General features: G+C 40.4%; 3 protein-coding genes and 1 long non-coding RNA gene across 16 annotated transcripts; 2 read left to right on the forward strand and 2 right to left on the reverse strand.

Moving 5' to 3' along the window:
- Positions 1-4544: 4544 nt before the first annotated feature.
- QTRT1 (queuine tRNA-ribosyltransferase catalytic subunit 1) lies at positions 4545-13015 on the reverse strand. Its single transcript, XM_051971541.1, has 10 exons — positions 12477-13015; positions 11465-11533; positions 10840-10978; positions 9826-9904; positions 6379-6494; positions 6068-6206; positions 5779-5854; positions 5577-5686; positions 5418-5505; positions 4545-4854 (listed from the first exon to the last, which is right to left on the reverse strand). The coding sequence occupies exons 1-10, from the start codon at positions 12771-12773 to the stop codon at positions 4702-4704; spliced, it is 1266 nt and encodes a 421-aa protein (XP_051827501.1). The 5' UTR covers positions 12774-13015; the 3' UTR covers positions 4545-4701.
- A 1495-nt stretch (positions 13016-14510) lies between these two features.
- Positions 14511-90110, forward strand: DNM2 (dynamin 2). 13 transcript variants are annotated; one of them, XR_007949523.1, is made up of 23 exons: positions 14514-14882; positions 39323-39396; positions 52867-53016; positions 53453-53656; positions 54329-54427; positions 55127-55287; positions 56113-56255; positions 58093-58228; positions 58597-58664; positions 59401-59539; positions 61734-61820; positions 62220-62290; positions 63163-63192; positions 64377-64428; positions 65240-65251; positions 70169-70282; positions 75321-75430; positions 84426-84537; positions 84796-84960; positions 85367-85602; positions 86180-86431; positions 87000-87127; positions 89465-90110. XR_007949523.1 is itself a non-coding variant. In XM_051971532.1 (22 exons), the coding sequence occupies exons 1-22, from the start codon at positions 14722-14724 to the stop codon at positions 89502-89504; spliced, it is 2616 nt and encodes an 871-aa protein (XP_051827492.1). In that variant the 5' UTR covers positions 14511-14721; the 3' UTR covers positions 89505-90110. The 13 variants fall into 13 exon arrangements, 12 of the variants coding, with proteins under 12 accessions (XP_051827492.1, XP_051827488.1, XP_051827495.1 ...); XM_051971532.1 differs by lacking the exon at positions 87000-87127 and having other exon boundaries at positions 14511-14882; XM_051971528.1 differs by lacking the exon at positions 89465-90110 and having other exon boundaries at positions 14511-14882; positions 87003-88595.
- TMED1 (transmembrane p24 trafficking protein 1) lies at positions 89791-93716 on the reverse strand. The gene is made up of 4 exons (XM_051971545.1): positions 92785-93716; positions 92257-92354; positions 91841-92030; positions 89791-91308 (listed from the first exon to the last, which is right to left on the reverse strand). The coding sequence occupies exons 1-4, from the start codon at positions 92977-92979 to the stop codon at positions 91090-91092; spliced, it is 702 nt and encodes a 233-aa protein (XP_051827505.1). The 5' UTR covers positions 92980-93716; the 3' UTR covers positions 89791-91089.
- A 4405-nt stretch (positions 93717-98121) lies between these two features.
- Positions 98122-104905, forward strand: LOC127544752 (uncharacterized). Its single transcript, XR_007949525.1, has 3 exons — positions 98122-99345; positions 99839-99876; positions 104889-104905. It is a non-coding gene; the product is annotated as an uncharacterized LOC127544752 (long non-coding RNA).
- Positions 104906-105552: the final 647 nt, after the last annotated feature.

The raw sequence follows: 105552 nt of genomic DNA on the forward strand, positions 1-105552 counted from the left end.
CTAATCCATTCTTCTACCACTTCTAAAGTTATTTCCCTATTTATCATGCCATGCAAAAAAAAAATCAAAGGAATGAAAAGTATAAGGGAAAAAAAAAAAACAGAAAAAATGGTGAAAATACTATGCTTTGATTCACATTGTTTCCATAGTTCTCTGGATGTGGAAGGCTCTTTCTATCACATCCATTGGAATTGCCTAGAATCATCTCGATCTCTTGACAAATCCAATGGCCTTTTTAAGTCTTCGCTTTCTCTATCTGATACTTTTGATACTGCCATCTATCCTTTAGATCTTCTCTATATTCTTACCTGAGTGATTTTAGTTTTCTTTGCTGCATCTTCCTCCAAGTCACAATCTATAACAATGAGTGTCCCCCAAGACTCTTGTCTTCAGAACTCTTTTTCCTCTAAATTATCTTTGGTGATATCAATTTCAATGGGTTCAACTATTACCTATATGCAGTCGATTCTCCTATCAATTTACCCAATCCTACTCTCTCCTGACTTCCAGTCTCAACTCTCCTACTGCCTTTTGTATGTCTTGATCTAGACCAGGGTTTCTTAAGACTTTTCCCACTCATGACCCCTTTTCACCTGAAAAATTTTTACATGACTCCAGGTATATAAACATGTTCTGATAATAAATCATAATTTCATAATCTTTACATTTAAACCAGTTTAATTAACTGTGTTGTTAACAACTCAAAATCAACATGATTGTAATGCTGGAGAAAGTAAGGCAAGATAGAGATTTAGAGTTTTTAATATTTGAAAGGGAGAGATTTCCTGGGACCAAATGGATCCATGGTTTGGTCCCAGGGCTGAAAGAGACTATCATCTCCAAGAATCCAGCAAACAATGAGTTCTCAATGACATATATATATATATATATATATATATATATATATATATATATATATATATATTATATATATATATATATATATATATATATATATTGGCTCAGATACAGGGAATAGACTGAGGCAGGGGCAGAGTCAGAGTACTGAGAGCTGGAAGGGATTATCAATCTGGTTCTGACAGGATGGGGGGAGACATGGAGGACATCTGATAAATTGGGATTACAGAATGGGGAGAGGCACCCAACATTCTGATGATGCCTTAGAAAGGAGGTCTTTCTCCTTATCTGGATCATCATTTTTAGGAGGGAGCGGTGGTGTTGCAGGATTGACCAGAATTAGGAACTGAGGCAGAACAATTCAGGGAAACCAAGGCAGGACAATTTAGGGAAACTGAATCAGGATAATAAAAAAGAACTGTGACAACAATAATAAGGATGAATTTTCTTTTGCTTCCTTCTTCCAAACTTCCCTGTTATTGATGAGTGTATTTCCAAACTCCTATTTACCAAGATTCACAATATCCTCAACTCCACATCTCATTAGGATGTATGAGGTATATAAGTAGAATTACCATCTCTGGTCTAAGTGCATTCCAAGCCCTTTTCAGGGATGCTCATCCTTTACCCAGCTTTCACCTAAAGAAGCTGGAGCGTGAATAATGGCCATCCTCCACTCTAGTACACTGTCTCAGCAAATAAACTATGTTAAGGATAACTGACAGACCTCAGATCTTTTGGTGTCTATCTCAAGCATGTGAAGACTTCCCCTAGGTGGAATGGGCAGATGAGAACAATTTGCTCCTACAGCTATCAAAGTGGCTGAAGCAGGTGCTATGAAGCACTTAAGAGCTTGCTCAGGAATAAGAAAGGGTCATCTACTGCATCCCAGTCTATCACCAACCTTCTCAATTTTTGCCTTACCACTGGACTTTGATGACCCAGGAGGAGAGAGTAAGGCTGACAACTTTGTGCAATTCTGCCTTACTTAAATCCAGTTCATGCACAGTATCACCCATGTCTGTTCAAAAATGAAAGGTGAAATGTAACTAATCTGTGCCAACTTGTTCCAACCTTCCCATCTCTCATGTATACCCCCATTTTTCCATTCATAGTGGCCAACCTGACTGATGCAAGCCCTTATCCCTTCTTGCCTGGACCTGGACCTGGAATTTTTCCAAAGGAGGAAAAATTCCTTTGGACCCCTCTTCTAATTAGTTTGATGTATTACATAAAGCATATATAGGGATATATAGGTTCTCATAGTGGGTCTCCAAACTTTCATATTCATTATTTGTTTGCCACTTGCACAACCACAAGAATACTGACAAAGCTATCTCCATCCTATTTTACTAAAATTCCACATCCAAACCCCGCTTGAATGGGATGCTTTAATGCTTCAGAAAGCCCAATTTTTATACCTCCAGACCTCTCTTGTCCAACATGAGCAAGTGACCATCTTATGACCCCTTAGTGGAGATACCCTTACTTTGCCCAACTGTGATTCCCCTGCTGATATTTTTGGCCGTCAAGAGCAAGCACAAGGAGATTCTGTATTTTACCTTGCCTTTTTCATTATTGGAAACCCTGTGAAAACAAGGTGCTGGCAGAAATCATGAGGAACATCTGAGGTCCACTTCATGAGAGAGGATCATGGACCCTTTAATATCATTGGCTCAGAGTTCTGTCTGTTTCTTATTGTAGGTGGACAATTTTAATCCCCACAATTGCAAAAGCCTACTGGTTGGTCTCCCTTCAAGTCTTTTCCTACTTATCCACTCAGCTGGTAGTGATTTTCCTTAATACCCAAGTTTTGTCATATCATCCCCTTTCTCAATATACTCCAATGGCTAAGTCTTCTAATATTAAATCACTGCTTGGTTTTTAAAGTCCTTCACTTTTCCCCCTCCACTTTTCCAATCTTCTAAATTTTATTCTTCCCTATCCTCATCCCACAAACTCCAATCCAATAACATTTACCTTTTTCTCAAAACAGTCCAGATTGTGAAATTTGCTGTTGTCCAAACTTTTTTTTTACCTCCTGGCTTCCTTTAGGTTCCAGCTAAAAATCTCAACTTGTGAAAAATCCTTTCCCAATCCCCCTTAATGATCATTGTTTGTTGAAGAGAACCATGTTATCATAAAGGCAATGCCATGACTTGCAAGTGAATTGGATTTAAGTAAGAGCCATGTAAAGCAACCAGTCTCACTTCTGGGTCCAGAGGCAAGCTATAGAGCAGGATGACTGGAGATGGCCCTGGATGCAGTGGAAGGCCTTGATCTTTTAAAGTTAAGGTCTTTCCCAGGTCCTATTAATGCTAGGCCTTCCTTCTACGATTATCTCCTTTATTATGTATGCATTTTTACATATTTATGTTATCTACCCCATTACAGCATGGAGTTATTTGGGTTTATTTTTTTAACTTATCTTTGTATCCCAAGTACTCAGCACATTACCAAGCACATAAGTCCTTAATGAAAGCTTATCAATTTGCCTATTTTTTCTAGTATTCTTTATTCCCCTCCATGTATTTTTCAATTCATTAACACCAGTCTTCCTGCTGTTCCTTACATGCTTCTCAATACCATGCCTGTTCACTAGTTCATGCTTAGAATCCTCTCTCTATTCAACTCTGCCTCTGAATTTCCCTTAAGACTTAGCTTAAATCTTTGCTTCTATTATCTCCTCTGTAAAGTTACCTTCCATTTGCAATCACCATGTTGTATGAACGCCCTACGTCACCTCCACACTAGTGCAGATTCTGGAAATTGTGTCTTTGCCTTTCTATGTATCCCAGTGCTTAGCACAATTCCTGGCACTTAACCGATGCTTGCTAAGACTTCTAAAATGTAGCATCTGCCAACAAAGGCAATCTATTTTCAGACACGATGTGACCAGGACAAGACCCCAATGGCAAAATTAGCCCCTCTCTATAAACGTGTACACTATGCCATAAAATACTATAATACATTTGGGTCCCTCACCTCACTATCCTACATAGCACAGTGGAGAGAGCACTAGACATAAAGCCAGGAAGACCTACATTCAAATCCTGCTTCTCGCCCATCTTAGCCGTGAGTCTTCAGGGAAGCCACTCCATCAATTTCCTCAACTTTGAAATGGGGATGATAGCACCTAGCAGCTGCCAGGATGGTCGTGAGGATCAAATGAGTTATTTTGTAAAGCTGAAAATGCCACAAATCATTATTCCTACCCTGGGGATGTGTAGCCCACAATCTATCCACCTCCATCCAATCTCCCGAAGCTGTTTTGTAAACTGCCTGAGCATCTCCCCCTGACTCAGTCCCGTTCCCCGCCACAGCAGGTCCCTGGAACACTGGAGGCAGGGGATGCCAGCAGCCCGCACTAGTCAGCCCCAGACTCCGCTTATTCCCTCAGGGCACAAGGCCTTCTCTTTGTCAAAGCCAATCCTTTATATCAACTCCTCCACTCTCCCTTCTATTTTCTCCCCCTCCTCATTTATTTATTTAGAGCATTTCCCCAATTCCCCTTTGTAAGTTTAAATTCTCTCTCCCTGCCCTTCTCCATCCACCAGAAAGGCAAGCAATATTGTACATGTGAAGTCATGTCAAACTGGGGCTGAGGGCGGGTAGGAGGACTAAAACCAGATCTACCTCCCCTTGGGGAGGAGGGGGAGACAAAGAAACATGCACAAACACAGACATGTTATAAAAAAAGAAAACTCAGTCTTTACTCTGGGGCCTGGGCCAACAAAGCTTTCCATGCATTTAACTGCTGGAGACAATGCTCCTGTCCCTAGAGGTTCCCAACCCCAGGCCCAGATCAGGTGCACAGCTCTGCTTGGGGACTGGGATAGACAGTCAGCTTAAAGGGATGTCCACTGACTGCAGGGCCTCCACGGCCCAGCCTGGGTAGCGCCCCACATCTCCATACATGGTCTTCATGAAGTCCCGAACAAAGTCTGGGAAACGGTGCTCCACGATGCTGGTCCGGATCGCATCCATCAGCCGCAGCTGGTGGGTGAGGATTTGTGGGGGGAGAAGGAGGGGGAGTGTATGTATGTATGTATGTTTATGTATGTGTTGTGAGGGTTTATATGGGTGTATGTGTGTACGTGTGTATGTATGTATGTTTATGTGTATGTTGTGAGGGTTTATATGGGGTGTGTGTGTGTGTGTGTGTGTGTGTGTGTGTGTTGGGGAGGGGGAAACAGAAAACAAGAGACTCAAGTCATGGCCCCCCAAACAACACCTAGAACCTTAACGTTCTACAGAACAGTGAGTTCTAATTCCGTCACTTGGGCTCTTCAGGCTTCAGGGCCCCAAATGTAAAATAAGGCAGTCGGGCCTCCAAGCTCTCTTCCAATTTCAAATCCTCTGACCTTATGGCTGCCCCTTCCTAACCACACTCCCAGAGATTCCTGAGGTGTGTGACTTTGGGTAAATTCTTGTTCCTCTCTGGGCCTGTTTCCCCCACTAGAAAATGAGGGGTTTAGACCAGATGATGCCCGAGATCCCTCCCCCTGTGGAGCTGAAAACCTATGACCTGAGACATCAGCACCCAAGAGGCCCCATACCTGGTAGGCAATGTTGTGCACAGTAACATGATGCAAGGCAGCTGTGTTGTTGCTGTGCAGTAAAACATGGAGGAAGGCCCTCGTGTGCCTGTAGGGCAGAAGGGGGTGTCAGCCCCGGCCCGGAGACGCTCCCCGTCCCCTTCCCTGGGTACAAGATACCTCTGACAGGTGGGGCACATGCACGCCTCATCAATGGGGCGGAAATCCTTTGCAAATTGTTTCTTCTTCAGCTGGAGGTTTCCCGTGGGGACAAGGGCGGACCCAAAGCGCTGGAAGGAGGGAAAAAAGGGAGCTGCTCTTGCCCCTGAACACCCCCACCAAGCCATGTCTGATCCAGCTCGGCTCCCCAACCAGGTCTCACCGCTGTGCGTGTGGGGAAGACACAGTCAAACATGTCACAGCCCAGGGCAACGCAGACCACCAAGTCAGTAGCGTAGCTGTTGGTGGGGAGCAGTAAGAAGACAAGAAGCATCAGACTGAAGCCACCCAGCCCTGGATATGCCCTCACTGCTGCTGTTCCCAGATATCCTGCTCTGGATCTGATCCCACACACACACAAGGGGAGAAGAGACTCCTGCTCCCAATCCTCCCCCAGCTCTGAGAGGGGGGTGGGACCACATCCCTCTGCCAGACAGAGCTTTGGTTCTTACCCAACGCCCATAAGGTAGCGCGGCTTCTCCCGAGGCAGGCGGTCCGTGCTCAGGGTCACCATCTTCCAGAACTGCTCCTTACTCTCGCCCCCACTCAATCCCCCGATGGCAAAGCCTGGCACGTCCCTCTTGGTCATCTCTGAGAAAGGGCCAAGTCACAGAACCACCAGTCCCCTCCAAAAGGCGGCAGGTGGAACCCCTGCATGGTCCCATTCCCCCCAACCATCCTTGGGAAATGTGAGAGCTTTGTGGACTGAGAAAGGAGCTTTCATTTTCCATGCTTTCCCTCCCCTCCCTCCTGGGGCACTCACCTTCAAGGCATTTGCTCCGTAAAACAGGATCCAGGCCACCCTGGATGATGGCAAATAGGTTTTGTTGGTCAGGCCGTCGGTTGGCTGAGATGCACCGGTCTAGCCAGCGGATGGACCTGCAATGGTTACTGATTATAGCCTCCTCAGCCCTTGAGGGGCCCTGGGCAGATGACCAGGGTACAAGTCAAGTTTCTGCTGCTAGTCAATAAATACTCATCAACTATGTGGAATAATTCACAAGCATTTATTAAGTGCAGAGACTACAAAGACAAATGCAAAAATAGTCCCTGTCCTCAAAGAACTTACGTTCTAATAGAGTAGACAGCTGTTGTGGTTGTGGTTCGCCCTACATTCTTGAAGAAGCCCCATGACATCAGGGAGCTGATGCCATAAGATGAAAGTGGATTTGATTTGAGTGAAGAAGGGCTGTGCAGGGTCACCAGCCTCAAACTCCAGAGCTCCTCTGGAGCCAGTAGCAAGATAGAGTTGACTTTAGATGCAATGAGAGACCTTGGCCTTTTTGAGCTAAACTCTTTAAGAAGTTTCAGTTTGATTGAGGCAATGCACAATCGTTGTTCCTCTCTGGGTCTCATTTTTAATAGCAGTAGCAATTGAGGCAAAAAATGGCTTTTACCAGTCAAAAAAAAAAAGTGTATATATATATATATAAAATATATATAAAATCTGGGAAAGGAAAGCCTTCAGGGTTTCTGGCCAAAATAGAAATGCTTGAAAAGAATATGTAAAGAATTAAGTATATCTATGATACATACAAAAAGAATACAAGGTAGCTTTGGAAGGGAAGAAGGACCAGGCAAAAGTTTCATTAAGAAAGATTCACTTGAGATGAGTCTTGAAAGAAACCAACGATTCCAAGGAGAGTGAGAAAGGAAAGAAAGTGTTCCCAAACATGGAACAATCAGAGCAAAAACATCAATTCCAGGAGATGGAGCATCATGTGTGAGCAACAGCAAGGACACCGGTATAATGAGACTATAAAATGTTCACTGAGAAAAAAAGTATAAGAATTCCAGAAAAGGAGGAAGTAGAGGCCAGCTTGTGAAGGCCATCTTTAAATGCCAGAAAAAGATGGTTACAGAGTTGAGAGGAAGAAGGAAAGAGTCAGATCTGCCTCTGGAAAGTCACTTTGGCAAATGAACAGAGGATGGAATTGCCGAAGGGGAAAATCTTAAGGGAAACCAGTTTGGGAGATGCTGCTGATAGGAAAGAGATAACAAAGCCTGAATTAGAGTGACACCTAAGACAAGAAGGGACAATGTGGTGGATGTATTGATTGAAACTGACTGGATGTGTCGGGTAAAGAAGAAATCAAGAAAAACCAAATTTGCAAACTGAAGGAAATGGAAAGAGTAGTGACCTTAGCAGAGATCAGGATGTTCAAAAGAGGGGCAGGTCTGGGAAGAACGGTGATTTCTATTTTGGACATGATGAGGTTGAGATGCTTTCACATCTAAAGAACTAACAGGTGGTTCATGACATGGGGCTATAGCTCAGGGGAGAGACTAGTGCTAGATATGCCAACCTGGAACCTCACAGATAGTTCATGACATGGGACTATAGTTCAGGGGAGAGACCAGTGCTGGATATGTCAACTTAGAACTTAGAAAACAAGCTACATAATAGAGATCTAGTTCTCCTATAATCAATCCCTTTTTTCTTTCCTATTACATCCTGTTATTTGGTGTTAAACTCAGAATAAACATTTAAAGATGAGAGAATTTTAAAGCTTTCCTTAAAGCCAGGCATCCTTTCAAGCTTGTTATCTATATTTCTTATTTTCCATAGTCTAAGTCAGGCAGGCCACAAGATCCATGGTAAAATTGATAAAGCCTTTTCTCCATCCTCATCCTCCTTGATCTTTATGTCTCGCCTTAATTTCTCACTTCTTTCATTCCTCCCTCCTTCCTGAATAATCTCTCTTCTCCATTGGCTTATGGAATCTAGTTACTCCTCCTTCTCAGTATCCTTTGATAGCTAAATATCCTCTACATATAGCTGGCTCCCAAGATTCCATCCTGGACTCTTTTTGTCTCTCTTTTGTTATTCATTCTTAAAGGTTCAATCATCTTTAATCAAGTGAGCCCCAAATCTACATTGTCAATACTCATCCCTATCCCAACTCCAGTCCCATCTAGTCAATTGCCATCTTGATATGTCTTATATGTGCCATCAGCATCTAAAATTCAAAGTCATTTATCTTATTATCTCCCCTACTCTAACAAATTTTCCTGTTTCTGTTAAGATTATCTAAGTTCAAAACTTCAAGGTTATCCTTGGTGCCTCCCTCTTCCTTACTCTTTAATATCCAAGCAATTACCAATTCTTCTCAATACTTATTTCACAACATCTCTCACAGCTTTCCCATTCTATGTATTCACAGATTCTCTAATAATCATACTGGTATCATCTCTTACTCTATAATAACCTCCCAATTGGTCAGCTGATCCCAGGCTCTTCCCTGATTAATCCATTCTCCACATTGGTGCCATAATTATTTTCCTAAAAGTATTCCATGCCATTCCCCTGCTCAAAAAGCTTTAGTGGGGATCCTGGGCTGGACCCGGAGTCAAGAAAGGCCTAACTTCAAATTCAACTTCAAATACTGCTGGATGGTGGAAGGAAGGATGAGAAAGAGGAAGGAAGGTAGGGAGGGAGGGAACAGTGAGGTAGGAAAAAAGAGAGGAAAGGAAAGAGGGAATAAAGAAAGGGAAGAAGTAGTAAAAGAAGAGAGGAGGGGAGGAAGAGAGAAAAGTAGGGAGGCAAGAAAGGAGAGAAGGGAGGAAGGAGAAAAGGGAAGGACGAGGAAGAGAGGGAGGGAGGAGAGAAGTAAGGGAAAGAAGGAAGAAGGAATGAAGGGAGGAGGAAAAGGGAGGGGAAATAGAAAGAAAGGAAGAAAGAAAGAGAAGGAAAGGAAGGAAGGAAGCAAACAAGAAGGAAGGAAGTAATTTTCAGTGAGGTGATTCCCTCTACCAATACAGATCAACCTTTTTTTTTAATTTTCAAAAGTTGCTACTGCATTAGAGAGATGCATGGAAAAAATTCTATGAAAGGACCACAAAGGAAAAGTATCCTCTGAGCTTAGGAATTTTAAAATTCATCAGTCAACAAGCACTTATTTGCCGCATCTAGGCTAGGCCCCAGGGAGGCATGAATAAAAATGAAACAGACCCAGCCCTCAAGAAGCTTACATGTTATTTGGGGGACAACAAAATATACATCTTTAAATATATGCATGAATTATGAAAAATGAATACAAGGCAGTTTTGAGAAGGAAGTCCCCAAGAATTTAGAGTCTTGAGGGATCTAGAGATGATCTAATTCAAGCTGTCATGTTATAGAAGAGGAAAGCAAATTTTAAAGAAGTGAGGGAATTTGCTCATAGTCACACAAGCAGTTGAGTTATCCCCAGGTTGGGCCCCTCCTGACCTGTGCATGGCTTCCTCCACCCGAGAGCCGGTCAGAGTGCTGCTGACCACATCATCCAGCTGCATCATGATGTCTGAGCCTGAAGAGGAAGGAATGTCAGAGAATCTCTACTTGAAAAGACAGTGTCGAGGAGGAAGGGAGTCAGGACAACCCTCTTCTTAGAACCTGGTGAGATCTAGAAATCAGCTTTCCCCACTGAAGCAGAAAGGGGGAAAAACAAATAAGCCTGCTTTCTAATACTTTCTCCAATCCCTGCTCTTCCCACAAAGTGATTTTTATCTTTCTCAAATTTTCCTAGGATACTTTGTCAGTATTTTCCACTCCACTTTGTATCATATGTATCTTTTTTTTTAAACATATATCATCTCCCAGGAAATTCCTGGAGAGCAGATTGTATCCCTTTTATTTTTTTGCCCTTATGTTCCTGGAGTCCCTGTGATTGATTAACAAATTTTTTTAATAGCTTACATATAAATACCTTACATTTACACTGGAGGCAGGGGATGAGGAGGGAAAATAAGCCTTTATAGAGTACCCACTATGTGCCGGGCATATATCATCCCATTTTGTTCCTCACAACAACCCTTCCAGATAGGTGCTATTATTATCCCCATTATACAGTTGAGGCAGCTGAGAAAAACATAGGTGACTTACGTGTCTGAGCTCACATCTGTACTAAGTTCTTGCTGACTCCAGGCCCACTGCTCTATACATTGCCACCTAACTGCCACCTAGTTTGAAAACTTATAAAGTACTTCACTTGAAAGGGCCCGTTAAGTAAATAATAAAGAAGTGTGCTCTCCACTTATCAGCTAACCCGAGAGATGGGCAAATGATTTGAACCCAGTCACATGGCTAGAAAATGTCAAAGCTGAGATCAGACCTGGAGTATTGTATTTTTCCCATTACAAACCACCTCCTCCATCCCACCCCCAAACCCACCCTATCTCAGCTTCCTGAGGAGAAAAGCCAGCAGCCCTAGCCTCTAGCTCCTCTTCACCAGCCAGGGCTCACCCAGAGCATTCTGAATCTCCACAGACTTCTCTGGGCTCAGCAGGATCTCGGCACCATCATATGGGGAATGGAATCGCACTCCTTCCTCTGTCACTTCGGACAGAGCCAGCAGAGACACCATTTGGAAGCCACCACTGTCCTGTGAATGACACTCCCTATTGACCTCAGGTCCTCAATAAGGATCTGCCACTCTCCCATGAGAAGATTAAGTTGACAGATTTAGAGCTGGAAGTAATCTTGGAAATTATCAAAGCCACTCCATTTTACAAGTGGGGAAACTGAGCAACAGAAAGTTGTGATTTGCTGAAGGTTATCTAACCTCCTATCCAGAGCTCTTTCCATCTCACCATGCTCAGTCTCTGGAATAATAGTAATAACAGCAGTTCATATTTCTAGAGTAAAGTTTACAAAAAACTTTCTCCAAGAAAACCCAGGAAGGAAGATAATTCAAAGATAATTTTTCTTGTTTTATATTATAAAGAAAGTGAGTCTTTAAGAGGCTCAAACAAGGAGCTAGGAGCCCAGCCAGGCTTCCTCATCCTTAGTTTGGGACCCTTTCCTTTAATGCATACTGCTTTTCCCACAGTGTCCCACAAATCCCTACCACCAGACATCCCAGACCCACCGTGAGGAGGTTTCGGTTCCAGTTCATAAAGCCATGCAGCCCACCTGCCTTCTGTATGAGCTCAGGACCCTGGAGAAAAAGATTCAGTCACTACACAAGTGAGACCGTGAGGGAGACTATCATAAAGGAGCCTATATTCCTACAGAAAAAGTGCCGACAAAAGCCAGCCAGACTTGAGGGTTGTGCCCCCTCAGCCTACCTCTTACAATATACCCTCCAGGCCATGCCTCCAGAAATGCAGACCAAAACTAGGGAAGCATTCCTTTATAGGATTTAGAGATGAAAGGGGATTTTGAAATAATACATTCCAACTTCCATGTTTTATCATCAGGGAAGCTCAGAATAGAGAATGGTAACAAAGGCTTCAGATTCAAACTCAAGTGTTCTGACATCCCAAACTTCAAGTGTCCAATACTTTGTTGCTAAGTGGTGTCAGACTCTTCCTGACCTCATCTGATGCTTTCTTCTGGAGCGGTTTGCTATTTCTTTCCCCAGTTCATTTCACACAGAGAGGGAAACAGGCAAACAAGGTGAAATGACTTGTGCAAGATCACATAGCCAGTAAGTGTCTGAGGCTCAAGTCTTTCTGAGTCCTGGCCCAACACTATCCACTGGCCCACACTACCTAGAAAACCCCTAAAAGAGGTCAATTAAAATCGGACGAGACGACACCAAGATGACCAACACGCATTACACAATGCCTTAAGATTTGCAAAGCGATTTACAAATATCTGATCCCCCAACAACTCTCGGGAGGTAGATGTTACAACCACTTTTTACCCTTCCGTAAAGAAAACTCTGGCTTTACGTAATTGAAATAACTTTCCCGAGGACATCTGGGCCCGATTTTGGACTCGGTTCTTCTTTCCTCAGGTGCAGCGCTCCCCAAAGCCGCCAGCCACCTCGATACCTCTGGCTGCCATCTTTCCTTGCTTTCTCCTGGAAATCTCAGTTCAGGGGGTCGGGCTCACCTCCCCGCTTCTGAGGGGATCTCCCTTAACGGTGCACTCACCGGCCTCGTGCCCAGGTGATACGTGTTGCCCAGACAGATGCGGCAGCCCAGGCTGTCCAGCTGCGCTGCCGTGACTCCCTTCATGGTTCCTTGAGTCCCCACGGGCATGAATACCGGCGTGGCTACGGTGCCGTGCGGCAGGCGCAGCTCGCACGCCCGCGCCTTGCTGCGGCCGCACTCGGCCACCACCCGCAGGGCCAAGGCTGCCGGGGCCCGAGTCCCGCCGGCTGCAGAAGCAGCTACAGCTGTCATCGGTTCTGGACACCTCGTGGACTGGGGATCCGTAGGTGCCGCCATATTACCATTTGGTCACGTGGCAGCCGAGCCTTAACTGGCGGAAGGCGTCTCAGAACCATGGCAACGGGTTTCCGGGGATTTGCAGGTAGGCCCGCATTTTTATGTTTTTTTTTTTTCTTTTTTTGAAACCCTAGAACTAGAACCGACAAATTACTCATGTAAACTGATTGGAACATCAGTGTATGAATTCTGAAAATTACGTGATCGTAATTTCTTCTCCGACTCCTCCCTTCCTACGAGTCCTATTATGGGTCAAATGGGGAAAGCCGGCTAGCCCGCTAGGACTTGTCCGTTTTACGTAGCTCCGTTGCGTCACCGATATACGTTGTGCTGGGAATTGTAGTTTTTGTTTTTGTTTTTGTTTTTGTTTTTGCCATGACAAGCTATTCCAGGAAGGCCTACTTAAAAAAGGCAGAAGTGTGAAGAATATGATCGTTAGAAGCCAGTCAAAAGGATTCTTGGGTAAAAACGCATTCATAGATGTGTTTCTAGTATGTGACATAGGGCATGCACAAACTGATTACAAATATTTAACTAAAAGCGAACGATGGATTGTCCCTGGAATTGATGTTTCTTTTCACTATTGTTTTTAGCCAAAGACTGGATAGGCAGTCAGTTGATAAACACTTATTAATCGTGTACTATAAGCCAGGCAATGTGCTAATCGCTGGGGATACAAATACGAAAAAAAATTTGTCTTCAAAGAGTTTACAGTCTTTAAGGGGGAAGAGAGAAACAACATACAAAAAAAGGAAAATGATTTTAAAAAGGGGTGGGTTTAAAGTTGTGGAAGGAAAGGTGACCAACACTGGAGGCATGATGAAGTCCAAAGGAAAGCAATTGGGTTGGCAATTATGATTTGAAATCTTGGATATCTTCCTCTATGGAAGTTTTGGGAGGAGCTCTCCACCCCCACCTTCCGTTCAGAGGGATCCCAAAGTGCAGAGGGGCGCGTACGAAAGTAGGAAATCGATCTTGTAGGATTGGGTTGCTGAGGACATGATAACCACTTCTCAAAATGTCAGGGATCCTTGTTCAGGTATGAGTTGAACTATATATAGCTTTATCTTTAGACGTTCTAATTTGAAAATTTTGAGTCTTCACTGCTAATTAAACAGCGTTGGCAGGAAATCTCGATTCCCTCCAGCAGAGGACGCTCATTTTCTCAGGGAGCCCTTCTAAATCATGAAGAGATCGCTGTTTCGAGGAATCTAAGCTTTAACAAATAAGAGCAAAGAGCTAAGTTGATCGACAGATGTATTTCTCAATCACAGACAATATTTAGCCGGGAGACGCCGCCCCATTTCTTACTATAGTTAACTGATAGTGACTTTTTTTGGCCAATAGAATAACTCCTGTGACGTATAAACGTTTATTTGCCAATCACATTTGACTTGGTGGGTGGAGTTCGCTAACTCCACTGGTTTGCTGATCCGATAGGCAGGTAATCGTATCAATGAGAATGCGAAGATGTTTTAAAATAGGCGGAACTAGCATGCGATTTCCCGAAACACCGCCCCCGGCATTGACAACCAGGTTTTTCAACCTATTGGATCTGGGGAATAGTGACAGTTCCTTTATCCAATGAATTCTCGAGAAAGGAAAAGGGGATAGGACATTTTCTCCCTTAACATCATCAGTAAGCCCGTACCTCTACTTCATTGGCTTTTGACCGAGAGTGACAGGGCTAGCGGCCAGTAGACAGAAAGCTGAAGGGTTTAGAGAGAAGCGTCGGCTAGGAGGGCCAGCCCCGGTTGCGTATGGGGCGGGAGGTCGCTTGGGTCGGGTGTCGCCTGAGAACCGGATGAGGCGGCGACTGTGAGACGAAGTTTGGAGTCGGGAGTTGGGCTGAGTCCCGGGGGAGCAACCGCCGGCGCGCGGGGCAGGGTCGTTGGGAAGCTGGGGAGGTCTCGCGGGCCTCGAGGGGAGAGTCGCCGCCGCCGCCACCATGGGGAACCGGGGGATGGAGGAACTGATCCCGCTGGTCAACAAGCTGCAGGACGCGTTCAGCTCCATCGGGCAGAGCTGCCACCTGGACCTGCCGCAGATCGCCGTGGTGGGAGGTCAGAGCGCCGGCAAGAGCTCGGTGCTCGAGAACTTCGTCGGCCGGTGAGTCTTGGGCAGGCTGCGCCGGCGATGGAAGATGGGCGCTCCCCCTCCCCGCGGGCCCTGCTCGCTCCGCCCGGGCGCAAGCGGCTTGAGGAATGGCCCTGGACGCGCTTGGCTGCGCTGCTTGCGTAAGCCTCGGGCAGAGCCGCGGGTGGAAAAGCGCCGCTGGCGGGCGCGCGTGGACGGCGTAAAAGGGACCCGGGGATGGGCCCCGGTCTAGGCCCCTCTAACCCGAGGGGAGGGTCATCCGAGGGTCACTGGGACCCCGCGCGGCCTCCGTCCCGCGAACCGGGGGAGATCCACAACGGCGAGCGTCGCCCTCCCCCTTTGTCCCCCCGGGGGAGGACCCCGTGGCCCCGCCTGGGTGTCGGGCCGGCAGGTGCGGGGCAGACGCCTGACAGCCCGCCCTGCCCTGGGCTGCTTGGTGCCGGTCCGGAGGTGGAGGAGCGGGTCTCCGTAGATGTACAGCTGGAGGGCAGCTAGGTCAGTCACTTTACTGTAGAGGAAACCGAGGCCCAGGACTGTTAAGTGAAGTGTCAAGGTCGTTGTTATCTACCTCGGCCTTATCTGGGGGTGGTTTTGTCGGATGGAGGGGATTATCCAAACCACTGAAGTCCCGGAAAAAACAAAATCCCCACTAGCCTGCTGCTTTTGTTGCCATTGCCCCATTAGATTTGGCCAATTCGCTAGTTGTTTTTGTTTTTTTCCTTCTCTGCGGACAGCCGAGCTTGATTAGTTAGCTGTAGTTCTGATCAACTTGGCTCCTGACCCGTGAGTTTGTCAAGGGAAGGACAGTGCTGAGAGGTTAGGGATGGGGATTTTGAATGAATTGTTGGGTTGTGTCTCTTAAAGCAGATGCTATGTAGATTTGACAACTCCAGGTTCCCGGCCTCAGTTGGTGGATAGCACCGAGTCTCCACCTTCTTTACAGGAATACTTTAGAAGATAAGAGTAGTGGGGTGAGGGGGGCCTAGTTTCCAAGTAGACTTTCAATGTAGTTGAGCACAGCAGAGGTGGTTTCCCCCTCCCCCCATCCTGCCTTTCTCTTGTCAAAGAGAAGTTGGAGCCCATATGTCTTCTTTACTTCAAGAAGGAGTCTTGAGTCATGTTTAACTTCCCCTTTTGGAGAGGGTTGTCAGACTGATGGTGTGTGTATCCTCCTTCTGTACTTAACAGTGCATAGAATCTCAGTGTGGCCAGCATCTTCCTAGAGACCTACTCTGCCTACATGTCTAGTTTTACAGAGAAAGCATTGTCTGTGCCAACAGTCTAGAAACCCAAGTTAGATAATTGATAGTGTACCTTTGGATCTTTGCGGAACACTGTTATACAGTGTCTGCTAAAAGTGTTTACTCAAAGAGTAAGGGTTTTTTGTTTGTTTCTTGGATTTGGATTGTAAACCTTTCCTGATTTACAGTTTGATACTTGGTAAAATCTTGGGAGTCCTTTGTATTAGTAATTATAAGAGCTGCTTTATTTATCATTTCATCTGATCCTCAAAGCAGCCTGTGAGATATATTTTTATCATTTGTCAGGCTTATCCCACACCAATGCTGTCCCTGAAGTTTTGGTTTGCCATTTCCATCTCCAGTGGATTAGTATGATTATCCAGTGGATTAGTATGATCTCCAGTGGATTAATATGATGTCTGCTAATACAGACATCACATTAATTCATTTTAAAGATGAGGAAATAGGCAGAAAAGGTTGTGACTAGACCATTGACTCATAGCTAATAAACAAAGTAGGATTTAAACCCCACTATCTCCAGTCTCAAGTCCAGGGCACTTTTCATTATACTGTACTGTTGCTTGGCCTTTAAAAACACTCATTTAGCTGTGCTACCTTTCTCTCCTGGAAAGCTAACTAATAAAACTGATTCAGGTTTGAAAACCTGAAAGTTTAAAAATCACAATTATCCTACACTGCAGGTAAATAATATTGAGCACACTTTTAAAGAATTAAACAAACCAGTTAGTCTTATAAAAATCTTGTATTGTCTGTCACTTAAATGTCACATTTTGGCCCTGGTTTAAGAGACATCGCCATTTAATAGAGATGTGTAAAGGTGGTGACAGGAGAGTGTCTATGAATGGACTGAGTTGAGTGTTTTTCAAATTCCTTCATTAATTGGGAGAGGCTTTATGTAGTGCTGATAAAAGAGGTTCATTTCCCCTCCCTCCAAACTGAGTCTGTGTTCACTTCCTATCATTCAGTCTCCCCTCTTTTGAGGGCTCTTTGCTGCCTTAGTTGGGGCATATGCATTGATTAAACTATGAATTTCTTTTCATTTCTTCATTATTAAAGCAAAATGATTAAGCTCTCCATTTTGGTCATCTTCATATGCAGTCCTATAAATATGGTCCATTGGTATTAACTGTTTTCTAAAGTCATCACCCAGACACAATCTTTCATTCTGTTGTTCAGTCCTCTTAGTCAGATCTAACTCTTGGTGACCTCATTTGGGCTCTTCTTGGCACAGATACTAGAGTTATCTACCATTTCCTTTTCCAGCTTATTTTAGATGCAGAAAATGAGACAAACTAAGTTAAATGACTTGACCAGGGTCATCCAGCTAGGTAAATAGTTGAGGCCAGATTGAGCCTCAAGATGAAGTCTTCCTGACTTCAGGCCCAGCACTCTTGAATCTACTGCATCACCTAACTACCAGATTTCATTCAATACTGTTCGCCTGCTTCTGACTATAGCCTCCCAATAGGTCTTCACAACCTTCTTTCCCAATCAGTTACATGCTATGTCAAGCTTTTAGGCATACATCGTTACCTCTGCCCCAATAACCTTCACTAATTCCCTGTGGTCCACGGGCAAAGTTCACATTCCTTAGCCAGTCATTCAAGGTTCTCATCTGTGGTTGACCTTTTCAATCGTAGCTCATACCACTTACTCTCCTTGTGATCTAGTACAGAAAATCACCTTGGAGACTATCTAATCCAGCTTCCTTATATAGGTGACAGATTATGGGATTTGAACCCAAGTCCCCCATCTCTAGTGCCATTTCCCCACTACAACCAAACCAGACTCAGTCTGCTTCAATTGCCAACTTCCCGTGCCTTTTCACTGTTAGACCTTCCTGACTTCCCTGCTTTGCCGTTGTCACCATCCAGGTCAGATGTCATTCCAGGAATCTTTTCCTGATGTCCTTCACATCTGTTGAGTCTCACATATTTTCTCTAATGTACTCAGCACATATTATTTTATTTATTCGAAAATGGGGATGAAAGTTCCTCTGTTGAAAGTGCTTGTGTGAATCAGTGAGACATTGTTCTGTAGGGCAGCGCATTGATCTGAGTGTGGAGGCTTAGGTTTCCTCTTAACCCTTCTGCTAATAAGTTAAGTCACTTTAAACAAGTCACTAAGCCTGGGGCTCTTGTGTCCTCACCTGAAAATGAAGGGGTTAGACTAGACAATATCTGAGCTCTCTTATATCTAACACACACATACACACACATACACACACACACACACACACACACACACACGAAGGCCAAGGTGGTATTCAAAATTACTAACTAGCACAATACAGGAATACTGCTTGTTTAACCATTTAAACAATTGAAATTAAATTGATTTTTGAGACATGGACCCTCTCAAGCATAATTGGTTTTATTAAATAATTTTCTTTTAATGAAAAGCATTTACTCGATTAACTGCTTCTGGACTGACCATTCCTCTCACTTCTTTTTATTAATTATTTGCGTATTTGTTGGTTTTGGGGGGGGGGGGGCAGATCCATTAGCAACTGGTCAAGCATTTAGTAAGCACCTACTCTGCTAGGTCCAGAAGATACAAAGAAACAAAATACAGACCTTGTTCCTGTGAAGCATGTTTTCTTTAAGGGAAGACAATATTATGCACATGGACTGATTTGTCACATAATTTAGATCAGAATGTCTTAGGATCAGAAAATTGAAAATTTGAAATTTGGGGGGAATCAGAAAATGTTTTCAACTTTGTGTAGAAATTGGTGTTTAGACTGAATTTCGAAGGAAGAGAGGCATTCAAGGAGGCAGAAATGAGGAAGAACTGAATTATTAAGGAATAAAGTACAAGGAATTATAAGAAGGTCTAATTAAAACCATAGCTTTTCTGAAAGAGAGGAGTGTGTAGTAAAAAGGACAATAGGGCCAAACAAAAGAGTTTCTATTGGATCCAGTTTCATCTCTTTAACACTATGGTTATTATTTTTAAAAATTTAGCTGGAAATGAAGCTGACTTTTTGCTCTTTAATTAAAAATTGAAGTTTATCTTATGTTTCTGACAGGCTGTTATGAGAAAATGTACATAAAGATTTTTTCAGTAATGAAATGTTTTATATATATATATAAAGATTAATTTAGGATCACAGGTTTAGAAATAATTTGAGTTATTCAGTTAATTAATTATTCAGTTAATTAAATGCCTCCACCTTTACTTCGCATACCCTCCCCAACTTTATGAAGATTTTCCTCTTGTTTGAATGTCAGATTTTTCATGCCAAGGTGAAATTTTCAGAATGGTTGGTCAGAAAGGACTTTTTGAGGTGACTTAAAGTCTGTTGGCTATTTTATTACTACTTTATGACCACTAATGTTTGTCACTTCAGGTGAAGGGAGTTATTATGAGGTTCCCAGATTGTTTTGGGGAGCCAGCAGATAAGAATTCCTCCTTCTGATACAGTACTGCTAGCCTTACTAAGGTTAAATCCCTTAGGAGTCTAAAATTAGACTCTACAATAGCTTTAGGCCCACTTTCAAAAATTTATTTGATTGGTGACTGTCAGTATCACTTCTTCGTAAATGTAGATTTGGTTCTCTGACACAAGATGTGGTTCTTTTAGATGAGAGTAGAAAAGCTTCTACATAGCACTATATAGATAGATATTTTTTTAATGGGTTGGGAAGGCAACTTATCAAATAAAATCATACTTTGAATGTGATTTGCATCTGGGCTGCATGTTGAGTTGCCTAGTATTAACACGTTTGAATTCAAGTGATAAAATTATAGGCATTTCAAGTGTTTTAAAAATGGAAACATCTACTAACCCCTTCATTTATAGTGGTTCTGAAAAGCACTACTATAATTAAACCCATTTAATGTGAAAGCTTTAGAAAATGAAACCTTTACTAAGAGATATTTATAGAGTATTGCCCACAATCTTTAGAATTTTTCTATCAAATTTGCACACGAGATTAAAGACTTGACATCTCTGAGCTTCAGTTTCTTCATCTGCAAAAAGGAGATAATTGTACCTTTCCTACCTACTTCCTAGAGATGTAGTATGGTTCACATAAGATCATGTGTGAAGAGTGTTCTGCAAGCCTTAGTGTTCAGTAAACATCAGATGATAATTTTAAAAAGCTATGCTTTTTCCTATAGCATTCTCCTCCTCGGTTTTTGTTTTGTTTTGTTTTGTTTTTTGTTACTGTTGATGAGTCCACTGATACTTATCTGGGGTCAAGATTCCTGCTGGGTATCTCATTCTTGCTAAAACTTGGATTTTAGAACAAAGTGGTAGTTTGCCAGGTACGGTATTTGATGAGTAACTTACCTCCAGCTATGATCTCTTATTTGGCTTGACTTCTTGGTTACAAAAAGCTGCTGCTGTTTGAAAAAAAACCTGTCCTCAAGGCATAATGAATTTTTGTAGGGCTTTTCAAGTTGTTTACTGTGGGCCATTGGGATATGGGACTTAGTGATCTCCTTCTGGCTTGGATAATATACCTTAGGGCTATCAATCTGACCCGGGCAGTAGAGACCCTCAATTCTAAAGGGAGTTAGACTACCGGGACCAGTAACTTTCACTGGTGGTTTTTTGATTTTTTTGTTTGTTTTTGCAATACTATCAAGTTATTTGAGAATGGTTGCTGAGCTTATTGTTTGGTGAGAAATGAGATCTCTGTTTCTCTTCCCAATTGATGCTTGTGCTTGTCATGTACAATACCACTTTGCTGAACATGACTGGGCCTGTGGGCTTTTGCCTTTGATAGAAGTATTGCATGGGACAGTGAAAAGATACCTTGACTAAGGTAAAGGAGGGCCCAGATTCAAGTGCAAATCACTTAATCTTTCTTACCCAAACACTATCTAAATGTCGATATTTCTTTAAAATGAAAAGTGAAGTAAAATATAAGTTCCTCAAAAGCAGTTCACATTGTGTCTTTGTATCCCAGGCATCTAGCACCAAGTTCATTGGATTGGGCCAGTGATCTGCTGGTTTTTTTCTTTTGGCCTCTCATAGTTTCTGGGAGTATCTAAAGCCTATTAGAGTGTAGTCTCTGCCACTCCCCTGTTTACCTAGAAAGATTGGGTGGAAAGGTTAGAAATAGGTGTGGCCAGTATCCCTGCTGGAACCTAGGATTCCTAGGATTTCTTTGCATAGAAAATTCTCCCTCTGCAGACCTCTGCCACTTAACTTCTACTTAAAGACTTAGTATTGAACTGCCTTGAGCACTGAGAGAGCAAAGTGACTTCCCGGGTCACTTAACCAGTCTGTCAGAGGCAGGACTTGAATCCAAGTCTTCTTAGCTTTGAGGCTGACTCTTGTGTGTCTAATGGCTTATAAGCTATAATCAGTCAGTAGACATTCATTAAGCTCCTACTCTGGGCTGAGGAATGGGGATACAACAAAAGGCAAAGGATAGTTCCCATCCTGCAAGAGTTCACTGTTAAAATGAGGGAATCCATATATACACAGACAATTGTGATAGAATAAATTAGATATATTCACCAGAGAGAAGTCCTTGAATCAGGAGAGGCTTCTTGTAGAAGGAGGATTTTTTAGCTGGGACTTAAAGGAAGCAGAGATGAGAACATGGAAAGGCATTCCAGGCATTAGAAATAGTCAGAGATGGAATATTTTTTTCTGAAAAACATCAGGTAGGCCTGCATAGAAGAGTACATCAGCAGGTGTATGGTACAAAAAGATTGAATGGGGATGGGGAGGAACAGGTTATGAAGACATTTGGATGCCAGAGGATTTTTAATTTCATCCAGAAGATTATAGGAATGCACGGGAGTTTACTGAAAAAGGGGGTGACCTAGGCTTTGAAAGTAAGAGGAGGAGAAAGGAGGGTTTGGGGGGGAGAGGAATGAAAATTGGAATGAAAGACACTATAGGATTGAGAGACTAATTTAAATAGGGCTTTTCATCCAAGTGCAGCTATGCTGGCAAGGGTATCTAATACATGCTTTGGCAATCAATAAAAATTAAATTCCACAAACATTTATTAAGCAATAAGTTATACAAGGAAAGGAACTTGGATTCCACTAATGATAAAATAGGACATGACCTGTAAAGAAGACAGGTAAATGTTAATGGAAGAACTTACAAACACTTCCTGTTATAAAGTGAAGCCTTAAATAAGTCCAGGAAGGTAGGTGGGAATATGGTTGGGGAGAATTCTAAATGCCTTGCAGAGGATACTTTTTTTTACCTGAGGATGGTGGTCTAGCTGACATTTATATTCTAGTACCATGTAAGTCTGCCCTTGAGAAATAGGGAAGAAACTTAATTTTACGATGCTGAGCCTTAGGTTAACAAGAAACTAGTGAAAAGCTTTTGGGAAGCAAATGGCAAGCCATAAGGTTTGTTGCCAGATCCCTGGACCAGAGCAGATAAAGAGCGGCATTTTATTCCTTTCTCAGAGGAACATTGCTAAATCTGAGTAATTGAACTGCTGGTTGTGGCTTTCTTAGATTAGGACACAGTAGATATATATGTAGGAATTCCAAAAGATCAAAAGCCTCAGAAATGGATTACTTTTCTGATTTTGTGGGTACAATTAATTACGTGGCAGAATGTATGGGAAAATGACAAGCATCTTGAAGAATCTGGTTATTCCCCCTGATAAAAAGCCACTCTTGAGTTATCACCTTTGGATGTCACCTCCTAAAGGAGCCCTTCATATTCTATAGGAAGGAGAATCCTACTTCTGTGCCCCATCAGGAGATTTGTCCTCTGCTTCAGTAAAATTTTTAAGCACTCAGATCTCAGAATGGGTCCCTGAAACTAGGAAAAAATGGATCAAATTTCACATGGTTAGTAAGTAATTTGAAGTTCTTTTCTTAAGGTAAGAGGAGAAGGGCCCCAAAGATAGAGTAAAATCAAGAGACTGTCATTAAATACAAACTTGAATTTAGTCAGTATCTTAGAGTCTTTGCATGTCTATAAGTTTCAGTTTCACCACTGTTTTTCAGGAATATTTTCAGGAGGAAAAGGGACTAAATGTAGCAATTTAACTTTAAAAAATAAATTTGTTAATAGCTTTTCTTTGTTTACATTATTAATTTTCCCTACTGTATTTTTCCTCCACCCCTTTCAGACAATAATCCATTGTAACAAATTAAAAAAAAAATAATAGTTGTGTTTTTTTTTTTTTTTGTTTTTTTTTTAAAGTCTGAACCCATTTGTGCAAGGGAATTGGGGAGAGAAATCTTCTCATACTTCTTTGGGGCTAAACTTAATGGTTAAAATTCTGCACAGAATTCAGTTTTGATTGTTTTGCTGTAGTCATTGTGGACTTTTCCTTTTTTATCAGTTAATGTAAATAATGTTTCTTTGTATTCATCACTTTCTTTCACTGTTATAATAATATTTCATTACATGTGTGAACCATTTATGTAGGTGTTTCCCAGTTGATGAAGATCTACTATACCCCTAGTTTTTTTGTATTGAAAAAAGTGCATACACAAATATTTTGGTATAATTGAGGCTTTTTTTTTTTTTTTTTTTTAATCATTAACCTCCTTGGGGTAGAAGCTTAGCAGTGAAAGGATTCTCTGTTAAAGTTAAAAGATAAGATTTGAGTACATTTCTTTCTTTACATAATTCTACATTATCTGTATAGTCTAGAGCAGATCTTTGGTGGTTCATCTTTTTAGAGGGATCAGGTACCAAAGTGGTAAGATTTAAAGCTGATTTGGGGTAGCTGCTTAGATAAATAAATAATCTAGGCCCCCAAAAAAATATTCCCACTAAAGATTAAACTTTTTTTTCTTTTGGGGGGGGGGCAATAGTTTTTTTAGCCCAACTATCTTTTATACAATTTTCTGGTGTCTTTGACTTCTTGTTCAGTCATTTCTGTTGTGTCCAACTCCTTGTGAACACATTTGGGATTTTCTTGGATGGATATCGTTAGTGTTTTGCCAGTTCCTTCTCCAGATCATTTTTACAAATGAGGAAACTGAGACAAACAAGGTTAAGGGACTAGTTCAGGTCCACACGACTATTAAGGGTCTTAAGATTTGAACTCAGGAAGAAGTCTTCCTGATTCTTGGCCCTAGCATTCTTTTATTTACTGTGATCCAGGCTGCCCTATAGTCTTTGACTTAGGATCCTAAAAATGTTTGTAGAGAATTATATTTATGCAGGTGATTTACAGATCTATTTATCCAGCCCTAACTTTTCTATTAACCTCCAGTCATATCTCCATTTGTTTTTTGACCACTTATCTCTATCTCATAAATTCACTGTGTCCAAAAATGAATTCGTTATCTTTTCCCCACAAAATCCTCCCCTCTTCTGCACGTTCCTTTTACTGTTGAGGGTACCATCATTCTTCCCAATCATTCAGGCTTCAACTTGAATATTAACTTCAGCTTCTTTTTCAGTTGTATTACCCCTTTAAGCAATCTGTTGCCAATGTTGTTGATTCTGTCTTAGCAGCACCTCTCCTACATGCCTCTTTGTCTCCTAACACTGTCCCTGCTCTGATCTAGGCTCTCATTACTTCATACCCATATTCAAGAAGAATAGACTTCTGCTTGAGCTACCTGCCTCAAGTCTTCCCTCTACTCTCCATTCAGTTATCCAAACTATCTCTCTAAAGCATAAGTCTGACCTCTCCTATTCAATAAAGTCTAGTGGTTCCCCATCTTCTCCTGGATCAGATCCTCTGTTTGGCTTTTAAATTCCTTCACAAACTGGCTCCTTTTGATTTTTCCAGCCTTCTTATACCTTATTTCCTTACAGGTATTCTATGTTCTAATGACTTAGGCTTCCATATTGTTCCTTAAGTAAGATACTCCATATATATTGTGCATTTTCACAATACTGTACTCAAAATTTTCTCTCTTCCCTCCTCTTGACTTCCCTGTCACACTTCAACTGAGCTAATTGTTAAAAGTTCAGAAAGCTAAATGAAGTCTCTGAATCCTTTGCTAGATCTTCATCAGGTTATACCCACTAGCCAAGAATGGTCCCATAGGATTTTGTTCTGGGACCTCTTCTGGTCTCCCTCTATACTATTTCACTTGGTGATCTTATTAGCTCCCTTGGATTTAATTATCATCTTTGCACCCAATATCAAATCTACTTAATTTACAATGCAGTGATATTGGCCTGCCTCCTGGCTGTTTCATGAACAAGATAGTCCATCTTTCAGCTCTAAGCATTTTAGTTATTCATCTCCACCAATCTTGCCTGCTGGCTTCCTTGATTTTTTTTTTAATTTTTAAATAATAGCTCTTTGTTTTCAAAATATATACAAAGATAGTTTCCAACATTCACTCTTGTAAAATCTTGTATTCTACATTTTCCCCTCCCTTCCTTCCACCTCCTCCCTTAGATAGCAAGTAATCCAGTATATATCAAATATATACAATTCTCCTATACATATTTCCACAATTATCTTGCTGCACACGAAAAATCAGATCAAAAAAGGGGGGAAAATGAGAAAGAAAACAAAATGCAAGCAAGCAACCACAAAAAGAGTGAAAATGTTATGTTGTGATCCACACTGTCTTCTCTCTGGATACAGTTGAAAAGAGACACCTTCTTGACTGCTTTTAAGTCCCAACCAAAGCCCTGCCTTCTCTCTTGTTGTTGACCCCATTTTGAGGCTTTCTTGGCAAAGATTTGCAGTGATTTCCATTTTCTTCTTTAGTTCATTTTAACAGGTGAGAAAACTGAGGCAAAAACAGGGTTATTAAATGACTAACCTATGGTCACCCAGCCAGTATAGGCCGGATTTGAACTCACTTGTTCCTGACACCAGGCTCAGCGCTCTATCCATTATGCCATTGAGCTGCCCCAACTCCTCTTAATTCCAGTATCTTTCCTCCTCTTATTTCCTATTTCTTTTATATATAGTCTATTTACTATATTTATCAACTTGTTAAGTCAGAAACTCTTGTTTTGCCTCCTTTTGTGTCCTCAGTGCTTAGCATAGTGCCTGGCACATACTAGGTACTTGGTAAATGTTTGATGACTGATTGTAAAAGATTTGACTGTGGAAGCTGCTGATGAGGACAGAATGAAAACCTGACTGGCTTCGGGTGTGACCTCACTGTATTTACATGCCTTACAAAACGGGGTATCATTAAAATGCCTGCAACAGTGGGTGTGGTATCTTTCAGCTGATGACCTAGGAAAGGTTGGAAGTTCAGGTGGAACCTTTTTTTTCCTACTGTGTCCTTGCTAAAGCAGGTTCCCTAGCAGATTTAGTATCTCCTCTTCAAGAGAAAACAAATTAATTGATGTCTGAAACTCAAATTATAAATCTCACATTGTCAAGGCTTAGGCCTAGTTGCATGTCAGCTTCTTAGAATACCAGTTCTCCTTTTCTGAGCTGACCTGGCATGGTATAGTAGGGAAATCTGGATCTAGCTGGGGTCACAGATCTTAGGTTTGGATCCTGGCCTTTGCGGATCACTGTGTAATCTTGGGCCTTTCTGGACCTTAATTTCCTTACCTCTCAGAGAGGGAGATGAGATTAGATAATCTAGTCCCTTTCAGCCATCAGCTCATCAGCCACAGCTGATCTTGTGATTCTGGTGAGTTTTTCACTGTTTTCTAAACCCTAATCCAAAATACTGACTTTGCCACCTGCACTGGCCTTTGCTGATCACTGTGTAATCTTGGGCCTTTCTGGACTTTAATTTCCTTACCTCTCAGAGAGGGAGATGAGATTAGATAATCTAGTCCCTTTCAGCCATCAGCTTATCAGCCACAGCTGATCTTGTGATTCTGGTGAGTTTTTCACTGTTTTCTAAACCCTAATCCAAAACACTGACTTTGCCACCTGCACCTATTTTTATGCCCTTTCCCCACCTGCCTTTTTGTTTCCTGAATTTAGTAATTGTTCCAGCTGAGCTCTTCACTGCCTCCTTGATGTTGGCATCCATATTGCAGACCCCAGAGGCCGCTAGATGGTACAATCGATAGAGAGCACTGGCCTGGAGTCAGGAGAACCCAAGTTCAAATCAACCTTAGATACTTAACATTTATTAGCCGTATAACCTTAGGCAAATTATTTCATCCCATTTGTCTCACCAAAACAAACAAACATGTTGGCCCTACTTCCATCTTCCTTTTTTACTATTACCTCTCCTCCAGACATTAAGTACACTTTCTAAAGTTGAGTTATAAGGAGGGAAAGGACCTACACATTTAGAAATAATACACTTGAGAGTACTAAATTGTAAGGTTTCTCTCAGACTAAATGTCTTCCTAAGATATATTCTTCTTTCATTTCCCCAAGCCTGACTCTACAAATCATGATTCCAAACTAGAAATAAAGGTGGTTTTGTTTGGTAACTTAAACATGATAAGCACTTAAATGCATCTTGATTTATTACTAGAGAACTCCAATTTTAGAATTCTATTTACCACTTGGAATTAATCCTACTTATTGGTTCTGAAATCCCAACTAATTCTCAAAGTTTCTTGATGAAACAGTGAATTGGATGCTGAACTTTGGAGTTAGGAAGACCTGAGTTCCAATTAGTTTTCAGACACTTACTAGTGCTGTGATCTTGGAAAAGTTATTTAACCTCTTTTTCTTTTTCTCCTTTGAAAAATGGCAGTAACAATTACATCTGCCTTCTTGGGTTGTTTCAAGTATCAGATGAGATGATAATTATAACAAACACAATTTTGTGTTAACATTCTACTTCAGCAAATAGAAAAGTCACTCAATAACTCTTCAATTCCTTCTCTGACCATGTCCCTTGGTGAAATCAAAGGAGGACACTTTAATGGATATCTTAATTACTTCTGAAGAGAAGACCACTGCCTCTCACTAGATCATGGCATTTGGATACAATGAGCTAATATATGTATAGAGCTTTGCAAATAGAAGAATAAAATGTCAAGTCTCCTTAAAAATATGAAGTATTTTCTTTAGCTTTAAATACTTTCTACATTTTTGCCTTTAGGAAAATAATGTATAAGATCAAAAACAAAAACTTGTTCCTAAGGAAAATTTATTAAAAATGTAAAATAAATGTGGACTATGACAAGATAAACCCTTATATAACTTGCATTTCTATATAGCATTAACAAAACACAAGAAGCAATAATAGAAAGGGAAATCCCTTCCTAAGTAACTCTAAAATAATATCTGGGGATGAATCTAATTTGGCTTTTTGAGGTTTTTATTGTTTTTAATTTACTTTAAACTTAAGTAGAAAATAAGAAAAGAAAGAAAAACATTGCCATGTGCACAGCAAAACATGAGGGCATTCAAAAATAAAGCAAATTTCCATTTCAAGACAACCTATATAATAAATACTATACATCATATTCAAAACTATCTTTGCTTCCTTATGGGTTTTCTTTTGTTCTCTGCCCCTTTTTGGCTTATAAAGCTCTCACAAGCTGGCCCTATCTCATCTTCTTACACCTATTCTTCCCTGTACCCTTCATGAATTCTTTGATCCAGTGACTTTGGTATCCTTGCTTCCTCAAATGACCTGACTACATCTCCTGTTTTCACTGACTGCTCCCATACTAGAAATTGTGGCATTTCCTTGATCAAGATTCCTCAGATTGTCTTGGGGTAAAGATATTTTGGGGGTAGGGAGTGAGCGGCATAAAACAATGACATCTCTCTAAGCTATAAGCTTGGATTTAGAATAATATTAAATTAATGAAAATTGTTCCTAGCAGATATATGCCTAAGCCACAAAATACGATATTTATGTTTTTTTTTTCTTCAACAAAATCCTAAATCTTAAAGCACTATATAGATGATAGCTGATGTTGTCATTCTGGCAAGACAGGTTTTGGGTGCCCAGAGGAAATCCCTTTTATATAAGAAACAAACAGGTAAACAGGAATGTTTTATTATAGAAATCTGCACAATTCACAGAGAGGACTCCCTAGAATTAACTGAAGTCTTTCCTCAATTATATTTCATTGATCTTTTTAGAGTATATTTTTTGCATTTTTTCCTGCAAAAAAGGAAATTTATCATAACTGCCATCTATGTAGTACTTTAAAGCTCACTCAGTGCTTGGCATTTATTCTTATGTATTGAAGCCAATCTTAACTATGAGATAAGTCTCCTTTGTGGACATTGGCCCTTTTATAGATGAGTACACTGAAGGATAGGGAAGTTAAAAGACTCATTCACAGTCACACAAATAACAAATGACAATTAATGGGTGAAGAGGAAGAATATTAAATTATGAATTTAACAAACACCAACAAAAACAAATATACAAAAAAAGAATCAAACCTTTAAGTCAGATCCTCACAACTGCTCTGTATGTCCCTTTCTGTTCCTAGAACAGTTCTGCCACCTTTGGGTTCTTGTTTTGACTTTTTTTATGGTATGATAAAATGTCAAGCTCTGTGAACCAAGGATTACTTTAAATGGAAGGCCCAAAGTTCATATAATTTAGGCCTCACAGATCACTAGATTCAGTTGCACCCTACTCCCACTTTACAGATGAGGAAACTGAGGCCCAGAGAAGGAAAGTGACAAGGCTGAAAGCCCCCCCCAAAAGAAAAAAAAGGATAGGGACCAGGAGAGAGGAAAGGCACTTAGTATGTGCCAGAAATTGTGCTGAGCATTTTATAGATATTATCTCATTTGATTCTCACAACAGCTCTGAGAAATGGATATTAATATCTGTGTTATATAGGTGAGGAAACTGGCCCCTGATCACACAACTAGTTCAATGGCTGAGGCCATATTAGAACTCCAGTCTTCCTGACTCTGCCCCTGGCCAGATTAAGGGAGCTGTCTGAGGTGAAATGCTCTGGGTATGGCCCTAGTTCAGCAATAGTCAGTTTTCAAGCCAAATGATTTCACAAGGGACAAGGTTCTAGAAGAAAAGAGATCCCTACATTAGTCACACAAAGGCTTGGGTGTCTAGGAGCAAAGCACCACACAGCTAGCCAGACCACTTTGTGCCATTAGAGGAAGTGGGGAGAGGCTACTCTAGCACCAGGCCAGCTTTCGGAAGCCTTTGGGATAAAAGTCAAGCCTCAGCTGAAACTTGGCTACATTTTGAAGCATTGTGGCCTATTGAAAAATACATTAACTATCGTGGCAGACCACCTGGGTTCAGATATCTATTTGATCTTAGGCACATCACTTAACCTCTCTGGCCTCAGTTTCTTCCTCTGTAAGAATGGGGGGGGGGGGGTAACATTCTAAGGGATTTGGCCTAGATGGCTTCTCGGGCCTCTTCCCATGATCTTATGGGGGAGGAAGCCATCTATCTTTGACGGTAAAAGGTTAGAGATGTTTGGACATTTGTTATTGGTTTAAAATGTCATCATTCAGAATAGTTTGAAAGTGGGGAAATAGATGTCCTGAAATATCTGTTTGGAAGATGATCCTGAGCCATTACTCAGTAGGCGGAAAAGGTGGGGGATGACATCCATTGTCAGCAAACTTAGGCTCCCACTTCCTCCTCTGCACTCACTTCCTCTTCTTACTTGGGCTCTCTTATCTGAATAGTGACTCCATAGATTCAGGAAAGGCTCGTTGGGGTTCTCATTCCTCCTGGGTGTGGTCTGAAGGGCCTGAACATATAAGAGCTTGGCTTCTAACTTAACTGGGCTGTGATCTTGAGATCACAGAATTCAGCAATTGGGACAAACTTCAGCCACCATCTAGCCCAGTCCCAAAACAAAAGGAGTCCTCATTATAACCCACCAATAAATTATCCTGCCTCTTCCTGAAGAGACATCTAAGGAGAAGGAACACATCACCTCTTAAGGCAACTTTCCACTTTGGATCAGCTTTGACTCTTAGGAAGTTTTCATTTAAATTTTTTCTTTGCAACTTCCACCCTTTGTTCTTGATCTTCCCTCTAGGGTCAGAAAGAATAAGTACAATCCTACCTCCATCTGACAGCTCTTCTGTTAGCATAGTTGGAGTCCTCTCTTTTTCCAAGCTAAATAATGCAGATTTCTTTCAACTAGTCTTCATATGACATCACTATTCTGGTTGCCCTCCTATAGGCTGTCTATATCAATGTCTTTTTTTTTTTTTTTAATCTTAATACCTAGAACTGATATAATTTTGAGGAAAGCAGAATAGGGTGAAACTGTAACCTTTTTTTATTTCTGGAAGCTGTACTATCTATGTAGCCCAAGCTCAAATGAGTTCTTTTGACTGCTATATCATGCTATTTATTCATTGAGCTTGCAGTCCACCAAAACCACAGATCTTTTTCAGACAAACTGCTATCTAATCATGGTTTTTCTGCCTCATATATCAACTTCACTTTTTTTTGGGGGGGGGGTATCTAGCTGCAAGTGCTTATCTTTATTCCTAATGAATGTCATCTTAATAGATTTAGCATGGTGCTTGAATCTGTCAGGATCCTTTTAGATTTGGGGGAGGAGAAGGATTCTTGCTGGTCTTCCTCATTTTTCTCAAAGCTCTGCTTCTGATTCTGAAGAAGTATCCTTCTCCCAAATGCCCAAGTAATTGATAAAAATGCCAAATGCAGACTACCTAAAGTACTACATTGGATACTTTCTGCCACCTTGGCATTAAAATATTACCACCTATTTTTTGAGTCTACCTGTTGAACTAGTTTCAGATCCAGTTGCATTATTGTCTAATCATATCTCTCCATCTTCTCCACAGGAATATTTTGAAATCTGTCGCCTAAATCTTAAAGATCACACTATTAAAAATTAAAAGAGAAGCAGATTATATCCTCACAGTTATGGTTAAGAGATGTATTCTTTGTTAAACAAGAGATAAAGACTATTTCAAAAGATAAAAATATAATTGATTATGAAACTTAAAGGTAGAAGCAAAATTAATGCACTCAGCATAAGAAGAGAAATGGTCAAATGGGGGAAAATATTTGTATCAAATTTCTCTGATAAGGGTTTGCTATATAAGATGTAAATAATTTGTGTGTGCACATATATATCTAACATGTGCATGTGTGTATATGTGTGTATATATGTGTGTGTGTGTATGTATGCATATAAACATTCCCCCAATAAGTGGTAAAGGATATGAACAAACAGTTCTCAAATTAATTGCAAACTATTACCTCATGAAAAATTTTCTAACTAATAAGAGAAATGCAAATCAAAACAAACCTGAGATTTCATTTCACACTCTGCAAATTCCCAAAGATAACAAAAGCTAGGAGGAATATTGTAGTATTGTAGAGTTTGTGAGAATATAGGCCCACTAGTGAATTAGTGCAATTATTTTGGAAAGCAGTTTGGATTTATGCAAATAAAATTACTAAAATATCTTTTGACTTAACTTTATTCTCAATTTCATTATTAGAATTTTGCCTTAAAGAGATCAATGATAAGAAGGAAATTCCTATATACAGCAAAATATTTAAAGCAGTACTTTTTGTGATAGAAAAGAATTGGAAACAAACTAGATGCCCATTGATTAGGGAGTGCCTATATTACTATATCTCAACAAATGTTGTATGTGGCAAATACAGAGAAGCGTGGAAAAGATCTCCATGAATTGATGCTGAGTAAGTAAACAGAACCAAGGACAGAATATACCTAGTGATGATAAAATGTAAATAGCCACCACCAAAAAAATCTAAAGTAAATGTTGCAAAAACTTAAAGAACAAGTATAAAATTCGAAAGAAGTGAGTAGTCCATAAGAATCTACATTGTGTGTATCTTCAGAATTTTTCAATGTCTTGGTCTGTTATACTGATTTGTGGGGGTTTTGTCGTTTCTGTTTTGTTTTTTTTTTTCTTTAAAAATTTGTATTTGTTACGGGACTGGCTTTCTGGGAGGGGAAAGGGAAAAGATACTGGAGAAATCTAGTTTTCTAAAAAAAAAAAAAAAAACAAACAAACAAAACTAATTTTTAAAGAAAGAATACTGTGCAATACTTTGTCAAATATTCTTCTAAAATAAGTTATATCTGCAACATCTTCCTTATCTATTTGTTTAGTAGTTCTGTTGGAAAAAAAAAGTCAGTGAGGTTAGTCAGGCATGACCTGTTCTGGTTGAAGCCAGCTGGCTCTTTGTAATGACCTCTTCCCTCTCTAGATATTTGCCAACTAGTTCTTTAATAATCACTTAGAGAGTTTTCACAGAAATTGAAAGCAAGCTTGTACAATTTGGAAAATTTTTCTTTCCTTTTTTTGGGGGAGCAGGGGGTTTGTTTTGAAAACTGGATCTCCTTCCTTACCTTGGATGTCAACTATATAGGATTTTATTCTGTGATTTCCAGTGTAAAGGATACTGTCCTTTAACTGGAAAACAGAAACAAATTAGCATTTAAACTCGTTTCTCTCTGGTCAACTAGCCTCCTTTTTCTCTATATAGCTTTAAAAAACAAAAGCCACATCTTTTTTATTTTTCACAGCTTCCTTCAGCAGTTTCAGTACAGCCTGACCTTTCCTATTAATGGATACCACTTTTACAAGAAAATTCCATAATCATATGGCTGGGGTTCTGAGCTTCTGTGCATCTCTTTTTAATATCTAAGATAATGGTAGTCTTGCCTATTGTAGAGTTGGGAAGGAAGAGGGAGGAGGATAAATGAAAATTTAGAATGTAACCAAAAAAAATTTAATTAAAAAATTTAAAAAATACATAAGTTGGCAGATATATATATATCTACATTGGCCTCTTCAGGCCTGATTTTCTTCTTGATTGGAATTGTTTCATCTCTTTAGGATTTTATTCTTGAATATCCCTCTCATGCTTCCTGGACTGCCTTTGGTTTTACCTGAAGCATTTGATTCCCTTGGTTTCCTCTTACTCTTTCCTCTAAACTAGTGAAGGTTGTTTTCCCAAAGTCTTTGGTTCATGTCAGACTGTGCCCAGTTCTCCTCTTAACAGATTCTAGAATGGATTCATTTGCCTCCCCTTCCCCAGGTTCCCATTATTCCCAACCCAGCACCCAGTTTTTCTCAGTAAGAATTGGATTCAGAATAGAATTTCTCCTGGTAGTTCCTCTCACCTTTGAAAGATGAAATTATAACTTAGACAAGTCAGGAAGTTACTAGTTGTTTAGCTTTTGGCAGAAACAGGTTCAATGGATGTCTGGATCTTGGTAGTACAATGGATAAAGTGCTGGACCAGGAGTTAGGAAAACTCAAGTGCCTGTCTTCCCATCTCTGTAAAATGAAGATAATAATAGCACTTACCTCCCAAGATGGTTGAAGAACAAAGAAAAAAATTCCACACAAATCTTAATTGCTAGTTATTATTATCATTATTTTTATTTTGTTTGAATAATTGAAATTCTATGTCAGTTATATCATGCTTTTGTGACAGGGTTGTGATCTGTTTCTCAAACTTAACCTAATTTTATTTCCTCTTTCTCACTTCTAGTTTGTTCTTCCTTTAACTTTCACCCAAATATTTAATGTCATACTTCTTTCTAGTTGCTGGATTTCCTCACATGATTTTACCTTCATAATGTACAGTGCTTCTCCCTCCCCATATTCCCATTTTACTTGTTTCTTTGAAATAAAGCATATCCATCCAAATTCATGCTTTTAGATCATAAGTTTCATTCCACCAAGCCTCAATGGTTTCCAAGAGTTTACTTTTGCCTCCTTTTTGTTATTTTCTCTTGATATATAAACTTAGGGTTTTCTGTATAATTACATTAGTTTCAATACTAATTTTGGGGGGAAATTTTTTCTCTTCTGAATTTTTGTATGTCTCAGCTGCTGTTTTTTTTTTTTTTTTTTTTTTTTCCTTTGTGGCTTCTGTGTTATCTGACTTGAGATTAGCATATATAGGCATTTTTTTTCTCTCTTCCATCCTTTTTAGCTTAAAGTCTTCTTTATTTGGTTTGTAAGACATTTGGCAAATATGTTTTTGCTAACTTTTGTTAGATGTATTCTATCTCTGATTAGAAAACTGTCATCCTGCTTGCCATCTGGGGGAGGGGGTGGAGGGAGGGAGGGGAAAAATTGGAACAGAAGTGAGTGAGAAGAGAAGGATAATATTGTAAAAAATAACCCTGGCATGGGTTCTGTCAATAAAAAGTTATTTAAAAAAAAAAAAAGAAAGAAAAAGAAAACTGTCATCCTTATATTATAGACTCTAATCCAGAAATTCAAATCCCACTTCCAGTTACCACCATGAGAGCCAGCTGTTAACTTCTCAAATTAGTTTACACAACTAATGCCTCCATGACTTTATTACTGTTGGCAGAACTTTTTCATACTTCTTTCTGGAACTGTCATTGGTACTCATGTCATTATCTCTTTGATAAATCTTGGGAAATTCTCATTGTGTCTTGGATACCCCAGGAATATAATCGATTTCTCTGCTGTTATCAGAAAAAGTACCTCACTGCCCTAAGCAGGGAATCACCAGTTTACTATTCTCTTCTTACCACTCTGATGTTTACTGGATGATCATGACTCTATAACATTTCTTTGAAGGAAAGGTTAACTTCTTCCTCAGAGCGACTTCAAATATGCTTGTTTTTAGCATTTAGAAAAGGTACTTACTGAGATGATTTAGCAATTACAGTAGTTAAAAAAAATTTCCCCTCAACCCAACAGCACATTCTCCCCTTGGGAGACTTGGGAGCTCAAACTTAAAGTACAATGAGGGTGAGGCACATGAATACATGAGTGTAATGGAATATTATTGTTCTATAAGAAGTGATGAGCAGGCTGATTTCAGAAAAGCTTGTAAAGACTTACATGAACTGATGCTGAATGAAGTGAGCAGAACCAGGAGAACAGTTGTACATAGTAATAGCAACATTGTGCAAGCTTATTAAACTGTTTACATTCTTGGGAGAGGGGTAAAAACATGTAGCCCCTCAGAACTCTATTTAGACAGAGAGTTTAGGAGTGATTTTATTGTGTTTTGATCTCAAAGCTTATAGGACACCTGTAGTAAAATGTGAAAAAGACTTTAGGGTTTTAGTGGGCTCATGACAAGTTCCAGTTTATCAGCATGAACACTCTGTCCCAGTTCATCAGTGTGAATAGTTTTTCCACAAAAATCTTTATCCATCTTGTTTTACCTTCAGATTCCCAAAAATAGGTCCATCCAGTAAGCTAGAGGATCTTCCTCTAAATGTCTTGGCATTTTGTGAAACATGAGAGTCTATCCACTTTCACTCTTGCTACATGATTGATCTTTTTTTCTAGTCATCTATCTGTGATGACATATGTTGCCCTGCTTTTCCTGAGCTGTTCAATAGATGTAATATGCAAAAGCCAGCTCTTACCTACCATGTGCCTCTCCATTGCCCTTGGGATGACCATTAACTTTAATTCTTTGAAGATTGGTTTTCTATGCCTAGGAACTACAGCATCACCAGAAAATTTTTAAAATATATGATGTGACACAACCAGCAAAAAAAACTAATGCCATCTAAAGGCTTCATTAATAGTAATATAGTGGTTAGAACTAAGGAAACAGTAGTTCCTAATCTGCTCCATCTTGTACACTGTCCTCATTGGAGTTTTCAGTTCTGGGCAGTACATTTTAGGGAGTACATTTTAGGAAGGACATCAGACAAAAAAATCATTTGATTTCTCCTATGGTTCAATGAGACATTTTGCCCTTTTGAGAATTACAAACCAAACAACTTTATAGTTTGTTAAACTATGGGAAATAAATACATTCCTTGGCAGGACTGCCGCATAAGGATGTAGACTAGGGCTTTGGTCAGCGATGTCAGTTTTTGTTTGTTTTTTTGTTTTTTAATTCTGAACTTAGAGAGCAGAATATTGTAATAAAAATGTGCATTAAATCATGAATATCCATTTTGTAACCCTTTGCAGTTTTAAAAATATATAACAAATTCTCAACATTACTTTCAAAACTGTCCTGTTATTTGTGTTCCATTCTGAACTTTTTTCTCTTCTGTGAATTTTTAAAAATGATAAAGTGGTATGTTTTGTTTTTTTTTACAGTGATATGAGTTCTAATCGAAACATGACCTTTGCCTTGGATGTGGTTGAATTTCTCTGGCTGCTTGGGAATTGACCAGGTTAATTTTTCTGGTCTGCTTATGTGCAAGTATTTGAAACTTCTTGAAAGTGTACATAGTTATGGAAGGTATCAATTCTACTAGGTTACTTACTACCCTTAGGTTCTTATTATCCTGACTGTACTCCAGGAATTTGTTCAGAATAAATGAGGCACATATATTTAGATATAGTTCTGTTGACATTTCTTTTCAAGCTTTTAAATGTGGTTTTGTATAATCCTAGATACCATACATTTCCCTTCTTCCTCCCCTCTACCCTATTTTTTTAAGGGAATAAATCATATATTTAAAGGAATATCCTAATACATAATAGTTTTCCCAACCAAAGTACTTTAATGACTTTCTTGGCTTTTCCTGTTTCATAAGAAATATATAAGTCCAACTCCTTTACCAAGTGTACTGATTTTTAAGGCATTTTATTTTTAGTTTGCTTTGTACTTTCTGATTTTGACATTTGGCAAAAATAAATAATCCCATACAGTGCTTTCATACCTATAGTTACAGTTGATTCCTTTCAACAAGCCTATGAAGTAAGTAGAAGGAGTTTTATCCCTGTTTTATAGACCAGAATAAAGGATTGTCCCCTGCTCCTTGTGCTCGATTAGCACAAATGTGCTAATCAACCCTGTCCAGAACTGGTATGGCCTTAGCCATTCTTAAGGAAAATGGATGCACCAGTGCATATGCACTGTCAAGTGAGGTTGCTTTTTTGTGTTTTGTTTAACTTGTTTTTTGTTTTAAGGAAGTATTTGAATGGATTGTAACATCAAAAAGATGAGAGTTGGGAAGTGGATATGTTTAATGTGACGTGGCCAGACCTTGACCCCGATGTTTGATCAAATAGAATGCTGTTGGAACACAATACACAAGGGACTGTTTTTTTGAAGCTCCTGTCTATTCCTGTGTTTAAATTCCCGTTGCAGAATTGCTTTGAATATAGGTGGGGATGCTTTTGTTGTTGTTTTTAGCAAATTTTTCTTGGAATCTGAGGGATTGTTTTGATGCACAGTGTACTTGTCTAAATAGATCAGAGAAAATGCTCCTTTTTTTAAATAAACATCTAAAATGATTTCCTTCCCTTTCTGGAAGACCCACAAGGATTACCTTTTTATTAGAGTTTGCATCACTAATAAACTGCTAATGGGGTGCAGTGCAGACCCTTGTCCGCCTTGTTGAGCCACTCTACTTTTGAGATTTCTCATGAATGCTTGGCGGTAGCATGCCAATCAGGAACTGTCCAGTAGTCTGCCTTGGTGTTGTTCTGTTTATCTGTAGTGATGGTTTAATTTTTAAATAGTGCTTAGCTGATTACCCCTTTGCTCTCCAGTGCTGAATTAAATATCTGAACTGGTTTCCAGCCTGCACTGGGTGTTGGCTCAGAAGTTAGCTAACTGAAAAGGACATCAGCATCGTCATTGTCATTATCACCAAAGAGAGGCACAGGAACCTCTTCTGGTCTCAGTGGTCATTATTGAACATTATATTCCTCATCTACAGGAGTACCTGTGGTGCTCCCCATATATCTGTTAACCAGATGGACTCAATTGAAAAGCAAGGCTGAAACCCTAAATGAGGGAAACACTTCTGGAGATACAGCTATGGGAGGAGGTACAGGTGGTACAATGGCTATTGAGCCTGAAGAAAGAATTGAGAACAAGAAGAATATCCTCTCCTGTTGCTTAATTACCTTGCCTTTTTTGTTAAGAAAAAGAAGTCACTAGCTGTTCAGTGGAACTGGCGTACAGACAGCCTTATTCTTTAAGCTGAGAAGGGCACATCTCACCTCCTTTGGTATGGTTGACCTCGGCTTGCTCAGCTTGGTGAAGCTCTTTTTGTGGGTTATCTCCTCATGCTTTGGTTGGTGGAGCTGCCCATGTTCTCATGCTGCTTGGTTAGATAAGGGCCTCTCTAGTGTTCTGTGAGAGACAGTGCAGAGTGACTGGGGCTTGTTTCTGCTGTAACCGAGTTGTATACTAGTCCTGAATTCTCTTAGGAATTATCTTCCTGGGTTAATTCTGCCAACCAAAAAGGAATTCATCTTTTATTTGATGTCAGGGGCCAAGTCTGCTTGACTTAGCTTCAGCGGTATAGGGCTCTTCTAAGGCCAAAGTCTTCACTGGCTTTTTTCACCAGAATTTAATCCTTCCCCAGCCAGGTTTGCCAGGCTTGCTGAAATCTCTTAAGTTTCAGAGATTGCCTGCATAACCCAGCATCAAACAGCCTTCAGCAGGAACCGGATGTATGAGTAATTCTGTTCGTTTCAACTTTTACAGGGATTTCCTTCCTCGTGGATCAGGAATCGTCACCAGACGTCCCCTCATTCTTCAGCTCATCTTCTCAAAAACAGGTATGTTATATTTAACATGTATCGGTTAACCTGCCATTGGGGGCAGGGGGGCGGGGAGGAGGGGGGGATTGGAACAAAAGGTTTGGCAATTGTCAATGCTATAAAATTACCCATGCATATAACTTCTAAATAAAAAGCTATAATAAAAAAAAAATTAAAAACAGGTATGTTAGAAGTGCCAAAAGAACAGTTAAGAGTAGACAAAAGGAGGAAGGCCAAATGCTTGCAAAAACAGCATTGAAAGGTTCAGTTTAAATATTGAATTCTGAATTATATATATATATATATATTTTTTTTATTCTTTGTCTACATAGTTCTCATTTCTACTTTTCAAATGAAATTTTGGCTTACATTCTCTTCTTCTGAATTTCCCTATTTCTGTTGAGACCTCCATCCTTCAAATCACTTTCTTGTGACTCCTCATTTTCAATCATCCCACATACAAAGTTGCTAGATCTTGTTTCTCCCTCCACAACACATTTTTCCTCTGACCGCCTCTCTCTACCCATATGTCTAATCACCTTCAGTGAGGCCCTGACCAGCTTTTGCTTGAACTCTTATATTGAATCTGGATTTCCCAACCTCAAAGCTCCCTCAACTCCAATGCATCCTCCACCTAGCTGACAAAAGGCTTTTTCCTGAAGCATAGATCTGATCACATCACTTTTGTTCGTAATCTATGCCTCTAATATCAAATAAAACTTTTTAAGCCCTTCAAAACCTGACCTCAGACAATCTTTCCAAAGTTACTTTATATTCATTCCCTTCATGCGTTCTGCAGTCTGGCCAAACTGGCCTTTTTACTAAATTCCTTTTATCTGACATGTTATCTCTTTTCTTGATACCTTTGTACTGGCTTTCATAACGAGAATACCATATTTCCCCACTTTTCACTTAGAATCCTTTTTCCTTCAAAACTCTGCTACAGAGCCATCTTTTCCATGAAGTCTTTCTGTATCCCTCCTAACCTCAAGGGCCTTTCTCTTCTTTTTCCTCCTCCTCCTTCAAAATTATCTGGTTTGTATGTGTGCCTTTATACTTATCACCTGGCACAGAGTAGGTGTTTGGTAAATATTCATTGATTGTCCTGTTTTATGGCAGGGCTGTCAGGGGAACCATATTTTCACAGAAGCACAGAATGTTGTCACAGAGAGGTCTTAGTAATTATCTCTGCCACCCCTTTTCATTTTACAAACTAGGAAATAGGGTCAAAGAGAGGAATTCTATTGACCAAAGTTACACACTTAAGTTGCAGAGCCAGAAGTTGGACCCATAACTTCTAGCTCTAAGCCCATTTTTCTTTTTTTCTTTTTTCTTTTTTTTAAGTGATAGCTTTTAATTTTTTATTTTTAAAATTCATGCAAAGATAGCCTTCAACATTCATCCTTGGGGGGAAAAAAAAACATGTTCCAAATTTAATTCCCTCCCCTAGATAGCAAGCAATCCAATAGAGGTTAAACATGTGCAATTCCTGTAAACATTTTCCCACATCCATCATGTTCAAGCCCGTTTTTCTGTCTGTCTATCAAACCATGCTTCCTTCCATTGACTGATGTTTATACAATTTTGGATATATGCTTACAACCATCATATAAGTTGGGACAATAAGAGATACAGGATCCATTTGCATTTGGTAAAAGGCCAGTCTGTTCTCCGTTCTCTGATAGAGCAAGTTGTATACTGATTGTTGCATCTTGCTATTCCTGTGTCAAGAGGCAAACAACTTTTGCATGTGGTTCTAGGGAAAAGTGCATCTGAACCATGTGTCAGATCTACTCCCTAATTTTTTTAATTTTGAGACAGTAGAATTAAATTGAATGAATTCCCACATACAATATCATAGTACATTTTAAAGTCATGAAAACCTGTGACATTGTCCAACTGACCATGCATTTATAATATGCCTAGCGAATCCAACTGCTCCATATAAATGCTGTTTTGCCTAAATCTATTGAAATCTACTAAAATTGAAATGATGGGGCCTCCTGAAATAGGATTTCCAAGATGTTGTAATACCCAGTGGAAAGTAGCCTTTCCATAATTTGGAAAAGTGTCTCCCTCTCCCCTCCCCCCAAAGTGTGTCCATATTGTTCATATCCTTTGAACTGGCTATACCACTACTAGGCCTGTATTCACTCCAAAGATATCAAGAAAGAGAAAGTACTTACTTGTACCAAAAATATTTGTAGCAACTCTTTTGGTAGTAATCAAAAACTGGAAATGGACAAACAGATTAGGCACATAAATGTAATAGAATATTAATGACTTATAAAAAATGAACCATTTCAGAGAAAAGTAAAAAGACTTATTGAAAATGATGGAGAATAAAATGGGTAAAAATTAGAAGAACATTTATTCAATGACAGCAACATTATGGAGAAAAATAGGTTTGAAAGATTTGAGAACTCATACTAATACAGTGGTAGATTAATTCTGAACCCAGAAGACTGGAGATAAAATACAATACCCTGCCAGAAATAGATTTTAAATTAGTTTAAGACATACATTTTTTGGACATAACCAGTGAGGAAATTTGTTTTGCTTGATCATGCAGATTTGTTACAAGGGTTTAATTTTTTAAGTTTAGTTTTTTGTTGTTGTTCATTGGAGCAGAGAGAGGACAGAATGGGAAGACAGTGCTTTTTTTTTTTTTTTTTTTTTTTTTTTTTTTTTTTTTTAAGCTTTTTATTTACAAAGCTTATGCATGGGTAATTTTTCCAACATTGACCCTTGCATAATCTTTTGATAGTGCTTTTTCAAAAAGTGGCCTTGCCTAATTGTTTTAATTTGATACCTCTCCTTCTTCTATTTTTGTTTTTATTGTTTTTAAATATTTCTATTTAAAGTTTCAAATTCCAAATTCTATTTCTTTTTCCCTTCTCCTCTCCCTAAGACAGTAAGCAATCAAATATAATTTACACATGTATAACATTTTCTTTAGTCACTTTATACAAGAAGATTCAAATAAAAGAAAGAAAGTATGCTTCAGTAATCAAAAAATGCCAATTCTTTCCCTGGAGGCAAATAGTATAGAATTGTCTTGGATCATTGTATTGCTGATAATATCTGAGTCCTGCACAGTATTCCTTTTACAGAATACAATATTCTTGTGGTTTTGTTTACTTCACTAACATCAGTTCATATAAGTCTTTATAGGTTTTTCAAAAATCATCCTACTTGTCATTTCTTATAGCACAATAATATTCCGTTACAATTATATACCATATTTTGTTTGATATATAATGATGATGATAATTGATAATAATGATGATGATAAAAATAATGAACATCCCTTTGATTTCTAATTCTTAGCCACCACAAAAAGAGATGGTATAAATACTTTTGTACAGATAGGTCCTCTTCCCTATTTTTTGATGTCATTGAGAAATAGACTTAGCAGTGTATTGCTGCATAAAAGAATATGCACAGTTTTATAGCCCTTTGGGAATAGTTTCAAATTGCTCTCCAGAATGGTTAGATCATTTTACAACTCCATCAATAGTACATTAATGTCCCTAGTTTTCCTATATCCTCTTCAACATCCAAAATCTTCTCTTTTTGCAATATTAGCCAATCTGATAGGTGTAAGGTGGTACCTCAGAGTTGTTTTCATTTGCAGTTCTCTGACCAATTGTATTTTAGCATTTTCGGTATTACAGTTACTTGATTTCTTTCTCTGAAAACTGCCTATTCTTTTGACCATTAATTGGGGAATGACATTATTTTTATAAATTTGACTCACTTCATATATTTGAAAAATAAGGAAGGTCTTTATTGTTGGAAAAAATTGCTTTGTGTTTTGCTTTTCTTAATAATTTTGGTTGCATTGGTTTTGTTTTTGTGCAAAAACTTTCTAATTTTATGTAATCAAAATCATCTGTTTTATATTTTGTAATGCGCTCTATATCCTCTTTGGTCCTGAATTCCTCCCTTATCCATATCTGACAAATAAAAGTATTCTGTGCTCTTTTAATTGGCTTATCACCCTTTAGGTGAAAATCATATATACCCATTTTGACCTTATCTTGGCATATGGTAAGAGATGTTGATCTATATCTATTTTCTGGCCATACTGTTTTCCAGTTTTCCCAGCAGTTTTTATTACTAATGAGTTTTTGTTCCAAATATTTGACTCTGGATTTATCTTACTAGATTACTATGGTAATTTATTATAATGTTATTTGTACCTAATCCAATCCACTGATTCTATTTTTTAGTCAGTACCAGATTATTTTTACAATTATCACTTTATAATTCAGTTTGAGATCTGATACAGCTAGATCCCCTTTCCATTTTTTTCAATTGTTTAGATCTGGAATTATTTGTGTAAAAAGTGTTTTAGAGTTGTGTTCATATAGTTCCCGAGTTTGTCTTAACAGGTAGACTCCCAGGTATATTATATTGTATACAGTTATTTTAAATGGAATTTCTCCTTCCATTTCTTGTTGCTAGACTTTGTTGGCAATCCTCTCCTTAAAAAGTAGACTAAAAAAATCTGTGTTGGGTTTTGTTTTGTTTTTTTTTTTTTTTTTTGGGGGGGGGGTTGCATATTTATCTGTAAACAAATTATATTCCACAGTCTTAATATAAGATTTTTTTTTTTTGTCTTTTTATCCCTAGCAGCTAGGACAGTTTTTGGCACAGAGTGGGCACTTAATAAATATTTGATTACATCTAGTAAGCAGTGGCTTAGCTCATAATATTTGGTTTTTTGAAAAAAGAATTCAGACATCTAAATATGTTTGTAAACTTGAGTTGGGAGGACTTAATGCCTAAGATTGTTTTGTCTTCTAGCTCCCTAAGAATTCTGACTGTCAGATGAAATACAATCTCGTCACAGTGGTTAAAGCTACTTCCTGTAAATTTTAAGATGGGAATTTTAGTGTGTGATACTTCTGAGAATGGTGCTGGATTTGATGAATCACCAAATCTGTTTTCTGAATATATGTTCATTTGGGATGTCTTCCAAATGTTGGTTGAGTTTTGTTTCTTTAGATAATATCATCTTGTTATTCAAACCAACCCTGATACTTATGAATTTTAGCTATCTTTATTTTAAAATTATCCAAAGTCCTTACCAAGAAGAAAATCAGGTAGCCTTGCTGAAATTTCTTCATCTTAAGGATTGGAATGTTTGCAGTTAAAGCTCTGAATCCTGTGAACTAAATTGGTAAGGAAGGTTATAGATAGCAAATGGATTGAAAAAAAAGCAATTGCAGTCCATTCAAGAAACATTTATTTCCTCTATTTTAGACTGCAAATAATATCTTAGCATTTTGGAAGGCTCACCTGAAGCCTCTCAAGATCTAAGAACTATATATTGCTGCCTTCTGATTCTCTAGTGGAAAATAGGAAATCAGTATGGGTCTTTATTGGTCTGAAAAGCATGGAAGAAGAGATGTTTTATTTTTAATTTTAATTATTTTTATATCGATCACTTCACAGTGAATACCATTTTCTTCCTCTCCCACCCAACCATCCCTTATGACAAAAACAGTTAATTAAAACTAAATGCTATAGTGACTATGTGACAACTGTGCAAAATGCCTTACCCATAGTCTTTAACAAGAAAAGGGAAGGAAGTTTCTTCATAGGTTCCTTGGAAACCAAATTGGTCATTGCATTAAATCTGATTTCTAATATATTTTAGTATTTTTATTTAAATTAATTGTTAATATTATATATATTATTCTGTTTTTCTTTATTTGCTGTGCATCAGTTTATACAAGTCTTCATCACTTTGAGTGAGTCATCAAGTAGTTAGTAAATGCCTGTTAATGTGCCAGGCCTTGTGCTAAGTGCTAGAGATAGAAAAAAAAAAACAGCAAAAACAACCCTTGCCCTTGAGGAAGTTGACAGTGTCATAGAGGAAATAGCAAGCAAACAGCTATGGACAACCAAGTTTGTAGAGAGGATAAATTCCCTCAGCAGAGCAAAGGCACTAGCATCACAAGGAAGTTAAGATTTTAGCCATATTTGAAGAAAGCTAGGGAGGGGAGGAAGTAGAGATGAGGAGAAAGAGAATTTTAGGCATGTGGAGCAGCCAGTGAAAATAGCAATGGAGTGTCTTACTCAAGGAACAGCAAGGATGCCATTGTCACTGAACTATATTAATATTTAGACGGGGAAGAAGTGGAGTATAAGAAAACTGAAAAGATAGGACTCTGTTATGCCAGATAGGATTGTATATGTAATACTAGAGGTAATAGGGAGCCACATTGAATGACTGTCTTATTTAGCTATTCCCCTAATCAATGAGAAATCACTTTCATTCCGATTTTTTCTATTACAAAAGTGCTATTATGAAAATTTTCATATATTCCTTATATCTTTGATCTCTTTGGGGTTATCTCAGGAGAAGTATACCAAATCAGAAGGTATGAATTAATAAATTTCTCCTTAATTCCAAATTCTTTCCCAGAGCAATTCTCAACTCCAACCAATATTCCTGTCTTCCCATTGCTCCTTCAATACTGACTTTTTCTTTCCTTTATCATTACTGCCAATTTAATGGCTATAAGGTAAATCAGAAATAGCCTCGGAAAGAAGTTTTAGTAGGGATATGATAGCTGTGTAAGAATTTAAAGGACCTTCATGTGAAAAGGGGTTTTGACTTGGCATTTTTCTTTGTTTCAGAAGGAGGCTAGAAATTAAAAGACCTCCAATTACTTTATATACTTAGCAGATACTAAGAAATGTGTATGGGAAGGGAGGGAAAACAAATAGGCCCTCTCTTCAAGGAGCTTGAAAAAAATGGGATAAAAATGAAATAACAGTATGAGGATTGAATTAAAATTAATTAGTACAATTAAAATTAAATATTTGACTACTTTATACAGGACAGTAAACAATTCTCAGATGATTGGGAAAGATTAACTTTCCCAATGGTGCCAACCTTATGAGAAAACTTTATGGAGAGAAAAAAAATTGAATTGAATTGGATCACGTGAGATGAGGTGATAATGATCTGGTTGAGAAATGACAAATACCTAAAAAGACTTAAATGACACAGCAGAAATAATAAACCAATATGGTGTTTTAAGGTTTTCCAAGCATTTAATAGCTCTCTAATTTGATCCTCACACTGGTCGCATGCATTTGGACACATGAAATCAGTATAGTCCAGAGAGACTTGCTGTAGCCATGTGGTGTCCAGCATCCCAGCTAGTCCTCCCTGATTGCACTGCTTCTTAGAAATGAAACAGGAAAGTTGTTCACAGTAGCATGGTCTCTGTTTGGTGGGTAGGATATGCCTAAAGTCGAAGAAGACCAAAGGTTTATGAGAATTAGAAAGAAGGGGCAGGCTATTACTGATGGAATTGCATGATGTCAGGGCTCCAAAGCATAGAGGAACATCACTCAGGGTCTTTTCTGGCCATTAATGCTTATCCTATGCTTAGACATTTCCAATCAAGGAACTTTTAAATCCCCTTTTATTTTATAACCTAAAAGGTTATAAAACAAGTTGTCACACATCACAATATTTTCTAGCCCTCACTTGGTAGGTAATATATAAGTGTATGACTTCATAGGTTAAGGTTAAAGGCTAAAAGAAAAAGGTCACTGTGAGGACATTCTAATAAATGAATGAATTGTGCTTATCTCTACAGTTATCCCAGCCTGTACTTACTTGTCTGAAACCTTTTCTGCCAATCTTGGGGGCTCATGAAAATAATTTGAGCCTGGTTCTTAGTGAAATTTCAGAATGAAGATACCCTTCAGCTTTGACAATTTCAGGATCAGTAGAACTAGAATTTGTGTAGGATCTCTTTTCTCATTTTCTGCTACACACAGTTTTTGAATAGTCTATTATATAGAGTGAAAAGGACTCTGGTGCTAGAATTGACTTAGCTGGTTCTATAGCCTGTTAGCTGAATGACTTTGGGCAAGTTACTTTGAGCCTCAGTTTGTTTTATTTGCATGCACAATATAGAGGTGATGTACATTACCCAATTCACAGGATGATTAAATGAGATAATTTATGTGAAAATATTTTCAAAACTGTAAAGACCACAGGTATCTCCTTAAAACAGTTGTGTAAAATTACAAGAACAGTCTTCCTTTTTTGTGTTCTTAAAACATAAGGTTTGAAAGTGGAGGGTAGTCATCAGAATTTTGACATTTTTGTAATTCTTAAATATTTCCAAAATTAACTTCTACATTCTAGCTATTCCTGTCTCCCAGGGATAATGGTGAATGGTTCCTGACTTTTCTTTGGAGTGGAAGAAGGTCTCTCTTAGAAATGAAAAACTGGCTGGGGAAGTTTCATTTTCTTAGAGACTAGCTTTTGGTCATGGAGTTAAAGGACTGTAGACCAGGGATTCTTAACCAAGTGTAAAGGCTTGGGAGACAATTTTTGTGAGAGAGGTTAGTTTGTTTTTCTTTGTGTTTTCTTAAATAACATTTCAATATTTGTACATTTGTGTTTCAGTGCAGTTAGTTTCCTTTGTAATATTATGTATTTTATTTTGCTTATTTAAAAACAATTCCGAGAAGAAATCCATAGGTTTATCAGATTGTCAAAGGGTTTCAGTACACAAAAAGATTCAGAATCCTTTTTCTAGCCACTTGCAAATGAAGAGGCAATGTGGTGCAGTGAGGATGGCTTAAGATATAAAACCAGAGGATCTGAGTTCAGTCCTCAGCTCTCCCACTCACTCCTTGTGTGATGTTGGGCAAGTTTTTTAAGCTTTTGGGCTTCATTTTCTTCTCAGCTGTGAAATCAGGCTAGTGGAATAGTTGAGCCTTCCATCTTTCAAGGCATGGTCCTGTAGTAAATTGAATTGGATAGTAAATTGAATCGGATTGAATCCTGTGTTCTTCATATTCATTTCAACAGATTCACCAAATATTGAAGGCCTGCATGCTGAGTTTGTTGGGGTGGGTGCAGAGGTGAGAAAGAGGCCTGATAGTCCTTGTCCTCAAGGAGATGTTAAAGGAAATAGGTAGAGGATTCCAGTAAAAATAATAATTATTATAATAATCACCACCTGCATTTATGATGAGTTTATTTTATCTAGTCCTTACAACAATTCCATGGGGTGATTCTACATTTAATAACAGAAGCTAGCATTTGTATCATGCTTTAAAGTTCTCAAAGTATTACATGTGTTATCTTCTATGATCCTTACTATAATCCTATAAGGTAAGTGTTATTATTGTCCCCATGTTATACATAAGAAAGCTGAAGCACAGAGCACAGCGCCCAGGATCACCCAGCTAGTCAGTGTCAAAGGCCTGATTTAACTCAGCTTTTCCTGACTTCAAGCCCAGCACACGCTCCACTGAACCACCTAACTGGTAGTGTGCCTGATGTAAGCTTCTGATGATAAGAATCACTCTGCTCCTCATATTTGTGTCCCTGATACCTACTACATAGATTACTGGGTATACAGCAGGCACTTAGCTTAATAAATAGATAATAATTTGTCCAGACTAGTATATGGACTTGAACCTAGGCCTCTGGACTTGAGTAGATCATGTTGGTAGAACATATAAGAGCCATGATCTCCACTAACAAAAGTACCAGCTGACTTCAAGGAGTTATGGAATCAAGGACATCCACTGGGAGATAAAAAGAAAAATTAAGTGGAGGAGACATGGCATTTGAAGTAGGTCTTGAATAGTGGTAAGATTTGCTTTCAGGGTCTGAAGAACCATGCGATGCTGCAATCAATTGTTTGGGATGGGTTGGTCTGTTACTGTTTCAGAATCCAGCCACTTTTATAAAAAACAAATCCTCTCTAGTAATTTGGGGCCTTATCCCACTAAATGGAATACAGTGGAAAAAATGTTTATTGAGTCAAACACAGGGGGAGGACATGGGGAGCAGGGAGGATACCAAAAAGCCAAGCCGCTCTCAAGGTGTTCCCACCCAGAGAGAGGGGGAACATCAAACTTACTGCCCTGGTGGTTACCGGTTACCCAGAGGAAGAGATTGGGGCTGGAGTAGGAGAGAAGGGGTTTGTCCTTAAGTAAGCTTTTGAATTAGGCGGGTGCTGATTAAACCACAGCCAAAGCTGCTTCTGTCATCTCCAGACAGAGAAGTGCAATATTTGGAAACTTTTGATTTGTTTTGTATCTCATGTTACAAGGAGACAATTTTTCAGCCTCTGGGCTGAGGGGGCGGAGAGGGAAAGGAGAAATGTCAGCCTGAGCTTGGTCCTGCCACTGCAAGGTTAATAAAAGTTCAAGGCTTCTGGGCTGGTACTAAATCAGGTGGAAATCCATCTGCTACCCTGTGAGGCAAACACAATGCTCCATCTTATCTTGAGCCTGGGGCTGATGAATGGGCTCTCTTAAGGAGAGCAAATGTTTGTTTGCCCATATAAGATGGGGGTTCTGCTCTGTTCAGGCCAGTGACTAGATCCTTCATGTACCTTTGTTTTTCTTTGCTTCCAACTGAAGAGAGCTCTTAGGCAGTTACACTGGGCTCCTTCTACTTGGAACCCCCTGGCAACCTGCTGGGCATCAGTTTACTTAAATAGTTGTCCCTGATGCTATGTGAGGCATGTGTGCCTCTGGACTGTCAATGTGGACTACTGTTTTTATCATCTCCAGCCACTAGGACAAGGCACTTGTCACGGGAGTTAGTATAAAGTAGCACTTACCCAACACAGTGGGCTACACCAACAAATCTTACGCCATCTACTCCATACCCACCCTGAATGCCGGGTTATATTGTTGGATAGATAGTTTGAAAGACATGCAGAGAATATTGCAGGACATTTTCTCTGTGCATATATACAAGTAGAACATATTAGAGTGGATACATGTATATACACACATGTTGTTTACCATATTCTCTCCTTGTATATAGTTTTTAGTGTTTTGTCTTGCTGGATCCTGGCATAAGCATATTAAGGGGCAGGTGTTCTCAGAAGCATGAAGCTACCTTATTTTATCCCATGATGCCTCTGTAATAAAGGTCCAGTAGCTTTAAAGTAAAGGCCCATCATTATTCTGTTTGACTAACATGACTTATAGAAAACAACTTTTTGATGGGAACAAACAGCTTGGAACTTGGCTCTGGACCATCACACAGTTGTATTCAGAAAGGAACTGAATTTGGGTGGAAGGATGAATGAATTTGAAAGCACTTCACCTACCAGATGAGGAGCTCCAGTGATCTTGATGTAGGAAATATGAGCTCAACAGAGTCTTTGTGGAGGAAGAAGAGCTTGCATTTATACTGTAACATGCAACATTGCATTTGGATTTTATTTAAAGTTTTCCTTTTCAACCTGAAATTTGAAACCCTGTGAAAAGGTCAAATTTGGTGGAAGCTTAATTTTTTTTCATCTTTTCCCCCTAAGCGTCATTGCCATACTACATGTATGTGTGTGTGTGTGTGTGTAAATTTACTATAAATAAAAATTTATATCCAGAGATTTGAAAGCTCTCTTCTGGGTATTTGCATTTGCAATTGCAAATTGCAATTAGAAGTGTCTTTTAAGTGTTTCTCAGTGAAAAATGACCTTGGCCACTGCCTAGATCTGGCATTGCCCCAGGTGTGTCTATTCAAGAACCTTGTAAGATTAGGACTACTCTTTAGTCAAGACAGAGGGAAGCAGATGTTCTTATAACTTCTACACTTAGATGTCCATTGTGGCCACTGAACATATATATTTCATAATCCCATATTCTAGTTCTTCAATTAATCCCCTTTCTCAGTACCAAGTTTTCTTTCCATAGTCACTTAGTTTCTTCTAAAAAGTGCTTATTCTTCCACTTATGAAGGTACTGTTGGGAATGTGGCAACAGGAAGAATACAGGGGGGCAGCTAAGTGGTGCAGTAGATAGAGCACCAGCCCTGAAGTCAGGAGGACCTGAATTCAGATCTGATCAGACACTTCAACACTTTCTTGCTGTGTGACCCTGGGCAAGTCACTTAATCCCAATTGCCTCAGCAAAAAATAAAGTTGTAGCTCTAATCCTTAAAAATAAATAAAAAACTTTTAAAAAGGAAGAATACAGGTTTGTAAAGGACCTTCTCTAGTGGTTACTGGAGGAAATGAAGCCCAAATATTTCCTCACTTCCCTGGAAAGAGGAAGGGCAAGAGAGATTACTTTGAGCTTAAGAAAAAAGCCAGCATTAGTTTTGTTTTTTGTTTGTTTTTTGACATCTCAACAGAAGCAAATGATTGATGATTTGGGATCCAGGACAGCTTCTCCTGTCCGATCCTGAGATGTCTATGTGATTGCTCAGATAGCTGACATCCACTGGTTGGTGAAACTCCTGGTTTTCAAGAGCAGTTGTCAAGTATTAATATGTAAAAGGCTTATATTCCTTGGACCTAATTTTCTTTCCAATACAAATTTATTCAAATTCAATAAAATTACTAAATAACCACTGTGTGTAAGACACTAGGTTTGAGGTACAAAGATGAAGAGAATACTGGCCTTGTCATCAAGGAGTTTTCAGTCTACTGGTACCAGAGAATATGAAGTATATATAGCTCAGTAAAGTGTTAAGTATGCTAGGTGGCAAAGGAAAAATCCATACAAAATGCTCAAGGAAAAAGTGATGACATAGTGATGCTCTAGAAGGGAAAATCAAAAGTGGCATCTGACCTGAGCCAGGAAAGGAAAGATCTAGAGGCAGAGGATATTTCAGGATTGGGGAACCCCCTTGCAACAAGATATCGAAAGAAAGAAAAGATTGGAAAACAATAAGTGATCCAGTGGGGCTAGAATGGAGCTTGTGTACACATATACGTAGATGCTAGATTCTGCTTGAGTTCTTCCAGGGAACTGGCAAGTTCTGTCCCAAAAGATCTGTAAATCCATGGGACATTAGATGCCATCTCATTAATTATAACTTTATTTCACATGTGAGAAATCTGAGGCTCAAAAGAGGACAAGCTGCCTATCAGCCCAGGAGGAAGGAGCAGAGCAAGGATTGGAGACCATGACCTCTTCCCACAAATCAACAAGTGCTGTCATGGCCCATAGTATTACAGAAAAGCAAAGGGGAATATCTCCCCCTTCACTCCCGACAGATACAGTAGCCCAAGGAGATGTCTTTATATGCCTGACCTTGTAGAGAACAGGTAGCAATGAGGCAGATTTAACTGCTTTGTGACTGTGAGTAATAAGTATCTCTGGGCCTAAATTTTCTTATCTATACAAAGGAGTACATAGTACTTGCCTTTCTTATCTCCCAGCATTGCTATGGGGAATCAAATGAAATCAGGAGTGTTTTATGACTAGATACTGACATATGACCTAATCTTCACCATTATAAATATTTGCAGACTAGTAGTTTTGATACTTTGAGTATGAGGTTGGCTTCTTGCATAAAATCATTCTCCTCCTGATACCTCCTTACTAATCACTGTTGGTGATAGTCAGCCTATGGTTGGGATGTTGGCTCTCTGGGCTTTAGAGCTGAGAAACAAATCAAAAACAGATAGTGCTGCTGCTACTGCTGCTGCTTCCAAACCTGGCAACACTCGTTTTCTCTTCCAGAGTATGCGGAATTTTTGCACTGCAAGTCCAAGAAGTTTACGGACTTTGATGAAGTTCGCCAAGAGATTGAAGCAGAGACCGACAGGGTCACGGGGACCAATAAAGGCATTTCTCCCATCCCCATTAACTTGCGAGTCTATTCACCACATGGTAAGCAACATACAATATTATTTGTTCATTTGTATATGAATATTGGAAATTGATGTTTTTTACCTTTTCTTCAAGTCAGACTAATATTTTTAGGGTGATATGTCTTAAAGACACTAAGACCAGATAGCAGTGACCTTTAATGTCTTCCTTCAGCTGCCAGTATCCTTATGGGACATGTGACACTGTTAAACAATAAGCATTTTTAAAATCAGACTAATTGATTAGTCCCTGAGAGTATAAATGGATAATTGGTAAGATTCTGAGACAGGGAAGTTCTCCTGGAACATTTTCTGATATAAGCCAATTCACAGGAATTATGAGCAGAGTACAGATCTTGTCAGACAAATCACCAGGTAAATTGTTGATTAGTTGTCAATTTTATGTTTTTCCTAAGCTTTGAGGCTGATTTTCCTTCAACTTTGTTTTTTACTTTTAGTGTTGAATCTAACCTTAATTGACCTTCCGGGTATCACCAAAGTACCTGTTGGTGATCAGCCTATGGATATTGAATACCAGATCAGGGATATGATCCTCCAGTTCATTAGCAAAGAGAGCAGCTTGATTCTTGCAGTCACACCAGCCAACATGGATCTAGCAAATTCAGATGCCCTCAAGATGGCCAAGGAAGTTGACCCTCAAGGTAAATCTTAGAATTCCAAGTACCAGACAGAAGTAATTGTGAACTTAGAAGGGAAGAAGGAAAGGAATGAAATATCTGGGAAAGGATCATTGGATCAGTCTGTGTTTCTAGAAAAAGACTTGAATTATGGATTTTGACCTTTCATATAAAAAGATCTTCTCTAGGAATAAGTCTGTACAGTAACTAAGAGCATATCCTCAAGGCTTAGCTGCTGTTTCTATACCTATATCTTGGTGAATCTCTCAATATTTGTTCTCCATTAACTTAATTGGCTGTCAAACAGATGACTGGCTGTAATAGGCAATTAATAGATGAAATATTTTGTTACTGGTGAATTATCTTGTTTCAGTATGAAACCCATGGCTCAAGAAAGTAGAAAGAGGGGAGATTTCAACTAATGTGTAATCATCAATAATTGCATTGAAAGCATGATAAGGCAAGAGTTGACTCTGGTAACAATGGTATATTTCCTACAGAGTATTTTAGATTACGACTGTGCTAATAGCCTTGGGACCATGACATTAGAGTCACCGCTTAACATCCTTGTTTGTTAAATTCTTGCTAGGTAGGATAGACATTCTGCAAGTTCTTCCATACTGTCCCAATGGAGAATCCTCCTAGTGATTTCCTTAAGATATTCCTTTATGTGTATCTGTCTTGTGACTTTTTCAGGCTTACGGACTATTGGTGTTATAACCAAGCTTGACCTAATGGATGAAGGCACAGATGCCAGAGATGTGCTTGAGAACAAGTTGCTCCCCTTGAGACGAGGTATGACTGTTATTCAGTCCTTTGGGACCTCTAGTGAGGAACAGTTTCCTTAGTGTGTTTGGGAGCCAAGATGGAGAGAAAATTCTTGACAGGGAGCAACCCCTTCCTGGGTTTTGTCATGTTCTCTTCTTCACCCCACTTTTGTTAGCCATATACATGTGTTTTAAACCTCACCCCCATCTTTGCAACCAGCAGATAAATGGAGAGAGCACAGTATTATGGAAAGAGCACTGAGCTAGACTCTTACGTCCCCTAAGAAGGAAGTCATAAATCATGTTTTCATTATCTTTTATATCTTTTCCAGGGCATAGCACAGTGTTCTGCATATAGAAAATAATGGGGATTTTTATGGATGATTGAGGGAGACCTGAATTCTAGGTCCTAGATTTTCTACTGACTTGCTGGGTGGCCTTAAGCAAGTCCTTTCTCTTCTGGGCATTTATTAAATGAGATGATGACTTACTTCTCAGTTCTAAAATTATATGATTTGAAATCTTAAAGGATTTTTAAAAATGATTTCTCCAAAAAACTCAAAAGTTGTCATATTCAGTAAGTGGGATTTAGTTTGCATCCTTCTGTAGAGGCTTCTTTCACTTCAAGTAGCACCTTCTTACCATCAGAATGAAAAGTTTGACTTTATTCTGAATTACCTTATTGGTTAAAAAGTACCACACCCTCAAATAAGTGATCTTTCTACAGGTTATATTGGTGTGGTAAATCGGAGCCAAAAAGACATTGATGGGAAGAAGGATATCCGAGCAGCCCTTGGGGCTGAGAGGAAGTTTTTCCTCTCTCACCCAGCATATCGACACATAGCAGACCGAATGGGCACCCCTCACTTACAGAAGACCCTGAACCAGGTATAAGATAAGACTTATGAGTTTTGGTTGGATTTTTCCCTCCATCTCTGTGAAGTGTAGAATAGATTGTCCTGAAGGTTTGTTGGAGGGATTGTTGACCCCTTCTCCATTAGAATTGGAATTTTATTAGTTTTGGTGTTCTGTGATTCCTTGAATATCAGGCTTAACCAGTTTTTGAAGAATCAAGAACAATGCTGTTCCCACAGCTCTGGAAACCTCAAGTTCCTCCTGTTTGTAGGTGGGTGGGTAGGTATGCAGGTGTTAACTATGAGTGGTCATGATGCATACTGTGGAGAGGGCAACAGTTTTAAGCTAGAATTAGAATAGAAATAGCCCTGCTTCTCAGAGAAGACAGGGCAGGAAGGGAGCAAAGATTCAATGGAAAGGGCTTCTAGCCCAGGAACTGAAGAACATGGCTATATAGGGAGAAGGTGATGAAAAGTTTCAGGAAGAGTTAGCATGTCTGCATGAATTCAGAGACTTTTTGGTTGCCATGAAGTCCTATAAGAGTTGTTAGACCCAAGAAGTACCTGTCCCCAGAGTTACTGCAGCAATAGCTGGCCAGGAATTTGGCAGCCTTGGGACATTGAGATTTTAGAACCCTTATTCTTATGGGTTTAATTGGTTCCTGTTGTCATCCAAAGTAGCACTACTGTGCATAGTTTCTTTACCCTTCCTCTATTGGAATATGCTCTGGCTTGGCTCTCTCATGGACTTGCCTGGAGCAAGAATTCAAAGCAATGTGAAGGCTTTGTAACCTTTAGTAAGGGCTTCTAATCTTGTTGGTGACTTGATGCGGTCTTATCTCTGACCCTTTCAATTTAGCAACTGACCAATCACATCCGAGAGTCTCTGCCTGCTCTGCGCAGCAAGCTCCAAAGCCAGCTGCTGTCTTTGGAGAAGGAAGTGGAAGAATATAAGAATTTCCGGCCTGATGATCCCACACGGAAAACCAAAGCCCTACTTCAGTAAGTACCTTGCTCACTGGCCTGGTTTGTGACCTACTATCTCAGGATTGAACCCTTCTTTTTGTCTAGGGAAATTTCTTCCCTATTTTCTCCAGTTAAAAGTAACTTGGACATCTAAGTGACACAGTGGATATTTGGGGGTGCAGGGATGCAGTTGGTGTAGGTGTCCCCAAAGAATTTGAAAATTTAGATAATTTCTAAATGAAGAAGCAAGTTTTACTATAATTGTAATACTAATTAAAGCAGACTAGATTCCAAGAAAGGAAGATAGCCAAGACCAACAAGCAATCAGATAAATTAAAATACAGAACAAAAACCAGAGCTGAGTAAATGACATTTACTTACATAAAATGACATGAGAATTGGGGTTTACATGATTGATGGGAAGTTTGGTAATGAAGTCTAACAACAACTCACTTTCTTCTTTGTTCATTGTTTGAGTTTAGGACAAGATAGCAGTCCAGACTTTTAGATGACAAATTAGAAATCATTGTAGAATTGCTTAGTGGAATAAAGATATCAGGTCCAATTCAGTTTCTTTCACACATATTCCCCTTGTTTATATCACATCACTTCTAATAGGTATATTCCAAAGATGACGACATTGCTGGAGCCAGGTATTATATTCCAACATTTCTAAAGGTTGCTCCACATCAGATAGAGTGCTGGGCCTAGAGTCAAGAAGACTCATCTTCACGTTCCAAACTAGCATTATGACCACCCTGGACAAGTCACTTAATCCCATTTGCCTTAGTAGTCTCCTCTGTAAAAATGAACTGCAGAGGAAAATGGCAAATTACTCCATTTTCTTTGCTAAGAAAACCCCCAAATGGGATCCCAGAGAATGAGGCATGAATGAAGCCACTGAACAACAACAATAGATCACTTGCTTTTCTTCTGTTTAGGTAGGAGATCAGCTGCTGGCTTCTGGAGCCTAGGGAAGAGGGTGTGGGGGCTCATGCTGTGGGATGCTTACATACTGAATGGCTATGGGAATTTAAAAGGAACATTTCACAGAAGAGGCCTCTAAATTCCAATTGGTGCAGTGGCTACTTCTCCTTTCCCAATTTGGAGAGTTTGGGGATAGGAGATGTATAGAAGATAGCAGAGATTGTCTGATTAGTTATCATTTGACCCCTAGATTTTTGTGTCTCTAGGGAAGAGTAAATGGGAACCTTTTGGGTCGGGCCCTGTTTTTCCTCTACACTTGGGATTGGCTTCAAGAAGTTGATAATTCAGCACCAGCCCTGAAGTCAGGAGGATCTGAGTTCAAATCTGGCCTCAGACACTTTACATTTCCTGGCTGTGTGACCCTGGGCAAGTCACTTAATCCCAATTGCCTCAGCAAAAAAAAAAAGTTGATGGACTCACAGCTGTGAATCTTTTCTAATTGTTAGTTCCATGGGAATGCCTTTTTATCTTGATAATGCTGCTACAAATAGTGGAAAATAGATCTGGGTTTTGTAATTGATGGGAGGTGCAAGTTAAACTTTAGTCTTTCTGGTAGACCTAGGAGAACTGGTCTTGTGCATATTGATTGTTCACATTGAATCATCTCCATTTTCCATTTGGTTTCTAAGCATAATTATGAGGATTCCAGGTATGTGCTTTTCAATGATATTGATCCTTGCCTCTTTTGTTCTGCTTCTGTATATTTAGATTCCTAGTCCTCTAAATTTAAATGGTTTTGTGAGCTATTTAAAGTGTTAAATTAATATTGGCTTTTGTGTTTTTTCTTGAAATAAAAATTGTGTGCGTCATCAGAATTGAGACTTACTGAGAGAATAGTTACTTTGATGTGAGACAGCTTATTCCTTCTTTGGCCTTGCCATTTTAGGATGGTCCAGCAGTTTGGTGTGGATTTTGAAAAGAGAATTGAAGGCTCAGGAGACCAGGTGGACACATTGGAACTTTCTGGTGGTGCAAGGATTAACCGCATCTTTCACGAGAGGTTTCCATTTGAGCTTGTGAAGGTGACGTATTCTTTGCTTCTTTTCATTTCTATCAAAGGGACAGTTAGCCTTTCCCTCCAAGAGTTCATGTAGGATATCACTAAATTCTTTTTGAATTGATAAACAGCAAGGCATGCCTTCATACTCATAAATAAATTCACATTGATTCTACTTGGTTTTGAAAAGAATCAAATACTCTACCTTGGAAGTTGAAGCATGCACCATATAGATGATCGTTCTTCAGAGCTAATAGAATTCAAATAACCAATTATCAATTTTCTTTTAAAGATTTATATTGTAAAGGAGATAGGCAGTTAAACTCACTGCCTTAATTTGTTGGACTGCTATAATTTTATAGATACCTTTCTCTGCATATTTTGTTTTTTTAGATGGAATTTGATGAGAAAGACTTGAGACGAGAAATTAGCTATGCAATTAAAAACATCCATGGAGTCAGGCAAGTATTAGGGTTGGGGGAGGAGGGTTAACTTCCGTCTGTCGACATGTTATTGTCTCAGCCAGGCCTCAGGGATGCCTGTGCTCCTGGCCTCTGGTATCCAGGTTGGGAGGAGACCATGTTGGTCAGGGACTGACAAGTCTCAGGGACAGAGCCCAGATGGATGGTGGGGTGAAGAGAGGTAGTCAGTCTGGTGTGTTCTTCCTTAGTGTCTCCCAGGACAAATCAGTTGCCCTTCAATATTTTGACACTTAAGGGCAAAGTTTTACCTCTGTCTTATTTGAGACCTATAAGTAGGACATTACATAATTTACTGCACTATTCATAATTGTGACCACAAATGCCACCCCTTCCTTCCACCTAGTCTTGTTATGTTTGTAATGTAAAAACAAAGTCACCTGAATTGGTAAGAGGCTTTAAAACAAAGAGTATAAGGGGATGGATTGTCTGAAGGGATAAGAAGGGGCCCAGATCTGAAGGCAAACCAGAATGGGAGAGAGATGAATTTCATATTGGTCACACTGAATGTTGCTAAGAAAGAATAGACTTCTGTTGCCAAATTGAGTCTCCTTGACACTGGGAATTTCTCATTAATGGGAAGCGAGCCTTTGACTCAAATATATGATTATTGCTATTTCTTCAGTTAACCAAATAGTTGCCATTAATATTGTTGATTGTTTTTTGTTTTTCTTTGATTATTTCCCTCACCCTTGCCCTTGTGGTTGGACGTGCATAGGACGGGGCTCTTCACCCCAGACTTGGCATTCGAGGCCATTGTGAAAAAGCAGCTGGTGAAGCTGAAAGAGCCTTGTCTGAAATGTGTCGACCTGGTTATTCAGGAGTTAATCAATACAGTTAGGCAGTGTACCAGTAAGGTATTGAGCCCTCCCTGAGGGTTATGGAAAAGGGAGCCATGGGGGGATGGGCGGTATCAGGATTGCAGTGCCCTGCCTGCTCTGGCTGGTCAGTCTCCCCAGATTACTTTTACTTCCAGGAGGATGGCCAGGTAAGGGACTCTGGACTGTGGAGGGTAAGACTATATTGAAATTGTTTGGATCCTCTTCCCCACTCTTCAGTGAGGTCACCAGTGTCTCTCTAGAGATTCTCAAGTGAATGGGGGAAACAGAAGATAGAATGGAAGGAGTGCCAAGCAGGCCTCAGGAGGTGGCCAGCCAAGTGGCAGCTTACTCTGGGATCCTGATGTCCGACATAGCATGTGTCTTGACTGATTTAAAATGCTGCTTTGCTACACCCTGGGAAGCAGAAAATTGAAATGTTCCCCTTCTTGAAACTGGAAACCCCACCCCCAATCCTCTTTTCATCATGGATTTTTTTCTTTTTGGAAAAAAAAAATGGCCCCATAGTATGATGTTTTGCATGACTCCACTGCTTCAAAGCCAGTGTGCTCAGGGTACCGAGAAACCCTGAGAGTGACAGAATGCTGCAGTGAGCACGTGGGTGACTGGCCTGTCAGACCTGGCTTTGCCCCCAACATACACACCCAGGACAGCTTTGGCAGCGATCCCCAGTCTGCAGCCTGCCTCCTGCTGTTCTCCAGGCAGGGCCAGTGCTCTGCAGAGGGAACATGGCCCCCCTCAACAGGGGAAAGTTGAGGTGCATCTCCAACAGTCATCATGATTGGCACAATCAATTCCTACACTTGGCAGGAAATGTCCACCTCCCCAACCCTGACAGTCCCTGCTTCCCAGAGTGATCTGCTTCAGCTGAGCCGTGTAAATGCTTTCCCAGGGTTGTGTTGGCGTGTGCATGTGTGTGCACGCGTGCGTGCCTGTGTGTGTGTGTGTGTGTGTGTGTGTGTGTGTGCGCGCGCGCGCGTGTGCAGGTAGGAATACTAGGGCTGTCTTTAAAGAGTCAGGAGATTTTTGCTTATGCTGCAGTTCTTGATGTGTGTCATTTTTAAAAGCCTGCATTTGCTTTCCAAGCTTCTTCAGTCAAACCCAGCAGGGTTGGAAGTAGATTTTCAGAGGCTACAACATGTATTTGAAAATTCAGGACACCCACTGTATTGGGTGTAAGGTGACTAAAGCCATGACCTTGTACTATTGACAAGTCCAGCCAAAAGCCCCTTGAAATGGCTCTCCTTCCGAAGCAGCTTCCCAGGGCAAATGCCGAGGCTTTTATTATGCCTCTTACTAACTGGTTGCCTCTCTCCTTTTCTTCCCTCTCTCTGTCTTTTTGTTACTGTGTGTGTTTGGTCTGCAATGCCTTTTGGGGTCTCGTCTTTCTGCCTCCCTCGTGCTCTGCATGACGCAGGACGGGTCTCTTCACCCCCGACATGGCCTTTGAAGCCATTGTGAAAAAACAGATTGTAAAGCTCAAAGAGCCGAGTTTGAAGTGTGTTGATCTGGTGGTCTCAGAGCTGGCCACCGTCATTAAAAAGTGTGCTGAGAAGGTAATGGGCTAAATTTTTTTTCCATCTGTTAGTCTAATCTGAGCATCTGGAAAATCCTGGCTCCACAGGACCTGCCTTACTGCCTTGAGTTTAATTCATGTCCTTTGCAAAAATGAAACCAGTTTAGTGGCATTATTTCTGGCCCATGCCACAACTATTAACTGTCATCTGTGGACAGTCCCCAAAAATAAATTTGGAGGTCTTGCTGAGACATATGACATAGATGATGTCCTGAACTACTGCCCAGGAAACTAAAAACCAGAGCTCCAGGGGTGTGGGAAAGGCCGTTCATCTCAGTGGCATTATTGCTGCTTTTAGTGTATTTATTCATGATGTAATGCAGCAATGGGGATGGAGGTGGGACAGGGGACAAAAGTGATATTTGACTGGTAAACACACTTCACCTGCTTTGAATGAAATCTTTTCCATCTTTGATTCTCTTTTTTAAAAAAATATTTTCTGATCTCTAATTCTCTTGTCAACTCAAGCTGCCCATATTTGTCTCTTTAATGAGTGTTTGTGGTGACAAAATTGGGGAGCATTGAAGTCCTTTCATGTCTTCTTGGCTCTCCCTGGCTTTCTGCTTTCTTAATGTAAATTGTTGTGGCGTTTGTGCTATGTAGAGCCGTCTGACATGCCTTTTTCCTCCCTCTCAGCTTGGCTCCTATCCCAGGTTACGAGAAGAAACAGAAAGAATTGTCACCACTTACATCAGAGAACGAGAAGGGAGAACAAAAGACCAGGTATGCTTGAAGGGCCTTTGACACTGTGTTCATTCAGCAGATATTAGATACTGCTAACTTAAGGACCAGGTCACCTTAATGACCACACTTTATGTGATTGATTCTATATATGAACCTCTCATTACAAGGGTGGTATCCAGCTCTGTGATGCCCAGTAGTATGTACAGTATTCAGTGAAAAAGAGGGATGCACTGAGAGCCTGGAGGTACCAGGCAGATGAAGCTTGGCCCTTTGCCTGAGTTGGAAAATAGTTACAGATCCCCCTCTACTGGTCAACTTGGGCGTATCCTCAAGTATTGTCAATGTGTGTTTGGATCTTTGGGGCGCAGACAATTCATGGTAAGGCTGGAGTTTTGTTTTTGTTTTTTTTTTTTAATTAGTAGCAATTTATCTTTTCAGATCCTTCTTCTGATCGACATTGAGCTGTCATACATCAACACAAATCATGAGGACTTCATTGGTTTTGCAAAGTATGTATATTCTACATGCAGCTTCTTGGATGTGGGAACCCTGCCATCAAATAGGGCTTAGAGCTGGCCCTCCTAGAGGGCACCAAGGCTCCAGGCTCCAGGTGATGCTGGCTCAGAAAAATGATTGGGGGTGAAGATAATTTCTAGAAGAAGACATATTCTGAGTTTTGAGTCATTCTGTCAGAGATGCTCATTAACAAATGAGATTTTCTATGTGTCTTGCTTTAAATAGAATGCTTTAAAAATCAAAAAAAAATTTAAACTGAATCTGCTTGCAGATCATTTGGCCTCATCATTCCCTTCTTATTAAATGGGCCCAAGCAGCCCACTCTTAGTTACTTAAGAAACTTTGGTTCCTTTTAATTTAACAGAACCCTACCTTAATCTGGCTGTGAGGTTATCTTCTGCTAAGGAGCAATCATTTTCCTCTACACAGCCTGATCTTTTCTCAGACTTTAGGAGGAGTCTTTGAGGATATGTTGTGCCCAAGAGTCTTTTTGGTGGGTGATAAGGAGAAAAGTGCAAAGGCTTCTCTGGATCTTCTTATGCCTTAGGCCATGATAGTGAGCCATGACTATATTGGGTCACAGAAAAGCCCTGCTTTGCTCTGTCATTTAAGATAAGGGTGAACTCAGTACCCTCATCTTGGATTAGCAAACCCCTATGAGGCTCCCTGTGGCTGCATGGTGTCTGTGTGGTGGAATTGAAAGCCCTAGGTCTCTTCCCCCTCTTGATTGCTGCTCTTTTCCTCACTTTATTTCTGCTTTTCACACTTCATCCACAGTTCCTCCTTCTCACCATCTCTCCTGTTTTTCCTTTGATCACTTCATTCTTTCCTCTGGACTCCTTGGCCTTCCTCCCAATAACCCCAGCTGTTACTATACTGAGCAGCTTGTGACAGGGTGGGTATCTGCCTGCTGTATATGCTGTTTCAGTAGTGTGTTAGCGGGACTTTGGGCTAGATCTGTTTTTGACAAAAGTGGTGGTAAGTCCTCCAATCCTCACTGATTGGCAGACTGAAAAAGTAATAAAAATGTTCCCTAGGCCCTGCTATTATGAAGCCTGGTCACCAGTGCTCTGGGATAGGTTTGCACTCTGATCCAAACTTCTCCATTTCTTATTGTGATGTGTGAGTGCTGCCCGTTGTGGTTACATTGACATGACCTCTGACCGCTAACAATTTGCAATTTGAAACAGCCAACCCTATATAAAGACAGGCATCAAAAAGAGCCTTATGTTTGAGCTTTCTTCCCCTCCCTCTTGATTTGAGTCTGAAAGCAAAGTTGGTGGTTTTCCTTTTTGGAAATAGTTATTACACTCCTATCTCAGGTAAGTGGAGTTTTTCTTGATAACAGCTACTCTTGCCACCAGCCTAGTCTGACATCTGAAATTTCATGTCAGGATGTCCCATTAGAAGCAATAGCCTCAGAACTAGTTCTACTCAGGCTCTAGACTTGACAGTCCAAGGTTAACAAGAGGAGAGGGTATTGGGAGAGATCCTCTTACTGACTTGCCTAAGGGTGAAGCTGTAGGCTGCTTTGCTCATGCAGCACTATACCTGCACAGACTTTTTCTGAGAGGAGTCAATGGCTTTGTCTAGGAGTGGAGTTCAAGCAGGCTTCCTCACCTTGTGTGTTTCCTGGCACCTTTTGGACAGGTCTTTAAGGAAAAAGCCTGGGAATCTCTTCTCGAAATCATTTTTCTAAACAAATGATGTAAAATACATAGAGTTTCATTGAAATATAGTTCTTAAAATATATATTCTTATAATGTCATGTACCATGGGTTCAGAATCCCTTAGTTCAGAGGTTTACATTTGTCTGGATCAGTCACAACTTTCAGGTGCTAGAGCTAGGGTTTTTTATGCTATTTGTTTGTAGCCCTCTATGGTTCTCCTTGGATAAAGAGTTACTCTTCAGTGGAAAAACTTTGATTCTAATGTCTCCAGTTCTGAGAGCTGTTTTTCCTTTTTTTCGGCCCATTTTCATTCAGCCATTGTTTATTTACCTTCTCTCTATGCAGCTGGTCACTGGCTTCCTTCCCTCACTGCCCAGCTGCATAAGCTTTTGTTATGCTTTGGTTTCAGTGCCCAACAGAGAAGCACTCAGCTGAACAAGAAAAGGGCTGTTCCAAATCAGGTACATGTGCATGCCTGTGTTTCTTTGGGATTTGTTTCTGGGGTGGGAGGAGAATGGAGAAAGCTGCCTTAGGTGCCAAGGGGGAGGTATACTAGCTTTGGTGTGAATGGTTTCCTCAAGCCCTCACTGTTTCACATGCCTCTATCAGAAGCTGCTGTCTAATTATAATTCCCCATCCTTTTGATCCTAAGTTCTACCTGTGTTTTGACATAATTCAAAACCTTTTCAAGTGGCTGAATCTAAATCTCAACAGTAGTCACTATAGGGCTGTTTTATCACAGCTGCTGTGTCTCTTTCTTGGGAAGCACATTCTCTGTGAGACTCATCAAGTGTCCTGAGAATGAAGAAAGCAGTGCTGTACTAGTGTTCCATCCCAGCTTTTGGGAAATGGAAGGAAAGTATTCCCCGGGGAAATAAGACCCAGAGTAGAGTCCTGATGTTTTTTTTGGAAAAAACACTTACCTTCACATAGTCTTTGTAGAGGTCCCATCTCTCACAGGAGAGACGAAGGGACTATTTATTTAGCTTGCATGATTGAAGCCCCCGATTGGAAATTGTAACCTTTGCATGAATTTTATGCTTGCTTTAGGTAATACATATGTTATTGCTTTTTTGTTTGGAAAGATTATAATGAATTAAACATTAACACTGTGAATATAATTAATAGCATGTAATTTTTTTTTCTTTTGCTGTTTTTCTGCTCTTCCTTTTCTACCATTTTTTGTGCTTCCTGCCCTTTCTCTATTACCTTGCTTCCCTCTTTCTGCTTTTCCTTTATTTACCCTACCACCCTAACTTTGTGAACCTAAAGGGTGAGATCCTGGTAAGTACCTACAATAGTGTGTTAGTAAACCTTAGACAGATCTAGTGATGGAGACCTACTCTCAAAATATGACCCCAAAGAAATTGAGTTTTCATTGACCTGGAGCTGAGTACACTTAGTACATTGAAGATAAGATCCTCTCCCAGACTAGGTACAGGTTCATCCAATAAATTTATGGAGCCCTATGATAGATAGCATGGAGCATACAAAGTTGGTTCAGACTTTGGCTCTATTTTCAAGGTGCTTTTAATCTCTGTAGATGGAAAAAGGAAGTGACTCAAGTGAGTCTAGAAAAACTATCTACCCGAGCCTGCCCTCATTATCCCAGTAGTATGCTGACCTGCCTTCTGGCTTTTGTTTGTTTGTGGTGGTGTTCCCTGCTCTTTGGAAAAGCTACCTCCAGTGGCAAGACTCATCTTAGTTTGATGATCCTTGCCTCCGGCAGCCTCCTAGACCCATTCTCGTAACCCTTCCCAAAGCTTTGAAGATGAGCTTTTCTCGCTGCTGCCCTGCAGATAACTAACTGGCTCTCTTCGCTTTTGTGTTCACATAAGCAGGAAGAAGCAGTGGAGAGAAAATATAACTAAACAAATTTCTAAGGAAATTTCCTGTTGTTCATGTCCACAGTACTCAGTTTGTTTCATCTTGCTATCATTTGTATGCTCCTACTTTTCCAACTTTCCTTGCCCCAGAAATAGGATGACAGCATCATTCTGTTTGGCATGAGCCCATACATCTTCCTGCTAAGTGTACTCAGTTCTGAAAAACCAAGGTACCATTATCTTCCTTAATGATGGATGTTGACACATTGTTACATCTTCCCCTGGGAAGGCTAACAATTGTGCAGAAACAAGGGTCAGAAGTCTTCTTTGACTGAGCGAGAAAATGGAAACAGTTAAAGTGTAATTCTAGAAGGGTGGGGCAGGACAAGGAAAATCTCCCTCCTTAAAGGACTCTTGGTCTTGGTTTGCACCACCGGTCTCTTGTCCTTTCTTGCCTCATCTCTCCTTAAGCAGCAAGAAGTCAGACCGTTGTCGGAACAGCTACTTTTTTTTCCCCCTTTAAAACCTCACTTCCTGTTTTCCATTATACTATAGAGATTTTAAGTGCTTTCCATTTTCCTATCAGTTCAAATAGGCTTCCTTCTGCTTCCCAAGATCCTGTTTCTTTGGAGGAGGAGAAAATACTTCTATCTCTATTTCCCAGAATACCTACCTTGGCTTTTCTTGAGCAAGGTCTCCATCATTGCTGGGGAGGTTTAGGATGTGAAAGTCCTGCCTTGTGGTGATGGGAAGCTGCTGAGCCCTGACTGTGGTATTAAGATTGGTATGAGCTGGGCTATTCCAGGCCAGGAAGACAAAATCAGCATTCAGGAAGAGTGTTCCAAGATTTAGGCCCCCCTTCCTTGATTCCCCTGTCCCTACCAGTTGACCAGCTCTCCCCTGAAGGCACCTTTTCGCAGGTAAGGCATTGGTACACCAAAATGTCTACTTCTTTGCCATGTCTCATTCCCTTGTTGAATATCAGGTGGCCATTCTGTCCCTCATGACATGGCTCCTTGTTAGCCAAATGGGCCCATGGCAACTTTCCTTAGTCCTCTAACTACACCACAGACTCTTTCAGCTTTGGGTCATTGGGTTGAGTAAGCTATAACATTGGATCTGAATTTCCAGAGGATAAGATTATCATGCTTGGTTCCTCTGTACCTAGACCCTGGGACACTTATCCAGCTGCATTCTGGTTTTGCTGTTATTCCTGTTCTGTCTCCAGCTTCCTGCTTCCCCCTCTTGAGACTGAATTGTCTGCAGAATTTTTATATATTTATAAATTTGGCTTTAAAATGAACTGGGCTAACGAGCCATCATATGCCTTCAAATTATAGATCCAACCTTAAAGAAAATCAATCATTCAGTTCTTTATTGGCCTTTATTTGCCATCTGATTGGTCAGGGCTCCTTGCTTCTCTCCAACAGGTGCACTATAAGAATAAAAATCTTTTAAGTGTAACAGCCTGCAGTCACCCATATCTTGTACAGCCAAATGATTTTTGTCTCTAACTCATTGTTGTCTCCTATATGGGCAGCTGCCTGGATAGCTTGCAAATTCCTGGGTAGGATGGGTATGGTTTGTGATTGCTAAGTGGGAATACATCTAGCTGTGATCCTGACCAGTATCTTTGAGTTCTGGGACACAACTGCTGTTCTAGGCTGTCACCTAGATGTTTAGATTTGGGGTTGAATGACCAGGCCTGCAATATTGTTTTTCCTACCAGAGCAGAGTATCAAACTATTCTGAGCCCTGGGCCCAATTGATTTTATCAGGGGCAGATTCAGCATTTCTCATTTGTCCTTAGCTCCCAGGCATCCACATTTCTCACCAGGTCTACCCACCTTCTTGAAGACCCTGAGCCCACTACCCCAGCCTGGTTTTTGAGAAATGTGCTACCTGCTGTCCCGTTGACTGCTGTGTATTACTAACCTGTGTCTCGAGACTGGTGGTCACAGGGCACTTATGTAGGATGACTGTGGGTGCTCTTCTCAATTCTTGTATGTGTTTTGGAAGCCCATGTATATGAATCCATAAATGTGTTAGAATTTCTAATTTGGGGGACATAAGAACCCATTTGAAAGTTTGCAAATTATTCCTCCACATGAATGGTATTTACAGATATCAGACAGAATAGGTTCCATAGTCTCTCCCTTCCATGGGCAAAGCTATCTATGACCATGGAGAAGGGAGTAAGAGAGAGGTGTGGTTGATGCCTTATAGATGGAGGTTTCTGGCTGGACCACAGACTGTGGAGCTCCTGGCTGGGATTGACATCTGACCAAAGACTAGTTTGCTTCCTCCTTGTTTGCCTGCCTTCCTCTCACCTCAAGGAGAAAAAAACATAATTCAGAGGTTTACTGTCTCTGGGCTGGAATCTCTTGCTGCATCTTTGAGGAAGCACCTACTCATCCTGAACCTAACCTGACCTGCCCTCATTCAGGCTTTTGCAAGAAACCATGTCAATGTGTTGATTATCTCCTATCCTGTTTCTCTTTAACAGGGACTCTGACAGTCCCTGGGAAAGGAGGAAGCTAGCACTTACTCCCATGGGACTTTTAAAGTTTGAACTCATGTTATAGGAGTGGGCGACCAAAGCACCAATCTTATTCAAGGCCCAAAAGGGGCAGCCACACAGCTTCTGTGCCTTTGCTTATAATGAAATACTAGCAAAGGCACCAAGTGGTTTTGTCCTAAAGCATCTTATGCCTCTGAAGCAGTTATGCTCCTAGCAAGAAGAGGACTGGGTGCCATCTCTCATATTCACTCTTTGCCCCCCACCCCCACCCCTCACCCCACCCCACCCTCGAACTCCTTAACAGGACAAGGATTCTGGCTCCTGACTGGAAGTCTGGATTCTTTAAGTGCCCTTCTGGCATGGCTAACAGAACTTTGTTTCCCTTTGGCTCTCTCTAAATTGGTGTCCTCTGTGTGCTAGGACCTAAATCCTGATAGGGGTCTAGGGATCCCATCACCAAAGCTGTTGGCTACATTGATTAACCCCTTGGTATAGAAAGAGAAGGACATATGTGTGTCTCTGTTTCTTCAGGAGGTAGACTAATGATTCCTTCCATCTGCTGGTTGGTTGGACAGCTGTAGGAAGTCCAGGCCGGTCAGTTTATCAAAACCATGCACACTATTTTAGTGACATCTGATGAAAGCTTTTTGGCAAGATGGTGAAGTGGTTGATGAACGTGGCCTAGGAATTGGTTCTCTGGCTAAAAAGAGAAAGAGTCTTGTGGAAAGTCCCTGGTTCTGGGCCTGAAATCCAAAGGGATCTCTACTGTTTTCCCTGGCTCTCAGTACCCGCAGCTCTGCCCCATAAGTGCCTTGGCAGGGTCAGCACTTACTCATGTCCTGTGTCCTTGCTGGTGACAACCTATACTTGGCAGTAAAGCTTCAGTCTGTCACTGCCTCCAAAAACATTCAGGTTCTGTTCTAGTCTCTGTTTGCTTTGTGTTGGCCCTACCCTTGTGTCCCCAGCTTGAAATGTAAGGGGCTTTTCCCCAGGCCCTGGACTCCCATGCATGTCTTCTGTCTCCTTGTCTCCTCCCTTCTCACCTCCCAGGGGGTACAGCCTAGCACCTCCATGGAGGCTGACTCGGCTGCCAGGTGAGTGCCACAAGTAGGCACAGTGACATTGTCAGGGTGGAGACTGGGGAGGGGAGCCAGAGGCCCACACCATTCTTCTAAAAAAGCTGCTGCCCTACCTGGCAGAGAAGCATATAGTGACTGGCTTTTCGTGTAAACTATTTGAAAGAAGTCTATCTTATCTTTTGAGTAAGTTTTGCTAATTGTCCTGAATATTGAACTAAGCAGTTTCACAACTTTCCAACTCATTGTTGTCTTTAATGACCTGTATAATCTCAAGAAAGTATTTCTTAGTAGAGAGTTCCATTGTGCTGTATACTTAGACCAAATAGTTTCTAGAGGGCCAGCCATGCATAGGAGCATCTGCAAGGCCCATTAATAACAACTGAATTGGATTTCTTCCCTTGTTGGCTGTCCTGGAACAGTTAAGCTATGGGCTGAATCACTGGCCCTCCTTTATATCTACCTAAGAGGTGGTTGTTTGACTTTAGTGAGCGCTGACATAGATCCAAAAATCCTGGAATAGACCACCCCCTTCCACTTCATTTTAGTTTGGATTAGCATCTTGGTTAGGGCAAAAACAGTTTGGAGTCTGAGGTTTTGACAGCCTTTGAAGGAGCTAGATTGTTACTCTGTTGGGAGTCTGCCAATTATTTTACAAGTCTGCTCTGTCTAGGTTTGGCCTTTCTGATTTCTTGTTGTGTTCTAGTAGGACAGTCAACCAGGTCACACCCCTTTATTAGAATTCAGGTTTCAGACTGATCCACGATTTCTCCTCCAGGTGATTCGAAGGGGCTGGTTGACCATCAACAATATCAGCCTGATGAAAGGTGGTTCCAAGGAGTATTGGTTTGTGCTCACTGCAGAGTCCTTGTCGTGGTATAAGGATGAGGAGGTGAGTATCCAGAAATCTGCTTGATCTGTCAAGAAACACTACCCTGACGTCAACTGGTGAGCTGATTAAAAGCAAGCAGACTGGGCTGGGCAGCTATAATTTGCCACCCAGTTTCTTTTGGGAAGCAGGTAATGGGTAAATCATAAATCTCAATGGGAATTATGACCACAGCCTATATAAGCAAGAATGATAGGGACATTGAGAATGCAAATCCTCAAGCTACACAGAAGCATCACATCGTAGTTGTGGTAGTAATTGTAGCAGCTGAAAGGAAGCCAACCTGGTAAGACCATATTCTGGACTATTTGACCCATATGTGACCAGGAAGCTATGCAAGACACCACCAGGCACTAGCCATCATGTGAAGTCCTTTAGATGTTAACCCCAGTGTACTAATATTTATCCATCCCCTTCTTTTAGGCTCTTCTCTCTTCCCCAAGGATACTAGACTGAACTCACTAGTAAGCATGTAAGGAATGAAGATTTGGGAGGCTGGGGCTGGGTAGGCTTTATAAAGTAGATTAGGGGTCCTCATAAATGTTTGTTCTTACTACATAGTTGTGGGTCCCGTTGGGCCTATGACTTCCCTTTCTCCCAGGAATTGATCTTATGACTCCAGGCCCAGCACCCTCTGCACTGTGCCTCAGGGATATATTTTTATCCAAATTTAAACTTTGGTTACATTTTATATTCTCCCAGTAGAAGTTAAATTCCTTGTGGGCAAAGCCCAATTTCTTTTTTTCTTTATCATCTAACATAGGTAACACCTTATACAGAGTATGCACTAGATCAGTGATTACTGAGTTAAATTTAGTTTTGGCTTCTTGTCCTTGTAACCCCTGAGCACTTTAGGTTGTAGTAGAAGAATGCTAAAGAATTCATTTCTGCTTTTTCTTGGAACCAAGCCTGGAAATGTAGGAGAAGTAGCTTATACAAGTGAGTGGAAAGCCCTGAATTTGGAGTTAATGGAGCTGGATTGGGTTCCTAGCTTTGCTCTTTACTCTCTCTCTGTGACTTTGAGCAAATTAAATATCCTCCTGAATCTGTTTCCTCCTATAAAATGCAAGGCCGGTGACCTCAATCACTTCAAATTCTTGACCCCGTGATCTTGGCTTTGTTGGATAAAAGAGCAGAAACTACCTCTGAGCCATCCAAGTCATCCTGAAGAGCTTTTCATTTCTGAAATGAGGAAACTGATAGATTTTCCTATTTGCATTGCTTAGACAGCTTGGTTGGTAGCAATATAAATCCAGCTGTAACCATGATTTTCTCTGCAAGGTCTCCCCATCCCCATTATTCTCTTGTCTCACTTGTGCAGAGTGGTGACTTCTTCTCTGATGGCCTCCAGAGACCAAAGCCTTCTCTCTTTCTCTATTCCATCCTTACATCTAGTTTAGACTTCTGACTGTGACTGGTAATATGTCTTCACATTCTTCAGTCTCTTTAACTATGATCCTGCTTTTTAGGATCAAGGCCTTCAGGGTTCCTTGGAAATGTACAGTGGTCTTCACTGGTCTCCCCCATAATGTTATGAAAGAGCAACTTTATGAGGTTGATGATTTGGAAAGAAGTTCTGTGCACAGTTTGGAAATACATACATTAATTATGGGCCCTGGCCCAGCCTGACCCTTTATTTGAAAAAAGAAAGCCTGACTATTGACTGCTCACTGTTTCCCTGTGAGTCCTCCTGGCTGGGCCACACCAAGCTTGGCTTCTGTCTACACTGCTCTTTCAACCTTCTTCTGACTCTAGAGTGAAGGGGTCCTTCCCTCCAGTTGCCCCACTCCCATTTTGTTGATCTTAAAGGATCACAGGTCCCAAAGGGCTCTTTATGAGCAGAAAAGTGTTGTTTAATGTACCTTTTTCCTAAATGGAATCCTTTTCTGCCTAAGTTAGGGGAAAGAACCACAGACCCTCATGCTGTGTGTCCATATTTTTTTTTGCATGGGCTGAAACAGCCCCTGCTCAAATGCAGCAGTATATAGAACTATACTTGGCTTATGAATGCTGGACTGTGTTTGTAATGAGGCAGAGCAGAAGTGTCTGAGGAAGATGAGATAGAGGGCCAGAGCTTCCTGTAAATAGTGAGGGAGAAGCTTCCTGATTGGCCAGACCTAGATATCTTCAAATGGATCCTCTTTTCAATCTTCCTGGTCAGGCTTTCCCTGCAGCCCTTCTAAATTTGTTTTAGAGCAAAGCAGGTAGCAAAAAGACATTCTCCCCTAGACCAAGTAAGAATTTAGGCAAACCCCACTTTGCTTCCTTTCAGATGCCTGTTCCCTTCATCTTTTCCAAGCTGCAACTCCCCAAGGAGAGAGTACTAACTCAGAACCACTCCTCCAAGTGCCTTGGAAAATACTTTTGCTTTTTTTTTTTTTTTTTTTTTAAAGCTTTCCACCCCCACAGTCTAGAAGCTAGTCTGCTTTGTGGTGCGTCAGCTCTTAAGAAAGTACATTCTAATGGTTTCCAAGCTTCCATCTTGGTGAGAACACAGACACATCAGCAATTCATTGAGGTTTGAACAGCATTATTTGATTACATTTTTGAACTTGGATTGGCCAGTAGGGTGGAATAGGAATGTACAGACTAGGATAGTTTGATCTTGGATTAAAGGCTATACATTCTGAGTTGTTTTCCCCCCCTTTTCTTAATAATCAGGAATGATTTCTTTTTCTTAACTGGAGAGGGAATACAAAACTTGCCAGCTTCAGCATTCCAGTTAGACTAAGATGAGAGCTAGAGAATAACATTCCTCTGCTCGCCCCTTAAACCTTGCCTGTCCCCCGCCAGCAGTTTCCTGTTGGCAGGGTTCTCAGTGGGAGCACTGTCTGGCCCTTTGCTGTTGAGTAATGAGAACCAGCAGGCACTGTGAATAAGGCTCTGTGTTCTACAGACACAAAGCCAGCAGGAATCCTAGAGGTGAGGAGGGGAAGATAAAATATTGTTTCTCAAAAACAGAAAGTCTGTTCTGCTAATGTAGAGCCTTTCTCCTAACATACAACCATTACATGACAGCCCTTCCAGTAATTTCTCACCCATGTCCCTCAGAAACAGTCATAAACCTTTCTGGAAAGAAAGAAAAGAATGAAGAACAGTTAAAGATACATTTATTTTGGTAATTTAATAAAGAAAGGAAAGATACAAATATTTCTTTAAAAATAAAAATTTTGATTTTTTATTTTTAAATGACACCACTTTGTGTGTCCCCTTTGCCTCAGAATTGAAGGGATGTTTAGCTGAGGGAGCCTCTCAGCCTGGCTTTGTAACTCCCAAACTCACCTCCAGGCCTTTATTCCCTTACACAGAATCCATTTTACTTATAAACTTTTAACTTTTAATCTCTGGCCTACAAAGGCTGGGTGATTTCAATTTAACAAGCATTTATTAGGTCAATATTTTGTGTATGGCATATAAAGAGGAAAATACAGATCTTAAAGGACTTACCGGGAGGTGATATGCCTTGGCCTCCACTTTGCTGTGAGGGTAAGGTCCTGGCTCCTGAGTCGATGCTTTTCCAAGCCCAGCCTAACCAATGTGCAGACTACTGTACACATTTGCAATCTCCTGGACAGGTAGTCTGAACACTGGGTTGGTGGGGCTGGAATTTGAGGAGATTCTTCTCCTCCCCTTTGAAGCCATTCCTTTTGAGAAGGGATGTGTTATTAAAGCTTATTTTACAAGGAGAGGAAAACTGCTGTTCCCTCAAAGAATCTGCTTTGTCTCTTCTGACGTGGCAAGTCTTCAGCAAGACCCAGTCTAGAGAAAGTTGTGGTTTTTCAGGAAATCTTAAGGCAGGCGAGTGGGGGTGGGAGAGGGAGGGTTTAGGTTCATGGCCTCTGTACAAAGGAGGACGTCACTTTTGGGACATGGGGGGAGTGTATGCCTGTAGCATCTGGAGATATTTTCTGGGTGGAACATAGTTATAAGCAGTTCCAGATGTTACATTTCACTGAGGCTGCTGTAGCCCATGACTCAGGAGGGTGGCCCCTCCAAAAACAGCAGACTTGTGCTCATCCAAATCAAGAGCAGTTTTTTTTGCTGCTTTGGGGAAGGGAGGAGACAGGCAATTTTAAGAATAGGAGAAAACTCTCTCTGTTCTCCTGAAGTGAAAAGCCTTTCCAGTAGGCTTGCTTGAGAACCTTTTAAGATCTTTCAGGAACCATCTTTAGTCTTGCCCATTTATTTATCTGAACATAACAGAAAACCTAGGCTAGAAAATGGTACATGGCTAGGGTGGAGCAAGTCTCCATGCACAGATATCTCTGCCCTCCAGCTTTCTTCATCTGTCAATATTCAAAATAGTCAAGCGGCATGACTGAACTCTTGGCCCACCAAAAGACCACATGTTTTTCCCATTTCAGTTTCTTTGGGGTTCCCCCATCATTCTCAGGAATTGGTTTGGGAGGCACACATGACACCCATTCTGCCCTCTGGTTCCCTTCTGTCAGTAGAAGATCTAGCAAATTCAAGACTTGTTTAAGTGTGGATCTGGAAGCTAGAAACTTGCCTTCCACTTTTCCTATCATCTGTGAAATATTTTTTGAGTATCTGCTGTGTGCTGTAGCTTTGAGGACTTCAGAGATGAGTAAGATACTCCTGCCCTTTACAGGAATTCCAGATCTCATAGAGTCTTTTGCTTCTGAGTTGCCCTATTTATGGTCCAGAAACTGCCAGCTAGCTTATTGAATCTGTGCTCTTGTGTTTTCTGTAGGTATCAGAGAAGCTGGCAAGATAGATAACCAGCTCTTATTAAGTAGTTGAGAGGCATCATGGTTGGATAAAGAGATACCAAAATGAGACCTTCCCTATTTTCATGGAGCTTAGACAAGCTCCTGAACCATGTGTTCAGAAGGCTTGAGGCAGAGCAGGGCTCAGATCCTTTCTCATACAGTAGTAATAGTCATGGCAGCAGTGGTAGCAACATTAGGCAAGTCAAGTAACCTAAATGAAAATGGAACCATTTCCTAATTATGTAAATGTGTGACTATCTGATGTAGTTAGTTGTATCATTTTTTTTTTAATTTCCTGTACATTTTAGGAAAAAGAGAAGAAATACATGCTGCCATTGGATAACCTCAAAATTCGAGATGTGGAAAAGGGTTTCATGTCCAATAAACATGTCTTTGCTATCTTCAACACAGAACAGAGGTGAGGATAATCCCTGCTGTGTCCCACTCCCCCTCACAGTTGAGTGACTTGAAGCCAAAATGTGGTTTAATTAATCGGACTGCTCACCAGAACTCAGACAGAATCTTCTCTAGATGGAAAGGTGGCTTTCAGATTCTTGAGCCAGTTTTACAGAGACTGAAATTCAGAATTTTGAGCACCAAAAAGTTTCATTTGGTTGTGCCCCATAAGTTTATGTGAACTTTGTGTCTTAACCAACCTCCAAACATGCTAATTTTTAAATTCTAAATTTATATTGTTTAAGCATTGTCATTTTACGAGTGGGTGTTGTTGTTTGCTAATCATAGAATGACACATGATTTAGAGCAGGAGTCCTCAAACTTTTTAAATAGGGGGCCAGTTCACTGCCCCTCAGACTGTTGGAGGGCCGGACTATAGTAAAAACAAAAACTTTGTTTTGTGGGCCTTTAAATAAAGAAACTTCATAGTCCTGGGTGAAGGGTCTAATCATCCTCAGCTGCCACATCTGGCCCGCAGGCCATAGTTTGAGGACCTCTGATTTAGAGTATACCTTGATAAGAATTGAAAACTTTTGGGTTTTGTTTTTGTTTGCCCCCTCCCCTTTCCCTCAGGAATCTGAATTTGTCTTGGCTCTTTCAGAACTTGTCTGTACCTTTGAGACAGTTTCTATCCACTCCACTCCCCTTTCCTCTCCTACTCCACCCGAACTTTACTATGTATGAGAAAGAAAACAGATGAGTACTGAAGTACACAGAAGTGAGCCTCCTTTCCCTTTTCAAGTTACCTGTGCTAGGTAGAGGCAAGATGGCAGAGAAGCCAAGAATTTGCCTGAGTCCTTTCCAATTTCTCTTGGACACAACATTAAGTTGAGTCTCTCGAAGAATTCTGGAACAAACTCCACAAGGAAGATGGAATGAAACAATTTTCTAGTCCAAGATAACTTAAAAGTACTTCAGGAAAGGTCTGTCTCACTTTGGTAATATAGGAGTGCAACCTAGTACGGGTGGTGTCCTGGCAAGCCAGGTGGAGGCTTTAGCCACAACACAGATCAGCAGCTGAGTCCCTCACATCCAAGCTTCTGTCTCAGCAAGCAAACTGAGATCTCCAGCCCCAGTGAAGCAGACAAACTGCCAGCCTCAGAACACAGGGCCCAGCAGGTAAAATTGAGCAAGGTCCCTTAGCAGAGCAGGGAAGCTGCCAATCCCAGAGGCTCTGTAACAAGAGAGCCACTAAGTAGGCCCCTGGTCCCCAGTGCAAGAAGCTTGGGAAGGTGTCCCCTGCACTCCAGGAGCTGGGGCTCAATTTTTTAAAATGAGCGAAAAACAAACAAAAAAAAGATCCCTGACCACAGAAAATCATGATTTTGACAGGAAAGGTCAAAACACATACAGAAAAGGAAAACAATGTGCCTAAATGTGGGGCCTCAAAGAAGAATATGAATTGTGATCTCATACCCAAAAAGTCCCCTTGTTAGAACTTAAAAAGGATTTTTTAAATCAAGTAAAAAATGGTAAAATAAAATTTGGGAAAAGAAAGTTTATAACTGCAAGAGAATTATGGGGGAACAAAAGAATCAGCAGCTTGGAAAAGGAATTATAAAAATTGATCAAAGAAAATAACTCTGGAAAAACAACTGACTTGGAAAATAGATCCAGGAGAGACAATTTAAGAATTATTGGACTACCTGAAAGCCATGATTTAAAAAAAAAAAACCTGGATCACATCTTTCAAGAAATTATTGTGAAAAATTGCCCTGATATCCTAGAACCAAAGGGTGAAAATAAATCATTTAAAGAATCCACCAATCACCTCCTGAAAAAGATTCCAAAGTGAAAACTCCAGGAAATATTGTGGCCACATTCTAAAACTATCACATCCAGGAGAAAATACTGTTAAGCATCCAGAAAAAAAAAATTCAAATATCAAGGAATCACAGCCAGGACTTACACAGGACTTAGCAACTATTTCATTAAAGAATCAGAGAGCTTGGAATATGATATTCTGGAAGGCAAAAGAATCAACTACCCAGCAAAATTGAACATAATCTTTAATCTCCTATGAAATAGGAGACTTTAAAATTTTTCTGATGAAAAGACCAGCACTGAACAGAAACTTTGACCTTCAATACAAGACTCAAGAAATTTCAAAAAACAACACATGGTATTCAATAATGTTAAACTATTTACATTCCTCCATGGGGTGATGATACTTGTAACTTTTTAAAAGTATATCTCTATTAGGGCAGTTAGAGACTACGGATATAAATTGGTTTTGATGTAATGATAAAACAAATTTAAAATGTAAAAAAAAAAAAAATGTTCTGGGAGAAGAGTAAAGGGGAGGCAGAGTGGGATAAACTATATACTTGAAGAGGCATGAAAGATTTATTACAGCAGAGGGAAAGAAAGCAGGGGGTGAACATTGTTTGAATCTTTCTTTAAACAGATTTGGCACAAATAAGGAATAATATACATATTCAGTTGGGTAGAGAGATCTGTCTTGCCCTATGAGAAATAAGATGGGAAGGAGAAAAGAAAAGGGAGTAGTACTCTTAGAAGGCAGAGCAGATAGAAAGCAGGAGGTAGTAGTCAGAAGCAAAACATTATTAAGTATGCATAGGGTGAAAAAGAATATTATAAACAGGAAAAAAAAAGATGAAGGGCAATAGACATATGCAAATGTGAATGGGGATGAGCATTTCCATAAAAGGGAAGCAGATAGAATAGATTAGAAATCAAAATCCTACAATGTGATGTTTATAAGAAACACATTTGAAGCACACACACATACATGTGTACACGGAGGGACACACACAGTAAAGGTAAAAAGCTAAAGCAAAATATCACATGGTTCAGCTGAAGTTAAAAAAAAAAAAAAAAAACCCACAGGGTAATAACCCTGATCTCAAAGCAACAGCAAAAATAGAACTAATTAAAAGAGACAAGGAAAGAAACTACATCATGCTAAAATACAATGAAGTAATAGCAACACTAAACTGTATGCCATGTGGTATAGCATCCAGAATTTTAGAGAAGTTAACTGAATTATAGGAAGAAATAGATAACAAAACGGTAGAACTCTGGAGAAAGGGCCATAGAAAGATGAAATAAAAACTAATTAGAAACTAACCTAATCCTAAAGAATGAGTGGGTCAAACAATAACTCATAGAAATAATAATTTCATCAAAGAGAATGACAATAATAAGACAACTTGCCAAAATTTATGAGATGCAACCAAAGGAAATTTTATCTAAAAATGCTTATGTGAGTGAAGTAGAACAGATGAATGAATTAGGTATGCAATTTAAAAAGCTAGAAAAAGAAAAAATTAAAAACCACCAATTAAACACCACATTAGAAATTCTGAAAACCAAAGGAATATAGAAAAACAACAAAATTCATATGGAACAATAAAAAGTCGAGAATCTTAAGGGAATTAATGAAAAAAAAATCAAATGAAGGTGGTCTAGCTGTACCTGATCTAAAATTATATTATAAAGCAGCAGTCACCAAAACCATTTGGTATTGGCTAAGAAATAGATTAGTTGATCAGTGGAAAAGGTTAGGTTCACAAGACAGAATAGTCAACTATAGCAATCTAGTGTTTGACAAACCCAGAGATCCTAACTTTTGGGATAAGAATTTGTTATTTGATAAAAACTGCTGGGATAACTGGAAATTAGTATGGCAGAAATTAGGCATGGACCCACACTTAACACCATATACCAAGATAAGATCAAAATGGGTCCATGACCTAGGCATAAAGAATGAGATTATAAATAAATTAGAGGAACATAGGATAATTTATCTCTCAGACTTGTGGAGGAGAAAGAAATTTGTGACCAAAAATGAACTAGAGACCATTACTGATCACAAAATAGAAAATTTTGATTATATCAAATTAAAAAGCCTTTGTACAAACAGAACTGATGCAAACAAGATTAGAAGGGAAGCAACAAACTGGGAAAACATCTTTACAGTTAAAGGTTCTGATAAAGGCCTCATTTCCAAAATACATAGAGAACTGACCCTAATTTATAAGAAATCAAGCCATTCTCCAATTGATAAATGGACAAAGGATATGAACAGATAATTTTCAGATGATGAAATTGAAACTATTACCACTCATATGAAAGAGTGTTCCAAATCACTATTGATCAGAGAAATGCAAATTAAGACAACTCTGAGATACCACTACACACCTGTCAGATTGGCTAAGATGACAGGAAAAAATAATGATGAATGTTGGAGGGGATGTGGGAAAACTGGGACACTGATGCATTGTTGGTGGAGTTGTGAACGAATCCAATCATTCTGGAGAGCAATCTGGAATTATGCCCAAAAAGTTATCAAACTGTGCATACCCTTTGATCCAGCAGTGCTACTACTGGGCTTATACCCCAAAGAGATACTAAAGAAGGGAAAGGGACCTGTATGTGCCAAAATGTTTGTGGTAGCCCTGTTTGTAGTGGCTAGAAACTGGAAAATGAATGGATGCCCATCAATTGGAGAATGGTTGGGTAAATTGTGGTATATGAATGTTATGGAATATTATTGTTCTGTAAGAAATGACCAGCAGGATGAATACAGAAGGCTTGGAGAGACTTATATGAACTGATGCTAAGTGAAATGAGCAGAAACAGGAGATCATTATACACTTCGACAATGATATTGTATGAGGATGTATTCTGATGGAAGTGGATTTCTTTGACAAAGAGACCTAACTGAGTTTCAATGGATAAATGATGGACACAAGCAGCTACACCCAAAGAAAGAACACTGGGAAACGAATATGAACTATTTGCATTTTTGATTTTCTTCCCGGGTTATTTTTACCTTCTGAATCCAATTCTCCCTGTGCAACAAGAAAACTGTTCGGTTCTGCAAATATATATTGTATCTAGGATATACTGTAACATATCTAATATATATAGGACTGCTTGCTTTCTAGGGGAGGGAGGGAGGGGAAAAATCGAAACAGAAGCGAGTGCAAGGGGATAATGTTGTAAAAAATTACCCTGGCATGGTTTCTGTCAATATCAAGTTATTATTAAATAAAATTAAATTTAAAAAAAAAAGAAGAAGAAAACCAAAAGAGAGATGAACAAAATTGAAAGTAAAAAAACTATTGAACTAATAAATAAAACTAAGAACTGACTTTATTTTTTAAAAAAATAAATAAATACTTGGTCATTTTGATTAAGAAAATAAAACAATATTACCAATATCAAAAATAATAAGGATGAATTCACCAGCAGTGGAGAAAATTAAAGCAATAAATAGGAGCTATTTTGCCCAACTGTATATCAATAAATCTGATGATCTAATTGAAATGGATGAATAGTTAAAAAAATATAAATTGCTGAGATTAACAGAAGAGAAAATAAAATACCTAAATGACTCCCATTTTAGAAAAAGAAACTGAACCAACCATCAATGAACTTCCCTAAAGAAAAAACCTCCAGGGCCAGATGGCTTTATAAGTGAATCCTACCAAATGTTTAAAGAATAATCAATTCTAATACTGTATAAACTGTTTAGAAAAATAGGCAAAAAAAAAGTCCTATCAAATGCCTTTTATGACACACATACTATGCTGACAACCTAAGCCAGAAAGAGCCAAAACAGGAGAAAGAAAATTATAAATAATTTCCCTAATGAATTCTATATTGTACTAGAAATGTTAATTTTAGCGGTAAGAGAAGAAAAAGAAATTGAAGGAATTACAGTATACAAAGAGGAAACAAAACCATCACTTTGCAGATAATTTGATAGTAAGAGAATCAACTTAAAAGCTACTTGAAATAATTAACATTACCAAAGTTGCAGAATATAAAATAAACCCATACAAATCAACAGCATTTCTATATATTGCCAACAAAACTCAGCAAGAGAGAAAAAAAATTCTGTTTAAAATAACTATAAAAAATATAAAATATTTGGGAGTCCATTTGCTAAGACAAACCCAGAAACTATATTAACACAGTTACAAAACACTTTTCATACAAATAAAGTCAGATCTAAACAACTAGAAAAATATCAGTTGCTCATGGGTAGACTGAGCTAATATAAAAATGACGGATCTCTCTAAATGAATTCATACTAATAAAACTACCAAAAAAATTATAAAGCTAGAAAAATAAAATACATCTAGAAGAACAAAAGGTCAAGATTATCAAGGGAATTAATGGGGGAAAAAGTGCAAAGGAAGGTGATCTAGCTGTACCATATCCAAAACTGTTTTATAAAGCAGCAATCAGCAAAATTAGTTGGTACTGGTGAGAAATAGAATAATGGATCAGTGGGATAGATTAGATGCACAAGACAGTAGTAAATTACTATAGTAATCTACTGTTTGATTAATCCAATCAGGATTAGATCAGGAACCAGATCTTACTGGTATCAGAACTTACTATTTGATTTAAAAAAAAAAAAACTACTGGGAAAACTGGAAAATTACATGACAAAAATCAGGTATAGATATCTCACACCATATACCAAAATAAGGTCAAAATGAATATGCAATTTAGATGTAAAGGATAATACCACAAACAAATTAGGAGAGCAATGAATAGTTAACTTGTCAGATCTATGTTGAAGTGACAAATTTATAACCATGCAAGAGGTAGAGAATATTATGAAATGCAAAATGAATAATTTTGATTACATCAAATTAAAAAGGTTTTGCACAAATAAAACCAACTCAGCCAATATTAGAAGAAAAGCAGAAAGATGAGAAAGCATTTTTACAGCTAGTGTTTCTGATAGTCTTCATTTTTCAAATATATAGGAAATTGAATCAGTTTTATAAGTACATATGCCATTCCCCAGTTGACAAATGGCCAAAGGATATGAACTGGCAGTTTTCAGTTGAAGAAATCAGAGCTACCTATAGGCATGTGAAAAAATGCTCTAAATCACAATTGATTAGAAAAATGCAAATTAAGATAACTAAAGTTGATGTGACAGAAAAAGAAAATAATAAAATGTTGGAGAAAATGTAGAATATTGGGACACTAATTCGTTAGTGGAATAGTAAACTGATCCAACCATTCTAAAAAGCAATTTGGAACTATGCCCAAAGGTCATAAACTCATAAACTGTGCATGCCCTTTGATCCAAGAATACCACTCCTAGGTTTGTATCACAAAGAGAGCATTAAAAATAGAAAGAAAAAGGATCCAGATGTACCAAAAATATTTATAGCAGTTCTTTTTGTTGTGGCAATATTTTATTTAATTTTAAGTTTGAGGGATTTAAAATTGAAGAAATGCCCAAATAACTTGTGGTATATGAATGTAATGGAATATAATTGTGCTCTAAGAAATGATTAGCAAGCAGATTTCAGAAAAACCTGGTGAAATGAACAGCAGGAGAATGTCATACACAGTAATAGCAAGTGTATGCTGTAATGTTCTGTTTTCTGGAGGTCTTTGGACCAGTCTTTGTTTCAGCAGAGTAATCACCATGAGAATAGCCAGGGATACAGTCCAAATGCTTTATTATCTCCTTCACAGTCTGTTTCCTTGCCTTGGGTTCGGGCCAGCTTTCTGGAGGTCCTCCAGTCCTCTGTCTTCCCCGAGTCTGTTCCAGTCCTCCTCTAGGTCTGACTCTGGCTTCTTAAATACTCTTTTACAATTAAATCCATTCATCATACTGAGTATAAGCCAATCATTATATCACTAGGGAACCATTATTTGTTAAGATTAATTCAATCATGCTGAACTAGAGAACTATTAATCACCATGCTAAACTAGATAACCATTATCTTATCAATTCCACTGACAACACCTTGTTTAAATCAATCATGCAGAGTTTCAGTCCTCTGCAATATGCAATGATCGCTTATAATTGACTTAGTTCTTCCAGCAATACAATGGTCCAAGACAATTCCAAAAGACTCATCCACATGCTATCCACATCCAGAAAGAACTATGAAGTCTGAATGAATATTATTTTCACTTTTGGTTTCTGTGGCTTTTTCCTTTTCTGTTTTTTTCTCTCACAACATGACAAATGTGGAAATATGTTTACATGATTGCTTATGTATAACACATATTGGATTGTTTGTTATCTTGGGAAGAAAGGATGGAAGAAAGGGAGAGAAACAAAATTTGGAACTCAAATCTTATTAAAAATGACTGTTAAACTAACTTTACATGTAATTGAAAAAATAAAGTACTATTTAGCCCCTCAAAAAAGTTTCCTGTGCTCTCTTTATTTTTCTTCCTCAGCCTGGAGAAAAGCAAGGAATATAATATGCTAGTCTTCATGGAAGTCCTAAGAAACTCCTTTTTTCCTAACAGAAGTTTTATTAGTTTACTCCAGGTTGATCCTATTATCAGAGCCTCTAACAGGCTTTTAGAAGGCTAAAGATTAATCTTTTATAGATACCATCTGCCTTTTTATGTTACATTTTGACTCATTGACAAGTACAGGTATTCATATATACAAATAGCATATTAGAAAATAAGAAAGAACAGACAAGCAGCAACAAAAATTGTAAATGATTTCAGAAATGTCTAACGTCTGTTATTTACCATTCTTTGACTCCACTCCTACAAGATGTATTTGTCTAATTTTACATTGCTTCTATGTCATTGGTTTATATTTCTTTTTTTTATTTTTACTATGTATATTATATAAATGTGTTACTATTGTCATCTTTAACTACATGGTTGTAATTACTTTTTAGAATATTTTTCTGGTTCTGTTTTCTGCACTGACTGCATTTTTAAGAGGAACAATTTCTTCCCTACCCTCCTTTTTTTACCCCCAGAATGGCAATCAAGGTTTTTCTTTTCATATATGATAAGGTTCTGAAGCCAATTTCTAGTTTCTATTAGGGAACAGATCTGAGGGATTCTGTATGTGATTATTTGTCACAATTGCCAGACTCTGGGCCATTCTGTCAGGTGCCATGGGTAAGGTGGAAAGACAACACAGTGAATGGAGCAGCCCTTCAGCACACCTTATTTCTACTTTATTCCTGCAGGAATGTCTATAAGGACCTACGACAGATTGAACTAGCCTGTGACTCCCAAGAGGATGTAGATAGTTGGAAGGCTTCTTTCCTCCGAGCTGGGGTCTATCCTGAGAAAGACCAGGTTGGTATCTCTCTAGGTATCTGGGGATGGACAAGGGGAATGAGATGGAACTTTGGAGTGGGCCAAGACATTATCATGTGGGCAGAGGAGAGTATTCACCAGGTGGTGTTAACTGGGAACAGAGCAGAACAGGTCCTATAGAATCAGTTGTCTTATGCTTAATTTGAGTTCCTCTCATCATGTGAGAGGTTAGAAACATTCACAAGCTTTTTTTTTTTTCTTTTTCTTTTTCTTTCTTTTTTTTGATGTGGGACCCAGGCTGAGAATGAGGATGGGGCCCAGGAAAACACCTTCTCCATGGACCCTCAACTGGAACGCCAGGTGGAAACCATCCGAAATCTTGTTGACTCCTATGTGGGGATTATCAATAAGTCTATTCGTGACCTCATGCCAAAGACAATCATGCATCTCATGATCAACAATGTGCGTATTCCAAAGGCTCTCAATGTGTAGTGATTCAAGATCTGGGTAGCTGGACCATCTGGTCATCTCTGTCCCAATCCCTGCAGAATCCCTAAGGATGTGGGACATTTGGGATGTGAATATGTGCACAAAAGTCTTATGTTTTTCAGGTTCCCCTTGAGGTTTCAGTCCATGTTCCCAGGAGGGAAAAAGTAAAGTCTGATGGGAAGGCTCTGAGGAACTGGGCTTCAGTTGATCGAAAAGGGCTTTCTTTGGGGCTAGTCAGGTCTTTATTTCATACTGTGCATATAAGAGAAAGAGCTCCTAGACTGTTGGGGGTTTTGGGGGGTTTTTTTTGGGGGGGTGGAAAGGCCCAAGCCCCTTTCCTCCCCAACTTGATCTCTGGACTTTTCCCCTTATTCCACAGACCAAGGCCTTCATCCACTCAGAGCTACTGGCATATCTCTACTCTTCTGCGGACCAGAATAGTCTGATGGAGGAATCTGCGGACCAGGCCCAGCGTCGAGAAGACATGCTGCGCATGTACCATGCCCTGAAAGAGGCACTTAACATCATTGGGGACATCAGCACCAGCACAGTATCCACTCCTGTGCCTCCCCCTGTGGATGACACATGGCTCCAGAGCTCCAGCAGTAGACACAGGTCCGGCCAGTTGTACGCATGTTTGTCTGGGGAAAGGGGCTAGACCTGGAGCTGTGGTTGTAAGCACAGCTTTAGGGGGAGGAGGATAGCACCTTTTTACTTCTGCTGGTACCCAGAGCAGAACTAAGACCAGCAGGTATAGATAGTGGCAGGGTCAGTTCAGTATAAGAGTATATCACATCATATGTATATAATAACATAGGTGTTATCATGCTTGTTTCAGAAAACATGACTTAACAGTATTCCACTAGAGCTGGCTGACTAAGTGGTCAGCCTTGGGGAGGCTATAGAAAGCTGGACTAAATGACCTCTGAATTTTCTTCTCAGTCTTAAAATTTTTGATTCTAGTTAGGATCCAATGAGCTTATGAAAGCTGGGGAGGGTTGTCTAGGATCCCCAGCCCTGAGGCACTCGAGGGCAGACCACCATTGTCCAACAAACAGTTTAGATGCTTCAGTGTCATTGGCAGGTACAAGTTGAGTCCAGGAAATAGACTTCCTGTTCCAGGAAGGCTGAGGTAGGACCAGGCTTCTCTACAACTCTAGGTCCAATTTCTGTTCTCTGTCTTCTCTTGCAGTCCCACACCTCAGCATCGACCTCCTGCAGGTGTGCCTCCCCCAGGAAGGCCTCCTGCAGTCAGAGGTCCTACCCCAGGTCCACCTCTGATCCCTGTGCCTGTAGGAGTTGCTGCCTCCTTTGTGGCTCCCCCTATTCCCTCTCGGCCTGGACCTCAGAATGTCTTCACTAACAACGATCCCTTTTTAGCCCCACCTCAGATCCCATCTCGGCCAGCACGCATTCCGCCTGGCATCCCCCCTGGTGTGCCCAGGTAAGATTTATCCTAAACCCCTGCCCATTCCCTTTCCCTTTGCTCCCTGCCAGGGACAGTGCTGAATCTGTTGACAGTCTTGTCTTTAGTCTTTTGAGATAGTGGGTCATTCACATGGCGCTGAGAAAGTAACCCTGGGAATGCCAGGGTGTGGCTGCCAGCATTCCCAATTCTATCCCCTCAGGACCTACTGCCCATAGATATCTCTCTCAGCAGGGAACTTGTTGGCCATGGGAGCCAGCAGTCTTTTTTTAGTCAGTTGGTTAGAAGTATAATTCTCATCTGATTCCCAGGGGAGGAGCGGTGCAGGGTTGAGAGATCTGGCTTAGAGGTAGCTCTCTTGTCCATGAAAGGATGCTCTAGGGCTCCCAGCAAATGATTGGTCTTCAGACCCTTCCCAGCTTCTGTAGGCATTTGGATTCTGACACAAGTCTGAGTGGGTTGAGGGGAGACTGGAGATTCTCGGCTAGGCCAGCAGCCCGGTAGCCCATGCTGTTCTCACCCTTATTGGCTTGCCTTCTCCATCCTCACCGGGTTCTCTTCCCATCTGTTTCTATTTTCTTTACAGCAGAAGACCCCCCGCTGCACCGAACCGGCCAACCATTATCCGCCCGGCCGAACCGTCATTGCTAGATTAACCCTGGGCTCTAGAGAAAGCCCATGTACTCAGTGGGGTGTGGCCACCAGACCATCAGGGTACTACTGTGGGTGGGGTTTCTATACACTGCCGGCTCTGAGGGACACCCAAGGTTGTAGAAAGCAAATGTGGGCTCTGGGCCCAGAGGCCTCCTTCCCTTCCCCTCTTTCTCCCTTAGTCCCTGACAGTCAGGCCTGAGGCCATGCTTGCCAGGCAGGGATTATCTGAACTTGTAGCCCATGGGCCTGGTGGTACACACCTGCGCTCCTTGGCCATTCCAGTACAGATGCAGGCAGCAGCCAGAGAGGCGCTGACAGGCCAGGGACGCAGCTCTGCAGGCTCCCAAGGCACTCGCACTTAACCTCTGGAACTGAGCAGTCCTGGGGAATCTAGAATGGGGTCGGGGTCTTGCACTTTGTAAATGAGGTCTAGGATCTGACTTGGGATAGACAGATGGGAACTGATGTAGTGGCCTGTCAGTTCAGCCCATCAACCCTAGGCACTGTTTATGTATAAATGATGATATACAAATGGGGGAAGGAGGGACCGACCTATGAATCTTGGGCTTTGGGCACAGCAAGAGCCTGTGTTTCTGTGTCTGTGGCCCTTTGAGTGACATGTGATTAAACCAAATGTAAGCTGGAGACCAGGTGACCTGCCACGTCCTTTGTATGATGAGCCAGCAGGGTCAGGGCATTTCTAAGTCACCTCATTTGGAGAAGGAGTCCTGCTGGCTAGTTAGCACAAAGTCTTGGCCTCACCCCACCTCAAGACCTAAACGGGTCTCATGTTCATCACCCTAGGAGCTCAGTGACAATGAATCGGGGCATGGCACCAACAGGGGTGAAGCAGCCAAGTACTCAGGCCTGACCTGGGGTTATCAGATGTACCTAGTCAGAAAGTAGCTAGCCCAGAATAAGGAAGGGGAAGAGAGCAGGGTGACCAGTCTTGGTCATCTTTGATCTCTCCACTACTCACTCCTTTACACTCCCAGGCACTGGTGTATTTGCACACCTCCAACTGTACATACTCCTTCTGGAAGCCAGGCTTAAAAAAGTCAAGCCCCATACTGCTACATTGGAGCTTCTGTTAAGCTTCCAGACATATATCTCCAGCCTTTAAACCCACCCTAAGCCCCAGAGTTGCCTTAAACCCCTGCTGTGGGGATGGGGACCCACTGAGGTGCATAACTCACAATTGGGAAAGTGGTCTTCCCTTTGCCCCAAACCTCCCTCCCCTCCCTCCCCCCAAGAGGAAAAGGAAAAAAAAAAGAAAAAAGGCCAGGGAGCACTTGGATCAGGGACCATGTCTGCCTGAGGGACTGCCCAGGGCTCAAGAGTTGATGATATTGGCCTGGCTAGCAGACTATCTGCTAGACTTAGACAGACCCTTTGTGGGGAAATGGGCTCCAGCTCTAATCATGCTGGCACCTATGTGGGACTTAACTTGTTCCTTCACTCAATTTGACCAGTGTAAGTGCCTCTGCTCTGTACCCTATTAATAAACTAAAATAAAGGGAAGAAGCTACTGGTGGCTGGTGTCTGTCTCCTCCTGTCTTTGCTTGGGAGTAAAGGGGATGGGAATCTGCTTCTTGGGGCTCCGTCTGCTGTCCCAGATCCTTGCTCAGCCCTATTGCTGACCCTGCTCCTTTTTGAGAGCTTCAGTTCAGTGGAAGTACTGGGAACTTCGGAATTAGCTACTGTTACTCCATCCATCTTTTTTAAGTGACTGCTTTTCCCCAGGACATGGAAAAGCAGTTCTTGAACTTCAAGTCCCCAGAACTTCCTCTTCCCACCCTCAACTTCAGGCATGAGCCTCTCCTATCCTTTAAGAATATGGAGCTACTTCAATAGGCAATTTGGTCAGAGATCTTTAGATAAAATACAAAGAAATTGCTTCTTAGAGACTTGGGGTCCTTAAACTGCTTCTATAGTTTCCTACCAGAGTACTGAAAGAATGGCAAGATGATGTTAGGAATAGCTCTCCTGTGGGTCCAAAGCCAGGCAACTAAATAAACCAAAGCTAGAAATATGCCATAGAGGATTAGGTCCTACTGCCTGCAAATTTCTACCTTTCCCAAGGCCAGAGGTTTTCTCCTAGTATAGAGCAAGACTCCCAGAATTAGAGGTAGTAGTCCCTGAGAGGAGAATGATTCTGGCAGAAGCCCAAGGTTCCGGTCAGAACACTTCAATCCTCTGCCTTAGAGGCATTTGCACAGCTCACCCTAAGATCTGACTCCCTGGGAGATGTAGAGTTGTCCCCACTCTACTAGACCTATCCTAAACTTGGCACCCCAATGAAGGCAGTCACCTGGTGATCTGACCATTCCAACATTCTTCAGCCTTCTCTCCACAACAACGTTAAACTTATTGTTTCTATTTCTCTCTTGTGCTCAGGCGACCACCTCCTTCTGCTCCTTCCCGGCCCTTCTTCTGAGTTTCGTCTGGTTGAGAGACATCCATCTCCACAGGCGCCAGCCTGCTGCCTTTGCCCAGGGCATTGCCCTGTGGGCCTTGGGAGCTGAGGGGGCATTTTCCCATTCAGGCTAGGCCTGAGCTCCCTACAATGGCACCTTGGAGAGTTGGCTTTCACTCCTGCTGGTCATGTTGCTCTAGGCCAAAACTTAATAGCCTCGTTTCCAGATAGCCTGGTTTTCAGGGACACAGGCCCCAGGTGCAATCAACTTGTGCCCCCAGCCTAGGCCCCAGTTACCACACACTCCACGATTCCAAGAGTAATTTATTAAACCAGAGCTGGTACTTTGTTCCATGTGGCTCAGGAGTCACCCCTTTCTACCCTTGGCTAACAGCTTTCTGCCCAGTAAGGGTACTGCCCTTGTTCCCTTGGCCAGCTGAGTCCCAAGGGCCTTCATTTGATTTGAAGTGGGTCAAGTCCTCTGGTTGGGGATGCAGCCACACTGGTGCTGTTTAGAACTTTACGTAGGCCATGAGCCAAAGCCTTCCCCCTTGCTGCAGGCAGCACCAGGCTGGAGGAGAACAACCCATCCTGTCTCCAATAAACTGACAGTCCTGGGCAAGCATATGACAGTGTCTGAGTTTCATTAAAAGTTCTTGGTGAGGCACAAGGGGGTTGCCCCCACTTGTTCCCACTTCATCTCTTAGTTTCTGTTGGGGACTGGGCACCTGCCCCACACAAAGCTAATTTTGTCTCTGAACAGCTGGCATGGTTGGGGGGGAGCGGGGACTGAAATACCAAGAGTAGAGGAATAAGAGAAAGGTCACATGGCCATTCTGGGAGGGAACTCAGCCTGAAGTCTAGAGAATGAGGCCACACCCTGACTTAGGGGACACCCAGAAAGGCCAGAGAGGAATAGGGTGAGATGGGGAAGGGAGTTTGCCCCAGGATGGACAATACTTAAGGCACCTGGGGGAGGGGGGGAGGAGATAACCCTTAATCTCTGGGCAGCTTTGGAACAAAAGATTTCACCCCATTGCTCTCTCTTTGCTTTCTTCAGTAATGGAGCCAGTAGCCCTCCAGGACTGCAAGTCCATACTGTATCACCTAGCTGCAACTCCCACCATCCCAGCTGTTCTCTGCTCAGGCCTCTTTGTCTCAGCTTAGGTTTGGGGTGTCCTAAACTCCAGAGGATAGTTCCTAAGAAATCTCTGACATAAGTACCCATTCCATCAAGATCCTTGACAGAAGGGAGGGATCAGTGCCCCAGGCTTCTCCTGACCCTTTCTTGATCAGTTTTAAATTGCTTCCCCCAAGGAAGTCCAATTGTTCCTCAACCCAGGTTTGGGGTGTCCTAAACTCCAGAGGATAGTTCCTAAGAAATCTCTGACATAAGTACCCGTTCCATCAAGATCCTTGACAGAAGGGAGGGATCAGTGCCCCAGGCTTCTCCTGACCCTTTCTTGATCAGTTTTAAATTGCTTCCCCCAAGGAAGTCCAATTGTTCCTCAACCCAGGGCTATGAATAGACCCTGGACAGGAGAGAGAGACTCCCTCCAACCCACCCACCCCCATTCCCTCCCACAGCTCCCCTCTCCAGGGAGGGTTATGTGCGCACAACTCTCTTATCCTGGAAGAGGCCTTTGAGCGTGCACACTTGGAGTACAGCCACCAAGAGCAGCAGCCCTACGTTAACAGCAGACCAGAAGTTAACTCTCTCCAAGTTGCCCTCCTGCAGGTTACGGTCTCGAGCCTCAAAAGCCCTCAACAGAGTCAGCACCTGGATACTGCGCTCCAGCCTTGTCTTCATCATCTCAATGGATTCCTGTGGAAAAGTAACCGCAAACTCCTCAGACAAAGTGGTCAAAATGGTCCCTGAAACTGAGACGGCCCCACACTTCTGGAGCGCAGCCCACCCAGGCTTAACATCTGCCCAAGTCCCACAAATTGGGCAGGGAATTCCTTTTAAAGGAAGACCAAGTAAGAGAATTGTGTTCAGGTAAAGGCAATCTCTTAGCCCAGTTGGACCCAGATTTCTCAATAAAACCAAAGCAGTCCTAGGCAGTGAGGATTGAGGACGTTTAGTGGTGCAATAGAAGCCAAGTAGGGCAAAATTTTGATCCTACTTCTAGCCAAAAGACCTTGGGCAAGCTGCTGTACCTCTGACTTCTTCACATTTAAAAATAAACTAATATCTGCACTATTTCATTGTGTCACAAGGGAAGCGTTTGGTAAACTTCAAAATATTATTTAAATATAAACCCTTAGTAGCATTTCTTTTTTATTCCAGAACTGCTCTGTAGGGGCCAGGTCAGGAAGAACAGATGCTGGGCTGGGGGAAGGAATCCAGTTCCTACCTTAATGTCCTCAATCTTAATATCAAGCATTTCTTCAGGCTCCACCACATCAGCCCAACCATCGCCATCACTATCCTCCTCATCTTGTAGACTGTCAAATATAAGCTCAAAGAAGACTAGCTTCTCTGAAATGGTGCTGAAGGAGTTGTCAAAACACAGCTTGTAGTCTCCCAACTCTGTGGGCTCCACCCTGGAGATGAGACGGGAATGAGCAACTTCTCAAGTTGGATAGGGTGACTTGCCCAATCACCCCATTCTGCCAAGGAGATGAGATGCCCCTGCAGCCCTGGCAGCTAGCAGTGGGTAACCTGAGGCCAGGTCAGGCTTAGCAGATGTAACCAAACCCTTCTTAAGTAGGGCAGCCAGGCTGGGAGGTAAAGGGGAGACAGCGAGGGGCCGGGAGAAGGCATACTCACGTGTGCACCCCGTCCGACTTGCGGTACTCACTAACCAGCAGCACCCCCCGAGGGCTCTCCAAGGAGAAGTCCACATCTAACCCTGCTCCTCCAATGACCTGGGGATAGAGGCCAAACAGGGGCCTACCTTGAATGCAGGTAGGGCTATCCCGGCTCTCTCTAGTTCAGTCCTGGGCCGGGAGGTGGGGGCGGGGGGGGGGGGGGGGAAGGGGGAGGGTAGCAGGATACCAACGGCGCTCCCCATCAGCCCCCGCCCTTAGCTCTGGCCCCGCCCTTCCGAGGCACTTTTTTTTTCCTAACCCCGCCTTTTAAATCTCAGGCTCTAAGACCCTCCCCACCTCTTGTTCTAGCCCCGCCCCTTCTTGAGATGCCTGGCTCTGGCCCCGCCCCCTTAGTCATCAGGGCTCCGAACTATGAACCGCCCCTAGAGGACCAAAACTCTGGCTCCGCCCACAAAGGGTCCCCAGTCCCGCTCAAACTCCCCTCCCCCTTCCTTCAGATTCCCCAACCCCCCACCCTCGCCCCTACCTGATACTCGGCCTCCAGGCTAGCGTTGCCTGGTGCGGGCTGGTAGAAACACTGTTTACGGCCAGCGGGCAGCAAAAATGTGAACTCCCCATCCTGAGGTGGGGGAGCCCGAGAGCCTGTCCCGGCCACCAGCGGCGACAGCCATGCCGCCAAGAATAGGGCCAAGGCCGCCCTTACCGCCATCATCCGGGTCATCCGGCAGTGTGAGAAAGGGACGGGGTTCCTTTAAGACTTGGCTCCGCAGCCCTGCAGCCTCGCTGCCTGATTGGCGCCCACTCCTGCCTGTCGAGCGAGGAATCCCGCCCCTTCAGTCCATCGCTGGGATTGGAAAGAGGCAATGCTTCCCCTTCGTTTCCTTCCTCTCTGAAAGCAGTACTTCCGCGGGGACTCGGTGGAACGAAACCAGCGCTCCAGATGGGCCGTCCCCCGCAGGCAGTCATTGAGACAGCTAAAGACCAAGCTAGAAGGAGGGGCCGAAAGTCCTTACGAAGGAGCCCCACCACTGTTTCCCAAAATGCCCCGAGCGGGAAGCCGTTGGCTGTTAGGAGGCTTCCCCGCCTCTTCGCGTGGTCTAGCTGAACGTGGGGTGGTGTGGGGCTCTCGTGGCCCTCCCTTCCCAGGGAGGAGCCTGACCCCACCCTCTGCCTGTGACCTCTGTTCCTTCCTGCAACTGAGTTTCTGGGTGGCCCTGAATCTAACATTCTCCCATTCTTCCACATTTGAGGAAACTAGGAGGTCAAATGACTTGCTTTAGGCTGCGTGGAGAGGGAGGACCAGGACGAAGAATAGATAGATACATAGATATGTATTTCCAGTTCCAAATTCTCTTCTTCCCCTCCTCCGTTACCGATCAAGAAAACCAAGTTCTATTACATGCAAAAAAAATTTCTGCATGAGTCACGTCCACCCCCCAAATAAAGTCAAGAAAAAGGAAGAAAAAAGTGGCTTCAGTTTACAACTGGTTCTCCATCTGAAAGTGGATAGCATCAGTTCTTTGGAATTGTGCTAGATCACTGTGTTAATCAGTTCCTAAGTCTTTCCAAGCTGATTATCCTTACAATATTGCCTTACTGCGTAAATTGTTCTTTGCCATCGGTTCCCACAGGCCTTTCCAGATTTCTCCGAAGTTTTGGAGGGGTAGCAGGGAGTATTTGAATCCTGGACTTTTCCCTCCCCTGAAGGATAACTTAATGGAGGCACTTGGAGACCTGTTTTGTATCATGAACCAAAGATTTAATATCTGTGGGGTGATGGTTAAGTTACTTCACCCCGTTTCTTCATCTGTAAAATGAGATTAATAATTGCACTAACAGGGTGGCTGTGACAAAAGTACTTTGCATCTGATAAAACACTTAAATGGGATTTACTTATTCAAGGCCTTTATAATTGAAAAGGATGAGTGACTCTCCATACTGTATAAAACAAAGTAGTATGTAAAGAGAGCAATTCAGGCAAATCATAATAGCTGACACATTGAGTTTCCCGGGGAAATTTTGCAGGAAAAATCACCTTCAGATGAGGAAATTGACTTCTTGGAGGAAGTAGCTCCAGAGATAGGACTTGAAAAGAGGAAGATTTCAGCAAGTTGAGATGAAAGAGTGAATTGCAGGCATGGAGGATCAGCTTACCTTTCAATTCATATATTGATATGGCAAGGGGAGATGAACAATTATGTGTAAAGGGCAGTAATAATTATACTCAGAGGTTTATAAGAAATGTTTTTTAAATAACCATCATTAAGGTAATGCAAAGGATATTATCCCTATCTTAAAGATAAGGAACAAAATCACAAAGGTTTTTACACAGTAAACACTGGAAACAAGATTCAAACTTGGATCTTCTGACACTTAAAAACAGTTCTTTCTGCTATATAGCACTTAATATAAAACTGAAAGGAAAAGGAGATTACAAAGGGCTTTAATTGCCAAATTAAGCATACTCACACTTTCCTGCACTTCAACCTTGGAAAGTTCTAGTGTGTTGAAGATGTTTACAATATGCTCAATAAACAATTTAAAAAAGGATAACATTTAGATTTATCAGTCTCACAGTCCTTGATATAGTAGCTAATTTATATTTCATACATTTATGATAATAAAATGAGTAAGGGTGGAGGGAAGTTACTTTGTTACTCTTTTTTTCTTTGCCCATCATTGATTTTATTTTTCTTAATTTTAATGGTTTTATTTTCAAAATATATGCAAAGATAGTTTTCAACATTCACCCCTGTAAAACCTTGTGTTCCACATTTTTCTCTCCCCATTCCCCTCCCCTAGACAGCAAGTAATCCAATTAAACATGTGCAATTCTTCTAAATACATTTCCACATATGCTGCACAAGAAAAATCAGATCAAAAAGAAAAAAAAAAAGATGAAATACTATGTTGTGATCCATATTCACTCCCTATAGTCCTCTTTCTGTATACAAAAGCTCTCTCCATCATAAGTCTTGGAATTGTATGGTTGATCCTCTTATTATGTGCATTCTCACTGACATATCCATCTATATCTTTTTCCAAAATGTAATCCCAAGACACCTTTGAATTCAAAATCCTGAGAGACACAAGCAAACATAAATTATTGCTAAGGCAGGGAGAAAGAGGTTTCTATTGCAGAACAGTTAAAGGACTGGGGTTAGTAGTTTTTTTCCCCCGATTAATAAGATTCTCTCTAAGGTTGAAAACAGCCCAATTCAAGACTAATTCAAGAAAATAGTCAAGGTTTTTATTCCAAATTTTAACATTCTAAGGTTTTTACTTAAGAATAGGGGTAGTCAAAAAATCAAGTGACCTCCTTTTCCACTGCCTTTAAAGGAAAAGCAAAAAATCCATTGGTCTCAAATTTGTAAAAATCTGTAGAATTCAACTGAAAATATGGAACTTAGCTTCTTTGGTTTGACATACTATTTGTAAAAGGGGAGGGTAAAACATCGATTCCCTTTCAGTTCAAGAGTGTGCAATTTCCTCTCTAGATGAGGAAACTGCCCTCGTAAACTCTTTTTCTTCTTGCCTCACAAGGTTGTGAGCATTTGGTTTGGTGTGTCTCTCTCTTCAGCCAGAATTATAACTGAACTCGTTGAAGAGATGCCCTGGAAAGTCCTCTTTTTTGTAACAGGTAAGTTTCTTTACCTAATGACACTTTAGGCATCAGAAATCTCTTCCTAATTTGCAGAACAGAATATCTGGGAACCTTTGCCAATGTTTGCCAGAACTGAAGAAAAGGAGTCTGGTTTGTACTGATTTCTCAGGGTGTAATATCAATTTCAGGATCCTAACCCCAGGAATATGTGCTTTGCAATCTGCTTTGAAAGACATAGGATGATGGTGTGTCCAAGCCTTTGGTTTTGCTTTTGAGAGGATGAGTGTAACCCCATGACCCATGAGCCCCTGAAAGATAACCCTGGAAGATTCCTGTCTGGAGAGTGTCGAGGCCATTCTCTGAAGTCAGCTGAGGGACTAAATGTATTGTCATTCTAGAGAAGAACTTATTATCCCTTCTGGGATCTGGGTCATAGATTTAGAGATAAAAGAGAAGTTAGAAGCTTTCTTAACACCATTTTACAGATTAGGTTTGGTGAATTGCAGTGACTTACCCTAGAGCCCATATGAGTGCTGACATTTGAACCCAAATCCAGCAGACATCCCCATGAATTCTCCCCACTGAATTCAATCCACACTCAAAATTCCTTTGTGTACTTTATTTTTCAGGCTCTTTGGCAATACCAGCTCCTTCTATTTCCCAGGCCCCTCCATACCCTAGCAAACCAGGGGATCCCATCTACCTTCACTGTGTGGCCCCTCCTGGCTTCCAGGAAGCTGAGTTCTCACTGTTCCATGGTGATGGAGTGGTCCAGACACTGCAGGCACACGAGGCCCAACAAGGAGTGGTTTTCACAGTGGCCAATGTGAGTGAAGGCCTTACAGCACAGTACCAATGTCAATACAGTGTGATGGGGGAGATTGCCAAGCAATTCTCAGACTTCAGCAAACCAGTGAATGTGACCTTTCCAGGTAAGGGCCAGCTTGCTTTTTGACACTTTGTATCATGTGAGATGATTCCAGTCCCTTCTGGTTGCTCATTCTTCCATCTCCTTGTGGGTTGGTCCCATTTCATCTATCCTACCCCATAACCTCTCCCATTTAATTTATCCTACCCCACACTCTCTCGTTATGTGCTTTACTTCCTGGATAATTTACATGGTGATTTTCCAAGGTAGGAAGATGATGTATTCGAGTTCACAATTTAACATGCAACAGTAGCTAGCTACAAAACTGTCAAAAAGTATCCTGTGTTATACTCTGAACATATAATGGAATCATGGAAGAAGTCAGATCCATGTCCCAGGAAAATTGCTCACTTTCTCTGATTTTTCTTTTCCAGTTTATGGGGTGCCAACTACAACTCTTCCAACTGCTCCAGGTAGAGTAAATCTTTTGAGAAAGAAAAGCAAAGAGGGAGGGAGAGCTGGAATGGCTCCTATTCCCAGGAGTAATTTCTCAAAGGCAGGCAGATCTGTTCTGGGGATGTCTTTGGGTGTCACAAGGCCCCAATACAGAAATGAGGTAAAAAATTGTTGGTCCTTTCTAGAAGAAATAACTTTCACTAAGTAGAGTAAATCCTCTCTACACTCTAGTACAGTCCTGATCAGTTGATCACCTCCAAAGCCTCAGAGAAGCAAGGTCCTCTGCATCTTGTAGTATGGTAGAATAGGAGTCTAACCTAATTTTCTGGCGTTCCCAACCCAGCAAGCCTATCCTTTGTGAGGAGGTATCTTAAGTACCTCTTTCCCTTTCATTTCTATTGCTTCTCTCTCCTTGACCTGTCCAAACTCAATATTCCTATTTTCTAGTGCCCTCTTGGATCTTACCACTGTCCCTGAGTCTGGTTGGAGCATTAATCCTCATTGTGATGCTGGTTGTGGCTGTTCTAAAGATTAGACAAGGTACATGGATTTTTTTATCTGAACAAGAGAAAAAAAATACCCTATTATTAAGGAAGACATGCATTTCCAAGTCCTTTAAATTATTCAGGGGGAGAGGGAGATTTTTTCCTACTTAGTATTTTCCCAAAGCCTCACTTTCCTAGAGAATACTGTTTCTTGTGAGGATCCCTGGCCCCCTTCCATTACATAAATCTGTGCCTGACTTTGTTTCCCTCAGTGAAACAAGAAAGACAGATTAGGGCCTGGAAATGCCAGGTTTGATTCTGGAATTGAAAAGTCTTTAAAGAATTGCTCTTTGCAATATAAACTTATTGGTGAAACAATCTAATACTTCATTGTTTGTTGTTTTTATTTTTGCCAGTTAAAGTCACAAACCTTCAGAAAAAAAGGTGAGGTGGGTCCAGGAGAACTTCCGGGAGCATGTGATGGAGGAAACATCAGTTTTCATACTTTTTGTCCTGGGATAGAATAATGGGGATAGATTCAGAGCATTTTTAGAAAATAATTGGTTCAGGTTATGTGAATGAAGAAGGTAGGAATGGCTTCCTTCAGAGTCCATGAAGACTCCCACTTGGATCCTATACTAAGACAGCCCACTTGGGGATGGAAGGTAACAGTGTCATGGAGGCAATCCTTGTTATGTTGCTCAGATTCCAAGTGGGAAGTGGGTTCTAAAGAGTTCTTGGGGAGCCTAAGATTTAAACCTTTCTCTGGATTTCTCATTTTCCTATCTGGGGAAAAAAAAAAAGTAAAGTTCCTTTTAGTATTGGGAGATATGGTATTTTCCCTTCCTGGCTCATATCACCCAAACTTTTTACATGTAAGGTGTCACTTAACAATTCAAAGTAAATATTCATTTGTGCCTTATAGAATCAGCATCATTTTTTTATAGCTACTCCTTCTATTTATTTATTAGCCAATTTGATTTTACAAATTCCATTTAAAAAACATTTAAGCAACAATTATATGTTTAACTGGGAAATGAATGTGAACTATTTGCATTTTTGTTTTTTTTCCCGGGTTATTTTTACCTTCTGAATCCAATTGTCCCTGTGCAATAAGAGAACTGTTCGATTCTGCAAACATATATTGTATCTAGGATATACTGCAACATATCTAACATATATAGGACTGCTTGCCATCTAGGGGAGGGGGTGGAGGGAGAGAAGGGAAAAATCGGAACAGAAGCGAGTACAAAGGATAATGTTGTAAAAAAATTACCCTGGCATGGATTCTGTTAATATAAAATTATTATAAAATAAAATAAAACATATAAAAAAAGAAATTTAATTCAACAATAAAAAAAATATTGTTTTTGCATCCACAATGAAAAAAAAAGAAAAAGAAAAAAAAATTATGTGTTTAAAGGAGTATATTATGATGAAAAATATAGAAAGATCAATAAGATACAATTGCTACTCTTCTACATTATACTTTTTTAATATCTTCAAACTGCACCAAGATTTTTGGGGTGCTCTGTAGTGTTTAAAATCTGCACAAACAATAGTAATGCGTAAAAAGTGCTTTTTAAAAACATTTAGATCAGAGGAATAATTTTTATTCTTTCATTTGCAGAGAGCAAGAATCCTGCTGGACCAAGATAAACTATACTACTTCAGGTACATGACCCTGATTCGAAGTTGAGTAGTGTAGTCTCCATAGTCTGTCTTTTCCTATACCACTTGTCTTAGACAACCAGCCTCTTCTGAGGTTATAGGGGTCTACAGACCCCTAAGTTAGCCCAGTTTTGGGACTGCCCATTAGGAGCAGTAGAGTACAAAGCATTAGCTCACCCTCACTTTTCAAGTCTGAAGTCTCTATTTATAACTAACTTCATTGCAGTAACTACACAATCAATGACAAGGGGAAAGTATGGAAGACTACCATGAAGATATAAGGAGACAAAGTAATACTTAATTTCTTATATTTGAGAAAGTTGTTTTCCTAGATTTCCCTTTTTCCTCTGAAGAACAGTTTGTCTTCTCTTGTGGTAGAGAAGCATAATTTTAGTCATGTGATTCATGCTAGAATCTATAAGGCTTGGGTGGATGAGAATTTTTTTTTTTTAATAATAATGCTATATACCTGTCTTTTGTTCTTCTCCCGTTACAGATATGTCTTTTGATAATTCCCTGTTCTCCATTTCAATGGTGAGTAGTTCAATTCTTAAGATACAACTTGTAGATACCTACCAGATTCTTGGGCCAGCTATATGTATGGAGTTTCGGGTTTCAAGTCAGGAAGATCTTCCTGAGTTCAAATTTGGCCTCAGACACAACTAGTTGTGAGACCCTGGGCAAGTCACTTAACCCTGACTGCTTTAATCTCATCTGTAAAATGAGCTGGAAAAGGAAATGGCAAACCCATTATAATGCCTTGTCAAAAAAAAAACAAACAAACAAACCCAAATGGGTTCAACAGAGAGTCATACATGACTGAACAAGCAACAAGCAATCAGATTCTAGGAAATGAATATATCTTGAGGCATATTGGTATAATCCTTTGCCTGTTAAGTGGGACATAATATATATGGTGAGTGATAAGCAGCAAATTCTTCAGTTTTCCAGTGTCCAGAATCAAATTATAAATATATATATGTGCAAAAAAGAACCTGAGTTCTGACAATATGAAAATCAAATTTTCCTTTAGTTTTGTTAGAAAGAAGGCTATGTCAAGAGCATTCACTAGTAATTACATTTGGGATCTCTGACCTAATCATACACTTTACCTAACCAAAAGAAATGATACCAGTTTTTTGGTAATCACTGTCTCATCTAGGTCCCAGACAAAAGAGACATCTTTTAATAAGGTAGCTACCATAGTAACAGAGTCACACATAATTCTTGTTATCTCTGAGACCTTAAGAGCCTATTCTGGGTAGTGTTTCAGCAGAATTGAAGGTAATGATTCAAGTAGTCACTCTTGCTCTAAGACACAATACCCAGAATCATGAAGCCTAATTATTTTTGGATTTGGGCCTTCAAATGAGTAAAGAGCTGGGTAAAAGATACTGTATCCCTTTTTGGATTTGGCTTGATATCTCCAAGCCCCTTTTCATTCATCTCCCTTTCACCTTTGCAAATATGACTAGTCACAAGATGTTGAGAAGTTCTCACCTGTCTTCAGGCCCAACCATAAATGTTGTATTTGAATAGCTTCCTGGAGATCCAGTTTCTGATGGCTTCTAGAAAGCATTATTGCCTGGCTTCCATGGCATAGTCTATTCCTAAGCCACATTATGATTGCATAATGATAGTAATAACAAATAAGATGGAGAATTTATTTTTTTAAATACCTTTTTATTTACAAGTTATATGTATGAGTAATTTTACAGCATTGACATCTGCCAAACCTTTTGTTCCAATTTTTCTCCTCCTTCCCCTCACCTCCTCCCCCAGATGGCAGGTTGACCAATATATGTTAAATATGTTAAAGTACAAATTAAATACAATATTAGTATACATGTCCAAACAGTTATTTTGCTGTATAAAAAGAATCAGACTTTGAAATAGTGTACAATTAGCCTGTGAAAGAAATAAAAAAATGCAGGCGGACAAAAATAGAGGGATTGGGAATTCTATATAGTGGTTCATAGTCATCTCCCAGAGTTCTTTTTACTGGGTGTAGCTGGTTCAATTCATTACTGCTTTGTTGGAACTGATTTGGTTCATCTCATTGTTGAAGATGGCCAGGTCCATCAGAATTGATCATTATATAGTATTGTTGTTGAAGTATATAACGATCTCCTGGTCCTGCTCATTTCACTCAGCATCAGTTCATGTAAGTCTCTCCAGGCCTTTCTGAAATCATCCTGTTGGTCATTTCTTACAGAACAAAAATATTCCATAATATTCATATACCACAATTTATTCAGCCATTCTCCAATTGATGGGCATCCACTCAGTTTCCAGTTTCTAGCCACTACAAAGAGGGCTGCCACAAACATTCTTGAATATGCAGGTCTTTTTCTCTTAAGATGGAGAATTTAGAAGACAGACAATTAATTGATTGAATGTGAACCTCTCTCATTGATCTGCTGCTCATAAATTAAATAGAAACCTTATTTCAAGTAATTTGCCCCTTTGATAAATAGTTAAAATCAACTCATAGGATCAAAAGTTATTAAGGGCGATCTTCATTAAGCAAATATTTTATTCAAGGATATGTGATTTGGACTAAGAATACAAAAATAAGCCTAGGTCTCCGCCCTGAAGTGGGTTATTTTATTATCTAATGGGGGAAGTCAGCATGTAGGAGTTTGATAAAAATGCAAAACAGAAGGAAGTCAATATATAAGAGAAGTAGAAGCAAAGTGATGGAAAAATCACAGAAGGTTGGGCTTAGGAAGGTCAAGAAGATTTGAAAGAGGAGCTAGAATTGGAGCTGGGTCATTAAAACTATTACTAGGGCAAAATTGGAGCTGGGTCATTAAAACTATTATTTTAGTAGAGCAAAATTGGTGGGAGTGTGAGGTAGGAAATGGCATTAGCCAAGCAAATTAAAAAGATGATGTGATGTGCCTGTGGTTCTGATGAGTGCCAATTTAGTGAAATGGAAGAAAGGAATGCAAAAGGAAGCTGGAGCTGGATTGTTCAGGATCTTGAATGCAAGACCAAGAAAATTTGAGTTATCCCATAAACATTGGGAAGCCCCCAAAGATCTGGGAGTCCTGGAGCAATAAGATCATATGCATTAGCAAGATTTTTCTGGGAATTTCTTAAGTCTAAAAATAGTAATAACAATAGCTAATATTTATGTGGTGTCTGGAATGTGCCAGGAATTGTCCTAAATGCACTTACAAAATTATCTCATTTGATCATCACAACAGCCCTAAGAGGTAGGTGCTCTTATTATCCCCATTTTATAGATAAAGAAACTAAGGCAAGTTTAAGTCATTTGCCCAAGGACACACACACACTAGAAAAGATATGAGCTTGGATTTGAATGCAGATCTTCTTGAATCTAGGTTAGGCAGTCTATTCCCTACACCTCCTAACTGTCCAGAGGGGAGTGGTGGGTGGATATTGTAGTAGTTCACCAACATGTAATGGAGGTAGAGATTGCACTGGCGAGTCATGGGGATGAGAGAGATCAGAAATGTGGGTTTGAAGCTCAGGAAAAAAAAGGCTGTAGTTGGAGATATTTTGTGAAACTACCTTCAGGAAACTAGATTATTGCCTTCATGAAACTGGTTAAGGTTGAAATTTAGAACTAAAATTGAAATTTTTGTTGAAATTTTTTTTCACTCTTAAGCAAGTATGACTTCTTCCCCAAAGACAAGTTATTTTAGACAAATTAAATATACCATCCCATCCAATAGACATTTTTGAGCTTTTCATTGAATGCTATACTATAGAAGAGAACCTAAGATGATAGCAGCCAACTTGTTTTAATATGGTTCCAAATACCTCCTCATTTTTAGGTTGGCACAAAAAGAAGAGGGATGGTGGTAAAATGGGTTTTCAGGAGGAAGAAAAATCTAGAGGACTAGACTCTATGCCATAAAACAAGCAATATAGTATAGTAGATAGAGCTGGACTCTGAACTCCCTCAAGAGACTTGAGTTTTTATCCCACCAGAGAGTCATTAGATGTATCTTCTTATATGAATGGGTTACAACCTTCCAGGTTGTTTCCTCATCAGTAAAACAGAGATGATAATAACTTGTCTGCCTTACAGGGCTGTGGTGAGGAGTATACTATATCTGCAAATTATTGTGGTTATTGGAAAAATATATATTTAGTCTAGAGATGAGAAGATTTAGGAAGTTGTTAAAGGACTGTTAAGGGAAAGCAGATCAGACTTGTTCTTTTTGGCCCTTGGAGTCCAGACCTGGAAGCACTGCCTAGAAATTTCAGAAATGTTTTGATTCATTGTAACGAAATACTTGCTAACAATTAGAACTATTCCTCTTCTACCAAGGATTCCCCCTCACTTCAAGTAGATATTTGATGAGTACTTATCAAGAATGTTACAAAGGGGATTCCTATTGATATAGAATGTGACTAGATGACTTCAAAGATCCCATACTACCCTGAGAAGTACACCTGATAACCCAGAGATGACAAAACTATATGAGAAGAGCACACATTGAGAAAGGTTCACAAGATACCAATTTGTTAATAGTTTTTAGAGATCATTTAGTCCATTTTCAAGATAAAGAAACTAAGTTGTATAGGAATTAAGTCACTTGTTCATAATCACATAGTAGCAGTGGTTTAATGTAATGTCCTAGTTAGCTTTCTGGAGGTCTTGGGACCAGCCTTCATTTTAGCAGAGTAATCAAGGGATAAAGTCCAAATTCTTTATTATCTCCTTCACAGTCTGTCTCCTTCATCTGTGGCTCAGCTAGCTTTTTTCCCCCTACGGCTAGCTTTCTGGAGGCCTTCTAGAATGGGTCTTGGTTTCAATGGAGGAAGCAGGAGAGCCACCATGACTTCTCTGTCTTGAAATCTCTCTCTGGCTCAGTTTGTCCCCAGTTTTATATGCTCTATTACCATTACATCATTACAGTATACTGAGTATAAACCAATCATTATATCACTAGTGAACCATTATTTGTTGTAAGATTAAATCAGTCATACTGAACTAGAGAACTCACATGCTAAACTAGATAACTATTTCTTATCAATTCCACTGAGTTAATACCTTGTTTAAATCAATCATACTGAGCCTTAACTATATTTCTCCAAAGTCCCTGCCCTTTACAATTCAATTATATTTAGCATTTGTTTATAGTTTGCAAAATGTCTCACAAACATTATTTTACTCTCACAGCAACTCTAGGAGGTAGATATTATTGTTATGTCACTTGCTTAGGTTCACACATCTAATAAGAGTCTGAGACAAAATTTTTACTCAGGTCTTCCTAGTTTCAAGTCTACCCAATCTATCCATCATGCTATATAGATTCTGATTTGAATCTATGTCTACCAAATCTAAATCTCATGCTATTTCTGCTACATGACACTGGAAAAGAAAGGAAAATGAGCATGATTTGGGCAGAGTATCAAAGTGTAGGGCAAAATAAGAGTTTGGGAACTGAGGATTAGTGAAAGAATGAAGTACAATAGTATTTAGTATGAATAGAAGAGAAAAAGTTGGGAAGCACTCTCAGTTCTGTATCCTAGAAATCATTTGATTATTTTCTTTTATTAAAAAGAAAATGCCCCCAGAAGACACAGAAACCCATGGCATTTTCACCAGCTCAACTCTGACTACTGAACCCTTTGTGCCGAGAAAGAGGCCTACATCTACTTCTACTCCTGAGTTACCTGAATTCAGCACCTTCAGGTCCTTCGAATGAACCTATCCCCTGGCTCCAGAACCATTGTACTTGGAAAGAGGTCCGCATCCACTTCTATTCCTAGATTCTTTGAATTTAGCACCTTCAGGGTCTTTAATTGAATCTGTCCTTTGCTGTGAGACTTAAGAGGTTGCATTTTTTCTTTTCCCTTTTGCATTCTTCCCCTGAGCTGGCTTCTGAAGAAATCAGGGAAGCCTGGCTCATATTTATGTCTGGCTTACCACCCCTTCATCTCAAGGTGAGAGGTATGGGTTGGTTACAACCACAACCTCTCGGAGATAAACTCATATCCTGAATCAAATTTTCATTGTCCCAGCTGAAATATCTTTTCTGGGGCTCAGTAGTTGGCAATCGCCTGTTATGTTCAAGATCAGAGAGGTTAGAATTCTTCCTGGAAAGAGCCCTCACGTGTCATCTTGAACCCCCAATTTCATGTAATAAAACTAAGCCTTAGGCCTTTAAGAGACCAGGCTAGGGTATACTGAGCTGTGTATACTGAGGGTCAGTCACTGGAGGGTGT

This window comes from Antechinus flavipes, chromosome 1 (genome assembly GCF_016432865.1).
Source record: "Antechinus flavipes isolate AdamAnt ecotype Samford, QLD, Australia chromosome 1, AdamAnt_v2, whole genome shotgun sequence".
In the NCBI taxonomy this organism is placed as follows: Eukaryota; Metazoa; Chordata; class Mammalia; order Dasyuromorphia; family Dasyuridae; genus Antechinus; species Antechinus flavipes.

Coding starts and splice junctions, on each gene's coding strand:
- QTRT1 (XM_051971541.1), bottom strand. CDS start 12,773: ATGGCGGCACCTACGGATCCCCAGTCCACGAGGTGTCCAGAACCGATG. Junction 10,979..11,464: donor GGAACCGAAACCTCCTCACG/GTGGGTCTGGGA, acceptor TGTCATTCACAG/GACAGTGGTGGCTTCCAAAT. Junction 4,855..5,417: donor TGCACAACATTGCCTACCAG/GTATGGGGCCTC, acceptor CTCACCCACCAG/CTGCGGCTGATGGATGCGAT.
- DNM2 (XM_051971527.1), top strand. CDS start 14,722: ATGGGGAACCGGGGGATGGAGGAACTGATCCCGCTGGTCAACAAGCTG. Junction 55,288..56,112: donor TACAGAAGACCCTGAACCAG/GTATAAGATAAG, acceptor CTTTCAATTTAG/CAACTGACCAATCACATCCG. Junction 75,431..84,425: donor ATCTTCAACACAGAACAGAG/GTGAGGATAATC, acceptor TTATTCCTGCAG/GAATGTCTATAAGGACCTAC.
- TMED1 (XM_051971545.1), bottom strand. CDS start 92,979: ATGACCCGGATGATGGCGGTAAGGGCGGCCTTGGCCCTATTCTTGGCG. Junction 92,355..92,784: donor GCCTGGAGGCCGAGTATCAG/GTAGGGGCGAGG, acceptor CTCTATCCCCAG/GTCATTGGAGGAGCAGGGTT. Junction 91,309..91,840: donor TTAAGATTGAGGACATTAAG/GTAGGAACTGGA, acceptor ACTTTTCCACAG/GAATCCATTGAGATGATGAA.